Raw genomic sequence first — 144,179 nt, 5'->3', positions numbered from 1 at the left:
AAAAAAAAGGAAAGAAAAGACAGTCAGTCTGGCTTCAGAATTCACACATAAACCACTATGTTTTACTCCTTTTCTAAACTACACGTTATTTTCACCTAAAAATATAATGAAAAATTCTTTTCAGGTTCTTTTTTTTTTTTAAGATTTTATTTATTTGAGAGAGAGAGAGATTGACAGACACGGTGACAGAGAGCACAAGCAGCTAGAAGAGGGAGAAGCAGGCTCCCCACCAAGCAGGGAGCCCGACGCAAAGCCAGATCCCAGGATGTTGGGACCATGACCTGAGCTAAAGGCAGACGCCCAACAGACTGAGCCACCCAAGTGCCCCAGGTTCTTAATATATATCTCTAATTTAATAATGTAATAATCCTAGTAATATTCCATTCATATATATGTGCTCATATTTCTTATTTATCATAGAACAGTAGTATTTATACCTTTATAAATATATATTTATATACTTAACAGCCTCCCGTTGCTGAATGTTTAGGCCATTTATCATTATAAACAGTAACAAACAGTGACAATCATCCTTATACACACGGATACATCCACATCCAAATATTTCCTCAGGATAAATATCTGCAAGTAAAATGCCAGATCAAAGAATACTGACTTTTTAAAACTTTCAAAGGTTGGTGCCAAGTTGCTCTCCAGGAGACCTCTAGCCAGCAGAGTGTGTTTCTTTCACACTTCTGCCAACACTGATAAAATTTTCCTCAGGCTAACTGAAAGGAACATTGCTTTTCAAATTTCTATGTCTTTGATTAATAATTGACTGTTTCTTTATTAGTTAATTACTGTGTATAATTCTTTGATAATTGCCTTATCCTGCTTTTTTCTAACATAGTTTGTGACTTTTTCTTACTGATTATAATTTGTATTTGTGTATCAATATTAACATTTTGTCTGCTATTAGACATTGAAATATTTTCTTCAGTTTTAAAAAACTTTTATTTTCACTTTTTTTTTTTTTTTTTTTTTTGGTCTTTACAGGAAGAGGCTTTTTAAAAATGAACATTTTCACACAACCACTTAGGTGTGGCTAAGAAGAGCTGATACCAATTAAGGAAAGAAGGCATTCTTTAACCGAACGAGATAAAAATACTAAGTTGAAGGCCCAGGACTTTTTTTTTTTTAGGATATGTATTTATTAGAGAAAGAGAGAGACAGAGTGTGTGTGTGTGCACCCACATGGGTAGGGACAGAGGAAGAGGGAGAGAAATCCTCAAACCTACTCCCTGCTCAGGGAGGAGCAGGAGCTGAGGCTCCATCCCAGGACCCTGAGATCATGACCTGAGCACAAATTAAGAGGCAGAAAGTCAGCTGACTGAGCCACCCAGGTGCCCGGAAGACCCATGTTTTATAATAATTGTAAAGATACGGAGAAAGCAAAATATCAGCTTGATAGAGGAGCAAGTTCCCAGACGAGGAACTGGATGATCAGAATCACCGAGGGACTTGGCTTGAGTAACAGTATAATTAATTGATGGAACGAAATGGAGCCGGGACCACCTGGCTTTGGAGTCTGAGCTCTACATCGCACAAGTTCTCTGAAAAAACAAGGCCACGTCTTCCTGCCCCGCCCCTTCAGGGCGCCTGTCCAGTCTGCCGCTTTGGCTTAACGTCTGGATGACCTCCCCCTCTCCCTTACTGGGGCCAGGGGAACCGCACTCACCTGCGGATGCCAGCCTCCTGACCAGAGCGCTTTGGTTGTTGCTTAGGGTATTTTACTTTGGCTTTGGGAGGCGCAGTCGGCTCTGGTGGTGTCTCCGTGCCCTGGCTCAGAGCCAGCCGCCTAAGTTTTGGGGCTCAGGGCAAAACGAAAATGCGGGCCCCTTACTGAAAATGGGGGAGTAGTGAAAACTACGGGGCGGGGGGGGGAGCTTTTCTCTTTTCCTCACAGGTTGTTCGTTGGCCTTTCGTGGTGTTTTTTGTTTTATTCTATTTACTACCGCCCTCCCAGAGCACAGGGCAACTCGCAGGGCGACCGCAGACCCGCGCTGGTGCCGGGGACCCCGCGGTGGGCTCCACGCACGCACGGAGCATGCGCGCCCCCTCCTAAGCGGCGCCCCAGGCCCCGCGCCCGGCGAGGGGAAGGGGAGACAGAAGGGCCCCCGAGGTGGGGGTGCCCGGGGCCCAGGCAGCTGGCAGCCGGCAGCTCCCGGTAGGGGAGGAGGCGAGATGCTCCCCAGGCTCCCAGGCTATGATCCATGGTCCCACTGGAGTTCCCTTAAAAAACGCAAGTTCAAAGATCAAATCCGAATTGCACGATGGCCACGAAGCCAGCCCTGCCCTGGTTCGTCGTTCTGTGGGAGCACCTCCTTCCTGCCTGAGCTCGGGTCTGCGTGCACTGGGCTGCATTTATCTTTTTTCCTCCTCCCCTCGCCGCGCCAGCCCATTACCACCAAGCTGCTTGAGATAAGCACAGGCAGCCACCAGGAAAGATGTGAGGTCGGTGAGAACGCCCCAAGTGCATTCCACTTAATTACCAGGAGAAATTCTCTACAACTGCTTTTTATACTATTCCTAGAACCGATTAGCCGGAACCTTTCATTTAGATGCAACTTAAAGAGGCAAAAAACAAATAACTACGGTACTGTATATTAGCAGCTTAACCGGCTCCATTTGTTAAGTTTAAACAGATGAATAGCTTTCCAGAAATACAGAACAACACTTGGGCCCCTTGAATGCATAAGCATGACAGCTGCGAAGTCACAAAGGAAGTACCATTTAGGTGGCATTTGCTAAAAAGTTGTATTTGGGAGAGAAAGAAAAAAGTTGTTGAAGTAATGACAAAACCAAAATAGAAACCTTCTCCTCATCTACTTTATTTCATGGATTAACAGCTCGATTATCAGTTTGGAATATGATGTAGGTGGGTCAGTAAGGAGCAGGTTACAGCATTTCCTAAAGGAAGGCTCTGTCTCCCGACTTTTTTGACTTATTTTTCAAGTGGAAATCATACACACGGGCTGCTTTTATAATCGCGTGACTGTAACATTTGCTTTGTCTTTCCTAAGGACATGTTAACTCGATAAATACATATACTTAAGAGAAAACAGAATTTCTGCAGACAGGCAGACGAGTTGCACGATTCCAATGACCACAGTTTAAAGCAGTGCTAAAAAATATACTAATTTTAAATATGATACTAATTTTATTTTCTTCTGTTTTAAAATTACGTATCGAAATGTTAGCGAAAGAGTTTCATGAACTTTGAACTCAAGCAAAGATTTTTGACTTTCATTTTGTTATGTCTTCCTTTTCATCTGTTCATTCCAAGAGGGTTTTTTTTGTTTTTTTTTGTTTTTTTTTTTTTTTTAATTAGCTTCATTGGGGGCTCCTAGATGGCTCTGCATCTGACTCTTAATCTCAGCTAGGGTCTTGATCTCAGTGTCCAGAGTTCAAGCCTGGCATGGAGCCTACTTAAAAATAAATGGATGAATGAATGAATGAAAGAGAGAGAGAGAAAGAAAGGAGGGAGGGAGATAATTAGCTTAATTGCTTTTCCACCGAAAGAGCCTAATCTTAGCATAGGTGATTTTGAATTGTGTTGATAATAATGTAAGCTCCATAGCAAAATGATTCATACAGATCTGTCAATTTGCTGATGAATAGACTGATTGAGGAGTGGCCTGTTGCTGAATGACACTTGATATGTTCGCGTGCTACACACAAAATAAAGACACTTAGCAGTTTTGAAAGTGTCGAGAGATTGTATGCTCTGGTTGAAAGATAACCGAACTGCATTATTCCAGCTCTAAGGACATTTTAATTTAATTTGAAACGAGAAAGCAACATCTGCTGTGAAAACAGTGCAAACAGAAACCAGGGACACAGAAGCAACCTGCCCAGTCTTTATCCTCAGTCCTTTCTCCTTCTTCCAAATGGTACCCTTTCTATCTTCTAATTTTGACCTATTTTGTACACATCTTATTCTAATCTTAATCTTCATTCCTTTCCTGACTGAAACCCTGAATAAATCAGTCTGTCCAACACACACAAGCAAGACAAAACCACTAGGTTCTGAATGTTGAGTGGGTGAGGGTGAGTCAATGCCCAATGTATGATACAGTGGGGCCAGCCACTCTCAAAATGTGGATTAATCCTTTGGTGCCCTGCCATTTCTCCGATAGTGCACTACTTGATTGGTGCTGCCTTCCTCCCTCCACCCCGCCTGTCCTCGCTACCTCCCACTTGAACAACCTACACCCACCCTTGTTCATTTCATCCTTCCAAAGCTTTCTTACGTTCATCATACCCATGCCAGCGGCTCTCCAAATGAGCACAGGTAGTATTGTGGGAATTAGTTCCCAGTTCCTCATATCATATGGGCTTTTTATTAAAAACTTTCTACCAGAAAAAGAACCTGTGGTCCAAGCGTCCTTCTGGTTCTCTGTTCCCATCTCCCCTTTATAGGCAACCTCTCTCCCTTAAAAGGATAAAAGTCCACCTCTCCTCTATCAGGACTCCATATAGTTTGGGTTTAACATTCTCTCAGGCAAAAAAGACAATATCAATTTGAAATTGGTAGCACTGGTGCTGAGACTTTAATCACCAGCTACCAAACCCTTTTTGCAAGTTAGATGACCTCTGATTCTTTTGCAAAAAAAACAAACAAACAAAACAAAACTGATAAATCATTAAAAAAAAATTTTTTTTTTGACACATCACTCTATGATTTTGTTAGAACACATTTTGGAGAATCAAGTGACTTTCCTGCAACAGAACTCTTTCCATTACCATCTATTTATTCAATGACCAAAATTTCTCAACACATCTATAAAAATAATAAATATAATGAGAATAGGAGCTGAACCCTACCTTTTCTACCATAAGTAATATTCATCTATAAACATGTGTAATAACTTTATAAGCACCCCACATATCTCACTGAGATACATCTCTAAATAGCATCTTATTTTTATATTTAGTAACTATTAATATAATTTGTAATATAATGATGTTGAATACTCATTGAGTACTAATAATACTTGTAATAACTCAATTGCAGAAGAAAATCTTTACACTTAGGGTCCTGTGGTCAAAAAATTAATTTTAATTTTTATACATATTTTTGTTTCAAAAATATATTTAAAATTTTAAAGCATAGAAAACACTAGGATAAAATTTCTATGAGGGAATAGAATATACATGTGATTTCATAAGAAATAAGGGAAAAAAAGTGTTGTAAAATATCCCCCCACATATGTCCATGTCTTTCATATCACCATGGAATTTGGGTTCAGTCAAGTATATTGAAAATTACATATCAAGTTTATTTCCAATAAAATTAAAGTGGAAATTACATTCTTTGCAACAATGTAAACTTAAGTCGAAAGTTTTTAGATATCAACTGCAAAATAGACTTTGAAAATTCTCTTTGGGGATCTGAAGACCACTGGACTGCCCTATTCCAATCTACACCTCTTCCATCCCCAGGGTTACCATCCAGAATGTCCTGCTTTCAGCTATGGTACAGTGATCAAGAGCATAGGTTCTGCAGTTGGGAAGACCTAAGCATAATTCCTGGGCCATCCAGGGTGCAAAACGTTAAGATGCTCACTCCCAGGTTCAAGTGCATTGACCTGCACTTGCACAAACCTGAGAGTTTGCCTGCTTAAAGTCTTCTTCCTGTGTGCCTCATTGCTTCACACTAGTCTTTTCCACTTATTACTGAGTAATCACAATAAATTATTTTGTTTCTCTGAGCCTCAGCCCTCCCAGTAACAGTGAAAATAATGCTGCTTTACAGAGGTGCTCAGGTAGGTTAAAGTAGAGAATATGCAGAACACTTGGCAAAGGGGTCGCCAATCAGATCGCCGCTGCCGTTTTCTGAAACTGAGGCAGGTGTCTGATAAACCAATCCATGATAAGACAGTGGTCACTGAAAGATTTTAAGGATTATCAATCCAAGAGGTCTGATGTTAGAAGGCCCTTGGAGAGGCAGTATTTTCACACGCGCGCATGCCTTCTAGCACGCATGCACACACATGAACACACACGTGCAAGTGCACACAGCAGGGGTGCAGGTTTTACCCCTTCCCTCCTATCTGTCCTCTCCTGCCACCCTCTTGCCTCTGCTTACACTGAGCTGTGCCCTTTCTGTGCTCAGGAACGTCCTGATTTTTCAAAACCAATCTGTAAAGGGCAGGGAACTTCCGTTCCCGTTTTAAAAGCATAGATATAAGCACTTAGCCCACATAATACTTCAAACCGAGTACAATACCACCTAGCAGCATGTTCTCTACAAAGGCATCATTCATGAAGATATTAAAAGGTACAGAAAGGTTGGCTTCCCCATGAGCACGATAGATAATTCTATGAGAAACCCAGTGAGTTTGGTCATCTCCTTTTCCTCCTCTGCCTGTCTTAGTCCACTGGGGCTACTACAGCAAAAATACCACAGACTGGGCGGCTTGTGAACAATAGAAATGTATTTCTCACAGTTCGGGAGGCTGGAAAGTCCCAGATCAAGGCCACTGTAGATTTGATGTCTGCTGAGGACATGCTTCCTGGTTTATCGATGGCTGTCTCCTTGCTGTCACCTTACACGGCGAAAGGAGACAAGAAAGCAGACAGTTCTCTGTGGTCTCTTTTATGAGATCATTAATCCTGCTCATAGGGGCTCAACCCTTATGTCCTAAACACCTTCCCAAAGCTCCACCTCCTAGTACCACCGCACTGAGCATTAAGTTTCAACATACAAATCCTGGGGGGCACAAACATTCAGACCAGAGCCCTGCTCCCTGGTCGGGCCCCCTGCAAGATTTGCCTCCACCCTGCAAGCACCCATTACTGACACTGAGTGGGCTACACAGAGCATAATTCTGTACAAGATGCAGACCCGAGTAAACATGATGCTTACCTTCGGTTAGCTTCAAATTAAGACGATATAATTGTTTTCTTCTCTTTGCTGCTTATTTTCTCTAGTCTCACAACACCAAAACAGGTATTTTTCGCAATGCTGCCCTGAGTCATGCCCAGAGTCACAGAGATGCTAAGTGTTTAGTCAAGCCCACTAAGGAAGAGAATTTTACTCACTCAAATATTCATCATTCACAAGTGTTTCAGAGTACCTACTGTATGCCAGGCAGCTAACTGTAGATGTAGAGAATAAAGCAGAAGCCAAATGGGGGAGGAAGGGGGATCCCTACTCTCATGATTTTTTTTTTTTAAGAAGGTTGGGATGGGGAGGTGTCTTTCTTAATAAAATTAAAACTCAAACCCTCAAAGCTCAGGCAGCCAGGGAGATCCCAGCCAATCTCATAAGCTATTCGGTCATACGCTTCTCTTCTGTTACTTCAAGCAGCACTACCCTGACCTCAGGGATGTGTCATACCCGCTTTATCTATCTACAGCATCCTAAGGCCAGTGAACCAAAGCCAGCCTGCTGCCTGTTTTTGCAAATAAAGTTTTATTGGAACCCAGGCACACTCATTCATTCATGTGTTGTCTGTGGCTGCGTTTGCACTAAAATAGCAGAGTTGAGTGGTTGTGACAGAGAACACTTTGACAGGCACACAAACCCTAAACTATTTACTATCTGATCCTTTAGGAGAAAAGACCAACTCCTAGTACAGAGGAGTAAACCATGCCAGCACCTTTCCTTAGCCGCCCCCCCCAAGCTTATCTGAAAAAGGCTCAAATTTTCAAAAAGATTTTACTAAATATTTTCAGAAAACAAAATGAAAGTGAATACAGAGACTAAAATAAGCATACAAACACTGTGACCCTGGACTTCAGTATCTGACCCCGTCATAGCTGACTTAGCATAACATGCTCTGCATTTCTTTAGTCTCTATAGTCTAACCGAAACCTAAAGGCAAACCCAGAGCTGCAAACTCATGATTTCCTCTCCTCCCAGTCTGGTTCTGTGTGGACACCTCCATCTTGTGATCCAACATGTGGGAGCTACTTCCTGGACATCTTGAGACCTACGGGTTAAAACCCAAAAAAACTCTCATTGCACAATTTTCCTGGGACTATTTTCTCTCCACTTTCCATAGCATTCCATGCTGCAGGTTCTCCTCTAACAACTGACCCAGTCAACAATCCCAATCCCTCAGAAAACAGTGTTGTCCAGACTACAAAACCAATAGTATAAAAACTCAGGATAAATACAATATCCCAATGCCAAGGCCACTTTAACAGACAGAGAATGATGGTCAACCGAAGGATGATTTTATCCATTTCTCAATTCCCAACTTAAGAAACCCGATCTCCTAGAGAATATACAAATTACATGAGAAATCAAATATGTGGATGGCAATAATCTGAGAACTACATGAGAAAAGTCCATAAATAGGTGGAAACGTAAATGCAGTTGCTGAGAGTGTAGAACCGAAAAATGGTCAGAGGAGTTGGAGGGAGAGGTGAAGAAGGTCTCTTTGAAGGATTAAACCTCAGGCAAATGTGAAGGAACCAACAGGGAAGATCTGTATTACTGAGAGACCCTCTACTGGCACTTGGCCCAACCTCAATCCTCCTGAACATTATCTCCTCCCTGCTAAATTATCTCAACAGCAGCGGCCACAGAGGCAGGTGACAGAGGGCCTGGTCACGGCAGCTGAGGCATTAATCTCCATGTTTACTGAAACTGAAAGAGAGAGGGAGAGAAAATTTGAAGAGATCTTAACTCTGTAGAAAAAAGGATCTTTTGACAATCAGCTGTTAAATACATCTTGCTCAAATAATCATCTCCTCATTCCCATTTTATTAGTAAAACATCCGCTAAAAATGGAGGAATTCTGGAACTCAGCAGTAATGCACAGAAGCTTTCTCTCATCTGGACAGAATGAACTTTATAATGGCAAGGGAGCTGCGTATAGATGCTGATTTCCAGAAAACTTACAGAATCTCCTCAGCACTGCGTGTTCGTCCACCGGTAACTGTGCTTTCACTCAGTGAGTTCCTTCAGCACTGTCTCATGAAATAAAGAACATTGTCCTTGTAACTTAAATTGATCTAGACTTTGCTGTAAAACAACAATAAATAGACTTATGAATATAGATAAGATTAAGATTAGTCATTTGCCTTTGGATTTTTATCTTCTATCTAGTATTTGGAGGTCAAAAATGTATCATAACTAGTATTCAGTTTTCTTCAAAGGAACAAAAATCTGTTTCTGTGGAGTTTTGGCATCCCTGTTCAACATCATTTCGTTCTAATGGACACTGTCTTCTGTTTTACAATTTACGTTTAAATGCCAAATATTCTACTTTGATGCATTTCCAAAGGAAGATTCAAATGAGTTGTCTGATTTTATTTTAAGAGTAATATTAAAGCCTCAATCTATGTCACTCATTGAGGTGCCTCATTAAAATCTTTAAAAAGTCATCACCTTTGTTCTATCTGTGGAGGCTTATTGAGGGGAGGGTGGTTGGAACAAGATGAAGGGGATGTTTTCACCAGAGGAAAATTGTTCCAGGATGAAAAAGCTCGCAGGAATATATAACATGTTTCAGAAAAATTTAGGAGGAAAAAGCAAAGGGTAGGAGGAATCTGATCCTGTAAGTGTCAGACCCACCAGAGAGAGACTGCTCACGCATGACATGTTTCAGATCATTTGACGCGGTCACACAAGCAACAGAAAGTTATATGGTTTTTAATCTTCGGGTGGCAGGGAAATGATAATGTGGGTGGATAAGGGGGGGGAAATGAACACCTCTTTTTTTATTTAAATTACTTTTGCGCTTGTTCTAGACTGCAGAGGAGTTGACAAGCCACCCAGTTCACACACGCTCACACCTCCCCACTTCTCCAGGGCTACAGCGAAGTTTTCCACAGACCTGCTGGAGCCGCTCATCATCTCCCAGATTGCATCTGAGGAGGGGTGGGTCCGTGTGGGCATCGTGCCATATGCCCTGGGAAAACAGAGGAAAGAACACATTTCCTGTCTCTGACGAAAAATTCAGACACGTGGGCAGACAACCACAACACTGAGCAGAACGTCTACAGAGACTATGAGCCAAGCACCCATCCCAACTGGGGATGGGGTGTGGAGGGGGAGGGAGACCTCCCCAGAGGAGGGGACAGTGGACTGTGTTCGGAAAGACGGATGGAAGTTGTGCAGGAAAGGGGAAGGACATTTCTGGCAATCCCAACTGTCCCACCTCAGGAAAGAAGATACGGAACAGAAAAGGTAAGTTTGGAAATTAAAGCAAGGCCAACCACAAACTGTCTTGGAGGCTATCCTGAGTTTGAATTTCATTCTGAAAGAGATGGGAAATGAGTACTGGGCTTGTGAAGAAGGGAATAATCGGACTTGCACTCATGGCTTCAGTGTTGTGCATAGGCTGCCAACTCTTCTCTAAACGACTCAAGTCAGGAAAACCAACTAGGATAAAAGGTACAGCTGGAGCAGAGAGTGTGAGAACAAGAAAAACATGTAAGGCTCAAAAGTATTTTTAAGAAAGGAGGATACCAAACATTCTGGTGGATTGGATGCCGGAAGTGATTGAGAGCGAAGGCAGGAGTAGAGAGGCTGGTGCAACTCAGGGCTCAGGAATGGGGGGGCCGCCTGGAGGAGAAGGAGGGACTGGTGGGAGCCACAATGGTGGGCACAGGTGAAATGATGTGAGTTTAGTCACCGGAAATATCCCATGAGCAACCGATCTAGAGTCAGAGCAAGGTAGAAAGACACATTCGGCTAGCATACAGCAGGTAACAGAAGTCAGGCATAGGTGAAATGCTGGGGGAGCGGGGGAGAGGGAACCCCAGAGAACACCTGAGGGGCCATAAGGAGGAGACTGAGAAGAAAGGGACAGATGGGCTGAAGGGAAACCAGGAGAGCCTCATAAAAGCCAACAGGAAGAGTGTGTTTAGAGAGTGACCAATAGGAATGAAAGGAGGGACTTGGCTTTTGTAAATCTGCCATCTCGGAGGATCCTTGTAGATCATCCTCAGTGGAATCCTCTGGGTAGAGCCCGGATCTCAACGGAGCACTCAGTGGGGGAAGGGAAAACAAAAACTGCAGTGCGGACTTGAGTTTCAAGAGGCTTGACATCAAAACCACATAGGAAGGAGGGACAGAAAATAGGAGAATTCAAAGGAGTATGTGTGTGTGTGTGTGTGTGTGTGTGAGAGAGAGAGTCTTGAATTTTGCTTCAACAGTGTGCCTTCTAATTCCTGCCTAAGGAGAACTCTGGGAGTAACCTAATCCACTTCTCAGCTTTTAAATTAAAAGAAAGCTGTGTGTGGTATAGGAATTTATGGAACACTTACCAAATGTCAGAAATTGTGTTTTTTCTTTTATTACCCCAGAAGTTCCACAACACAGACACTCGTATTTTTTCTCTCTTAGAACAACTGAGGAAACTGAGTCAAATGTTCACTTGTTTACCCACGGCCCATAGTATGTAAATGGTAGAGCTGGAATTCGGTTCCAGGTCTATCAGATCTGAAACACCAAGACTCTGAGAGAGAGAGAAAGAGAGAGAGAGAGAGAGAGAGAGAGAGAGACAGCAATTCTCCAGGGATTTCACTTCTGGATACTGTTTCCTTCTCAGCAAAATGAAGGCTTTGGCCTGGGAGGTCAGAGTCACTGTTTACTTGTTTTCTCGGGAGCGCCATGCAGTCAGGACCCAGTGGTTCCTCGGAAGAAGCAACCCCCTTGGTAAATAAGTCATGCGAAAATCCATCTCCTTCTCTTGTTGCCACTTTAACTCTCATCGACACACCTGAACACACAATTCTATTATTTTCAAGCGCTTAGACATAGGAGGAGCTGAGTTAGTTTTAGAATCTTTAGTGCCTGGCTCAGCATGCCGAAGGCCCATTACACAAACGCCCTTTCCCAATGGTTCCAGAAGAGCTAGACCAGTAAGGAGATTTTTCTTCATTCCTTTTATACCAGGTTTCTTCATATATATGTTTTTGTCATTTTAAATATTTTGATATGCAACATACATTCACAATAGGGCACACACCCTAAATATTTATCTTGATGAAATTCATAAGATGAATCCATCCATAAAACAAGCACCCAATGGTTGACTCCTTTTGGAAATTATTTGTTCTTTGTTTCCACAGTTATAAAGCTTACTTAGAAATTCAACTCTCTACCTTACAGTGAATATAGAAAGGCTAGCTAATTATAGCTTTAACTGTAAAACACTTTGACAAACTTGAAGTAGTTAAAGAGCTGCTTAAATTGATTATAATGTCACATGGTTTCGACTTAAATTATTTCACCTGAGAGAATGTCAAACTGTCCTCATTAACAGATCACAAAAGAGATGTGCTTGAAATTCAATTTAATGGAGACTTGTGAATTTTAAAACTGTTGGTGGCTTGTAACCTGGAATATTCCTGTGCAAGTTCTCTGATTCAGCCTCATTCCCTTCCCATAACTTTTTCTGCATTCCTTTTTTCTGTAGCAATGGGAAATCTTGTGTTTGAAAGTCATAGTGGTCCCGCAAACCTCCATGTGTTACATGTTGGTCAAATGGCTGGCTGCCATTGGCCCTCAGTCTCGATTCTTGGTTTGCAGACAGCCTTAATGATGTTTTGTACAAAGCCATATTCAGATTCTAACTTTCTCCAGGCAAAAACCCCTTTCAGAGTCTGATCTTGTTCTAGATCATTTCTAATCTGGAAGGGCATGGTTCAAAACAGCTCAGGTGGATCTCTTCTTGGGGCAAGAATGAATAGGAAAGCAACTGGCCCCTTTTGAGGACTATGAGTCTACCTCCTTAAGGGGAAGAGGGGAGGGAGAACACTCTACATGACTAGGGTTAGGTAGAATCTAGAGAATCTCTGAGTGAAGAGTAAGAAGAAAGTTTGACTAAACTGTGCAAGATTTTGGTCCCAAGATGTCTATAGCACATTGGCATTGTGGTTATTCCACAACGATATGAACCAATAATAATGCTTTTTTTTTTTAGATTTTATTTATTTATTTGACAGAGAGAGAGCACAAGCAAGCAGAGCAGCAGGCAAAGGGAGAGAGAAAAGCAGACTCTCTGCTGAGTAGGGAGCCCGATGTGGGGCTCAACTCCCGGACCCTGGAATCATGACCCGAGCCAAAGGCAACTGCTTAACCCACTGAGCCACCCAGGTTCCCCAGTAATAATGCTTCGTGAAGCATGTGGAAAGGGGTCTCATTTATATTATTTATATTGACTCACACTTTGTAACCAATCAGTCCAGCATGACTGGGAATTGCTAGAATGATTAGTTCTCTTTTCAATAGTTAATTTTGGTAAATCTAGTCATTATATGTAATCTCTGGGAAGTTAGTTTTTCTTCTACTTGCTACCTGCCTGAAAGATCTGACTCATAATCTAGATTTGTACTGTCTGTAGACAGATAATTCTCATTCCCAAATTATATGCCTCCAATCTTTCGAGCTTAGAGACTTACTGAGGAAGTGAAATTAGACCAGCTTTGGTAGTTACTAACTTTATCCTGCCCTGGAGCAAACATCTGTAGTTAGCAAATTAAGGGTCTGTATTGTTTTATTTTGCTTTTGATACTGGCTTATGTTAGTTCACTTGCCATGTACATATGTCTTACCTTCCCAAGATGGATATTAGCTCCTTGAAGGCAGGAACTACTTTCTTTATATTTCTTTATATATTTTCTTTATATATTTATTTATATACATTTCTTCATATAATTTATATATTTATTTATATATTTCTTTATATATTTTATATATATATTTTTCTATATATTTTCTTTATATATTTCTTTATATGTCCAAAATGTCTTAACACAACATATTGCAGAAGACATATTTATTAATTGGAAGTTTGGTCTGAGAAAAGGGAAAAGCCTAATAGACCATATTAATATTTTTTAAATTTAGGAATATACAACTTAATTTTTATCTGTCATAGTCATTATATGAATCCAAAGAGCCTTTTTTAAAATCTTATATAATCCTTAACAAATCACTGTATTTTCGCCTATTTTTACTACTTTTGTATTTTAACCGTTATAGTAGATTTGTAAGTGATTAACTCACCACCTTTACATCAGTAGATTATTCTGAATTTTACTCTACATTTATCAAAACTCAAATAGTCTTTTGTGAATGTAAACCAGTGTTGCAGACAATGAATGAATCAACCATTCTGTAAGGCTGACTATCTCAGAGAGATCAGCATCTTTTCCATAATAATTCTAATAGCTTCAGATGAGGACCACTTATAATCCATCTTTGAAAAGGTAAGACTTTTTGCCTCTGGGCAGCTAACAGAGCCATCACAACCAAGCCAAATGCTTCTACAGAATATTTTAGATCATATTCTTATTCTCACCCTTACCAATTTGTAACGTCTCAGAAAAACGTCATTCTATATGACAATGAAATTCATTCTCTCACCGAAGAGCAACAGCTCTCCCAAGCAAACCCTCAAGCATGACATGAATAGAAGGAATAAGAAATGTACTTTGAGATGCATGCAGATGAACAATGGAGGGATCTTGTTGACCTTCTCAGAGAAGAAAGTCTTTCTAAATCTTGAACGATGGTATTATTAAGCTTTTCAGAGCAAAATACGGATATAGCTGTTTTTCTAATTAAGGTGTCTGTTCAACACAAGTATTGGCATCTCATTTAAATAATTATCTGGTAGGGTATACTGCAATTCCATGTGGTATATTCAGAGCGTCTAATCAGGAGAAATTCTAGCCTGCTTAGGAATGTTTGTTAATTAAAAGATTTGGAGATTTCAGTGGAGTACCTCCAGCTTTGGGAAAATCCTCAAAATAAAGCCAATAAAAATTACAGCCCTTACTGTTCATCCAGAACTAATAGCATGCTCTGGCAGGCATCTAAAAGCATCCTCAGCTACATAGTAGTAGCTCCATCAAATAGGCCACTTTTAGGAACCCACCTTTATTATCCTTCCATAGCTGGATTATCCCTACTGGTCCAGCTTGGCTAGTCTCCCCAAGTATCTTTTTTCATTACTGAACCTAAAAACAAAAGGAAGTTTTTGGTCCCTAAATGTCCAGCTTACAGAACAGTGACTTGCCCAGGTTTTGAAGACAACATTGCTTGTAAGTAATATATAAATGGTCAACTTCATAAAAGGAGAATTAACTGGATGTCTGTGGTATAATTTGGTTTTGATATTTTGGACAAAAATACCATAACAGAAAGTTCAGGAAGGAATGTCAGTGCATTACCTTTTGGCAAGGTCTGCCATTAAAGGGTCTGTGAACTTCTTCATTACAGGTGTTTCTTTTATTTTCATAATAAATGTGTTGTTGAAATTTAGTTTGGTTTAAACTAAACTAAAATAGTTGTGGGACTCCTGGGTGGCTCAGTCAGTTAACCACCTGACTCCAGTTCAAGTCATAAATCCAAGATCCTGGGATAGAGCCCCATGTTGGGCTCCCTGCTCAGCATGGAGTCTGCTTCTCCCTCACCCTCTGCAGCTCCCCCTGCTTGTTCTCTTTCTCTCTCTGATAAATAAAATATTTTCACTGCACAAGAACGGATTCATGCATTAAGCGAGCGCTTACTAAATGTCCACCTAGAAATCATAGTTCCTAGAAATACAAAGACAGACAAACCCACGCCCTGCTCTGTGACAGCTCAGTCTAGTGAGGATGCAAACATAAATAAAAATACAATGTAGAGTGAAAGTCTCATAACAGATGTTGAAGTAGACCCTTCTGGGATAAGCTTAGAGGCAGTTGGGCAGGCTTTTCAGATATGGTAACTTTCTACCTAAAGAAACTGTGTTCAGAACACTCCTATAAAGCAAATCATTTATTTATTTTGTTAATTATATTTCATATATTAAGCTTTAAAAAATTTAACAGTAGTTAGTGTACACATTAGTACACATTAGTAATTAGTGTACACATTATTCTTAAAACAAACAAAACAACCTTATTCTGGATCTCTTTGGTCATCCCAGTTTTCAAAGAGGAAACTGAGGTCAACTCTTCCCCTGCTCCCCTATCTCATGTGCTCTCTCTCTCTCTCAAATAAATAAATTAAATCTTTATAAAAAAGAATCCTCCTGCATCCAGAACTTCTTCTGGATTCTTAAATAACATCTTTAGCCATATGCACTTTTTGCCCCTTGCATTTGAGTTAATAACTACATATTTTTCTTTTTACCATTGTGTCTTAATCAGAGGTTCTCTTGGGTGTGACTTAGATGTGTTAGCTCTGGATACATGCCACATAGCCCTGATGCCCCTACTATGTATGTATCTGAGATATCTTTGAGGTCACTGGTTTACTCTCTACCCAGCAGTTTTTCGTGGTTCTTAAAAAAAAAAGTCTTCCTTCCCAACAATAAGAAAACAACCCTGCTACAAAATGGACTAAAGACCTTGACAGACACCAAGGAAGAGATGCAGATGGAAAATAAGTATATGAAAAATACTCCATATCATATGTTATCATGGAAATTCAAACTAAAATGAGATACCACCACGCATCTATTAGAATGAACAAAATTTAGGACACTGACAACACAACATGCTAGCAAGGATATGGAGGCCAGAAACACTCAAACATTGTCAGTGGAAATCAAAATGCTACAGCCCCTTTGGAAGGTAATTCAAGAGTTTCCTTAAAAATAAGCATACTCTTACCACACAGTCCAGCAATTGCACTGCTCAGTATTTACCCAAAGAAGTTGAAAGCTCGTGTTCATACAAAAACCTACACAAAGATGTTTATAACTGCTTTATCCATATTGCCTAAATTTAGAAACAACCAAGATGTCCTCCAGTAGGTGATGGATAAACTGATACATCTAGACAATGGGATATTATTCAGCACTAAAAAGAAATGAGCTATCAAGACATGGAAACTTAGATACGTATGACTAAGTGAAAGAAGCCAATCTGCAGGGACTACATACCATATGTTTCCAATTATATGACATTCTGGAAAAAAGTAAAACTATGGAGACAATAAAAAGATCAGTGGTTGCCAGAGGTTGGGAGATGGGAGGCAGAGAGATGGATAATGAGACGACAGAGGATTTTTAGGGCCATGAAAATACTCTGCATGGGCGCCTGGGTGGCTCAGTGGGTTAAGCCTGCCTTCGGCTCAGGTCATGATCTCAGGGTCCTGGGATCGAGTCCCGCATCGGGCTCTCTGCTCAGCAGGGAGCCTGCTTCCTCCTCTCTCTCTCTCTCTCTCTGCCTGCCCCTCTGCCTACTTGTGATCTCTCTCTGTCAAATAAATAAATAAAATCTTTAAAAAAAAAAAAAAAGAAAATACTCTGCATGATACCATAATGATGGACACCTGCCACTATACATTTGTACAAACCCACAGAATGTAGAACGACCAAGAGTGAACCCCAGTGTAAACTACAGACTTTGTGTGATAATGATATGTCAGTGTTGGATCATCGGTTTTAACATCTGTGTGACTGGTGGGAGGTGTTGATAATGGGGAAGGATCTTCCTGTAGGGGTGCAGGGGGTACTTGAGAAATCTCTGTAACTTCCTCTCAGTTTCACTGCGTATCTAAAACAGCTCTAAAAAATAGTCTATAGAGCCTAAATAGTCTAGAAAGGGTTGTCTGTTCATTCACCCTCTTCTATGGCTCCTTCTTCCATGATTCACTTGGTTCACTTTCTTGCTGTCTCTTTCCTTCATGTTATCCTTGTGTGTTGCCTACCTTCACTAAGATAACTCAGTGCTAACTTAGTAGCTGCTAACTGTTCTGTTCAGAACCGCATTTCTTCAAACTCAGCATGACCAATATCCTGGGATGTTTTCTATTATGAGACCCCATCAGGGAGACTGCTGGCCTCCAGTGGGCCCCATCTAGTCATTTGCTATTTATTAGTTATATTGATCACCACCCCCAGAGGGATGACAGAAATCCTGGCACAGATAGTAACTCCACAATACAGAAAAAATTTGTTCATCTGCCAAGAGCTCTTTCAAACACTGTTCAAAAGATTAAAGAAAGGGCAGGACAACTTCCCCTTCCATTTTTTGTCTGACCTATTTCTACCTTCCCTGTCTGAATTGTTAACAATGTTCTATATCATTTTTCAAGGCAAGCATCCTAGCCAAAACACACACACACACAGAAGAAAGTTTCTTTATGAACATTTTTATTGGCTTGAGCAGAGCAAGTGTCCTAAAGCCTGACTGCATGGAGCCTGGGGGCACCAAGAGCGCTGGCAAGAGCCCTTATCCTAGGCAAGTAGACTTCCGAACAGCCTACACCCAGCCATCCTGCCTCTCTGCCTTTTATTCCTTATCTGGCAGATTCAATTTGCAACATTTTATTTTCCAAGAATGGCACTATAGGGAAATGAGGCTTACCTATCAGGCCATCTTAAAAGGAGCTTATAATCCACTGTAGCTTCCAATTGAATGAGAAAACTGAAGTTATACTTTGATTTCATGACTTTGATTTCTTTTGTCAGTCAGTCAAAAAGTATTTGCTGAGTGCTAGTCCATGTTGCAGGCATCAATTGGGCAGAGGGAAAGAGCAGGACAGATAAGGCAATGGAATGGCTGCCTTTGTGCTGTGAGTTCTCTGGTCTACCGTCTCCCTTTCAGCAATCATCTCTCCATATGGTTATGGAATTGTACTTGCCTAAAAAGTCATTCGGCAAATTAAAGAGGTAGCGCCATCCTATGATTACAGCAGCGCTCTGGAAAGCTTAGGTAATATTGGGCAAAGTGAATTTCCCTTTATACCATTGCAATGACAGTAATTGCCTATGGAAATGGCCACTCACCAAGTCAGTAATATCATTTATAAAATATATTGCAGATTTTGGAAGACAGCCACTAGGTGAATTGTAAAATATAAAACGTTTCCCTATTTGCCTACCCAATTCATTTGAAAATTGAACATTATTCCTTAAAGAAAAGTAGGGAACTAGTAATTTGAATTGGGTTGCTTATTATAGGCTGTGTAAGGGTAAGTGGAACCAGAAATTGTCGATGAGAGAAAAATGGTAGACCTCCAGAGAATTGGGCAATCAGTATGTAAGCACTCTACAGATACCCAGGACTTTTGACTTACAGTATTAACTCTCACTAATCCAAGACAGGAGTGCTACACAGCAGAGATTTATAACTTGTGGTGTTTTATTATGTCACACAATAGATTAGCACTGTAGACTCATCATAATTGTGTGAAAAGCCAGCCCCAAGACCAACAGCATGTCTTATTCATTAAGAGATCTTTGATAACAAGAAAACATACACACATTCTAGATAAAGTCAAATAGCCAAACAAAAAAAGCAAGAAAAAGAAGGAGAAGAAGAAGAAAAATGGTCCACTGTCCAGATAACTCTAAATTAGGTGTTCTGCATCAAGGCACAATAACATCAAGATGATTGGGTTTTTTAAATTTTTCAACTGGGTGCCTTGGCATCAAATGAAGCCCAAAGCATCATTAGAATAGCCTTCTAATCCAGATTTTTTTATTTATTTATTTTCCAGAAAGACATGTGCTTATGTAATGGAGGGCAGCCTTGACCATGGTGGAGCTCATATATTTTCATGATAATAAAAATGAAACTCCCAGAGTTTGATTCTACCTCATAAATATAAACTGTTTTCCTTTTTTTTCTCCAAAGAATTACTGTATGTTTGTCCTCTGCCACACAACATTTTAAATGCCATGAAAAAAAAGTAAAAATAAATATGCAAGTCAGTCTTTTCAATGGAGACGTGATAAGGTAATAAGAATCTGAGCACTGGGTGTGGTGAAAAAAATAATGAATACTGTTATGCTGAAAATAAATGAAAAATAAATAAATAAAAATAAAATTATTTTTTAAAAATCAAGCTTTCTCTCTCCTATCAAAGAGAAGGTTGATCCAGAGGCAGGAAAGGATCAAACACATTGGGAATTACGTCATGTGGTGGGACAAAATCAACCACATGCCCTTTGCTAGTAAGTAATTATTCTTTCTGTTGCATCATCTCATGAACTGTTTTTGGAACATATCACTGAGGTTAATCCATCGTTAAATTTTGCAAACCTCAAAGCTCTACTGAATTAGTTTACAATATAAAGGAGAGATTCGATGAACACGATGGCTTCTTTCTCCTTTTGCTTTCATGTTCTGAAATCTTTTCTCTAGCGAAATAAAAAACAAATGACAAATAGGCTATACTCAGGTAGAGAAAATTGTTTTTGCCCTTTGAACATAGTTGATATTATAAATTGACTGTTGGCATAAACCACAAAGAAATTCTCATTTGAGTTCTACTGTAGAATATTGTCCCCACGGAAATGCTCTCAGCTCTTAATGAAATCAATAAAAAAAATTGAATAGTGTAGTTTATTCTTATATATGGTACTGCGCCTTCAGCAGTTCTGGAAATTAAGAGTGAAGTTACATAGCAGGTACGGGATGTGCAGAGTCCTGGGGCATCACTGGTTAGAAGATGAGTATTGGTCAGGATGAGGGAGGAAGAAGTGGAAGAAAGAGGACTGGACGAGACTTTCAATCCTCCTCTCTTGTTTTTCAAAATTACTGTCTTTCTCCATGTGTGAAGTGGGGTGGCAATGGTTTGGTTAGAATACCACAGCAGCTAAGCTGCTAAACTACAAAGAGCTACAAAGAGTACAGAAGCTCAACAAACAAGACTAGTCTCTTGCAGGGGTTTGAAGGAAGGGAAAGGGCTGTGGTGGCAGAAAGCCTCACTCATGGGACTATTCACGGTCCTCATTCTTGTCTGCACGTGCTCTGCCTCCCCTGAGTTTTGTCACAGCTGGGTTAGGGCCTCATCCACAGTGGAGCTGTGAGGCTGGAAAGAGAGGAAGGAAAGGACAAGCAGGTTTCTTTGTACTTTCTTCACATGCCACACAATTCACCCATTGAGCGCACATCTCAGTGGATTTTGGGATAACTCATTATTCATTATCGATCTTTAAAATCGTGATAAAGTATATTGCTATGAACTGTAAGTGTCCTTCCAAAATTTATACGTTGAGATCTTAATCCCCGATGTGGTAATGTTTGCAGGTGGGACTTTTGGGAGGTGACTGGATTTGGATGATGTCATGGGTGGAGGCCCCAAGTGGGATCAGTGCCCATACATAAGGATGAAGAGTCCAGAACTCTCCCTCTTGGCCTTGTAAGGACACAATGAGAAGGTGACTGTCTACAAGCCAGCAAGTGGGTTCTCATCATGCTGGCACCTTGATCTGGGACTCGCAGCCTCCAGGACTGAGAGATACATGTGTGCTGCCTAAGCCACTACTGTGGTATTTTGTTACAGCAGCCTGAGCAGACTAAGACATGTAGATATAACATAAAATTTGCATTTTAACAATTTTTAAGTAAAGTTCAATGGCACTAATCGCACTCACAATTTTGTGCAACCTTCACTACTATATTCCAAAACTTTTTCATCAATAAGCAAGTTTCTTATAACCAAGAGATGTGAGCCTTGTCCACACCCCTTCCCTTCACTTTCCATTGGCTGCAGCTGACCAGAAAGAGATAGGAGAGTAGTCCAAGGTCGGCAGCAGGTACCCAGCTAAAGCACTGGGCCCTCCAGTACTGAGAGGAAGAAGAGAGGAGGAATGCCTGGGGAAAACTGCAGTTCCCACTGAAGGTATTTATCTAAAACTTGGTCTTAGTCTCTTTGGGCTGTCATAATGAAATACCACAGACTGGGTAGCTTAAAAACAAAGGAAAACATTCACAGTTCTGGAGGCTGGAAGCCCAAGATCAAAGTCAGTGGGCAGATCCAGTGTCTGGCATGACCTGGATTCCTGGTTTGCAAATGGCCATCACCTCTTTGCATCCTTACGTGACAGAGAGCAGAGAGAGGAAGCTAGCTCGCCTGTCTCTTCTTTTAAAGATGCTAATCCCATTTATGAGGGCCCTCATCCTCGTGACCTATTTCTCAAAGACCCCAATCTCCAAACAATATCACATTGGGCATTAGGAATTCATATGAATAGGGGCAGGGGGACCTACACACATTCAGTCCATAACAAGTGCTCTGTTTTCTATAGAGGTCCTAGCGACATGCCCACTCATGAGCCACATGAGAGCAGGTCAATTTCCCTACACCCTCAAGTATTTTTATTGCAGTTTAATTTGTTTTTCTCCTATTTAAATGAGGTTCAGAATCTTCTCATGCATGTAAAAGTATTTGATCTTCTTTGCTAAAATCTTTCTTTTCATATCTTGTGACCATTTTTATGAGGTATCTGGTTCATTTTTTATGAATGGGGCACTTGGGTGGCTCAATGGGTTAAGCATCTGCCTTCGGCTCAGGTCATGATCTCAGGGTCCTGGGATCGAGTCCTGCATTGTGCTCTCTACTCAGCGGAAGCCTGCTTCCTCCTCTCTCTCTCTCTCTCTGCCTGCCTCTCTGCCCACTTGTGCTTTCTCTGTAAAATAAATAAATAGAATATTTAAAAACAAATTTAAAAAAAAATTTGGGGGGGATGATAGGAAGCACTGTCCATTTTGGTCTATCAGATAAACTCCAAAAGATAATCTTTAGGGTTTGTATTGTCCTTTTAAGGAATGTTTGATGAGTCTTTATTACCAAACTAGCCCTTTTGGATATAATTCTTCATGTATATAAAACCACCAGTTACATTTATTATACAGAAATATTAAAAAGGGGAAATAGACTGTTGAGAAATTAGTGTATAATATATCCTAAACACATGTTTGTTGAGTCACTGCATAGATAATGGATGGATGAAAACTAATTTACAATGGGGAGAAAAAAGTGTTGCTTATCAAGTCTATTTTCTTTTTGAAACAAAATTGATTATCAAATTGATATTATAACAGTTGGGAAGCTTTTGATTGAAAGAAAAAGAATGCCCAACTGAAAGTGAGTTTAGGATAGGAATTTTTTCTCTCCTATAGCAAGTGTGGGCATAGGCAGTTCCAGTGTTGTTAATGCAGCAGTGAAATGAAGACATCAGTGAACAGGCTCTTTCCTCATTCTTTTTTTTTTTTTTTCAACCGTTTATTTATTTATTTTAGAGAGAGAGACAGAGAGCCAGCAAGCATACAGGGTCGGTAGGAACAGAGGAAGAGAATCTAAAAGCAGACTCCCCTCTGAGTATAGAGCCCAACACGGGACTTGATCCCAGGCCCCTGAGATCACGACCTGAGCAGAAATTGGGAGCTGCGCACTTAGTGGACTGAGCACACGAGCATCCTTCTTTCCCTGTCGTCTTGGTTCCTCAGCACATTGCCCTTCATCGTCCTTAAGACTGTGTCCACTCTGGTTATGAAATGACTACCTTTCAGACATCACATCCTCACCAATGGCATGAAAGACAGGAAAAAGGGAGTTTTATCGTATGGAGAACTTACCCAGAACCCTTCCCTAGCACAGTTACTTATTTATCTCATTCACTAGCTGGGTCACCGGCCCACCCCTGAACCAGTGATTGGCAAAGAGATGTGAGTCTGCCATGATGGCTTTAGAAAAATGATGGTTAATCTGCTAGGGGACTAACCTGCCTTCCCTGACCACACTGCTTCTTTCATCTGAACACATGTAGAGTTCTTTGTGTAAGGAAGAATAGGGGTAGGCAGGCAACCAACTTTGCATTAGTTATAGAATTTTCCAGAACTTTCTCTCTCTCTTTCTCTCCCTGGAGTGGAACAGGAGAGGGAGGATTTTCTAATAACTCTGGCTTTTTTACATTCTAGGAAGTGGTGAAGAACCATATTAGAGAATGATTGTTTTTTAGTTTTAATTTTATAGAACAGTGTTATTGTCCTTCCTGATTCTTCTTGAGAAAAATATTGTGAAAACAAGGAACTGGGGGACTTCAGTCTTTTCCTTTGGGAAAAGGTACTGTTCTGAGAAGGGAGGGCCCTACCACCTAGCAGGAGGGGGCAGGAGAGAGAGGGGCACTCAGAGATTCCAAGAGCAGGGACCTCTGACAGTGACCTTCAAATGTTCCTTTTTACACTGAAATGCCCCTTTGACTTCAAGCGTTCAGTAACTCTTGTCAACTGCATCTTTTTTTTTTAATATTTTGCAATTTTATTTTTGTCGATTATACCTTAGTAAAGCTGGAAAAAAGAGTTTTCCTTTAAAGTATTTTATTTTTTTATTTTTTTTCCTTTTTTCTAATTTTTTTAATTAATTTTTTTATTATTTTTATTTTTTTATAAACATGTATTTTTATCCCCAGGGGTACAGGTCTGTGAATTGCCAGGTTTACACACTTCCCAGCACTCACCTCTTGTCAACTGCATCTTAATGTCAATTTCATATTAGCCATACCTTGTGTAAGGACAGGAGTGTGGGAGCTGGTAAGGAAAAGCCATCTGAATAAACACTCTCAGGCTAGCACGAAACATCCGTCCAGAATAGACAAATTCACAGAAGCTATAAGTAGATTCATGATTGCGGGGGGCTGCGGGAACTGGGGAGGAATGGCTAGTGACTTCTAATGGGGACAGGATTTCTTTATGGAATGATGAAAATGTTCTAATGGTAATAGTTGTATGATTCTAGAAACATACTAAGGACTATTGTAAACATAAAATAAGCAAATTTTATGGTATATAAATTATATTTCAATAAAGTTATTTGATTTTTTTTGTTGTTGTTGTTGCTGTTGTTGTTTAGTTGTGTTTTTTTGTTTTGTTTTTTGTTTTGTTTTGGTTTGGTTTTTTGGTGATCCACACAGCAGCTGGGAGCAAGAAGTAATGAGCTCCCTGAGCATATTCAGTGAATCCTCAGAAACACAAGCGAAGGTCTAGACTTCCCACGGTTATATTCAAGGTGAAGAATAAGTGATTTTATTTGAATGTTATGAGAGAGATTGACCCAAAGGCTGGGTAGCCTGGGGATTCTTCATACTTTGCTTTTCAACAGCTCTGTGGGTTCCTTAGGGCTCACAAACAGAAAAGGATTTATACATACACATACATACACATACATTGTTCTAGAAATAAAGTTGTATCTTCTTCCTTTTGGAGGACAGCAGGAAAGAATTAGGGACAGAGTCAGGGTCCCCACTGAGTCGCAGGATCAATAGACACCATAGCTGCTCCCCACTACTCCCACTACCACCAGTCCAGCCCCATGATGTCAGACTTGACGCTCCTCACCAAGAAGAGCACAACAGGAAACTTAGTGGTCCCGAAGCCAACTACCTGGGTTCACATGTGAATCAAGATCTGTAGGTTACCAGCTCAGGGCAAGTTACTCAGTATCTCCCTGCCTCAGTTCACCCCTTTATATGATTGGGATAATATCAATGCCAACCTCTAGGGGTGATGTGCAAATGAAATGGGTTGGTACTCGTAAGACATTTAGAACCTCACCTAGCAAATAGGAAGCACTAAAATAAAGGCATCAGTAGTAGTATTGTAACAGTAGGCAGTACGTGAATGCTTCCAATATCTGGTGAATTTGTGAAGCATGAATATGGGAATCCACTGAATGGTAAACTGAAGAGAAAGACGGAGGCAGCATAGGTGGTTTGAGACAGTGGGGGAGACACACGTGTTAGAGCATCATTTGCAAGAGATCAGGGATCCAATCCAATCCAATCCAATTTGCAAGAGATCATATCCAATCCTTAATGGCGTCAAGGATTGTGTGGTGAAAATTCAAAAACAAAACCAAAACCAACAAATGAAAAACCTCTCTCTTGGTCCTTACTCTCCCTGTTGGCTGAGAATCGTTAATTTATGTTTGTGTCACTTGGGACTCTTTGGGTGGCAAGTGGCAAAAATCCCAGCTTGAAATGACATAAGCAAATAATGACAGCAACAAAAGGCTTTGTTGCATGGAACCGACAATCTGAGGGACAGTGCTAACCTCAGTGAAATCTTAACTTCAGGGCCACTTGGGGTCACCAAAACTGTTTCTCTATCTCCTCTACCTGTCTCGTCTACTTGGACTCTGTATTGTTTGTTTTCCATTATACCTTTTCCTTGTGGTGAGATGGTGACAGCAAATGTGCCCCCATTCCACTCCATACTCCTAGGTTCAAGTCCAGTAAGAAACAAATATAAGTAAGTCTTGCCAAAAGTATCCTTGCACTGCATCAGCTCTGACTGGTCCCATCACCATCCTGAACGAATTGTGCTTCCAAATGGAGAAAATGCTTTGATTGGATTGGCAGGAGTCACACACCAAGGGTAGAAGGATGAGGTCAACACTATCTGAATTCCATAAACCAGAATTGAGGAGGGGATGGTTCCCCATGGGAGATTTGGAGGTTCATTTTACCAGCTGTACCTCCAGCTATTCTATGTTCTACTCTGTTTTGCTCACCAGCTTTCTTCCAACCCTTGCTGTATTCTCTTGGGAACAGGACAGAACAGATTCGGAGAGGAATATACCCAGAATCAGAAGTACTTGTTATGAGTGTAAAAGGTGGTGAGGGTGTGGCCAGGGAAAACATACCAGATGGGATAATGAAGTCCAGCCTGGCAGACTGACTGTGGTCTCTAGAGACAGAGGCAACAGATGATGAGTCAGATCCACAACTATCCCTTAGAGGTTAACATGAAAGTTATGGGTTCCATAGCAGGTAGTTGGAACAGGGTAGAATAAAACCGAGAAGTGGAAGAAGTTTCTGTTATACAGAAGGGAAGCACCCCCAAGGTGTTGAAGGGGGGATTGACACTAAAGACGGCTGTCACGACATACCAGTCCGAATGCACAGTGACTCTTTGCTCTTGGATGTTTGCATTTTCTTTTGGAACCTTCCTCAGAATGTCTAACTTCCCTTCAAAACTTCTGTCTTTACAGAAATGGAGCAGGCTTTTCAAAAGTCTTTAGGCAGGACTTCTGGTTTCAGCTCTAACATGTAAAGAGTTTGAAAGTTGTAACTCTCATTTCTACAACAAGGAAAAAAAGATCAATCAATGGAAAATAAATGATTTTCTAGGACCCATGGGAAAGCTGAGGTTGCAGGGTGAGCTGCCAGCCCCAAATCTGGAGAGACAGGTGAATCCAGGAGTTACAGCAGATTTTACCTGGAGCAGAAGCCACTGGAAATGTAAACTGATAAAGCCACTTAAATAGTAAATATTATGAATTCCTACAGACTGAATATGAACTATCATGATAGTGAGAAACACCTGAGGGTCCAGTTGGGGGGGGGCACCCATATTCCAAGGATTTGACTTCCAGGAATCCTTGGCACTCTGGCAGAGGGAGGAAAAGGGTAATTGCGAAATAGGCCAGAGTGTTCTCGGAGCAAAGGCCTACTCACCAGAGGCAAAGACTTACCAGAGCCTTATCCCATCCCAGGGGAAGGTTTTCTCCTTTGTCACCCTGTAGGCCCCTCTGGCCTTCCTGTCTCATGTAAGGGCAGAAAAAGGAAAAGACTAAGAAACACTCAGGAAGGTCACAACCCGGGACCTAAACTACTAAGAGTCCAAGATGTAATAATAAGATTGTAGAACACTTTTCCTCTCCTACCATTTACCAGCACAGCAACAAGACTCCTGTATAAAAAGAGTGGATGAGATTTGAAAGCTCTGAGGTGCATCAAACTGTAAGGAGGAAACCCCAAAACAACAAGGAGATAAAAGCAAGGACACCAGAAGAATTTGGAGCCTCTGACACCCACGGTTTCAGCAAACATTAAACAGAGCACCTTGTAGCCATATTAACATGAAATCTCACACTAGAAGTTGATTTACTTCAGGTCCTGCTACCCCATACATCATCAGGCTTTCAAAAAAAAAAAATCATAAGGCATATTAAACAGCCAGGACAAAAATGGGTCTCAACAGACAATGCAAGCATCAGAACCAGACTCAGATACCACACAGGCTTTGGAATGATTCAACAGGGAATGTAAAATAACTATGACTAATGTGCTAATGGAGCTAATAGTAAAAGTGGACAATATATGAGAGCACATGGGTAGGTTAAGCAGGGAGATGGAAACTCTTAGAGCCAAAAGGAAATTCTAGAAGTTTCTAAAAGCCAAACATTGTGACAGAAGTGAAGAATGAAGGGTGCCTAGGTGGCTCAGTCAATTGTGTCTGCCCTAGGTTCAGGTCATGATCCCAGGGTCCTGGGATCGAGACCCACATTGGGCTCCTTGCTCAGTGGAGAGCCTGCTTCTCTTTCTGTCTGCAGCTCCCCCTGTTTGTGCTAGTTCTCCCCCCCCCCCCCCAACCAAAAAAAAAAATAAAAAGTGCCTTTAATGAAAAAAAAAAAAAAAAAGAATGCCTTTGATGGGCTCATCAGCAGACTGGACACATCCCAAAAAAGAACCAGTGAGCTTGAAGATAGGTCAATAGAAACTTCCCAAACTAAACTGTCAGTTAGTCGAGGCCTTCTTAGTCTTACCCAGCTTTGTCTGCATGAAGTATTGCTGTTAATCACAGAGATGACAAGGCCCTCTGACAACACGGGACCACCTTTGTAGGATGGGTAATCTTGCAGAAGTTTAGGACCCTCATTGAGCAGCTCAGCCACTCACGGTAGTGTATACACACACACACACACACACTGGCACATTCTGGGCAATGACTCCCCCCAGTGTTTCCATCTATGACTCAATTAAGAATAGAGGGCTAGACAGCATTTAGAGTTGGCCAGCAAGGAAGGGAGCATTGAGGTCTGTGTGACATCATGCTGTGTTGCACAGGCAGGTTCCAGTCAATAACTGGCAAGTGAGTGTGTGAGGAGTTGATAGAGGAACAGATTGTCCAGGCAGGGATCAAACACCCAATTACATGCAGGGTGAGGGCATAAGCTCAGAGAAAAGGAGACTCCACCTCATCCAAAATGGGGCAAAATTCCAGGTCAGTCAAGCAACAGTGATGACTTCTAGTTGAGTTCCTCCCACTGTAATATCTTGGAGTGCCTCAGAAATTCCCTTCCTGACTCAAGACCTTGGCAGAGCCCAAAAGTCAGAGTGGACCTGCATCTGTTAGGTGGACGTAAGTGCTACTGCCAATAGAAGAAGGATTTAGAAGCCAGGCAAGGCCTGCCTCTGCTCATGTCCTCCTGTGCCTGAGCTCCCTGCACTGACTCGCTTTCTGACCTGCCTTTGGACTTATTTTCTTTAACCATCAAGAGACTCCCAAGCTTGGCCCAAACCAATGGATGTGACAGAACTTCCACTTTTGATCTTCCTTGGCTTTTTCCATCCTTGCACACTCCCCACTGTCCCCTCACACTGTAAGTGTCTGTGATGGTTACTTTGATGTGAGAACCTGGCCAGGCTGTGGTGCCCAGGTATTTGCTCAGAGAGTAGTTTAGTTGTTACTATGAAGACATATTTTAGATGTGATTAACATTTACAAGGTGTAGATTTTGAATAAAGGAGAAAGTCCTCCAGGAAGTGAATGAGCCTTGTCTAATCAGTGGAAGGCCTTCAGCTCAAAGACTGGGGTTTGCAGAAGCAGCAATTCTGCCTCAAGACTGTGACATAAAAACCCAGAGTTTCCCACCTGCCAACCTGCCCTACAGATTTTAGACTTTCCAACCCCCACAGTTGCCAACTCCCTTATCTCCTTTTCTCTGAGATGATAGATAGATAGATAGATAGATAGATAGATAATCTCTTTGGTTCTACTTATCTATCTATACACACACATCTTCTTGGTTCTGTTTCTCTGGAGAACTCTGATACAATGTCTCTACAGAGACAGGAAAGAGTTCACCTATTTTCAATAAATGCAAACCCACATTTTTGGCCTAAAAGGAATTTTTTTTTCCATGAAAAACAACCATGCTCTCCATTTCTCTGACGATGGTATTAACAAAAATATATATCCTTTATTTAACTTTGCTGCTTTTCATTCTCTGCTTCACAGAGGTGCAACAGGTTGTGGTTTCCTGGCATGTGGGTGTCAACATTAATTCTTATTTTTAAGGAAGTCGTAATAACCCTCACCAGCCATTTTTAACTGCAGACACATGAGGGCTCCTACATCTCCAATGGCTTGGAGAGGTACCTGTGGAAATGAGAAACTGCCTGGACCACCCGTAACCCAGCACCAATCACGTTGCCACATCACACTTACTCACACGCTTGTGGAGTCAAACTGATGAAGCTGAAACTTCCATTTTTGAAGCTGCCTTTTGTTTCATTTTTTGAAAAATGAAGAAAAATATAGGATACTACCATCTGAGCATCTCAGGAACATGCTGGCAAATAATAAAAGTGCCTTGTCTCAAGTTACCTCTCTGGAGGATTCCCTCTGGGTGCACTCTCCTATTACATCTCAGGCACCATGTTCACTGACGTCAGCAGTGGGAGGCTCTCATTGTGCCACCTGAGACAGTATTTTGTTTTACTATATAATGGTTTTCTTGACTGGAAAATGAGACTGTCCTTGTGGTGGTTGGTGTGGTTTTAAAGTAAACTGCCCTGTTAATTGAAGAACTTCTCCATGGGGTGGCCCCCTACATAGCAACAGTAGAACATAAATGTGCCTGAAACAAATTTATAACACTTTGTCTTTTAGCAGAGAGGCTCATACTTTATTTTGACAAATGTAAGATAGAAAAATATCATAAAGTGAATATAGCAGTTGCTGTTTTTGTAACAGGTTTGGGATGGGCAGTGTGACTCAAAAGAGCTAGTTTAATGGGACGGATTCACTTCTGTTTGGGCTTCAGTTAATACCGAATTATTGTTCAGCCTTTGCATTTGTTTGAAAGAATATTGGACACAGTAAAACTGGCTTTTCAAAAGGTTACGGCATTCAATAATAAATATTATAAAGCAATGAACCCAAACAACCTTTAAAATAATTTTATAATTACTAAAAACCAGCTTTAAACTTCGGGTTTAAAGCTAAGAACTCATATATTCAAAATACCTTTAACATTTTCTACCAATATACAATAGAATAATAGAATACTTTTTTAAGTGAAGAAAAATCAGAGCAAACATATTTCAGATGACTACAAACAGTAAACATCAATCCAGTGTATATATATGTCTATATACAGATGTATATAGATGTCTACATGTATACAGATGTATATAGACATATATATGTATATATATATTATTTCAATAATATACTCTTGCCAGCTGGCTATAAAAACTGTAGCTCTACTATCACTGAAGATGTACCTGGGTCCTCTTTGAGCTTTTTAAATGTGGGCATCCTGTCTATGCTCCAACTTTGGAAGGGGTGGACTGAGGAATTCTAAGTACATGCAGATATTTGGTTACGGTTCTAAAGACATACAATTCGTGTGCCAGGAGTCTTCAGCCAGAACCGCTGCTTTCCCTCATTAAGCACCTTCACATGCTTTTGTCTCTGTGATGCCTCAGGTAAGCTCACGCTAAATAATTCACACGGTGCTTATGCTGTTACTGTCAGTCTGTTACAGCTTCCTTCTTTGCTTCCCTTCCCCACTCCTCAAGGAATAAAATCAGGCAGCCCCTCATTAAAATACAGTATCTCTAACATACAAAATAAGTGTATGTACATATATACATACATGCATTTCCTTTTCAAGGACTGGGTAACTCCTCATTTTCTATCAAATAATCCTTCTTCATGTACTTGGTTCCCCTAACTAACCTCCACACTTGGAGGTAAGCATCCTTCAGTGACCTCTTGCTCACTTCCTCTGGGCCGGCGGCTGTGTTGTGTGAGCTCCTAGCCACCAGCGGGCCTCCTCTGGGGCTGCCCCTTGCCTCTCGCCCACTCTTCTGAGTGGAGCCACCTGCTGCCTTGCCACCTTCTGACCCGCCATTTCCATCCTCCGCGGGCAGCTCCTCCATGACGAATGGCAGCTGATCTCCACTTGGCTGTGCCTCCTCTCCCGCCCGCTGCGTCTCTAGGTCCTCGTAGTTGCTTTGCTTTCTGGTCTCCAAGAATTTGGCCACGCAGTAAATGATGGAACCCAGGGTGTTCACCACCACCCCGGCAATGAACAGAGAGGTGGGCTCCACATCGCTGAAGGCCACCATGCCCACTGTGATGGTGGCGATGCTCTTCACCACACCCACGAAGCTGGTGGTCACCGCCGAGTTGATGTAGGTGCAGTGCAGCGTGGTGAAGTTCATGGCGCAGCCGATCAAGATGCAGGCCACGAAGATGCAGACCATGGCAGGGTCCTTCCAGCCAGGGAAGGTCCAGGCGTGGATAGAGTCGGTGCTGGCGAAGGAGCAGACGACCAGCAGTGGGGTGGCGGACACGGCGATGACGTACTGAGCGGTCAGCGGCCCGTGCTCTGTGTCGGCGCTGGCCTTCTGGATGAGCACCAGGTAGGCGGCATGCACCAGGACTGCCAGCACGCCCGTGACGTACCCGATGGGATCGCCGGTCAGATCGCCAGCTCCTGGAGCGCCCCAGGAGAACCGCGGAGCCAGGGCAGGAAGGAAAAAGAGAAGACAGCGGGTTGGCGAGGGTGGGTATTACTGGGACAACGCGTAGGGTTGGGGAGTAGACAGGGTTCGCGTCCCAGCTCTGCCCACGGGTATAAAAAGAGCCAAGTTCAGCCAATGCCCAGTTCCAGGTATAATCGGTGGCGCCTTCCGGGCCATATCCTGGGGCACCCTGTCTAGTTCTGTCCAAGAGAAAGGCCCGGGAGGGCACAAGTGCCCCCGGGGTAGGCATGGAGGTCACCCAGGCTCGTGGTACCCTGGCCTTCTCCGTGGTGTTCCGGAAGAAGAGGGAACCCCAGCTAGTCTCTTCTAACCCCGGGGCGGGCTGGCCGCCGAGCGAAAGTCTCTCTCTCTTTCTCTCTCTCTCTCTCTCTCTCTCTCTCGACCCTTCTCCCATTCCCGCTGGCTCCCTTTGGGTTCAGTCCTGCAAGCTCAGCTCTCAAGTGGGGCTCAATCCGCCTTCTCAGCACCTCACGCGGCGCCAGAGACCCCCAAATTAGCCTCCGCGGCTCAGGCTTGGTTTCCATTGTCCCTCGTCCCCCATCACTCCAGCACCGCGTGACCCAGGGAAGTTCACGGCCCCCCTTCTTCCGACTCAGCCTGGGGGCTCCAGTTCCCAGGCTCTGGAGGCTCCCCCACCCCTCCTGGAGGGAGCAAGGGAGATAGGGTGGAGGAGAGGGGAGATTGGGGGAGGGAGGGAAGGGAAGGCGGAGAGGGAGATACCGGTTTAGGCAGGGGCGGGGGTCGGAAGCCTGGACTGGGGGGAGGGGTGCGCTCTGAAGGAGGAGGTCGGAGTGCTGGGGAAGGCTCGGCTGGGTCTCAGAAGTCCCGTTAGCGAGCCGAGCACTCTCATTCAAGCCTTTCTCTGCCTTCCATCTGGAAGTGAGGGCCTTGCACTAAGTGATCCCCGCCATCTCTGTCGGGTGGGGTAGGTTGGGTCGGGGGTGGGCGCGGGTCCCGCTCACCTGCCAGGGCGGCGCCGCAGGTGGTGATGAGCACGGCCGCGAGCACCCCGGGCGAGGGCGCGCCGTTCTTGAGCACCAGAACGCCGATGAGCATGGTGACCAGGGGCAGGCAGCGCTTGAAGACCACGTACATGGGCAGGCTGAGGCCGCGTAGGGACCAGAGCGTGAGGCTGGACTGCAGCGTGGAGAGCACTGCGACCCCCGCGAAGGAGCGCGCCAGGCTCAGGCCGAAGGGGGGCACGGCGATGAGCCCCAGGCGCCGCAGCAGCTCCAGGCTCAGCGCCGCCGTGGAGCTGGTCAGGCACTGCACCAGGGTCAGGAAGGAGAACTGGTAGCGGCTGATGAGGAACTTGAGCAAGATGTTGAGGGAGCCCGAGAAGATCCCATGCGCGATAGCCACGGAGATGCCCAGCACGCGGCCCCGGCACAGATGCCGCATCGCGCCTGCCGCGCCGCACCCGGTGGTGGCGGAGCTCCGGGACCTGCGGGAGGAGAGCGGGGAAGAGAGCCGCGAGCGGCAGAGCGAGGGCGGCGGGGGTGACCGCCCAACCCCGCGGCGAAGGGCAAGGGGCGCCGGCTCGCTGCAGAGGGCACCTACAGCCAGGCGTCCTCGCGGCTCCGCGGCTCCGCGTCCGAATGCCCCGCAGCTCCCGGGAGGCAGTGATGAGGGCGGGGGACTCCGAAAAGTGGCGGGGCGGGGGGGCTGGTCTGAGAGGAGTGGCGGGAAACCTAGCGACAGCGATTTGTAAGTATGTGACGAGCTGCGATGGGTTGCGTCCCGCGCGGTTTCCCAGTCAGGGCGGACGCTGTGCACCTGGAAGCCCGGGCAGCTGCAGCTAGCGGGACCCCACTCGCACCTCTCCCGCACCCCAGCGCCCATCCAGGCGGGCTCTCCGGGCGCCCTCCCCTCTCCTACCGCAATGTCAGCCGCTCGCGCTGGCCTCTTCCTTCCAGCTCCGAGCCCAGGAGAGCGGGGTGGGGGATCCCGGGCACAGCTAAAGATTGTGGAAACAGCAGCGCTCCAGGGTCGAGCTTATTAGCGGCAACAAGTGACAGCACCCTCCGCCCCAACCTTGCCCCTCCCTTCTGGAGCTTCAGAGGCTTTTCTGTCCGCCGCCCCTACTGGCACAGCCGCAGGACCTTGTCCAGCTGCCCGATCGGAGAGGGGGAAAAGTCGGTGCCAGAGGGCTGCGGGGCTTCCTGATGCTTGGGCGCCCGTGCCCTCATATTGGAGAAACCAACAGCCGCAGGACGCCTCCCCGGCGTGCTTTAGGACGCCAAGGCTGGCCTCTTCCCTGACGCGGGCAACACGCTCCCCAGTCCGTGCGCTTTTCAGGGAGGCAACTGGGATGACTGGCGTGGCTCTGGGGGAGTTTCGGGGGTGGGGGCTCTGTGGCCCTGCCGGACTGCGGAGCCTGGGACACACGTTCCAAGTGGGGTAAGGATGTGAAATAAGCATAAAAGCAAAAGCTAAAGTCTCTGGAGGGAGAACCTTCCACTGATCTGGTGGATCGCGGGGGCGACAGTGCCCCAGAGGTGGGCGGGAGCGACTGGCCACGCTAAGACTTGCAGGGGGGTGCGTTGCCGGGAGGGGTGGGGGAGGGCGTAGCGTGGGCAGGAACTCCCGGGCAAGACCGCGCCGAGACTAGGTGTAGCTTTCTCTGGAACCTCTGGAACCGACCGCAGCCTGCCGGGCTGTCGTTGGCGGCTTTGGGGAGCAAAGCCTAACTCTTACCCCCCGGAGCCCCTGCAGGACTTGAGAGCTGTTCACCTGCATCTGGCTAAAAGAAAAAGGAAATTCTTATTTTCTGCGTGCACAAAGCTTCTGTGACCCTTCGGTCTGAATTTCGTTCCCTGGAAAGTAAAGCCCGGACGCGGCAACTCAGCAAAGGGGTTCGCTCAGCCGAGGACGCAGCTAAAAGCCAGACACATTCAGTTTTCGCGTTGCTTTAAAATTATGGACTTGGCCAGGGTTTGGGAGCGAGGAAGAGAGCTTGAAATTGCTGCGCACCACCGCTCCCTTCCGTTCACTTTTCCTAGCCACCCACTCCCAGGGGGATCCCAACCTCCTAACCCTTATCTGCTGCACGAACTAATATACACGAACCGTTTCTTTAGTGATTGTTTTGTTTTCTCTGCGACACTTCCAGCCTGGATACTGAAGCAGCGATTATTTTTACCAGAGCAGAAAAATAATTTCCATCAGGGACTAGCAGCATCACTGCAGTCCTTATTCAGGGCCAGCTTTGCATGTGCTGGGAGATCATGTTGGTGGGAGAGATCTAGGTTTCAACCAGTCTGGCCCATGGCCTAGTAGGGCCACCTCCCTGCCCCCCTCAGGTGGACACTCAAGAAAATGTTTGCAAATGGCTCAGTGTGTCAGCTTTCCAGGAATAACACTGGAAAGCAATCTACCAAACCCCGGGCTTCTAGTTCCCTGGGAAATTCTTTGTTTTTGTTGCTAACAGCTATGGTTACACACTGTTGGCTGGTTCATGGACTCTGTTTTTCAAGTGATGTTCTCTCTTTAGGAAATGGGGTCTTAAGTAACGTTACATGTATGTGTGTAGTATAAGCATATAAACAAAGTATAATCAGATTATTAAGAAACTTGAAGATGAACTTTTCAAAGAAATCAGCAAATAACAGATCTCTGCTTCTGGGGACCATTCCAATAAAAGCCACCTTAAATGAACACAATAAAGAACTGTCTGCACAGACCTAGTTTTGGAATGATTCATTTCTGCCAGCAATATAATTGCTTCCATTTGTGATCCTAACATTAGGTAAAAGATTTGGGGCTGATTCAGCTATCTTACCCTTCTCATTTAGGCAAGAAAATTTAGCTTAATACTGGAAACCTACATTGGCATGAAACAATTAATTTTCTCCACTTTATTGCATATAATTCTTTTCCATTAGGGCTTTCATTTAAAAAAATTAGTACCATCTCCCACACCAATTACTAGATAAGCCCTTAAAGAAAAATGGGAAAAACAAGAATACTATGTTTAGCAAGGTTAATTGAACAAGAATGTAGATCTGAAGGTCAAAAAGCTATTTGACCTACTGGTATCAAGCTCCATTATCTTTGGAGCTACTTAATACATATTGATGGCATTAAGTAAATCCTTTAGTTCGTTCATTTGGCAAACATACAGTGAGTATTTGGGGCCAGGCTGGTGGTTAGCCATGGAGAATTCAAAGATGAGCACTCATCTCAGTTCTTAGGGGTTCACAGGTGGAGGTGAGGCAACACAATGATCCTTATGCTACAGTGGGGCCTCCTGTCAGAAACAGGGGAGCAATAAAGAGGACAATAAAATCAGCTTTCTCAAGACATCCTGGAGAAGGAAATATGGTCTTCTTTCATTATTTTTAATTGCAAACATAACCCATTCTTATTATAGTATGTAAAAAGAAACAAACTTTAGAACAGTAACTGAACATGCTAACTTCAAGATCCCTCACCCCCAACCCCACACCAACATTACTACACAGAGCTGGCTCCTGGTGCAAACCTTTAAGTTCTTCTTACATATCTATGTATACATAATAATCCCCCTTTTAGGAGCCCTCCTACACTGTTGGTGGGAATGCAAGCTGGTGCAGCCACTCTGGAAAACAGCATGGAGGTTCCTCAAAATGTTGAAAATAGAACTGCCCTATGACCAGCGATTGCACTACTGGGTATTTACCCTAAAGATACAAACGTAGTGATCCAAAGGGGCACGTGCACCTGAATATTTATAGCAGCAATGACCACAATAGCCAAACTACGGAAAGAACCTAGATGTCCATCAACAGATGAATGGATCAAGAAGATGTGGTATATATACACAATGGAATACTATGCAGCCATCAAAAGAAATGAAATCTTGCCATTTGCGACAACATGGATGGAACTAGAGCGTATCATGCTTAGCGAAATAAGTCAAGCGGAGAAAGACAACTATCATATGATCTCCCTGATATGAGGAAGTGGTGATGCAACATGGGGGCTTAAGTGGGTAGGAGAAGAATAAATGAAACAAGATGGGATTGGGAGGGAGACAAACCATAAGTGACTCTTAATCTCACAAAACAAACTGAGGGTTGCTGGGGGGAGGGGGTTTGGGAGAAGGGGGTGGGATTATGGACATTGGGGAGGGTATGTGCTTTGGTGAGTGCTGTGAAGTGTGTAAACCTGGCAATTCACAGACCTGTACCCCTGGGGATAAAAATATATGTTTATAAAAAAATAAAAAATTTAAAAAAATCCCCCTTTTAAAAAATGATAAAATTAGGATATCTACCTAATTGTGTATAATTTACTATTTTAAAAAGCATATTGTGGTGGGTTAGCCTCCAAGATCCCTGCTTCCTCGTAGTCACACCTTTGGTCAATCCCTCCTACGTTGCACCAGGGCTGGTCTGTGTGACCAATAAGACAGCAGAAGTGATGGCGTCACTTGCTAACATTAGTTTATAAAAGACTGAAGCTTCCATCTTGAACTTTCTGTCAGCTCAGCCTGGAGGAAGCCAGATGCCATATTATAGAGACACTCACGCAACCTGTGTAGGGTCCCACATGGTGGACGCCTGCTAACAACCATGTGAATGACTTTGGAAGCTGATCCTTTAGCCCCAGTGGAGCTTCGGATACCTCCAGCCTCAGATGACAGCTTCCCTGTCCTGTTCATGAAAAAAGTGGAGTCAGAACCACTCAGCTAAGTCATCTTTGGGTTCCTGACCTATGGAAACTCTAAAGTAAATGTATGTTATTTTAAGCTGCTATGTTTTGGGGTGCTTGTTGTATAGAAATAGGTAACTCATACACCTATTGATAACAATGTATTTATTTTCATGTCAGGACACATAGTTCTCCCTTATTCTTTTTGATGATTATTCTATAGTATAACCTTTCTTCTGTAGACAGGCATCTGGATGTCACCAAACAATGATGTAATGAATACCCTTGGGCATTTGTTCTTACATTCTCTGTACCTATTTGGAGTGGGAGCATACAGACAGAGAATTCTAGAACTGGAACTGCTGAGTCATTTAAATCTTCACTGCCAAACTGCCTTCCAAACAGGTGTATAACAGTGCTCTCCCCGTGCTTTTTTAAAGATTTATTTATTCATTTTAGAGCAAAAGAGAGCATGAACATGGAGGGGGTGCTTTAGCAGGGTTGGGGGGGCACAGGGAGAGGGAGAGAGAAACTCAGGCAGGCTCCCCTCAAATGCAGAGCCTACCCAGGGGATTCATCCTACCACCCTGAGATCATGACCTGAGCTGAAATCAAGAGTTGGACACTCAACCAACTGAGCCAGCCTGGCGCCCCAACAGTGCTCATGTTAACTTAATATTATCAGTATTTTAGTGTTTGCCAAACTGATAAGCAAAAGAACAAAAAACAAACAACCCCCCCTCAAAATGCCAAACCAAACAACAACAAAAACAATGGACTCTCATTTTAATTTGCATTTCTTTGTGGCCTATTAGACAAAGTCTGGGCACTATTTTTGAAGGGTTCTAAACATTTGCATTTTTACAGCTGTTAATTATCTATTGATATCCTTTGTCCACTTTTATGTTTGGTCATTTTAAGTGATTTTTAGAGAGCTCTTTATAAATTATGGCTATTAATTTGTTACATATGTTGCAAATATAGCTTCCAATCTATCTTAGCTTTGCTAATGGTATATTTTTCTATTTTAATTTTTGTATGTTGTAATCTTTTTCTTTAGTCATTTCTCATAACTTTCAAATGAGAGATAAGAATTTGTCAAAACAATGTATACCTGAAACCAATGTAACATTTTGCATCAACTATCCTTCAATCAAAAAGAAATAACAATTCAGTGAGTCAAGAGCAGGGCAAACCAGGAAGTGGACTACCTTGGACAAAGAAATGAACACTTGCATTATTTATACGGGGAGTCTGTGAACACAGCCATGTTGTGGACCACAAAGTTGGTCAACACGTGGAGGGAAGCAATGCTGCTGAGAGAGGCAGGGGCTAGCCCCAAAGGACTGCAGCTGTCTGATTAAAGAGCTTGAACTTTTCCTATAGGTGATCCTATATGCAGAGTAAGGTTTTACACTCAAATTGATGTAATCAGATCGCATTTTTAGATCTGTCTCCAACAGGTGTGTTGGGGAGGATGGCTCCAAGGGCACAAAACTAGAAATAGACCCCTCATTTAGGAAGGGTCTGTCTGCTGGGATCGTCCAGAAAAAACTTAATAATGGCTTGAACCAGGGCAGTGGTGGTTGGATTGAAGGGAGGAGACAGAATGGAGACATATCGGCCGGGGCGGTGGGGGGGGAAGGGGGGGAGGGTTCAAGGGGCAGGACTTATGTGATGCGTCTTGGAGTAGAGAGGTGGGCAAAAGGGAAGGAACAAGAATGGTATTTAAACCTTTAGCTTGAGCCCCTGGGTAGACAGTACTGGCAACGAATGAGAAAGCATTGGCCAGAGGAGTCCATTAGGGAGCAAGACCAGTGTGTTTTAGAAGAAAATGAGCACAAAGGCTATGGGAGAGCTGGGTGGGGGAGGCAGGAGATAGTTATTTGGAAGTTTTCAGTAAATATATGGAAGTAAAAAATATGTCTCACTCAAGAAGAGGCCTGCTAAGAAATTAATGAGTTCTTTTTGGGAAGAGCCAAATGATAGCCAAGTTGGTCAGTTATAAAGTGCAAGAGGTATAAAACACAGTGGGCTCCCAGCCTGGATCTTCTTGGGGTGACATACCTTGGTAGGGTCGCTCCACACCCAGGGTCAGCTTCTTAGCAATTTAGACTTCAGATCCAATCACAGCAGATTCATATTCCAGCTCTATATTTGTTGGCTCCTAGACTCCTGAGAGCCTTCTTCTTTGTCTGCAAAACTGGGAGGGCTTCCTTGCAGGGATGTTACATAAATCAAAAGGAGTAACATACAGAAATCATCTCCCATTGTGCCCAGATCACAGAAGAAGTTGGCGGAGGCAGGCAGGAGGAAAGCTAAGAGCTCACTGGCCAAGAGACCAATGATGTCCTGAAGCTGCTTGGCTTGGGAACTACGAAGAATTTAAAAATCTTCAGAATTCTCTTCCAGGAGAGAATCCAGCACCTTGCCTTCTAGTTTTCCAATCCTATCCCCAGGGAACCCACTGGATAAACATTCACCCACACTCTCATCCTGAGGAACTCCAAGAACCTGAGTTAAGTATTATGGAGTTAGGGTTCCAGACGTCTCTCACGTCCTCAAAATTGAGGGGGGTAGTGGAAATCAAGTTTTTAAATCACAAGTATATGTTTCAAAAGATACATGATAGATTATTTTAATAAAATCTCTGGCATTCTCAAAGGAAAGTAAGTAATTTTGTTTCATTGTAAATGGGCCCTGGGTGAGGTCTTTTTAACAGTCTGTGATAAATCCAGCTGCTAAAAGACCCCCACTGGGAACCTGCTTTTACTGAACTGCGTTTGCTGTGATGCCTCTTGTTCTGGAAGGAACCGAGAAACAGCTCCATTGGCCTTATCATCATGACAGCCCTAAGGATGTCTCCGACCATGTGATCCTTACATTATACTCACATTATGACAGTTGTATCCTCTCCCAAAACAGTTTGTATTGATTGGTCTAAGAACTAAAAAGAGTTGTACTTTTTCCCGAGTGCATTCACTCATGAAACAAAAATTTCTTGACCAGATGTGGTACTAGGGCCACGCCTGCAACAGGACAAAGTCCCTGCTGTTAGGTCTTGGGGGCTGAATTGTGTACTCAACCAGGCTTCCCATTTTTGCTGCTGGGAGCAACTTTCTAGGACTCTGGGGCACAGATGTTCAAGTCCCACTCATGGCTTCACTTTCTGCTCCTTTTGTTTTATCTCTTATGTAGTCCTGTTTTTGTATGTTGTAAGCTGTCAATTTTTCTTTTTCTGGGACAAATAGACAAATATGTAATGTAAATACATACATACAACAATATACATATATTCTAATTTTTGTTGCATTATTACAAATATATTTTGCTCTTTAAAATTCTCAAAAACTTGTTAAAAATAACAATTTATGCCATTTATATTTTATTGTAATATTATATAAAAATATAAATGTTATGCAAAGTTGTTTTACTAATTTTTCCCTTTCCACATATTTGGCCCCCCTCCCCCCCAAACAGGTCATCTGCACTTAGGGATTTTTCTAGGAGATTAAGGGAGGTACTGACTGAGCAGGGTTTATGGCATTACTTAGGGATAGTTTCAAGGGTAACTGCTTGAAACTTATTAATAGGACCTAAGACTTTTTGCCCAGTGACCAGTTTTTGTTGTTGTTGTTGTTTCAATTGATAATAGAGAAGTAGGAAGAGAGAAATATAGGGTGAGGTTGTAACATCTAAAAAGATATGAATAAATGTAAAAAACATGGAAGCTTTTAACTCACAGCATTCCATGTTCTTTTTTTTTGTTTGTTTATTTGACAGACAGAGATCATTAATAGACAGAGAGGCAGGCAGAGACAGAGGGGAAAGCAGGCTCCCTGCCAAGCAGAGAGCCCGATGCAGGGCTCCATCTCAGGACCCTAAGATCATGACCTGAGCTGAAGGCAGAGGCTTAACCCACTGAGCCACCCAGGCACCCTGCATTCCATGTTCTGAAAACATGCTATCAGTCCTTAAGATAATCTCATTCAGAACATAGCAGATGCTCAGTAAATACTGCTGAATAAATCAAATCTATATTACAGCACTCTTACTGAATCACAGATACCTCTATATTATAAATAGTATTGTATTCATATATATATAAACTATATTAGAAAAAGCAATATTGCTAGGATGTCATAAAATCATAAGTAATCAAGAGATATAGTTTATTTTAATTTTTACCAACAGCAGTGATTATATTTTACATCAAAAATGACAAATTAAAAATGAAATATATCACTATCAATATAATCTAGAGCTCTCCCATATTTTAATCCATTTCACAATACAGAGATCACATTTCAATTGACACTACAAGAGGTACTAGAACATCAATTATTCCTTAGGATTTTAAGAAATATGGCTTATGTACCAGGCTTAAATTGTGAACCAAAGTCTTTATCAGCTGCCTCAAAATGATCCCAGGGTAAATTTTTAAAATTTGAAATCTGAATAGCTCATAAAAGCATAATATCTATATTATCAATAGTAGCCTTCAGCCTGAGTCTCCTTTGCTTCTGACTGGGGGCGTCCATCTCAAGCAGGCATAGTAAGGCAAACAGGATCATATATCTTTATTGTTTCATCCCAAGCACAATCAGCCACCTAGAAAACAAAAAGGAAGTAAGAAGCATAATTTACAAACATTCAAGGTTGGCAGCAAAAGCTGAAGTCATTGAGAGTGGAAGCAGATCACACAGTGGTAAACATTACTTTCCCTCTTAAGGATACACTTCAGGGATTGTTTCCAATTGATGGAAATTGCCTGTAAGGATTTCCTGCCTCACCATTAGCTCACCACAGTCGCACCTCACCCCAGAAGTACATCATCCCTATATGTCTCGGGATAAATGAAAAAACTGGGAACTGAGGCACCATGTTAGATATAGTGGGGACAGAAAGGAGATAAAGTAGAGCGCCTGCCTTCACAGAATGGTTCTTTCAAGACCTGTGGTGGGAAGTGCTCTAATAGAGACTCTCAGAGGAGGGACTATCTGAATCCAAGTTGGGTGGTATCAGAAGTCTTTAGAAAAGCTATGGTATTCACCCTGGCCCTCTTTAGGGGCAGACATGGGCGATAAAGACATTCAAGTCTACACGTCGTAAAAACATGAAAAGAGGAAAGGCCATGGTGCTCAGGAACTGGGTGTTAAAAGGTTTGTGAGTATAGCAATGTCTCAGAGACTAAGATTAATATATAAAATCAATTGTAGGGGCACATGGGTGGCTCAGATAGTTAAGGGTCTGCCTTCAGCTCAGGTCATGATCCCAGAGTCCTGGGATCAACTCTGCTTCTTCCTCTCCCACTCCCTCTACCTATGCTCTCCTCCCTTCCCCCACCCCCATCAAATAAATAAATAAAATCTTAAAAAAATAAAATCAATTGTATTAAATAACAAAGTACTTAGTAACACATTTAATAAAAGACATGCAAAACAGCCACACTAAAACCAAAAACACTGCTCAGAGAAATTAAAGAGGCCTAAATAAATGAGGAAATATGTGCAAAGGTTCAATAATGTTCCAAATTTAATTCTCCCCACAAAATTTATAAATAATTCATTATCTCAGCAGGCTTTTTAATAAAAATGGACAAGGTGGCTTTTAAAGTTTATGTGGAAATGCCCAGGACCTAGAATAGCTAAAGAATCTTGAAAATGAACAGCAAAAATGTACTTATACTTACTACCTGATTCAAGACTAACCATAAAATTGTAGTAATCAAAACAGTGCAATGTTGGTATAAGGATATACAAGTAGATCAAGGAACAGAACAGAGTTCAGGAATAGACCCCACACTTTTCATCCAATGTACCAAAACAATTCAACAGGGAAAAGAAGGTCTTTACAACTAATAGTGCTAAAAATGGATATCTATATGGGGAAAAAAAATGATCCTCAGCCCCAACTTCACACCAGAAACAAAATGTAATTTCAGGCGGACGAGCCATGAACCTAAATCTAAAAGCTAAAGGTATAAAGCTTTGAGAAGAAAACACAGAATATATTCTCAATCTGAAGATAGGTGAAGATTTTTTAGACAGGACACAGAAAGCATTACCCACAAAAATTTGCTAGGTGCAATTGAAAATAAAACTTTTGCTCATCAAAAGATACCATGAAGAAAATAAATAGGTAAGAGACAGAATGGGAAGAAATGCTCCCAAAACCAATGCATCTGATAACGTGTATCCAGAATAAAATATATAGAACTGTAACTCAATAATGAAAAGACAATGAAATTAAAAACAGGCAAAAGCCTTTACTAACAGACAGAAAAAGATATATGACCAATAAGTAGATAAAAAAATAAAATGTTCAACATCATTAGGCACCAGGGAAATACAAATAAAAACCATAATACAATATGGCCACAGACTCAGAAGAAGGGCTAAAATCAAGGACAGACAGCATCAAATGTCAGCTGCCAAGCAGCTGTAACTTGCACACGTGGCTGCTACAACCACTTTGGGAAACTGGCTGTTTCTACGAAGTTAACCATATACCTATCTTTAAACTCAGTAATTCCACTTCTAGAGGTTTATCCTAGACAAATGAAAATGGCTTTATGTAACAATGCATAGCAAGAATGCTCACAGCAACGTCATTCACCGTAGCACAACCCGGAAACAACCAAAATCTCTCTGGACAAGAGCAGGTAACAAACTGTAATAAATTCCCGCAGCGGAGAGTTACAGAGCAACACGCAGAGGGTGCTATCAATATGCTCAACAATGGGGATGACTCACAGACATTACATTGGTGAAAGAAGCCAAAAACAAGAGTAACTTACAGGCACTTCCACCGTATATGTTTGAAAACAGTCGAAACTTAATCTAAGATTAAAACAAACAAACAAACAAACAAACGGAAAAGTTTTGTCTTGTTTCTTCAGCTGGAGGTTGAGGTGGGACTGGGGGAGGCTGGACAGAGATAGAAGAGAAGTTTGGAGGAAGAGGCAAATGTTCTATATTGTGATGGGTGTAGATTGCACAGTGTACCTGTCTGTCAAAACACAGATCTAAGACTTGTACATTTGGATTTATATAACTGATACCCAAATCTAGTAAGAATAATAAAGACACTAATGATAATAACTGAACGGAGGTGGGACATGAGTAGAGGGATAAATAAAACAAGGATGTTGATCATTGTTGAAGCTGGGTAAGGGAAGAAGTTCATTATCCTATTCTATTAACTTCTAATATGTGTGAAATTTTTCATAATAAAAAAAAAATCCAAAAATGTAGACAGTGACATGAAGGATGAAGTGGCATGAGAGAGATTTTGACTGAAGTTATTTGTACTCTATTTCCCACCTGTAATGGTTAAAAAGGCTCAGAGTTTCACAAAGGAATTCATAGTCTTAGTGCACAGTCAAATTACCGGGCTGTCACCGTGTACAAGAACCACTCATATTGATCTGAACACATTAACTCCTTATCACTCACTAACAGTATTTTAGATCACAATCCACACTGAGAGAGCAGTAGAGACATAAGCGTTAAACACCAGGCTCTTCAAGATCTGATTGCTACCTACTTCTTTGTTTCTTACTACACCAGGCTCACACACTCAATCCCTGCCTCTCGTTCATGCCTCTGTGCTCTTGTCCTTCCACCGATCCCTCCCGAGTCACCTCTCTTCTCCCTCCCTGCCTCTATCCCCCTCGCCTTGTTCTGCCTGGAGAGGATACCTCTCTCTCTGAAGAACTGGGCTAAGCATTACTCCCTCTATGAACTCATTCACAGCACCTAGGCTATTCGGCTGTACTTACTTATTGACATGTGTGTCTTCGGCTCCTTGAAGACATGGACCCTGTCTTGCTATAACATCTAATGACTCAATAAATATTAGCTCAAAGAATGTATTTTGCAGGCTAAGACTGCAGAGAAAAACGGTTTCTCAAATTTATACTGAAGTAGCAGAGCTGCAGCCAGAACCAGAATCTGTTGAGTCTGTCCACCAGAAAAAAGTACCTCATAAAAGGCAAACTGACATTCATTATCTGCCTAATCCTGCCATTGGAAGTGTTTATATCATGGGACACAAAGATTATATTAATTTACCCCTGTCTCATCTGTGTATATTTTTTTCAAGTGCTAGACCTTTCCATATGTTATTTACTCAGGACTTATTTACTCAGAACTTAAATAACTAACAAGTATCAAGGCCAATGAATCAACAACTGTTCAAAATCTATGAATTAATTGGTAAAACCAAGAAGACCTCAAACTGCAATGATATGTAATTATGAATAGTTGATTCAAATTAATGTAAATAGTATTTTTTCATTAACTCATTAACTAAACTCTGGCTAGTGCCACAAGTTTAAAAAAGCTTATGATAGAAAAAAAATTAATAATAAGGTAAGAAGTAAAGCGCTCTACTAAACTAACAGAGAGGGGCCAGACTCTCCAAGATAGGCACAGTGGACTTCCTGGTAAGGAAAGATGGTGGTGTGGTCCCTGGCAGTGTGGGCAGGGCTCCATGGCCTCTGCAGGCTCTGCTTCCCACTTAATTCTGTGGCTGACAGTAAACACAAGGCTCTATCTTAATGTCCCCTACTACCCATCTGAGGCCAGTCTGAAAGACATTAAAAAAAAAAGAAAAAGACTTCAAAAATAAATGTCAACAAAAATACTGAACGAGAAGCACAGTGAATGACATGAAAATAAACAATCTCCTTTAAAGGATGAGACAGACTCATTCTTCAGCTGTGGTCAAACAAAGCGAGGAATCTTTCCTAGCTCCTCTCCTACTTCTTCACAACAAAGTGATCTTTCTGTCCCGTCTGCAGGAATACACTCCTAGCTACGAAGACTCCTTCAAGGCCAGGCTCGGGATCGAGAAGAAGAGATAATAGAGTGTCTCCTTTCTCATCTATGGAAGATCCTCTTTCTCAGTTTCAGTATCCTACACAGGGACTCACTTCTTTGCCCATGACCTTGTTGTCAGGAAAAACTGAGACTGCCATCAGCAAAAAGACTGCTAGGTGTTGTATCAGTGAAATGCTGGCACTGTCCTAGGGCCCCACAGGGTTACCTCATTATGTGGGGGTCTATGCCTTTCCCTGTCTTTGACCAGATTATTTTACAACTCTGTAAGTTATAGAAAACTGATAGTAATCAAATGATTCTCACCCATTAAAGTTGCAAACGAATGTCATCCTGTTGAGATGCAACTAATGCTTCTCCTTGTCCCCCAGAAAACATTTCAAATATTACATTTTATTGCCCTGTGGCTATTGCCCAGTTTTTCCCCTATGAGGTAAGTTCATTTCAGCCTTCAGGGATTGTCTGTTTCTGTCTTTTCTTTGGTTCCTCAGAACTAGTTGCAAAATCTTTCATGAGTTACATAAATCCTGGATTTATGTTCATTTATGTTCATGACACACTTATGTGAGAGTCATGATCGCAATTTTGAAAATCATCCTTTAACATGGCTCCATCCAAGGATATAGCTTATTTGCTTCAACAGGGAAATCAGTACTTCTGTGGAACAAAATAACCCTTGCTTTCTTACAGGAGATGACACAGTAACAGAAAAGCCATTTCATTTAAAAGAACAAACACGAAATGGAGAGAATGGGTAGATAATTATACTAGGAAAGAAAGCAAAGAATAATTGTTAAAATTGGGCATGAAATTGAGCTCTACATCTCCTGGCAGCAAAGGTAAAAAAAAAAAAAAAAGGCAAATAATGTAAGAAATGCAAATATCACAATCAGTTTACCAGTTCATCAGAAGAGATCAAGTTTTTCCTAGCACATCCCTGGTTATAAAAGAAATATATAATATGCTTCTATTATAAAAGTCATTCAGTGCTAAAAGAGTGGTTTTACAAGAGATAAAAAGTCATTCTTCCTATGGCTGTTTTTAAAATAAACATCTCAAAATACATCTCAAAATATAGTAGGAGTCAAATATTCTTGAGGGAGAATTCTCTTCCTTTCTTGAGGAGAAAAAAGAGTTTCATTTGCAATTAATATAATGGAAAACATCTTGTGCCATAGTTTCACATTTATTTGAAAGAAAAGTTTCAAATCTGATGTGCCGATGTATGGTAGAAGATAGTGAGTTGAGGGGAGGACTCAGGAAAAAAAACAACAACAACATGACTGAACCATCTCCAGAGAACAACAGCAGCCCTCCCTGAAGCATTCCTGCCCCCAAAGCTTGTGTAGCTTCCTGATCCTGTTCTATGTGAGGCAGTAGCCAAAATTTCTACATAAAATACATAAGAAAATTTTATTAATCATGTAAGCTGTGTAAGCTATGGTTAAAACCAATAGTTGATTTATTTTTTTATTTGATATTTGTACCCTGCTGAGTTCTAAATGGGCTTAAGTGGTTTATAGATTAATGCACAGGGCCAAATAAATACAGATTCAGGGGAAAATATCTGTTTTAAAGGGAACAAATGGAGCAAAAGCTTTCAGGCATCGGAGCTGAGCACATCACAACACTTAGAGAATAAATCAGGCTCTGGGCTTTATGGTAACTAGGGAGAAAATGAGAGCATACTGGGTAATATGCTTTCTGTTCTCTAATAACACACACATATGGATGTAAACATTTTTGTGTAATTAAACCTGAATAGGATTTTCAGCAATTACACATCTTGGTTAAACCTGTATTCTCATGTTTTGTATAGTAAACCTTTAGTAAATACTGTTGAATTAATGAATGAGTGAGTGAGTGAATCCAGATATGAGTAGTGGTTTTCCTCCTCCAAAGAATTTCTGGAGTAGGGTCTCACCCATGGTAAGGAGCACCTGGTCAGGTGTGAGTCAGAGATCTAGGTGAGGGCAACAAGTTGTACGGGAATGCGGAATATATGCAATTATTGAGCATCATGAATGTTATTTAAAGAGATTTCACAGGGAGGCTTCTTTTCTATCCCAGAAGCTCTTAGTCCAACATTCCTCTGCACTACAAAGCTATCTAAAACACAATTCATATATATATTACATATTTATATTCATCCATTTATTTAACAAATATTTATTGAGTATGTCTTCTGTCAGAAGCATGAGGAGGACACCACAGTAAACAAGATGAGGCTGGTATCTGACCCCACAGATCTAGAGTCCAGCAAAGAGATGGATAAATAGACAGCCACAATGCAGAGAAATATGGACAAAGACAGAAGAATTATAAGGTCCAAAGAAGTAGGGGGTCACCATAACCAAATGTGAGGAAAGTGGATATCATCTAACCTGTGGCTTAAAGGAGAAGGATGCCTCGGCCAGACAGCATTTGGTGTTGCTATTGCTTGGTGGGGTGGGCAGGGGCGGGGGACAGACACTGGAGAGAAGCAAAGTGCTCTAAGCAATAGAAAAAATAAGAATAAGAATAAACAAATAAATAAGAATAAGAATAAACAAAGACCTAAAAGTTCTAGCTTTAAAACAACTAAATTGCACTATAACTCCTCAGGTGAAACTCTTAATCTTTGGAGACAGGCTTTTTCTCTGACTTGTGCCTAACTCCCATCTAGGGTTTCTTGAGGGCTGGCTGCCAAGGCCTACCTTGTTTGACCCTCTCCCCTGACTGTGACTGTGCACGTGGATACCACAGAGCAGGACTCTCCAGGCTCTACTTCTTCTGCCCAAGGATATTCAAGTGGAAGGTGTATTCCATAACCTGCACGCTTCCGCTGCAGTACATCATTCCTGTGCTCTCTGAATTTCCTTTCATCTCACATCAAAATGCAAATCTTTTCATTAAAACTCAGAATTAAAGTTACCAACATCATAGGAAAAATGGTTTGTCAAAATGTTACGTTTCTTTACTTATAAATCGTGACAGAATCTTGTTACTATTTTTGAAATCTTCTATCGTCTAGGTAGTGAACAACAACTAATAGGATAAAATTCCATTTAAGTTCGATTTTTAGTTATTTCATTTTCACTTTTAGTAGCAAAACAAACATTCCTGTTTTAAGAAAAAGTACACTAATTAGAAATATGAATTTCTCGCTATGTCAATTCTTTAAAAAATAGAATGAAGGTTTCTGGAAAAATGGAATAGAAATTTCTTATCACTCTCAATTTTGGGGACAATTGTTTTTGCCCTTGGAAAATTTGTTCAATTTACTGTAATTATCTGCATGACATATGGCCTTTTTAGTAAAAGTGAACAAGAGGAACAGGCAAAGGATGACGAGAGAATGAAAGAAATTCCTAACAGTCAACTCTAGATTTGGAAAAGGCAGCCCAGTTATTATGTTGCAGTGTATTAAATTACGGGCTAACGCAAGAGCAGGTTTTACCTATTCGACCAACTTCCAGGAGGAAGTGACTATAAAGAACATGGCTTATTGTGTTAATGATTATGGAATTTTGAGTAAAAGTAAGGAAAGAGTTGACTGATATACTAAACATCCTTTTCATTCATTCATTCATTCATTCATTCAATATTTCTTGAGTACATATCTATCAGGTAGTTTACATTAATCTACTTTCTATATCCTGGCACAGAGCTGGCACTCAAATATTTACTGAAGCAAAAAATAAATGGAGAGAAGGAAGAGAAGAACTTGTACTGGACTCTGAAAGGCAGAAATACTTTGTCCAGGGAGAAAGGGGGAAGAGTGAAAGAAATAGTGGCAAACACATGCAGATGACAAACAACAAAATATAATTGGTATATAACAGAGGGATTACATGGGATGCTGGGAAATAAAACTAGATAGCAATACAGATTATAGTGAATCTTAAAAGCAACATTAAAAATTCAGACTCAGAGCACCTGGGTGGCTCAGTTAGTTAAGCATCTGATTCTTGATTTTGGCTCAGGTTATGATCTTGGGGTCCTGGGATGGCGTCCCACCTCTGGCTCCCTACTCAACAGGGAGTCTACTTGGGATTCTCTCCTCCTTCTGCCCCTTCTGCTTATTCTCTCTCAAATAAATTAATTTTTTAAAAGTCTCTTATTGAAATACAAATCAAAACCACAATGAAATACCACCTCACACCAGTCAGAATGGCTAAAATTAACAAGTCAGGAAATGACAGATGCTGGCAAGGATGTGGAGAAACGGGAACCCTCCTACACCTTTGGTGAGAATGCAAGCTGGTGCAACCACTCTGGAAAACAGCATGGAGGTTCCTCAAAAAGTTGAAAATAGAGCTACCCTTTGACCCAGCAATCGCACTACTGGGTATGTATCTTAAAGATACAAACGTAGTAATCCAATGGGGCATGTGCACCCGAATGTTTATAGCAGCAATGTCCACAACAGCCAAACTATGGAAAGAACATAGATGTCCATCAACACATGAATGGATAAAGAAGAAGTGGTATATATATACAGTGGAATACTATGCAGCCATCAAAAGAAATGAAATCTTGCCATTTGCGATGATGTGGATGGAACTAGAGGGCATGATGCTAAATGAAATAAGTCAATCATATCATATGATCTCCCTGATATGAAGAATTTGAGAGGCAACATGGGGGGTTTAAGGGGTAAGGAAAGGAAAAATTAAACAAGATGGGATCGGGAGGGAGACAAACCATAGGAGACTCTTAATTTCACAAAACAAACTGAGGGTTGCTGGGGGAAGGGGGTTAGAGAGAGGATGGTTGGCTTATGGACATTGGTGAGGGTATGTGGTATGGTGAGTGCTGTGAAGCGTGTAAACCTAACAATTCATAGACCTGTACCCCTGGGTCTAATAATACATTATATGTTAATAAAAATAATTTAAAAAAATTTTAAAAGTCTCTTATTAAAGACACATAATTTCTTTATCTAGAATTCTGCATATTAAAAATTATTTTTCCTCTGTATCACACAAAAATACTTACACAGTTGTTGCCATGCAAATATAATTGTTCCTGTTTTATTTTCTAACCTGATTACTGGCATCTACATGATTCATTCTTGCACATTTATTTTTACTGATCTTATTGAACTCATTATTTTTAATAGGTTTAAAGTTGATTTTCTGGTTTATAACACTGATAATCATATTGAGTTGATATGAATATCTTTGTCAGTATTTCTACCTTTTAAAGATATTTATGTATCATTTTATTTTCTTCTATTACTAATTGGCTATGCCTTTTAGAACATGTTGATTATCCTAGTAAAGATGGTAATTCTCATCTTGTTCCTACCTTAAATGAAGCTACTGATAGATTTCAGGTCAAGGACTAACAAAATTAGATTTGTATTGTGGAAAGCTCTCCCCAGAAGCAGCGCTGAGAATGAGTAGAATCATGAAGAGGGTTTAGAGACCAGTTAGGAGACTACTGCAGCAACCATGGCAGAGATGCTAATAAATGTTTATCTAAGGCAGAGGAACTAGAAGGCAATGGTCCAGACTTCAGAGATACTGGTGAGGAGACATTTATAAACTTGATGCCCATTTGAATTTAGGAGACAAGTAAACTAGGATGACTCCTCAGGTCTGGTCCATCATACAATCAATTGAGCAGTTAGGAATACAGGAGGAAAAATAAGACATCTACTGCAACCACACAGTAAATGCAACTGGATAAATGGGACAAGGATTACTAGCATATAATTAAATGAACTGGATATTAAAGGATGTCTACTTCTGTATGGATGGTAAGGAAGAAACTTGGAGATGAAGACATTGTTAAAGTGGTAAAGAAGATGAGGTTAGTATAGTTAACATTAAAGCAATAAAATGAGAAGACTTTTCCAGAACAAATCTGAATTCTATAGTTAAAGAAGAAGGAAGTCTGGGAAAAGGTTAATTTGGTTTTCAGGAGTTTTCTGGTGACTTTCTGGTCTTCACTTCAACTGAATGATGAAAGGGAGACAGATACAAGGGTGTAAAAAGAGAATGTTGATTCTGAGAGAGTAAAAACAAGAGGTAAACCTACTAATTCTTAGTGTCTAATAGTGGAAGAAAAGCCAAGTTTGCTGGTAGGGAGATATGACAATGAGGTCAAGTGAGTTTTGAAAATAGAGAACAGAACTTGCTGAACATCTAAAGCACAGTGTACATATGAGGAAGCAAAGACCTAGATGAGGAAGCCAGTGAGAAAATCAGGAACCCACTGGAAAAGGGAGAAACACAGATAGAACATAAATATTGTAAGGTGACAGAGATGGAAGAAAATATTCATTTTTATCTATTTTCACAATGAAGTAGCGAATGAGGTTACATGTCCAGAGTGTTAATGATATTGTGGGAGGATGAGAAAAGTTGGTATGAAGAATGGGCTAGAAAATCAAAATGAATTCAAACATAAGTTGAGTAGGACCAAGAGCCCAGATGAAATTTTTGTGAAAAATTAATTTGTAGTGTGCCAGCTCAGCACTTTTGCTTGGTTTCTAAGAAGTAATGACAATAAGAAAGTGGGTGATTCAGGATTGGTAGCTGAGGCAGCAAAGACTAAGAAGTCAGTAATTCTGGAAGCTCTCACTGCAAGAGTTATCCATGAAGCACAGCAGGCAATAGGTTAATACATCTGCCTTAGGGACGCACCAAGGTCCTACCAATCTGGGCGTAGCTGGGGAAAAACAGGCCCTTGTTATATAATTTTCAGCTAAAAATCACACAATTCTAAAAGCATTGACAAGGAAACAACAGAGACCAATGTCTGAGGACACTGGATGCTTCTGGCACATGTTCTTTTCAGCTCTAAAGCTAGTCCGTGACAGATGCAGAAAATACCACCTCATGTAAAAGGTGAAAAGGATTTAGTTATCTTAACTAATAATAATGCTGTCTTCTTTTAAAATTGAATTTTCCAATTTCATACTACAAAATATTTTTCTCCACTGTCAACCCATAAAGCTGGTATCTAAGACTGTGGGAACAGAGATTTGAATCAAAACATGAGCTGAATTTTTAAATGATGCCTAATTTTTAAAAATTTCCTTTTGGGGCACCTGGGTGGCTCAGTGGGTTAAGCCTCTGCCTTTGGCTCAGGTCATGATCCCAGGGTCCTGGGATGGAGTCCCGAACGAGGCTCCTTGCTCAGCAGGGAGCCTGCTTCTCCCCACCACCCAACCTGCCTCTCTGCCTACTTGTGATCTCTCTCTCTGTCAAATAAATAAATAAAGTCTTTAAAAAAGAATTTTCTTTTTAAATTTATTTTTTTAATTGAGATTAACTAACATATAACATTACATTAGTTTTAGGTGTGTAGCATAATGTTTCAATCACATATATATTGTCAACATTTTTTTCTACTAAAATGTCAACAAAGTCAAAGATACTTTTAAAAACACATCTGTGGAACTGGTTTAAATCAAAGCCAAATCTAAGCATCTTCAATTGAAACAAAATGAAAATACACAAAATTTTTTTTGCCCTATTTAAAAAAAATTTTTATAGTGCATATGTGTTCCTATCATGGATAGTCTAGGATATTCACACATTAAAGATTATATTTACCAAGAATTTTAGGAGTCCCAGAAGATAGATTTACATATGTAATACAACCACAACTATGAAAAATATGCATATATATGGGAAACTACTGAAAGAATAGTTACTTTTAGGAAGGTTAGGGGGCAAGATGTGGAAAGATGCATGAGAGAGCTTTCTGGGATTTGGTAGGTAGGGTTCTATACCTTAACCTGAACGGTGGTTACTCAGGTGTGGTCATTTCTTGATAACTTATTTAGCTGCTCACTTTAAAAATGTGTATTTTCCAACAAGGATGTTACACTTCAAATAAAATTTTTTTTTAAAAAAAAGGACTGAAAAGAAACATATTACTGTGGTATAACAGAGATTCTTTCTGAAGTGGCAGGACCATGGGTAATCTTTTCTCTTTCTTCTGAATGTAATTTCCCAATTTCATCATGAGAAAAAAGAGCAACTTTATTAAACACACAGAGATTCTATTTCAGAATGAACTACTAGACTACTTTAAAAGAGTTTAAAAGAGAAATAACTGTATCCCAAAAGACATGTGTAACAATATGTAAACCTATATCCAGGTTATAAATACTAAATTAAATATCAGTGAGCATTCAAAGGAGTAGAGTAGAGTTGATACCGCAGAACACAAAGTCAGGAATTCTAAAAATATATTTTACAGAAAATCCCAATTATACAAATGGGTATATTACAGGTCCAGAATCATACGCCTAAAAACAGGAAAATGGTATCTGATTTAGAAATAATAAGAACAAGAGAGAAAAGAGAAAATGCCAGGGCTGTACAAATCATGATCAGAGGGAAGAAAAATCAAAGAAATATTTTCTGAACTGAAAGGTAACTTCAGCCTGGTTAACAAGAGAGGGGATAGAGCATTTCTCAGCAATTATCCTCAAAGAATAACCCTAGATACTTATTTGTCAAGTTTTAAACCTTTAAAGACAAGATCTTACATCTGTCAAGAAGAAAGGAGGCATAAGAATGCTTTTGGATCTCATTTTTCAGATCTCTAAGAAAGAAGCTAAAAAGAAAAAAGGAATTATAAATATAAGAACTCAGATAAATCTCTTTTAAGATAGAGGATATATTAAGACACAAAGACCTAAAGTAACACCAGCAAAGTCCAACAGCTGTTAAGATCACAAGAGACAACAAGTTTTTGAAAACAGATGGAAAGGTACTTTCTCAAAGGTGAGAGGAAGATACTTTCTAAGAGAATAAAATATGGACAAAGGGTGAAATCAAAATGTAATCAGCAAACTTAACCACATATTGTGAAACTAAAGGATAAATATGTCAAAAATAACTTAAACTACCGACTACACCAACAAAAGGTTAATGTGATAAATTTTAAATGGTTACAAATTCTTTGCAGCTACTCCCATCAAAAAGTGGAGTCTATTTTTCTTACTCTTTGAATCTGAGTTGGCCTCATGACTTACTTTGCAACAGATGGACTGCTGCGTGAATTTCTAAGTCTAGTACTGGAGATCCAGGGCAGCTTTTACTCTTGCCCTATTGGAAACCTATAGCCGCTAAGTAAAGGAGCCTGGGCCCACCTGGAGACACATGACTCAAGACGACAACCAGCAATGCACCCTGGACACGTGAGTGAGGCCTTCTTAGACCACTCAGCTCTAGTTAAGTCACTAGATGACCGGCGTCACATGAAAGACCCCAGGGGAGACCAACAGAACTGCTTGGCTGAGCCCAGCACAAATTGCTAACTCACAGAATGGAAGGCAAAGAAAACTGATGTTTAAGCCATTAAGTTGTAGAAGAGTTTGTTCAGAATAGATAACAGAGATTAAGTAAGTGAGAGAAAAATAGGGACATGCATCAAAAACTTGATCTCTTGTATCTCCCTTCAAAAGAGTTTAATGCTACTTGGCAAAAACATAAATACTACAAACAATACAAATGTTTGTGTTAAAATATGTTCATCATTGTAGATATGCAAAGAGAGTGGTTGAGGTCATCATCCTTGTTTAATAAAAAAAGGGGGTGTCTGGGGGTTCAGTTGGTTAAGTGTCTGCCTTGAGCTCAGGTCATCATCATCCCAGGTTCCTGGGATCAAGCCCCACACTAGGGTCCCTGCTTAGTGGGGGGGTTCTGCTTCTCCCTTGCCGTCTGCCCCTCCTCCTTACTTGTGCTCTCTCACTCTCTCTTTCAAATAAATAAAAAACTTTAAAAAAAGGAAAAAAGAAGAAGAAATTTTTAAAGATAAATTTATAGGGAGAAGAACAGACAAAATTGCAACTGAAAATATTATGTGGAAAGTAACAAGAACCTAGATCTTAGGAGTTAGAAAAGCCTCTTCTTTGAGGGTGCCTGGGTGGCTCAGTTGGTTGAGTAGCTGCCTTCAGTTCAGGTCATAATCCCAGGGTCTTGCGACCAAGTCCTGCATCTGGCTCCTTATTCAGCAGGGAGCCTGCTTCTCCCACTGCCTGCTCTGCCTGCCACCCCCACAGCTTCTGATCACTTGCAGGCACACTCTTTCTCTCTGACAAATGAAATCTTTAAGAGAAAAAGAAAAAAAGAAAGAAAAGCCTTTTCTTTGAATCCCAAATCCAACAGGTTATAAAATCTGGATATTTTAGTCCAGATTTTTTTAAGTGAGTTTTTTTTTAAAGTCTTTCACATATCTACCACATTTACTCTGTCTTCTAATTTGGAGGTTCAGACCATTTACATTTTTCCTTTCTTTTCCCTTTCATTTCTTTTTTCTTTTCTTTCTCTTCTCTCTCCTTCATCAAGCTCTACACCCAACATGGGGCTTGAATTCACGACCCTAATACCCAGTCACATGCTCTACCGACTGAGCTATCCAGGCACTCCTAGACCATTTATATTTAATATAATTGTTGAAATAGTTTTATTTAAAGGCTTCCCACATATAAGATCATGTCCTGGCAAAGAGAGATTAACTTTACTTCTTCTTTTCCAATTTAGGTGCTTTTCATTTCTTTTGAATGACTGCTCTAAAACTTCCAATATTATGTTTAATAGAAATGGTGGAAGCAAGCACCATGTCTTATTCATGATCTTAGAGGAAAAGCTTTCAGTTTTTCACCACTGATGATGATGTTGGCTATAGGTTTTTCTAGATGGGTTTTATTATGTTGAGGTAGTTATTTTTTATAATTATCTTCATGATTGACTTAATAGTTATAGCTCTCTTTCTAAAACTTCTTAAATGTTAACATAGAGTTTACAAAAAACACCTTGAATTTATCACAAACTACCTTCAAATACTGTATCACTTCACATGTAGTAGTAACTTCATAATAGTGTACTTCCAATTTTCCCCTCATTTTATTATTGCTCTCAAAATGTATTTTCATAGATTTTGCTTTTGTATATACTATGATATACTATGTATATAGTTTTTGTATATATGCTTTTGTATATACTATGATATACATTTTATTATTGTCATACATTTTGCTTTTGTATATACTATGATATAACTCCACAATATACTGTAAGCAATAGTATACATTGCATACAATATACATACATACATGTATTAGTATTGTATGCAATAGTATTGAATGCATGTATGTATATTGTATATATGTATACATATATATGTATAATACATACATACATGTATATGCATACAATACACATACATGTATTAGTATTGTATGCAATAGCGTTGTATGCATGTATGTACATTGTATGCATATACATGTCTGCATACAATGTACATACATACATGCATACAATACTATTGCATACAATACTATTTTTGCTTTAGGCAAAAATTTTCAGAATGAAAAAATTAAGTTAAAAAGTGTCTTGTATATTTACTTCATTTTTGCTATTTCCAATTATTTTATTATTTTTTTCTTTCCTTCCTCCCTTCCCTTCCTTTTTCTTTCTTCTTTCCTTCCTTTCATCTTACCTTCTTCCCTTCCTCCCTCTGTCTGCCTCTTTCTTTTCATTTTGGTCTGCGTGTATTTCTTCTGACATTTCTTGTAGCACAGATATGCTCTCAGCTTTTACTTGTCTGAAGTTTACTTATTTCCTCTTTTTAAAATGATTTTATTTATGTATTTGTGAGAAAGAGAGCAAAGCATGTGAGAGAGAGCATAAGCAATGGGAAGTGCAGAGGAAGAGGGAGAAGCAGACTCCCCACTGAGCAGGGAGCCTGACAGGGGGCTGGATCCCAGGACCCTGGGATCATGACCTGAGCCAAGAGCAAACGCTTTAGCAACTGAGCCATGAAGAAGCCCCCTTTATTTCCTCTTTATATTCAAAAAGTTCCACTTTATATTCTTCATTTAGTACTTTAAAAAGACATTCCTCTGTTCTATGGCCTGCATAGTTTCTGATAAGAAATCTTCTATAATTTTTATCTAGATGCTTCTGGGTGGTGTTTCTTTTTTCTATCTGTCTTCAACATTTTCTTTTTAATCTTTGGTTTCCAGTCTGAATATGGGTCTTGATGTGTCAGTTTTTTGTTTAAATCCTGTTTATTAGGCTTCTCTAGGATTCTCAAACCTGTGATTTGACATTCATTATTTTTGGAAAATTCTCTTTTAAATATTTCATCTTCCCTATTTACACTCTCTTCTTCAGGACTCCAAGTACATATATGTTAAGAACACCTGATACTATTCCACAGATGCTACATGCTCTGTTCTCCTGTATTTCCCTCATTCTTGTTTTCTCCTATTTGTTCAGCTTGAGTAGTTTCTAGTGACCTATCTCTAACTTCACTGATGAGTCAGTCCTCTGATGGGCATATTGAAGGACTGCATCTCTGACACTATACTTTTAAAAAATTACTATTTTCCTTTGACTCTTTCTTATATTTTTATCTCCCAGATGAAATCCCTCATGTATTCACACATGTCCACCTTTTCTACTTGATCCCATGTGTATGGCAGCTGTGTCTTCTGCCTGTGCTCTGCCAGACGCTGAAAAAAATTAAAAAAAAAAAAAACACGGAGCTGGCATCCCATCTCTCTTTGGAAAGGGGCCTCTGTCCCCCTTGGATCGGGGGCTCCATGTTTGCCCTACTATCTCAGCTTTCTAATGGGTTTGCAGAAAGTCTGATTTTGTAGTTTATCTGACTTTCTCTTATTTTTATAGTGGGAATAATGCTTTTTCACCTTCTTACATTTTAGGGAAATTAGAATGTCCATTCCTTTATGTAAAAAACATCTTCACTGAGATGTAATTTAAATACCATAAAATTCACCCATTTTAAGTGTAAAATTCAGTGATTTTTAAGAATCTTCACAGGGTTGTTCAGCTACCCCCATAATCCAGTTTTAGAACATTTCTATCACTCCCAAAAGATCAATCTGCAAATAATCCCCATCCTCATCCCCTACTCCAGATAACCACTAATCTCCTTTCTATCTCTATAAACTTGCCTTTTTCTGGATACTTTATATAAATGAAATTATACATTACACAGTCTTTGCATCTAGTGTCTTTCATTAGCATAATGCACTGGACATTCATCCATGTTGTAGCATGTATCAAACTGTTCCTTTTTATTCTGAACAGTATTCCATTGTATTGCTACACCACATTTTGTTATCTATTCAGCAGTTGATTGACATTTGGATTGCTTTCACTTTCTGGCAATGAACATTCATGTGCAAGTCTTTGTGTCAATCTGTATTTTCACTTCTTTTGGTTAGATATCTACAAGTGTAATTGCTCAGATGTAGGGTAAATTTACTTTAACTTTTTAAGAAACTGTCAAACTGTTCCAAAGTGATTGCAATATTTTACATTTCCATCAGCAATACATGGGAATGTCTCCTTTCTTGGACCACTTTCTTCTTTGAACTTCAAAGATACTATATATACTTCAGTAGTTCTTCTTTTACCTCCCTGACCATTCCTTCTCAACCCACTTTGCTGGATTCTCTTCTTTCAGACTTCTAGAGTTTCTTCTGTGCCTCTTCCTCACTAAAATCCTCTCTAGATAATTTTAATCTGCCCCCAAATTTTAAGATCTTTTTTATGCCAAAACTCCCAAATTTGTATCTGTTACCCTAAACTCTTGCCTGAGGTGGATAGGTGTAAATATGTTTATCTAGCATCTCCACTTGAATGCTTAACAGGAGACCTCTCCAACATAACTCTTGATTGTTCCCTATCCCAAATTATCTCCTCTTCCCTATCTCAGTAAATTAAACCATTGCCCATCTGGTTTCCTAGGTCCAAATCTTAGGAGTACTCATTGATTTTTCTTTTTCTGTCATAGCCCATTTCTAACCCATCAGCAAATCCTACTCACTATCTCCAAAGCAAACCATGTGGAATTTCTAGTAATTTTATATGGTTCAATCTAATATATTATGAATCTTTCCATCTCAACATTTGTTAGATTTTAAGTCACCATTATCTTTTTAAAAAATATTTTATTTATTTATTTGAGAGAAAGAGAGCACAAGCAGAGGGACTGGCAGAGGGAGAGGGAGAAGCAGGCTCCTGGCTGAGCAGGGAGCCCAATGCGGAGCTCAAACCCAGGACCCTGAGATCATGATGTGAGCCATAGACAGATACTTAACCAACTGAGCCACCCAGGCATCCTTTAAGTCACCATTATCTTTTGCCTGGATTACTTCAAGAGACTCTAAGTTGCCCTCCCAGCTTTCAATCTTACCTGTCCTCTATTCTGCCTCAACAGACAGAATGATTTTTTTTTTTTTTTAAGTAGGCTCCATGTCCATCATGGAGCCCAATGCAGGGCTTCAACTTACAACACTGAGATCAAGACCTGTGCTGAGATCAAAAGTTGGATGCTTAAATGAGCCACCCAGGTGCCCCCAGAATGATCTTTTAAAAGCACAGATCACTGGGCAGCCACATATAAAAGAATGAAACTGGATCACTATCTTATCCCATAAATAAAAATTAACTCAGCATGGATTAAAGACCTGAATATAAGATTTGAAACAATAACACTCCAAGAAGAAAACACAGGTGGTAAGCTCCTTGACATGAATCTTGGCAGCAAGTTTTTGGATCTGACTCCAAAACCAAAGACAAGGGCAACTGCATCAAACTAAAAAGCTTCCATACAGTAAAGTAATAATCAACAAAATGAAAAGACTGAATGGGAGAAAATTTGTGCCAATCATATATGATAGGGGGCTAACATCCAAAATACATAATGAATTTATACAACTCATTAGCAAAAACACACACAATCCAATTAAAGAATAGGAAGAAGCTTTGAACAGACATTCTTCTGAAGAAGAAATACAGATGGCCAACATGAAAAATGCTCAACATTGCTAATCATCAGGGAAATGCAAATCAAAACCACAATTAGATATCACCCCACACCTGTTAGAATGGCAATCATCAAAAAGACAAGAAATAAAATAAGTGTTAGCAATTATATAGAGAAAGGGAACTCTTGTAAACTACTGGTGGGAATGTACATTGGTGTAGCTGCTATAGAAAACAGCATGGAGGCTCCTTAAAAAATTAAAAATAGGACTACCATATAATCCAGCAATTTTACTCCTTGATATGTATCCAAAGAAAATGGAAAAACTAATTTCAAAAGATATATCTACCCCTATGTTCACTGCACCATTATTTACAATAGCCACAACTAAGTGTCCATCAGTGAATGAATGGATAAAGAAAATATGGTAGGTGTATGTATATATACACATATAAATACATACATGAAATTAAGCTATAAAAAAGATGAAATCTTGCCATTTGTGATAATATGGATGGACCTTAGAGTCATTATGTTAAGAGAAATCAGAGAAAGAAATATCATATGATTTCACTCACATATGGAATCTTAAAAGATCCCAAAACCAAAAAACAAAGCAACCAAGCTCATATAGAGAACAGACTGGTGGTTATCCAGAGGCAAAGGGTAAGGAGTGGGAGAAACAGATGAAAGGGGTCAAAGGCACTAACTTCCAGTTATAAAATAAATAAGTCCTAGGAATTAAGATGGTACAGCATGGTGACTATAGTTAATAATGCTGTATTATATATTTGAAAGTTTCTATGAGAGATCTTAAAAGTCCTCATCACAAGAAAAACATTTTTTTTTATAATTTTCTGTGATGAGAGATGTTAACTAGGTTTATTGTGGTGATTATTTTACAATATATTACAATATTTTACAATATTTTACAATATACAAATGTCAAATCATTATGTAATATACCTGAAATGTCAACTATACCTCAATAAAGAAAATCCACAAATCAATGTCAATCATTCTTCTGCTTTTCAATCTCCACTGACAATTACAAAGAAAATCAAACACAGTATGGTCTACATGTCCCTCCACAATTTGGCCCCTGTCTAGTTCCTATCACTTTCCCACTCATTCAGTAGACTCCAGCCACACTGACCTTCTTTCTATCCCTTAATCATAACAAACCCTTTACCATCTCAAGGACATGACTGTTGTTTTCTCTGTGAAAAACACTCTTTCCTTAGATTTTTGGATAACTGGCTTCATTATTCAACTATCAGCTCCCATTTCCCTTTTCTTAGAGTCTTCCCCAGACCATTTAAGCAAAAGTACCCCATCATTCTCAATCAAATTGCCCCAATTCTGAATAGCATTTATTACTATATGAAATCAAATTTTCATTTATTATTTGATTTCTCCCATATATGTAAGCTCCATGACAGCAGGAACCAAGTCAGCTTTGCTCACTGGTTTATTCTTAATGCCTAGAACAATGCCTAGCCTTCAGCAGGCAGCTGACAAATATGAATGAACACATATTTCCTACAGCATCCTTTGCTCCCTTCTGTTCTAGCATTAATCACACTACACTAGAATTACCCATCCTATACAGCTGTGGTAGATACTCAATAAATGTGACCAAATAAAAGAGAGAACAATGAATGTCAAAGAGCATTAAGAGAAACAGGAAAATAGATAATTCCATAATAATACTCTCCAAGGATTAAAAATACAGTAATAAAAAGAGATGCATTAACTAAAAAAACTCTTTAATATTTCATTTGTATGACCTATAATACATAGCAAAAGTTACATAAAGCAAAGTGGACTAACTCTGAAGAATGGGGAGAAACATAAAATTTAGTTGATAATCTCAATGCTCAATTTTTAAAAATATGACAGGTACATATATTTTCTTAAATTCTAATGTTGAATAATAAACCATAAATAAAGAAGAAACCATTTCTTTCATTCTCAAGTATTAGCCATGCTCCCTCCCATCCCAGGGTCTGTGATATACTATTCCTTTTGCCTGTTTATGATATTCTTCTGTCTGTTCATGACACTTACTAGTCAGGTCTCAAATAAGCCTCACTGCCTTACGGATGTTGTATATAGGTCAAATATCTATCCTCATTATGAACCTTTGAGGAGCAACGTACTTCTCCTTCGTAGGCTTGTCTATTCGCATTATTTGTGAGATTAGTTGATAACAATGGTGGAGTAAATGTTTTATGAAGACAGGGCCCACATTTACTTTCACTCCTCACTGAATCCCCAGTACCTAATATAAGCCCAACATATGAAAACATCTGTGAAAAGAGTAAATGAATGAGAGGGAGTGGTCTTATTTTTACGGTGTTTCCTAATCCCAAGACTCTGTCCCACTATGAGTTAACTCGGTGGTGATTACTAATACAGTTGAACTGTATATTACGTCACTGAATCTGATGCTTCTCTAGAGCTCAAAGACCCCTGCTTCTCCATCCCTAATTGCTCTCAGTAGCAACTGTTTCCTTAGCACAAATGTAATTTGGTTATTAAACTGGAAGAGATGGGTGGCAGTCACCACGTTATAAATATATGACCAATACAAAATGATTAATAAATATGATTAATAAATCCTCTGAAAACAAAGTTCCTTTGAATAAGGTGGTCTATGCGTAGATGATTTAGAAAACACTTGGCACTCTGGACGAAGAACAGCTATGACCATGTACATTGAGAAGGCCACAGTCTGGGATGCATAAAGTACAAGTTAATAGAACTATATGAGAAGGAAAATATTTACTCAGGGTTCTTTGTTTGGTAGTGCCACATTTCAGTAGGTACACTGCAACATTTTTTTAACTAGGACAGCAAACAAGTACAATCATTTTATTAAAAATCATCTACAATAAATGTATTTCTCAGAAAAGGAACTAGTTCATTGAAGCACATTGTACTTACATTAAAAATAATGCTATTTCACCCATCACTATTTCAGTTTCTTCTCGGATGCCATCAAATCATTTAAAAACACTTATTCTAATGTTAATGAAAATATTCTAATGTCTAAGAAGATTATTTTATGTATTTATTTTTTGAGAATATTTTATAATGAGAATTGTCTTAAGTTCCTAAAATGAAAAAAAAAGAGAACTATCCATTTAGATTTAAGATTATAGACAGTAATGAGAAATGGGATTTGCTTTTGGTCCAAGTTCTAAAATTCATCATAAAAACACAATTTCTCAGTCATACTCTAGAATTTCCACACATTACTTTGTTTCATGATTATGTTGGTATTTTCACATAGTCTGTGTTATAAAGTGTCTAATCACTCAACATACTGTGGTGTTTCTGACCTGAGTTTATAATTTCCAAAACTGAAACAGCATTAAAAAAAAAACCCTGAAGAATATTTAAAGTCCAAAATACTGACTGTCAAATCCTCAAGAGAACAAAAAGGAGAAAATATGAAGTTTATTAATTTTTTTAAGATTTATTTAATTTTAGAGAAAGAACAATTACGAGCATGAATGGGGAGAGGAGCAGAGGTAGAAATGCAGATTCCCAAAGAGTGCAGAACCTCACACTTGGGCTTGATCCAATGACCCTGAGATCATGACCTGAGGCAAAATCAAGTCCATGCTTAACTGACTGAGCCACCCAGGTGCCCCTTAAATGTAATTAAAACAGTAGCCATTCTACTCTACCTAATTCCCCACTGGAAGCCCCCCTCTCTCTTTTTCTTTTTCTTTTTCTTTTTTTAAGATTTTTAAAGATTTTTAAGATTTTTAAGATTGTACAAGGACATTTATTTGACAGGCAGAGATCACAAGTAGGCAGAGAGGCAGGCAGAGAAAGAGGAGGAGGCAGGCTCCCTGCTGAGCAGAGAGCCCAATGTGGGGCTCCATCCCAGGACCCTGGGATCATGACTTGAGCCAAAGGCAGAGGCTTTAACCCACTGAGCCAGCCACCCAGGTGCCCCTGGAAGCCTCTCTATTGATATGGGGTGTGGAGAGGATGGTATAGTCCTGAGAGGAAAGTGACCTACCCATCATCTCAACAGCTCAGTGAGACAGCTGTATCTAGAACCACACTCCTGACTCTCACCAACCTCTGAGGACAAGCCATCCCCATTCCATTCTTCTCCTGTTACCCTTTCCACCGGGAGAGGTCTGCTCAAATGCCCAAGTTTATGTAACAAAAGAGATCAAGTTAATTAAGTAAATGTACTTTGTTCTGCCCTAAAGGCAAAAGTGTGCTACTGACTGCAGCACACTCCAGACACAGAGCTAGTTGCAAAACTATGTGGTAAGAAAAACATCAGCATCCATTACCTGAGTAGGACTCTGAAGACTTAAATCTAAACCACAAGTAAACTCTGTATGATGTTCCACTGTTTCAAGAAGAGGGTCAGGCTTTGAAAAGTTCCAGAATCTGTAAATATAAACAGAAAGAAATCATTTAAGTGCTAAACTACCCAAAAACATATCTAAGAAAAAACAGTTATTTACCATAGCAGGGTCTTTATCAAGGCAGCTTCAACCAATTCATAAATACAGAACCCCAGTATTGATCTACAGAAAAATATCTAATGAAGAAAAAAATGTACTTCATTCTATCATATATAAAAAAAGAAATTATTACTCAATTAAAAGATTATTCCCATTAGGATACCTTGTAGGATAGAAGCTTAACAAGTTTTAGTTAAAAAAATTTTTTTATATTGCACAAGGACATTTAAGATGAGAGATACTATGCTTTTGTAGCAATTTCTTAAAGTATTCATGACTGTAAAATAAGGATATTGGATTACAAGAACTCTAACATTTTGTGATTTTTAAATACTTCATTTCTCAAGAACTGATATGAAAAGATCTTAGGTCTAATTTACATTTCAACAGGAATTCAGATCCTTAAAAAAGAATCTGTCCTCTTAAGAAAATCTTGGTAATTCTGAAAAATCTTTTCTTTCTTTCTTTTTTTTTTTTTTTTTTTTTTGAGGCACAGCCTTTCTTATAGATTCCACATCAATGTAATTTCTGGAGTCAAGAAACTGAAATGTGTTTTCCTGGGCCAATATTAAGTATTCTATTTATCCTCTATAGACTGGGAGTGGTACTATTTACCATAATATGTCTCTGATTTCTATACAGATAGGAACTTGGCCCTATTTTCAATATACAAAATAGTACTTTATTTATAAAGCTTTATTTGCTCATCATCTTTCTTATTTGATTCTAAACGCTCCATAAAAATAGCACATTCAGGATCATAGTGTCATACTCCAACTCAGCCTCCCTAATGATCTGCAACATGGAACACACTGAAGGTTTAGCAGATCTCTTTGAAAGAAAGTAAATACACAGAACCAACAGTCACAGTTTGTTTAACCTGGTAGTATTATTTCCCTAATAAATACAGGGTTGGTCTTATTAAGTTTGAAAAGGATTGTTGCTATGGATAAACCACTGTGTGGGTACCAGAGAGACAATGAATAAATAGCTCATTTATCGGAAACTGAAATCTACAAAATATTTAAGGAGAGTGATTTTACTTTTGAAAATTTACTGTTCAAACAAATGAGGGAACAGGCTACAGTCCTCAGAAATCATAATAGTGGCCTCCACTGTCTTTGCATATTTGTTCCTTTGGTTCTAGAGACAAATATTGTACTCAAATCTAATTTTTGAGATTTTGATAATGTTTATATAAGCAAAAGTAAGTAAGTCATCATATAATTTCATTTCTAGAACATGGCTACCCACTGATTTGCATTATTCGAAACAGTAATCAAATTATTTTGTACATACCCACTATGTTCCAAAAAATATTCAAAATGGTTTTTTTTTTTAACAATGAGTATTTAATATGGTCAAAAGACGAATAAAGGAAAAGGATAGAAAAGTACATTTGAACCTGCAATGAGATTGATAAACAAAAATAAAGAACATCCTCAACATCTCTGAAGGAAACACAGAAATGTTACTCATGAGTCAATGGTATCACCCAAAGGACAGGGTACTAGAAGCATTCTACAGGAAGGTCAATTTAATCAAGGTATTCAACTTTCTGACTGCATTTGGGATTTAGATTTTTGTTTCAATAGAACGGATGAGCATTAGTCTTCAGACCAACCATAAAAATTGGCTGGTGAATTTCAGCAGAACTTTTTAAGGATAATAAAAGTAAAAGAATTTATTTGTATCCTCCTGACAAGTTCCTGGAATGCAGTGTTTATTATTATTTTGTTGTTTTGAGCTAATTAAGGAAAAGGTGGCACTGAGGACAAAACAGGTGGGCCTTATGAAAATGAGGATGCCCAATAAGAAAGCATGTGTGAAGACATCAAACTTTAGCTTTAAAATATGGTAAGGGAAGTCACATAAGCACGAGGGCTGAAATTCTACTCAAGAAGTCAAGCTGGGGGCACCTGGTTGGCTCAATCCGGACAGCAAGTGACTCTTGATCTCTGGGTCATGAGTTTGGAGCCCCGTGCTGGGTATAGAGATTACACCAATAAATAAAACTTAAAAAAAAAAAAAAAAAGTAAAGCTGAATTTGCTCTAATACATAGCTTAACAGGCAGTCAAGGTGCCATACCACTCCACACCAGAGTCACACCCATTCTAACTTTAACCTGGGAAAAACCATCAGGTATTTACCTGCAATCTGCAAAACAGTCACCAAATAAGATGCACGCTTACAACTCTAAGGATGCTATTTGGTGAAGGGAGGGTTAGTCTAGAGAATATCATAAAAGTGCTACTGGTCTATTACATCAGTTCACAGCTCTGATGGAAATTATGTAATATACAAATTATGCCTATTATGCATATGATAGTACAAAAATTATGAGAGGTTCACTTCCAGCAGAATGGCTGATTAGGTGTCTAGAACAACATTCTTACTGAAAAAAAAAAATCCTAGAACATAATATAAAAAGAATCACCACCACCAAAACTTCGTAAGAGCATCAGTGAGGTGCACTCAGGTCAAAAGTAAGACCAAAGCTCAGAGCAGGACATCGACCATGAGCCGGCTTTTGCCTTGAAAGGGTGTACTGAACAGGGAGAACTGGAACTTCAATTTTCTAAATCTCGGGGAGATCAGGAGCCAGAAAAATCAGCAAGATTAATGTTAATATTTAGAACTTAAAAATAATTTTCAATAGGCTAAAATATCTTAACAAAAATATTGAGTTAAAGACAGGAAAGGGCACAGGCTACATAAGTTAACAAAACCAAAAGCTAAGCAACGCATCTATACACTATAATTCATTTTTTCATCGCTAATATCTTTTTTAATAACTAAAGAAATGTATGTATTTTTTAATTCATTCCCATTCCCCAATGGCAACCACTGCTAACAGTTTTATGTGGATACTTCCAGACTGTTCCATGTTTCTCCATCCCAGTTCCACCAGGAAGGATTGAGCAGTAAAGAGGAGGTGGGCATTTCTCCACATTTCCTCACATTTGCCAAGTAAGGGGATATGCAAGGTCTCTCCTTGCCATCTTCTGCAATCAAAGATCCCATAAATTCTATATATCTAAGGGCCCTCATGCGCTTATCACATAAGTAAAATAGGCTCCTTTCATTGGGAGAAGTCAGGCTCCATATATCATTAAGTGGTCAAATAAGGCATATTATTGTTAAGTGCAATGTTTGTTTTGGTCCAGCACATATACGACTTGGTGCCTTTTTGTCTCTTTGCTGATGAAATCACTGACTATTTAAGCTCTCTCATGGGAAATAAATATACTGGACAGGCTTCCACTGACTAAAAATATTACAAAACTGTAGGAACATTTTTCATTTAAATTGGAGATGGAGAGAGCAAAATTCATGACAGTACAAGGTCTTGTTTGAGTTCCTTTTTGTCTTCTGATTCCATACTTCTTTAACAAAGCAACTAAGTAGCACTATGTTAAATAAAACATCCAAACAATTTTGAAAATTAAGCTGAAATTATTTTTTACTTTACTAAAATGTAATTTGAAATCCCTAAACACTCTTGAAATTTAGCCAACATATAAGTTCAGTAGAAGATTTATGATATTTTTCAAAATTTTTCATTTTCCTTTCCTTTTCTCAAATTACAACTTGGTCCATAATTCTCTGTGAGTTTTTCCTAACTGCAATAAAAAAAGATGCGGAAAAAATGTTGGCTCCTTTTCCATGCCTTACATGTACGTTAATTTTAGTCAAGCTGAATTTTAATTAATTTTAGTCACACTAATTTTAGTTGTGTTTTTAAAATTCTTAGCAAATCGCCCAATTATAATTCCATTTGTACTGCTTTTGTCTAGTGTTCTCTAGAGTGATAAGCAAAAAAAAATTACAACAACTTGTTTCCTCATCGCTTAATTACTTGTTCATTCAACGATCTGTGAGTCCTTGGATGTGCCAGGTGTGGTGCTGGGATCCAGAAGCAAAAGAGATGTGGTCTCAGCATCCTTGTGGATCTGAGTTGGGGTGGATAGACTGACATTCTTTAAAAGACCACAGAAACCAAAACGTTACTACAACTGGACAAGTACCCCCAAAGATAATGTGGCATGCTATATATAATGACATGCTGGGGCACTTAGGTGGCTCAGTTGGTTGAACAACTGACTCTTGCTTTTGGCTCAGAGTCATGTACTCATAACTCAGGTTCATGACTCATGAACTCATGAACTCAGGGTCCTGATATCAAGCCCTGTGCTGGGCTATACACTCAACATACAGTCTTCTTGAGATTCTCTCTATCTCCTGCTCAGGTGCACACATGCTCCCTCTCTTTTCAATAAATAAAAAAATAAATCTTAAAAAAAAAAAGAAAGGAATTATTGACACTGAACTGAAATCTGAAGGTTGAGGAGTTAGTCAGGTAGAGAGTAGCTGGCCTCTTGTCAGCAGGGAGCAGAAAGGGTCATTCACACAGATCTTTTTGCCCATGTGAGGAATTTGGGATTTTCTTTTAAGTATAAAGAACAAAACAAAATGAAACAAATAAAAAAAAAAAAAAAACTGAAGGAGAGAGGTGCCTGGGTGGCTCAGTCAGTTAAGCCTCTGCCTTTGGCTCAGGTCATGATCCCAGGGTCATAGGATCAAGCCCGGCATCAGGCTCTCCACTCAGTGGGCAGCCTGCTGCTCTCCTTGCTTGTGCTCTCTCTCTCTCTTTGTTAAATAAATAAATAAAATCCTCTTAGAAAACAAAACTGAAGAGGTTTATATACTTGGCTTCACTTTCTTTAAAAAATTTTTCTTAGTAAACTTTTAAATGTTTTAATAGTTTTAAATCTGTAGAGAACTTGTGAACAAAGTAGAGTTAGATAGTTATCAAACCATTCTGAACACCTACAAACCCAACAGGAGATCGAAAGAAGAAGAGCAGCAATTCTAGAAACAGAAAATTGACCACTTTCTGAAAGATAGCATGAATGGAGAAGAGAATATGAAACAAGGGGAAGATAGACCACGGGGAAAGGGGCTGGCTCCTGGCAAGAGGTAGAGCAACAGAGCACAAAATTCTAACTTTTAAAAGTCTGCTCCACTGAGGGACATCGCTCCAGAGGCTAAGTGCGGGTGGAGCCCTTGTAGGAAAATATGGTCTCAGGTCCCATGGAGTCACAGAAGGATTGGGGTATCTGAATGTCGCAGAGCTCGCCGGTATCAGAGGAGTGAGCTCTCAGCTCAGGATCACCTTAAACTGTGATCTGTGGCACAATCAGACCACTACTCTTTGAGCAGGAACCCCACAAGTAGCAGATCTGGGAACAGTCACCAGAAGAGCAGAGTGACAGGATTCTGCTGGGTTTGGAGACTCCAAACGGGGCTGTGTGCCAGAGACACAGACCTGGTGAGCTCAGAGCCCAGCCAAAGACCAGGGAGACAGATGGGAGTGATTGAGTGCTTTTCTCCGAGGGCGCACTGAGGAGTGGGGCCCCGAGCTCTTGGCTCCTCTGGGCTGGAGATTGGGAAGCTGCCATTTTCATTCCCATCCTCCAGAGCTCTACGGAAAGCATTCAGGGAACAAAAGCTCCCCGGAGTGAACTCAAGCAGATTACTGAGCCTAGCCCCTGGCAAGGGCAGTGCAATTCCAACTCAGCAAAGACATTTGAGAATCACTACAACAGCTCCTCCCCCAGAAGATCAGCAAGAACATCCAGCCAAGACAAAGCTCACTGATCAAGAACAGAGGAATTCCATAGGTGGGGAAAGCAAAGCATGGAATTCATGGCTTTCTCCACATGATTCTTTAATCTCACAAAGTTAATTTTAAAAATTTTTTTCTTATTCTAATTTTTTTAACTTTTCCTCTTTCCTCTTTTAACATTTTTTAACTAGTTTATCTTAACAATACCATTCATTAAAAAAAAGATCTTTTTAAACCTTCATTATAATAGTCATATTTTACCCTTCATTGTATCTAACTTTATTTTTTGTATACATATATGGTTTTTTCTTCTAAAAAATTTTGGAACACAACTTCTTCTAAGAGATCAAAATATACCCTAATCTAGCACAGGGCTTTGTTCTAGTCTCCAGCCTGAACAATTCTCTCACTTTCTTTTTTTTTCTTTTCCCAACTTATCAATTCCTTTTTTAGAATTTTTAAAAAATTTTCATCTTTACAGTCATATTCCATCCCTTCATTGTGTTTACTCTTATTTTTGTATATATATAAGTTTTTCTTTCTTTAAAATTTTGGGACATAGTTTCTTCTAAGAGACCAAAATACACCCAAAATCAAGTGGGTGGCTCTGTTCTATTCATCAGTCTAATTATATATGAATATATATATATTTTTTTTAATTTTTTTAAGCTCTTTTTAAAAACTTCTTTTTACTCCCTTTCTTCTCCCCCCAATTTGGGGTCTCTTCTGATTTGGTTAGCATACATTTTTCTGGGCTCTTTGCCACCTTTTTAGTATTTTATTCTCTCATTCATATATTCTTACTAGGATAAAATGACAGGGTAGAAAAACTCACCACAAAAAAAATGAACAAGAGGCTGTACCAAAGGCTAGGGATCTAATCAATACAGACATTGGTAATATGTCATATATAGAGTTCAGAATGACGATTCTCAAGGTGATAGCTAGGCTCAGAAAGGCATGGAAGATATTAGAGAAGCCCTGTCTGGAGAAATAAAAGCCCTTTCTGGAGAAATAAAAGAACTAAAATCTAACCAAGCTGAAACCAAAAAAGCTATTAATGAGTTGCAATAAAAAATGGGGGCTATTACTGCTAGGATAAATGAGGCAGAAGAAAGAATTAGTGATATAGAAGACCAAATGATGGAGATTAAAGAAGCTGAGCAAAAGAGAAACAAACAAGTACTGGGCTATGAGGGGAGAATTCGAGAGATAAGTGATACCATAAGACGAAACAGTATTAGAATTGGGATTCCAGAAGAAGAAGAAAGAGAGAGGGGAGCAAAAGGTACATTGGAGCAAATTATTGTAAAGAATTTCCCTAATATGGCAAAAGTAACAAGCATCAAAATCCAGAATGCACAGAGAACCCCCCTCAAAATCAGTAATAACATGTCAACACCCTGTCATCTAATAGTAAAATTTACAAGTCTTAGTGACAAAGAGAAAACCCTGAAAGCAGCCTGGGACAAGAAGTCTGCAACATACAATGGTAAAAATATTAGATTGGCAGCAGACTTATTCACAGAGACCTGGCAGGCCAGAAAGAACTGATATTATATATTCAGAGGACTAAACAAGAAAAACAGGGAGCCAAAACTTTATCCAGCTAGGCTATCACTGAGAATAAAAAGCTTCCAGGACAAACAAAAACTGAAAGAATATGCAAACACCAAACCAGGCCTACAGGAAATATTGAAAGGAGTCCTCTAAGCAAAGGGAGAGCCGAAAAGTAGTAGACCAGAAAGGAACAGAGACAATATACAGTAATAGTCACCTTACAGTCAATACAGTGGCACTAAATTCATATCTCTCAATAGTTACCCTAAGTGTAAACGGGCTAAATGTCCCAGTCAAAAGACAGAGGGTATCAGAATGGTTAAAAAAACAAAACCCATCAATATGTTATCTATAAGAAACTCATTTTAGATCTAAAGACACCTCCAGATTTAAAGTGAGGGGGTGGAAAACAATTTACCATGCTAATAGACATCAAAAGAAACCTGGGGTGGCAATCCTTAGATCAGATCAACTAGATTTTAAGCCAAAGACTATAATAAGAGATGAGGAAGGACACTATATCATACTCAAAGGGTCTGTCCAACAAGAAGATCTAACAATTTTAAATATCCATGCCCCTAACATGGGAGCAGCCAACTGTATAAACCAATAATAACAAAATCAAAGAAACATATCAACAGTAATACAATAGTAGTAGAGGACTTTAACATCACTGAAATGGACAGATCATCCAAGCAAAAGATCAACAAGGAAATAAAGGCCTTAAATGACAAACTGGATCAGATGGACATCATCTGATCAATGGATCAGATGGAACATACCATCCCAAAACAACAGAATACACATTCTTCTCTAGTGCACATGGAACATTCTCCAGAATAGATCACATCCTGGGTCACAAATCACGTCTCAGCGGGTGCCAAAAGGTTGGAATCATTCCCTGCATATTTTCAGACCACAATGCTCTGAAGCTAGAACTCAATCACAAGAGGAAATTTGGACAGAACCCAAATACACGGAGGCTAAAGAGCACCATATTAAAGAATAAATGGGTCAACCAAGAAATTAAAGAAGAATTGAAAAAAATCCATGGAAATAAACGATAATGAAAGCACAACTGTTTAAAATCTGTGGGACACAACAAGGGGTGGTCCTGGGAGGAAAGTATATTGTGATACAAGCCTTTCTCAAGAAACAAGAAAGGTCTCAAGTATACAACCTACCCCTACACGTATAGGAGCTGGAGAAAGAACAGCAAAGAAAGCCTAAACCCAGCAGGAGAAGAGAAATAATAAAGATCAGAGCAAAATCAATGAAATAGAAACCAAAAAAATAGTAGAAAAAATCAATAAAACTAAGAGCTAGTTCTTTGAAAGAATAAATAAGATTGACAATCCCCTGGCCAGACTTATCAAAAAGAAGAGAGAAAGGACCCAAGTAAATAAAATCATAAAAGAAAGAGGAGAAATACCAAAGAAATACAATTATAAGAACATTTTATGAGCACCTATATGCCAGGAAATTTGACAATCTGGAAGAAATGGATGCTTTTCCTAGAGATGTATAAACTACTAAAACTGAACCAGGAAGAAACAGAAACCCTGAACAGACCCATAACCAGTAAAGAGATTGAAATAGTCATCAAAACTCTCCAAATAAATAAGAGCCCAAGGCCAGACGGCTTCACAGGGGAATTCTACCAAGCACTTAAAGAAGAATTAATTCCTATTCTCCTGAAACTGTTCCAAAAAACAGAAATGGAAGGAAAACTTCCAAACTCATTTATGAGGCCAGCATTACCTTGATCCCCAAACTAGACAAAGATCCCATCAAAAAAGAGAATTACTTGATGAACACAGATGCAAAAATTTTCACCAACAGTACATTAAAAGGATTATTCACCACAACCAAGTGGGATTTATTCCAGGCTGCAGGGTTGGTTCAACATCCGCAAATCAATCAATGTGATACAACACATTAATAAAAAAAAGAACAAGAACTATATGATACTCAATAGATGCTGAAAATGCATTTGACAAAGTACAGCATTCTTTCCTGATCAAAACTCTTCAAAGTGTAGAGATAGAGGGTACATACCTCAATATCATCAAAGCCATCTACGAAAAAAACCCATAGCGAATATCATTCTCAATGGAGAAAAACTGAAAGCTTTTCCACTAAGATCAGGAAGATGGCAGGGATGTCCATTATCACCATTGCTATTCAACATAGTACTAGAAGTCCTAGCCTCAGCAATCAGACAACAAAAAGAAATTAAAGGCATCCAAATCAGCAAAGAAGAGGTCAAACTATCACTCTGCAGATATGATACTTGATGTGGAAAACCCAAAAGGCTCCACTCTAAATCTGCTAGAACTTGTACAGGAATTCAGTAATGTGTCAGGATATAAAATCAATGCACAGAAATCAGTTGCATTTCTATACACCAAGAACAATACAGAAGAAAGAGAAATTAAGGAGTCAATCCCATTTACAATTGTACCCAAAACCATAAGATACCTAGTTTTAAACCTAACCAAAGAGGCAAAGAATCTATACTCAGAAAACTATAAAGTACTCATGAAAGAAACTGAGGAAGACACAAAGAAATGGAAAAATGTTCCATGCTCATGGATTGGAAAAGCAAATATTGTGAAAATGTGTATGCTATCTAAAGCAATCTACATGTTTAATGCAATCCCTACCAAAATGCCATCCATTTTTTTTCAAAGAAATGGAACAAGTAATCCAAAAATTTATATGGAACCAGAAAAGACCTCAAATAGCCAAAGGAATATTGAAAAATAAAGCCAATGTTGGTGGCATCACAATTCCAGACTTCAAACTCTATTACAAAACTGTCATCATCAAGACAGTAAGGTACTGGCACAAAAACAGACACATCGATCAGTGGAACAGAACAGAGAGCCCAGAAATAGAACCTCAAGTCTATGGTCAACTAATCTTTGACAAAGCAGGAAAGAATGTCCAATGGGGAAAAAAAAAACAGTCTCTTCAACAAAGGTGTTGGGAAAATTGGACAGCCACATGCAGAAAAATGAAACTGGACCATTTCCTTACACCACACACAAAAACAGACTCCAAATGGATAAAAAACCTCAACGTGAGAAAGGAATCCATCAAAATCCTTGAGGATTTCATTTGATGGCTGCATAGTATTCCATCAAATGAAATCCTCAAGGATTTTGATGTGAGTGCTGTGAAGTGTGTAAACCTGGTGATTCACAGACCTGTACCCCTGGGGATAAAAATATATGTTTATAAAAAATAAAAAATTAAAAAAAAAAAAAAATCCTTGAGGAGAGCACAGGCAGCAACCTCTTTGACCTCAGCTGCAGCAACTTCTTCCTAGGAACATCGCGAAAGGCAAGGGAAGCGAGGGCAAAAATGAACTATTGAGACTTCATCAAGATCGAAAGCTATTGCACAGCAAAGGAAACCAACATGAACAGACATTTCTGCAAAGAAGACATCCAGATGGCCAACCACACATGAAAAAGTGCTCCACATCACTTGGCATCAGGGAAATACAAATCAAAACCACAATAAGATACCACCTCACACCAGTCAGAATGGCTATAATTAACAAGGCAGTAAATGACAGATGCTGGTAAAGATGCGGAGAAAGAGGAACGAACCCTCCTACACTATTCGCGGGAATGCAAGCTGGTGTGGCCACTCTGGAAAACAGCATGGAGGGTCCTCAAAAAGTTGAAAATAGAGCTACCCTATGACCCAGAAATTGCACTACTGGGTAATTACCCTAAAGATACAAATGTAGTGATCCATGTGTACCCGAATGCTCATAGCAGCAATGTCCACAATAGCCAAACTATGGAAAGTACGTAGATGTCCATCAACAGATGAATGGATAAAGAAGATGTGGTACACACACACACACACACACACACACACACACACAATGGAATACTATGTAACCATCAAAAGAAATGAAATCTTGCCATTTGCAACGACATGGATGGAACTAAAGGGTATTATGCTCAGCGAAATAAGTCAATCAGAGAAAGATAATTATCATATGATCTCCCTGAAATGAGGAATTTGAGAATCAATGTGGGGGGTCTGGGGAGTAGGGACAGAAAAAAAATGACACAAGATGGGATAGGGAGGGAGACAAATCATAAGAGACTCTTAATCTCACAAACAGACTGAGGGTTGCTGGGGGGAGGAGGGTAGGGAGAGGATGGTTGGGTTATGGACATTGGTGAGGGTATGTGGTATGGTGAGTGCTGTGAAGTGTGTAAGCCTAACAATTCATAGACCTGTTCCCCTAGGGCTAATAATACAGTATAGGTTAATAAAAATACATAAATAAATAAATTCAGCACCCCCCCAAAATAGTATGGCGTGAGCCTCAAGAATTTGCTTTAGAGATTAAGCAATCCATCATGACAACAGTTAATAAATGGCAGCCCCAATAGACAGACTCTATTGGCACCATGTCCAGTACTTTTTCCACTGAAAGATGCTGCCATTTGCTTTTTCTCTGGGCCATGCCAAGGAATCCGGAATATAGGTGGCCCTCGGGGCTCTTCAGGTGGTCCTGACTGACACCATGAAAGTTCAAATGGCCCTGACCAAGTCAGGCTTCCCCTATACTCCTCAGACTATATAGAAAATTCCACTAGCCAAAGCCCATGCCAACACTCCATTAGTCTGCCAGTTTACATTCAAAACCAATACCCTAAGAAAATTATAAGCTAGAATAAAACTGAGCTCTTACAGCAAAGAGTTCAGAAATTTTCCTTTCTTCTAATATTTTTTTACATGCACTTACTGGATTGGATCTTCCATCTACCTTGCTGTCCCTTCCTGACTTTTGTATTTCTCAACTGATAGATCTTTCTGTAACCTCACAGATACCCATCTTTCTTAAGTGAATCCTCCCTGATCAGAGCACATGGAATCATGGGCTTCTTATTTTACTGTCTTTATTGCTTTTGGAAGGGATTAAACTTAGGAAATACAGACTGACAACACAATCTTATAAAGAGCTAAATTTCCATTCCTTACCTAAAAAAAGAATATTCACAGAGTGCTAATGCTCTCTTGTTTGCATGACTAGATGGAGAGTTGTTTATTTTTGTAACTGGCAATGAAAAAAATAATACTTAAAACTGAAAAATACTGTCTGCTAAATGAAAAAATAGGATTAATTTTAAGGAACTACAGAACAATTTTCAAAGAGCTTTTAGAAGTACTCATTCACAAAAATCCAGAAACCATATTTACAGACTTTCAAGGTTAAATTACAAAATTCTAGAATTAAGATTCTCTATCAAAAGAAATGCTTTTTAATATTTCATTTAAAACTTTAACTACATCAGTATTTTAGAGGGACTTATTCCACTTCATCACAATAAACATTAAGCCCAGGAGCCACATGTCACAAAGCCTAGCGTACTTTGCCAAATTAAAGAAAACCGTTAGCTGATGCAAGGCTTGCTCTGACAGTATTCATGGTTGCAACCCACCCAGATACAGGATGATTTTGTGAAGAATACCACATCTCAACAAGAGGAGGTAAAAGAGATTAAGAGTCACTTATGATTTTTGTGGGGAGGGAGGTTGGGAGAAGGGGGATGGGGTTATGGACATTGGGGAGGGTATGTGTTTTGGTGAGTGCTGTGAAATGTGTAAACCTGGTGATTCACAGACCTGTACCCCTGGGGATAAAAATATATGTTTATAATAAATAAATAAATAAATAAATTTTAAAAAAGAAGAAGAAAAAAAGTAAGAACTCTTAGAGGCTTTGTTTACTGCTCACTGGTACCAACTGGAAACCCATAAAATTCTGTGATCAAGTTTCAAAGAACATCTAAAAAAAAAAAAAAAGAAGAAGAAGGAGAAGAAGAAACAAACTGTGAAGAATTCTATCTGGCATGAAATAGTATCAGTATCTCAGGGATGAGAATAGTCTATGTTCAACTGAACTGTAAAGGACACCAAAATGTGGCTATCTATGTTAACTACCTATCAAAATGTGGCAAAAGGTTATTTCACAGAAGTACAGACACAGTGTGACTGGATGAGGCTGCAGGAGAATACGGCACCTAAGTGTTGAAAAACTAAACTGACAGCAGCTGCTCCCCTGCTCCTGTCCTGTATCAGCTACATCCCTCTGAAATTCTTAATGTCCTCATCTCTGAAGCTAAGCATTTGTGAATAAATCCACTCAGACTGTCAGGTTGTGGGATGTCTACACAGCTTACAAGGATATCCTTTATGGAACAACTCTCTCGTCAATGGAGGATGGATATAGCGAGGGGATGAGGGAGAGACGCAGACATCCATAAGTGTGGGAGAAAGAAAAACACAGAGCTGACCAAATAATTCTGCTTCTTTTCTGGAAACTGGACATGAAAGCTTAAGGTGGGGAAAAAAGAGAAAAAAAAAATCAGTGCAGAAAGAGCAGAAACAAGAAGCAGGCACTTGAATCTAGCAGTTTCAGTACCTTCCCTGGCCCCTGCGGCGCTCCTGCCCTGGTGCTTGGAGGGGTCCCAGATCCTGAGTAATGTCTCTCCTCTTCTATAAACGCTAGCTCAAAATGGGTTCCGTTTACCCATGAGTCTGCACACAGTGCACACTCATGCAAACACACACATGTCCTCACAGTGAAGAAACTGAAGGGACACTGCTGAATCTAAAGCTGCAAATAGATTGCTCGTTTTTGGTGTTTATTCTTTGTATTAGGTGTTTATTCTTTGTATTTCTATTAGGTCAGATCTATTAGGTCAGATCTCTAAGATTCAAAGTTACAATATTTAGTGTTGTCAGATTAGATTGGGGCTTCAGGGAAGACTTCAAGGGTGAACTGTTGTTTGCTTGATTCTTTAAGATTTTATTTATTTATTTGAGTGGGGAAGGAGGGGAGGGGGGGAGGGGGATAAGCAGATTCCCTGCTGAGCAGGGAGCCTGATGCAGGGCTCATTCCAGGACCCTGAGATCATGACCTGAGCTGAAGGCAGCCGCTTAACCATCTGAGCCACCCAGGCTACCCCTCAAGGGTGAATTATTTATTCTTGAGTTCTTAGGGGACAGAATAAAGTACAAACAGCTGGTGGGTAGTACCCAGTTGCTCTAAATAAACAAGCTCACTGTGTGTGCAAACAGGGATGTGGTGGGAACACTGAGGTTTTCTGCTCAATTACCTTTTTCTTAAAAATGGTAATTGCACAGATTAGTCCACTAATTCTACAAGGTTTAGAGCAAAGAACAGCAGCTTCCTGCACAGCCCCCTCAGGCCCTCACCTCAGAGGCCTTCACTTTCCATTCTTTTAGCTGTTCCTTCTGATACCCTGTATTCACTTCTATATTTCCAAATAATATGCTCACAGAATTCATTGATTATTTTCATTTTCACATCTTATCTTTTGGCTTCCTACTGTGGAGGATGAGGCAAAGCATTATCTACATTAGAAAATACACATATACGTGACAAAAGCCACTCAGGTCCTATTCAAACTGCACAACAGAAGTTGTTAAAAATTATAATGCAAATTAACTGACAAACTCCAGAAATTTTCTGCTAATCAACACAATTCAAAGTTCAAAGCAGTGACTGACACTACACTAAGCTAAGGCTTAACATTCCTCACTCCTTTTAGATCTATGTATTTTTTCATGTGCTTGCATTAGGTTATGAATTACACATGGATTTGGTTTGGTTCTTAATGAAAAATGTTAGCACTAAATAGTTCTGAAAATGTTCTGCAGTTACAAATCAAGGTATTTAACATAAAAATCTTACACATTCTTTTCTAATTAACGTACGTTGTTTCATTTTATAGGAAATTACTTTCATTTTTCACCTGGCATTTAACTTGCAAAATTATGCTTCACATCCTCAAAAGATCTTTCCAGTATGACAACAACGAACACAAGACTTTTCTAATTTAAACAAGTCAAATGGAAAAATTCTTTGGGACATATAAAAACACCAATCTATCAACAAACTTGGGATTTATTCCTTTATACATTCAAATACCTTAACTGTTAGTTGTACGATGCTCAAGGAGATTTATTAATAAATTGCATATGACAATTGATTATAGAAAAAAAAACAAAAAAAAAATCTATCTGTAAATTTAGCTGACAATCAGAATACCAATACAATGGCTCCAAATTTGTTAAGTAGCAGAATTTTATGATCTAGTCAGTCCTGACTTATGCAATGGAACAGCAAATTTTACCTAGAAAAATATCACTTTCTTATCCCAACAGGACTTTCCACTTTAAATTCAGTTTGATTAATGACTACTTCAAATATAATTAAAGGGAAAGCTATATTAAAATACAATTGTTATAAGCTTTTACACTCAGGAGTGAGCCAAGGGTAATGTAATTTTTCATGTAATTTAAATTTATTCACATCTTAAACATTTATCTAGTATATACACATACCAGGTACTAGGGACAAAACAATGAAACAGACACCCATAGCCTGTAATCAGGTAATGTGCCTTATTAACACAAAATATATTCAGTATTAAAATATCCTTATCAGAGTTAAGCAAATAGGTGAGTGCGAATAATCTCATTCTTAAAAAGTACATCAAGGACAACCACATTAAGATGCTTTCCTAATATCAGTGGTGAAGTTTAGTGAACCTTTGCCACAAAGCAAAACCTGTGATAGAGTTACAAAGACACATGTGAGATATCTGAAAGGCACACAACGTTAAACAACTCTTTGATCATTTTCAGGATGCAATCACAGCTACTTAAATGTTAACAGCTGTGTCTTATCATTAGCCACATAATTTTTCCTGTGGTTTGATGAACAAATGCAGAGGAATTAACAACTGTCTGAAAAGATGAGGTAAAATAATCACTTGAAACAGCATCTGAGCTCACATTCAGCCACATTTCTTACCTATTTACTTTGACTGACCTTTTTTTGTGGGTAAGGGGGCCTAGGTAAAGTTGAAAGGAAAGGTTTGTGAGACAGAGTACATATTCAGCTATACTATCTGTTTACTTTGGCTGACCTTTTTTTATGGGGAAGGGGAAGAAAGAGAAGTATCTGCCTGTGGAAATCTCTGTGCTAATAAACATAAGGATCAAAAAAGCCCATCAACCACACCAAAGTTAAGACACTTACTATATAAAGGAAAATCCCATGAGAGTAAATATGACAAAAAGTATTTCTGTGTCTGCTGCTTTGTTAAGATTCTAAGTTTACTACAATTAAAGACCATTTTCCTGCTTATGCAATATAATCAAGCTATTTATCTTATTTTATAATTAAACTGTATCACTAAATATCACATTTATGAAAAGGTATTAGTAAGAAACATTTTCAGTGTCTTATTTTACATGAGCAAATACAGCTTACTTTTTTCCTTAAATCTTGTTATTTTTAAAATCACCAACCCACAGAAAAATTTTAAAAATACAATGAACACTCATACTCATATATTCTTTGTCTAGTTTCACCAATTGTTAAAATTTTACATATGCTTTATCTTTCTTTATAAATACATATATCAAATAATATTTCTGCAGAACCAAATAAAAATAAGTTGCAGGAGTAATAAAGTTGAGTGTCTTTTTGTGATTCTGCTTCTTTTTTAAACAATTCTGATCAGAAATATAAGAACATATAATTAGTGACACAGTACTAAGTACAAAGTTGAGGAATATATATGTGGATGAAAAAGAGAAGAAACTATATTTTGTTGAGTGCCTGATATGGGCCAGGCACTATTTAAATCTCATAATAATATATTTTATGACTGAGGAAACAATGGCTCAGGGAGGTCAAGTGACTTTATAAAAGATTAAATACAACAATACCTAGTGACGGCAAATCTAGGATTTTAAACTATCTCTCTTTTCCTATTACATTATGTTGCCTCCCTAAGCAGTAATTTTAAAACAAATATATACATAATATATAATCGTTTAGAGAAAAATATAGGTTGAATTGAAGTAGAAGTGGTCATGTGGATTTTAAGAAAATGATTCACGTCTATCACCTTTGTCTATATGTACAAATATGCTCTGTTCTGGGTCATGCTACACTAAATTCACAAGGTACGCTTCCCACACCCCCACCTTGACAATGGAACAAGAATTCCCATTCACAAAGCTCCTCCATGGTTTAAGCACCATAATTATCTTATTAAAGTAATGTTAGGGAAGGCATGAATGATGAATACCTTAACCCTCCCTACCAGTACTTACACTTTAAAATAGAAAACTTATTATAACTATTCTCATTTAAAATACCGGCTATTTCTTTGAGCACTTATTATGTGCCAAGGGTGTTTACAATTTCATTTAATCTTTCGAACATCTCTGCAAAGTATCATTTCCTGTATTTCACAGCTAGCGAATGGAGGAAATGGCATTTCAACAAGTCTAATGGACTCAAGAGAGCATACGTTTACCGCACCACACAGGGGATTTTAACCCATAGAACTTTCCCCGTATGTCTCCAGAAACTAAAGGAAGGGGAGGGACAGTACTGCTTCTAGATAACCTTCTAGCCCCCCTTAGTACTTCTTTCTCACCTACTTATTAATGTAGAATTTTAGTAAATTATAATTTATGAGTAGATATTTAGAAAAGTTAGCAATTCTATCATATCTTGCTCTTAAACATTCTTTCTCAATGAAATAGTAATGAAGTCTTGGTCTTAGATTGAGACACTCTAATCTCTTCCAATAAAACCTTAAAATGATGTATGTTGAAGTTATAAACTATATTGTCTGGTCAGGAATGTATCGTATTTGTAACAGGACTGAAACATACTTCAATAGTTATTGAATATACTTCACTTAATGACAGACCATCTGCTAGTAACACTGCACTTATTTAGGAATCTTTGAGAAGAACAACATCCCAAAATAGAGAACCAAAAAAAGATCCAGAAAAGTGAGTGTACATGAAAAACGGCTATTTTTAAGTCTGTGAATTTTATTAAGTGAGCAGATTAAAAATAGTACATACAAAAGCAGAATAACATGTCACCTGGAAGTAAAGAAGGGTAGAGAAACATACAAAAAGCAAAAGAAAAGAAACTAGAAAGTAAAATTTTTCTGGAGCCACAGTTTCTCAGGACAGTTCTACCTTACACAGACAGTTTAATCACTTATACACTGTCATTCATACCTTGGCCAAAGAAGGTTAGACTTTTTTTTAAAGAAAGATTTAAGACTGTATACATACCTAAGTCATATGCCAATTAAAGAATTTTTAAAATTTTGTGTTAAGGTATCTGAAATCCCAACCATCAGCAATCTCCTTTAAATTCTTATTTTTAAATTATGTTATGTTAGTCACCATACACTACATCATTAGTTTCTGATGTAGTGATTCATTGTTTGCGTATAACACCCAGTGCTTCATGCAATCCGTACCCTCCTTAATACCCATCACCAGGGTTACCCATCCTCCCATCCTTTTTTCCTCCAAAACCCTCACTTTGTTTCCTGGAATCCACAGTCTCTCGTGGTTCATCTCCCTCTCTGATTCCCCCCCTTCATCTTTCTCTTCCTTCTAATGATCACCATGTTATTCCTTATGTTCCACAAAAAGGTGACACTATATGATTGACTGACTTCTCTCTACTTGACTTATTTCACTCAGCATAATCTCCTCCAGTCCTGTCCATGTTGATGCAAAAGTTGTGTACTCATCCTTTCTCATGGCTGAGTAATATTGAAAAGAAGGGCCACATGGACTCCATGTTCATAGCAGCAATGTCTACAGCAGCCAAACTGTGGAAAGAGCTGAGATGCCCTTCGATAGACAAATGGATAAAGAAGATATACACCTTTAAATTCTAGTTACAGCTTTCCAAACACCTTTCAATGAAAATGTATATACAAAGGTGTATGTTGTATATATACTTAAATGTGTATCTATATATACTTAAAGGTGTATACACATAAAGCTATATCATAATGCTGAAAGGTTTTTAAATCCATAATTGTTAAGATAAAAGTATGGCACATAATCTTTTATGTGTCCATCATTGTCAAGACTCACTTATATAGAATACTTTAATCCCAAAATGATTATAGATATGACAAGCAATACTGTATTTTGGCAGTTTATTTTTTTTTTCAGAGAATTTATTTATCTATCTGACAGAGAGAAATCATAAGTAGGCAGAGAGGCAGGCAGAGAGAGGAGGGAAGCAGGCTCCCCACTGAGCCCAATGCGGGGCTCAATCCCAGGACCCTGAGATCATGACCTGAGCTGAAGGCAAAGGCTTTAACCCATGAGCCATCCAGGCGCCCCTATTTTGGCAGTTTAATCCCTAAAGAGATAATGTTTAACATAACAGGGGAAACTATACTACTTGGAAATACAAAAAGGCCTGGGCTTACTAGAAGTGTTCAGGTATTAAGTAATATAAAAAGTACCAGCTTTAAAAATAAAAGATCTAGATTCAAGTTTGGCTTCATTACTTGCCAGCTATGTGATAACAGCCTACCCTTCCATCTTCGAGTCAGCCGCCTTCTGGATAAAATGACTACATGCCCAAAGCGGTGGTGTGTGAATGAAAGGAAATACTGTATATTAACATACCTCATAAACTAGACATGGCTAATCAAAAATAAGAACTTGCATCATTTTGAGCACTGGGTATTATATGTAAGTGGAGAATCACTAAATTTCTACTCCTGAAAACAACACTACACTATATGTTAACTAAATGGAATTTAAGTAGAAATTTGGAAAAAAATATAAAGTTAAATATAAGAACAGATACTGGTGTGGAAGATTTTGAGGCATAATAAAGACTCTTTATTTGGACCTATCCTGCTCAGTATTCCCACTGCCTGAAATCCACTGGGTAGGGCACTGCTGACCTTGGAGGAAGGGGAGTGAACTGCTAACTGGAGGGTCTGTCTTGGCCATTCCAGGACCCTATGCCCAGTCCCTGCCCATTAATGCCATAGGTGTCTGTCAGTACCGCCACAAAACCAAATATGGCCCCACTAAGAATTACTACAGGTTTAATTTAAAGTGTAACTATAAACTGGGAAACATACAGTGAGCCTCAGGTCCTTTTGCCTCCAAATAAATAAATGGATAAAAATGTTCTTCGACTGGCATAAAAGCCACGGAACGGAGAGGAAGTAAAGAACGCTTACGTGAAGTTTATCTGGTATATAACTTTCCAGACAATTTCCAATGAAAAATGCACACATATACATATATTACAATTACAGAAGCTTTTTAAAATCAGTAATTATTAAGATCACAATCACCTAGGTCTGGGCCAGCCCCAGTGGAATGCTGAAGCTAGCTCGTTCTGGTTTGTGAGAGCTCGCTGAGCACAGCTTCCCAACCTTGTGCTTATGGACATGGGGTCACACTGGCAGCACGATATTGGCCATGATGGGAGGACTTACAACACTGAACTCTTATTTCAAACATTACAAAACAGGTTACCCCCACCTGCCTAGAGAGTCAGTGGTTAAACATTTTTCTGGTTAGCCCTTATGGAATTATGTTGAATAATACACTATTAATAAACTGAAATGGGGTCATTACCTGGTCTTATAAAATGAAACGCACTGATAAAAATACTAGAATCAAAACCACAATAAGATACCATCTTATACCAGTTAGAATGGCTAAAATTAACAAGACAGGAAATGACAAATCTTGGCAAGGATGTGGAGAAAGAGGAACTGTTGGTGGGAATGCAATCTGGTACAGCCACTCTGGAAAACAGTATGGAGGTTCCTCAAGAAGTTAAAAATAGAGCTACCCTATGATCCAGCAATTGTATTACTTGGTATTTACCCCAAAGATACGGATGTAGTGAAACGAAGGGACACCCAATGTTCATAGCAGCAATGTCCACAATTGCCAAATTATGGGAGGAGCCAAGAGGTCCTTCTACAGATGAATGGATAAAGAAGATGTGGTTCATATACACAATGGAATATTACTCACCCATCAGAAAGTATTAATACCTACCTTTTATATTGACATGGATGGAACTGGAGCATATTATGCTAAGTGAAATAAGTCAATCAGAGAAAGACAATTATATTGTATCATTCATATGTGGAATATAAGAACAGTGCAGAGAATCATAGGGGAAGGGAGGGAAAACTGAATAGGAAGAAATCAGAGAGGAAGACAAATCATGAGAGACTCCTGACTCTGGGAAACAAACTGAGGGTTTCGGAAGAGCATGTAGGTGGGGCGATGGGGTAACAGGGTGATGGGCATTAAGGAGGGCATGTGTTGTGATGAGCGTTGGTGTTATATGCAACTGATGAATCACTGAACACTACCTCTGAAACGAATGATGTTCTATACGTCGGCAAATTGAATTTAAATAAATACTAGTAGTTTATACTTTTAGAGCTCTGAACTGAAACTAAATTTGAAAATTAGATATTGGAGAACATGTTGATAAAAAGTTGCACACTGTTAATAAGAAAATGCACTCCCAGGAAGCACAACAAAAGGCCAGGTCGAGGGTGCCTGCTTTTGTAGCCATAAAATATAAATTGTTATCTCACCCTTGAAGACGAGAGCTGAAATGGGCCTCGACCCCAAAGAGATGGTCTCCTGTCACCATCCATTCTGGCAGTGTAGTAACTTAGTAAGTGACCAACACTTTCACAGCACTTGCTATGTGCAGCCTTTGTGGACATTACTCATCTTGTCCTCACAGCGAGCCATTGTGGTAAGTACCTTCATTTTACAGAAGAGGACATTGCACATACTATTTTAAAATAGCATGTCCAAGTTTATGCAGCTAGTAAAAGGTGGCCAGGCTCCATAGGCTGTGGTCTTAACTCCTATGTTCCCAGGAATGTGCCACCCCACAATTAGTCCATTCAACTTGTATTTCCTAGAACCCCAGATCTGTATTTGTGACACATGTCTCTCTGCTACTCTTGCTAACCCCAACACAAATGACAGGCTCAGGACTCCCTAATGTGTTTCTACTTCTCTCCAGGCCTTTACTTTTATCATTTTGTCAGCAAGATATTCAGAACTGCCTATTATGTCTATTACAAGGGCTGTCAGATAACAGGCATTCTATAAAAATGCCTGAATTTTAAAGCAGGGTACAGTCCTACAATTTGCAACCGAAGTAAGTAGCTTAACAGTGGAATTGGAAACATTAACATTGCTGGTATAGGCAGAGTGTTTCACATCACACAAGCTTGGATGAGCACAGTTTGCAAACACTGGAATTAAAACTCCCTGTTTTTCCACCCAAAAATTATATAGTAAAAAAAAAAAAAAAGAAAGAAAGAAACAAAATACTGCTTGTTTCATATATTACTACCACTAAAGACCATTGACAAAGAATGTTTGGAAGGTTAGAATGTTTATAAAAGCAACATGAAGCTGAAGAGTATTACTCTGAGTTTAAATTTATCATATTAGTTTTATCAATTTTAGGAAAGTTAGATCTTTAAATAGCTGAGAAGTACTTGCTATACCTGGAAGAGATAAAATGTTGCTTTTTCTAATAAAACATAATTTTAACAGCTTTTACTTTTGTTTGGCTGCCATACATAGTGGATCTGCTGATTCCCAACTGCATTTACTGAACAATCCACTTAGTATGAAACCAAAACAGGCACTCAAAACTCAACTCATGCTAGGCACGGTCGGCATAGCAAACATGCCTCAGCAGAAAAAGAAATAACCTAATAGAGAGTACACCAGAAGAAGATGATGTGCTAAAACCTATGGTGACTACATTCACAGAAGAATGGAAATAATTTACCGTGAAATATTTTAGATTCACTACCATCTCTGAGTAAAGTTTAAAAAGAACCGATGTGTATTTTTAATACATTTTATTATAAATACATTTTATTATAAATACATTTAATACATTTTATTATAAATGGATATATATATATACATATATATATATATGTATATATATATATATATATAATAGAGAGAGAGAGAGAAAGAGTGCGCACAAACGGGGTAGTGGCAGGCAGAGGGAGAGGGAGAAGCTGGCTCTCCACTGAGCAGGTAGACCTGAGCAGGGAGCCCGATGTGGGATTCAATCCCAGAATCCTGGGATCATGACCTGAGCCAAAGGCAGACACTTAACTAACTGAGTCATCAGACACCCCAGAACTGATATGTAATTTTATAGAGTGTATTGCCCATCAGCTAAAGGGAGTTTTGATATTTTTCATAAGGTTGGAACTTTTATTTAATCTAAACAAACTAATTTCAAGTGCTATGTTACACATGAATTTTTAGATTTTTATTACTTACTCTGTGAAACATAATGAACTACTACACAGGTAAAGAAGTTAAAGCATTTCTATTAGATATGATAATGACATAAAACAAAACTATGAAACTTGAATTTTTTAATACTAAAATGTCCTTAACATTGTCACTTTTGACATCATGCAAACAATATAAAATATGTTAAAATAAAATCTTAAAGGCTAAAAAAGCTAGACAAAATATAAAAATGGACAAGTAAATGAAAACTTATATTTGAAGAGCTTATGTTATAAGAAACTGGCCATCCAAAATCTAGAGGTAGTATCTGTATAATTATCAGTGCTGAAGATTGGACAGGTTATTATTGGTCTTTTGTCTTTAGTCTTTTTCTTTTTACTAAAATGAGTTTTCTGACACTAAAAACATCATGAATCCAATGAGATTTAAAATTCCTCAGAGGATAAATTCAACTCATATCACATGGGATTAAAAAAAATCTACCAAAAACATATCTCTTCTGACCTTTCCAACGCATGGTCATCACACACAAATAATGAGAACTAAACTCACACAAGGCATTACTGTAGTTAAAGTTGTATTCTCAGCACGTTTTCAGAATTACAAAATACAGTACATATATTCAAAAATGAAATTTTAAAAAATTATTTTGTTTTCTTTTTCTACTTTCTCATAAGAAAGTCTTTGGTAGTACTATACTGAAATAATTAATAACCTCCAGTTATATTTAGTATGAAGGTAGTGTAGTAAAGTAGCCATAATGTAGGTTAAAACTAAAATTCTATTTCTGGTAAAAAGAAGATGCTGCTTCTACATACTGCCTGTGATGGAATTTGATTTAAATTTTTTACTTCACTTTGTACTGAGAAAATGATGACCAGTTTTGCAGGGAGGAGGAAAAAAGAATTCCAGGCTTTAGGCTTGACTAGGAATAATATTCCCATGAAAATCTTAAAATGGCCCTGGTGAGTGGAGGCTTAAGGGACACTAAAATCTTGGCTGGGAAGGAAAGAGAAATATCCAAGAGAAGTTAAAAGTAGATAAAGGAATAAGTTACAGGGTGAGGGGGAAATTAGGGAATTAGAGAACAATGATAGAGGAGGGAAAAGGGGGTGACTTCATGGAGTCCTGAAAACAAGAGCATATGGGGTTAAGAGCTCTCATGCCCAATGGTAGCAGAGAAATGGATAGGTACAGATTTAGATCAATCCTCAGGCTTGCAGTGGGAATTGAGATAATTTGTGCTTGATCCCTACAGTTTTTTTTTTTTAAAGAAATATAAAAGGCCTTTTAGTGAATAAGGTTGGTGAGGTGTCTTGAGAAGCAAACGTTGAGACAGTGAAAAATTAGCACAGTAATTTCAAGCAGGTCTTTTTCTGTAATTATTATACTCAATTTGTGAGGAGAGATATTATTAATTCCATTTTACACATGAAGAAACCTGGACTCGAAGTTATATGGGAAAACTGCATTAAATGTTTTTTTTTTTCAGTTATATGTTAAGGATCTCTTATTACTCACTATAATTTCACTTTTTCCAAATGCTTACAAATACAGCAATGACGCTTCTGACCTTGCAGCATGTCACCGAAGCCATTCCTCTCCCGAAAAGCATGAAACATCTATCCCCCAATCTCCAGTCTTGCTCAGGGTTCAAGAAAAAAGCAAAACCTAATTCTTAGAAATGGAAAAGTAAGACTGTGAGCCTCAAATTGTGATGATTTTTGAAGACGTTTAGCTACCTACAAGACTCTGGAATACTACAGTTTGCATTCAAAAGTCCAGTCTTAACAAATACTTCTGAAACAAATTTACATCTACAAAAAAAAGGCATTTCCCAAGGGGGTCCTCAAAGATACTTAAGGATATAGATAAAATGGGGCATGGCCAGTAGGATTAAGAACATGATAACAGTTCTGAAAAGAAAGTATAGGTAAGTTACTAGGTTTTCCCTTTAATTAAAAACAGGACAGAAATGGATTTAATATGCCCCTTAGTAATACCTCGAAACCAGAAAGACCCAATTAAAATTCTTAGAGACACTAAAATGAGATCAAAAGATTAATGCCCCATCTCATTTGGTCAAGTCTCCAGTGATCAGTTTCAAAACACCAGAAAGGTCTTTGAAATTCAAGGGCTAGATTCTATATCCAGAATCCCTTTTGAGCCCCAAAGTGACACCATATAAAGAGAGAAAACTGAAAGTTCAGCTCTTCATCCTGCTCACCCCATCCAAAGGATCTCATATCACTGGCCATACACATCTGGCTGAAATCCTCTCCTGACACTTCCATGACATACTGCATGCTCTCCTTGTTAAGTGGGCTGGTCCTTTCTTTATTTCAACAGTAATTCTCTCCTGCGTTTTGCTCTTCTTTCTCTAAATGTATTCATTCTTATGGACTGATCTGTCAGTAAGTTAATGATCTTCTAATCCATATTTAGAGACCAAACCTCTAGCCAATAATCTAGCTCCACAATTCCAGTTTGGAAAAGTTTGGGGTAGATAGCAAGCAACTGCCAAGTTTTCTTCCTGTCTGCCATGTTGCCATTCTTTGGCTCCCATGCCAGAAGTTTTATATGGGCTATTAAAAAAAACTGGTTATGGCACCCCTTTAATTGATATTTGGAAGCCTCAGTATGATTATGTTTCCCAGTTTATCTGCATGCTTGTATTAGATTTTAAAAAAAAACAAATTAGGGCATGTAATTTCTCCCAAGGCATTGTTGTAAATAATTCTATTCCACAGTACATTCCACAGAAACAAAGTTATATAGCTTCTGCCATATCAATTACTGACTCAGAAATAAAGGAGAGAAGAATTCTGGGTAGTTGAGGCAGTGAGGCCATACAAATCCAAAACTCCTAGTGCATCTTCACAAAAAAACTAATACGAAAGAAGAAGAACAAATAAAACTACACAAAACTTGGGGTGCCTGGGTGGTTCAGTCGGTTAAATACCTAACTCTTGATTTCAGCTCAGGTCTTGATCTCAGTGTTGTGAGAATGAGCCCCTTGACAGGCTCCATAGTGGGTATGGAGCCTGCTTGAGACCCTCTCTCTCCCCTCTCCATCTACCCCAGCTCACATGTGTGAACTCACTCTCTCTCCATCTCTTTAAAAAAAACAAAAAAAAAAAACAAAAAAACCAACCTATACAAAACTCAAACTTCCAACACACGTGAAATTCTAATTACAGGTTAAAAAAAAAGAAAAATAAAACAATCACAATGCGCCATCTCTCATGTTTCAGCTGTAAGCCTAATTGGACACTTTAATCTATAGCAGGGAAAACTGAATTGCAACAATCAGCATCCCCAGGGAAAAAAGATCAAATAACTTACAAGGACAAAAGAATTAGACTGGCATTGGAATTCCCAAAAACAAGACAGAAAGCAAGGCAGAAAAAAGGTAGCATTTTCAAAAAGCTCCAGAAATGTAAATCAAAGAGTTTCTATTCAGATAAGCTACACTTGAAGAGCAAGGCTACAGAGAAACAGTTTTAAACATGCAAGAGGGGTGCCTGGGTGGCCCAGTGGGTTAAGCCTCTGCCTTCAGCTCAGGTCATGATCCCACGGTCCTGGGATCGAACCCCGAATCGGGCTCTCTGCTCAGCAGGGAGCCTGCTTCCTCCTCTCTCTCTCTCTGCCTGCCTCTCTGCCTACTTGTGATCTCTCTCTCTGTCAAATAAATAAATAAAATCTTTAAAAAAAAAACAAACCTGCAAGAGCTCCTGAGAATTCTGAACCCATCAGGTCTTCTTAAGGAATCTACTAGAAGATAAACTTCATAAGACTAAGACATGATGGGGAAATTTCAGCAAAAAGATTGATGATGAATATTTAATATATTTAGTCATATATCTAAGACTAAACCAAATGTGAAAACGAGAGTGGAAAATAATTTATGTTAATCGTTGCAAGGTTTGACAAAGTATAAATAAAATAATTCAAAATTTGATGGAGAAAAGGAAGGAGATAAAAAGGAAAGTAGAGTGAATTCACTGCTTGTTGTACATGCAATAAGCAGGTGTTAAAATACCATTAAAAACTCATGAGTCGGATAATGGTTACATTTTTTTAAAACAGGGGACTAAAGGTATTAGAAAATTTAAAATGCCAAAGGCAACCACTAGTACAAATAAAAACTTACCTAAATATTACAAAAATTTAAATAAAAGAACAAAATAAACCTTCAAAGCACAACCAAAATACATCACATTCAGAAACAGCAAGTCAAACATAAGACACATAACAATCACCACATAAAATGATACAACAGACTTGATACCAAACATGTTTTTATCAAAAAATATGGATAGGTTAAACTTGACTATTACTTAAAAAGACTTTTTATTTAGTTCACCTAGCAAGACCCAAACATATGCTCTATATAAAAGACATACCAAAACCAAAATGCTTCAAAAAAGCTAAAAATGAAGGTATGGGAAAAAAATGTACCTGGAAAGTGGAAACACTATGAAAGCAGGGGCAGTGACACAGGTAAGAGACAAAGCACAACTAAAGCTTTTGAAAAGGATCAACTGTGATAAAGAAGGATTCTCTTTGATGCTAAAAGTCTCAATTCACTAAATGGCCGTTATAAATATCTATGCACCAAATAACAGACTACACTATCTACCTTTATGAAATCAAAACTACAAGAGTTGCAGGGAGACAGATAGAAGTCCACTGATAATACTTTTAACATCCACTCTCAGTACAAAACAAATTAAATGGACAAAAAAATAAAACAGGATACAGAAAATCTAAACAACAATCAGTAGAGCTTATGTTACATATTGGACTTTACAGCATAATAATACAGAATATACCTTCTTCTTAATTGCTTATGAAACATTCACAAACATTGATAATTTATTAGGTCCCCTCAAAATCAGTATGTTCTATAAAACAATGACTAAAAATTGTATTCTCAATTCACAATGCAATAAAACTATAAAGTAACAAATTAACAAATTAACAGATTTTTAGAAATTAAAAAGCCCTTTCATCTGGAAATTAAATAACTTCCTATTAAACAACTCTTGGAAGAGAGGGAAAATACAAACAGAAGTTACAAATCTTTTAGAAATGATAATGAAAGGCGCCTGGGTGGCTCAGTTGGTTGGACGACTACCTTCAGCTCAGTTCATGATCCTGGAGTCCTGGGATCGAGTCCCACATTGGGCTCCCTGCTCAGCAGGGAGTCTGCTTCTCCCACTGACCTCTCTCCTTTCATGCTCTCTCTCTCTCAAATAAAATAAATCTTTTTAAAAAATGATAATGAAACATTATGTATCAGAATCTATGGGCTAGAACTGAAATAGTAACTAGAAGAAAATTCATAGCCTTAAAAACTTTATTAACAAAATGAAAGAATAAAAATATATTCCTGGCTCAAAAGTCAAAAAAAGAACAAGATAAGCCAAAAGAGAGTAACAAGAAGGAAATAATAAAGATAAAAGGAGTAATTAAGTCATGAATAGAAAAAAATAGTTCAATTAATAAACCAAAATCTTATTTGCTGGAGAAAAATAACAAAATACATATTTTATTAATATTTTGTTATTTGTTATTAGTTGTTAATATCTGTTATTATTAATATTTGTTAATAACAAAATACATACCATTAAATAACTTAAGCAAAAATCACAAACATACAAAGTCAGAAATAAAAGTGAAATAACCATTGAAACAGGAGAAATTAAAAAATCATGATACTATTTAATAGACATTTGTAACAAATAAATTTAAAATTCTATAAGGATAATTTCCAAAACTGATCCCATTAGAGATGAAAAGTTTAAATAGACCAATTTTCAAACAAGAAATACAGGCATCAGGAAAGTACTCCACAAAAAGAACCATGCCTGGATGGTTCCACAGGGGAATTCAACCAAGGCTTCAAAGACCAAATAGCCTCAATGCTGTATAAATTGTTCCAGAATTCTGAAAACTAGGAAAACTTCTTAATTCTTTTTTATGAGGCAAGTAACACTCCGATACATAAATCAAAAAAAAAGAATGAAAGGAAAAAAGGAAGCTGTAGACCAATATCACCTTTGAATACTAATGCAAAAATCTGAATAAAATATGAGCAGACCAAATTCAATACCACATAAGAAAATAATACACAAAGATCAAGAGAGATTTAGTCCAGGAAGGCAAGGCTAGTTCAATTCATTAATAATTCCTTAATAGCTCTAAGAAGAAAAATCATGATCATTTCCACAGATGCTGAAAAAGTCTTTGACACAACTTAACATACATTCCCGACTTGAAAAAAGACTTAAGAAAACAAGAATTGAGCACACTTTCTTAGCATGACAAACAACACAAGTTTGGACTGTGTGGGGTCACTTACACGCAGGTTTTTTTTTTCCCCAGTAAATACACATATAGTATTGCAAATGCATTTTTTTTCTTCCTTATGATTTTCCTTTTTTAAAAAAATATTCATTCATCTGTAATTTTATTTATTTATTTTTCAAGATTTTACTTATTTATTTGACAGAGAGAGAAAGCAGGAGCAGGGAGTGAGGCAGAGGGAAAAGCAGGTCCCAGAAAAGCAGGGAACCAGATGCAGGGCTCAATCCCAGGACCCTGGGATCATGACCTGAGCAGAAGGCAGATACTTAACTGCTGAGCCACCCAGGTATCCCTTTCTTATGATTTTCTTAAGAACATTTTCTTTTCTCTAGCTTACTTTAAGAATACAGTATATGATACATATGACATGCAAAATATATGTTAATCAACTGTTTACATTATAGGTGAGGTTTCTGGTCAATAGCAGGCTATGAGCTAAATTTTGGGGGAGTCAAAAGTTATGCGGGGGTCGGCACGCATAACCCTGGGTGTTTGAGAGTCAACTGTACTTTCACTTAAAGCCAACACCTTACTTTTAACAAGGAAACATTAAAGGCACTTTCATGAATATAGAGTTAGACATTATAACACTATTTAGCACTTTAATAGAGGTATCTGCCAATGCAATTAGAGAAATCAACCAGAAGCATCAGAATTGAAATTGAAGATACATGACCATCTTTCTTTGCAGATGCTTTGATCAGGTACTTGGCAAACCCTAAGGAATCAATGATCTTTAGATGGTAGAGAAACAGGCATTTTCAAACACTTGCTGCTTGGAATGGAAATTGATACATTCCTTTTGGTGGGAATTTGGTGCTATCCAACAAAACTATATGTAGGCTTACTAAAATTTTAATTCAGCAATCTCACTTCTAGGAATATACTCTGAAGTTAGTTCTCTAATAATGTGCACATACATACATACAAGGTTATTATCCACTATACATTGTTTATTTACAAAATATTTGAGGACAAGCTAAATCCCCATATGTAGGAGAGTAGTTGAATAAACTATGGTACATCCACATAATGGAGTATTATAAGAATGAGAAGTATCTCTGTGAATTGACATAAAGTGATTTCCTGGATATATTTTATATGAAAAAAAGTAAAATTGAAGAGAATATCCAGAGCACTCCATTTTTGTATAAGAAAGGGGGAAATAAGAAAATAGACATTGTCTACTTATCTGAGTAATATAGATTATTATAGGGTGAAGGACCCTACAGAATGGATTGGAAAGAATAGAGGAAATAGCTCTTGACTTTGGAACCATGTTACTGTTTTGTCTGCTCAGGAAAATAGACAAAATTAATGAGGATGGTAGAAAACCCTAAAATTGACTACAAACAGAAGCAAATGAATCAAACTGTGTTTCCAAAGAATGACACAGCCACACTGATGGGAGGGGAACAGAATTAACCCAGATAACCTTTAAAACACGTATTTGGACTAGGAGGGAAAAAGCGCTAAACAAACGTGAACTCTAATTAGTATAACTCTGTTTCAGAGAGGAATGGCTCCACAATTCTAAAACTACTTTCTGAGCATTCTAGGGTTTGCAAGTAAGTTAATGTATTATGTACATGGGAATTAGGAGTTACACATCTGGAAAAGGAGAAAAAAATAGAATAAACCCTGTGCAGTGTGGGATTGGAACTGGGATGTATGGATAGAGACACACACACACACTATATATTCATACATAGCTGTGGATGTACACACACGTATAAATACACACACTCATCTATATATAGTCACAAACATAATAATAGCCTTGCTAGTTTTTTTCAACTATAACAATCTCAGCCTTAAGATTCATATAATTAGACCTGAAGACATGGAATTTCACAATTTTTAAATTCTAAGTTTAAGAAGTACTGGCTATGCAGCCTATTGTGTGAAAAGTCGTTACTATAGCAATAGGTATCAGGAAAAAAGGCTTTTAAGCAGAATAGCCAAGCTACCTTTAAATAGCAAAGAATTTATGTACAGGGCCAGATCATAAAAACAGAAAAAATATAATATTAATCCTAGTGCAAATATTCAAATGTGCTCAGCTCAGATTATTTTCAGATTACTATAATAAAAACATTGTTTTTCATAAAAGTTGAAAAGATGCTACTTGGTATTTCACAATGAAACTTATCAAAATCTACCGTACCTTACAGTGAAATCATAGGAGCAAGAGGCCAGAACAGAAGCATGAAATGGTGAAAACTACAAAAACAAAACAAAACAAAACTTTTTAAAGTTAGCTGTAATTGTAACATGCTACTTCATAAGGTTATTCGCATGAGCACTACAATAAAGTTTAATCAGGCCTGTCACTTAAAATTACGTTTCCCCAAACCTTATATGCTTTAATTTAAGGCAAAAATCTTCTGGCATTTTAAGCATCAGCTGTAGGAAACAAATTTACTTTTATATTCTCCAAAGAAAAGTCATTCCTCAAGCTTTTTAGCACTTATTTAGAATAAAATATTCCCAAAGGGTTGCCCTTCTGGAAAAATTAAATACAATTTTGCAATGCCTATCCAAAAATGACTCCTAAGAATTTAAGGGAGTTAAGTGATCATACAATATGTAATAATATAATTTACCAATTTTATGAATACATAACTACAATTGCTATATGTACAAGTATCAATTTATCAGTTGTTAAATAAAAACATCTTTAAAAGAATTTTTATGTTATTGGTATATCACAATTAATGCAAAGGATATCAAGAACAAAAACTGCAAATTTAAAGATAAATATCTTTTAGATAAGTAATCAACATACCTTAATAGGCTGCCCTTTGTAATTATATTTCTTTAGTTTTTATTTCTTCCCAGTACTTTAGTGGTTATATACATACATATAACTACATTCAAATATGCTTTATAGTTTGCAAAATACTTTCAGTAAATTACCCAATTTCATTCTCAAAAACACCATGAAATAAATACTGAAAATATCTTTCAACTACTATAACCTGTGTGCCATTAAAACAACAACATGGCACCAGGTGTCACATGCTGAGTTACAACCAGTAAAATTTTAAATATTAATTTAACTGAAAAGTCAGAATTTCTGAAATAGGAATAACCCAGTAACTTATTTAAAAGATGAATAAAATACTTCTTTACCCTTAGTATAACAAAACAAAGAATGAAATTGGGAGATGGCACTTAATAAGGTTTTCCACAGTGACTTAGCAAAACCCACCAATAAATGCTGGGAAGCTAATGTAAGTCCCCTTAGAACTAGGCCCATTTCTCAGAAGTGGTAGAAAAAAGTTACCTTCATCTCATTGTCTGCTGTTGGCAGAGTGGAAAATTTTCTATACCCCAAATGTTGTAAACATTCATACTTATTACCATGTTAGAGAAAAGAAACCTCTCTGTAGCTTCAACCACTGAATCGGAAATTACGAAGAATACTAAAAGCAAATTACCACAGTTAAAAACACACAAAAAGGAATAGTAGAAGAATGGAAAGAACAGAATGAAAAAAAATTTTCTATTTAAGCTTAAGCACTGATCGTCTACATTGTCCCAATTCATTCAACAATTATTCAAATATTTTTACCTAATTTTAGCTTTCATTGTTCATCACCAACTGGCTAACAGAAATATGCACAAAAAGCACCCATAACCCCAAATCCTAAACATGTTTTCTATATACTTCATTATGTTTTTATTTCTACTCCACAGGTAAAAATAAAAGAAAAACACTTACTTTCACTCTCCTAATAGCATAGGTATGACCAAGAAGTTCAAACACTGGCTGTCGTACATTCCTCAGGTCCCAGCCTCTCAAACTACAATCCACAGCCCCTGTCACAAGCAAATTCTGCAAAAAAATTCAGAGAACAGTGAGCAGTGCACAGGACAGAACAATGTGCAGTCTCAAATGGCACTGTGGGTTCTCCAATCTACTTGTAGTAGTATCAGTAAGTATAAAGGGGTTAAAAATTACACCCCTCAAATGAGCCCACCTTCCTCTTGAGTGTATTGTGAGGCTTTACCAGGCTTTAAAAGGCAAGAGGCCTGTTAACTGAGGAATATGGGGGAGAAGGAAAGGGTACCAATTTGATTTTTATGCTTTTCTAAATCTAATTCAATCATTGTTTCCCACTCTCATGGACCATGTCTTAATACAATATCTAATCCTATCTGAGAACCTCTGTAAATAGTGATGAGTCTCCTATCTGGTCAGGTTTTACAAATCCCTCTATCTAGAGCTCTCAGTGAACCACAGTTCCTAGCTGAACAGGCCAAGTGCTGGGCCCACAGTCAGCCCCCTCCCATGTCAACCGGGGTAGTAATTCATTGTCTGAATGTGCTAGGTTTAAGCATAAGCTCATGGGAGGGAAAATTTCAATAATTTAAAACAAAAACAATTTTAACAACTCTCAATTATGTATCAGCCTTTTTTAGAATTCCCCAAAGTATAACATATAGTCCACAATTCATTTTCCAGATGGAAAACTCATTTATGATGACAGAGATTTGAAATGCAGTTATCAGCAATGAAATGGTTATTTAGATCAGGTATTATTATTGAATATGTACTCTCTTTTCTTTTAATCGATTTTATTTCTTTTCAAAAAACTCTGCCAATAAAATGCTCTCTTAACTTCCTTTAGTTAATTGAAAAGTGAGAAGAAACAAGGAGTATGTTTTACCTGTCTGTCCCAGGCAACAGACCACCTCAGGTATATAAATAGTATCTCAACACACATTTAATCCATTTCTATTCTGAATTCATATGCTCATGTGGTTAACTAAAGCTTTGCAAAGAGTTAAAATAGACACTGTTATCTACAGAAGCATGAAGTTTGGTTAGGCTTATATGGGAAGATCAAACAAAATTTTTTTAAAAACTGGTAGACCGGGGCACCTGGGTGGCTCAGTGGGTTAGTCCTCTGCCTTCAGCTCAGGTCATGATCTCAGGGTCCTGGGGTCGAGCCCCGCATCAGGCTCTCTGCTCAGCAGGAAGTTTGCTTCCCCCTCTCTCTCTGCCTGCCTCTCTGCCTACTTGTGATGTCTGCCAAATAAATAAAAAAAAACTTTAAAAAACAAACAAACAAACAAAACTGGTAGACCATCAAACTAAAAATCAAATTACAAATAGTTCAGCAGCCTAACCAGCAAAGTGAATGAGAAATGCAAGCAGACGATACAAATTGGTGGGGTTAAGAGCAATAAAAAAAAAAAAAAAAAAAATACATAAACTGTAAAGCAGCTTCCCAAATAAGCAAGTAAGCCTGCACTGTTGAACTTTGAGAATTTCTATTTCTTACTCTGCCCGTTTCATGTGCACTTAAATCCAATTAATGCTAATGCAGGTCACTCACAATCATCAATTAGAACTGAAAGGGACTGAATTCAACTTAATGGTCCATAAACACTACCAAAGTCCACATAAAGGAAGAGAAAATAAAATCCAGAACATTTCAACAAAAAGAAGGGCTCAGCAGCAAGGGACAGATCCAGACAGGAGGGTACCTCATTGTATTTACACCAGTCACAGCTCAAAATTTCTGCCTGATGTGCAGGAACCACAATTTTGACTCCTGTTGACTTCACATCCCAGATTCTCAGAGTTTGATCACCTGGTGAGAGATGAAGACTTGATCACTTTCCATTACACCACTTGGATGCTTAGTGACACTGTACTCATGATGATAAATTAAGGGAAAATACATTGGTTTGCTGGGAGGTTACTACCATTTATATAATATATATATATATATATATATATATATATATATATATATATATATATTGGTTTTGTTTGTTTTGTTTTTTGAAGACTTAGAGAAAGAGTGAAAGCCATTCCACATGAGTGGGAATGGCAGAGGGATAATGAGAGAGAATCTCCAGCAGACTCCGCAGTGAGGCGGAAGCCCAATGTGGGGTTTGATCTCATGGCCCTGAGATCACTACCTGAGCCGAAACCAAAAATCGGAGGCTTGACTGACTATGCCACCCACCTGCCCCATGATTTTACATCATTGATTTTAACTATAATAATGTATAGGAACTACTAAAAGTGAGGAACTACAAAAAGTAATATGTTACAACAATGTTTATACATCTACTCAAAGCAGGAAAATCTGAATTTCACACTGAAACAAGGACAGTGATGACTATATACACACAAAAACACATAGTGCATTTCTCTTCAGGACAGGAAAAATGTCCTGAAAATCATCGGTTTCTAGTCTATAAGAAACCGAATGCTAACAATTTTATTGTTAAATGTGGGCAGTCTACCAAGTCAAAATAGAGAATTTTTCATCTTTTTTTTTTTTTAAAGATTTTATTTATTTATTTGACAGGCAGAGATTACAAGTAGGCTGAGAGGCAGGCAGAGAGAGAGAAGGGGGAAGCAGGCTCCCTGGCGAGCAGAGAACCCGATGCGGGGCTCGATCCCAGGACCCTGGGATCATGACCTGAGCCAAAGGCAGAGGCTTTAACCCACTGAGCCACCCAGGCGCCCCGAGAATTTTTCATCTTTGTGTTTATGTTTACTACATTTTAACAGGCCAGCCAGAGGTATATTTCTCTCCTTGGAAAAAACAAGTTGAAAAGTTTGGGGATTATATCTTGCATTATTACAAAAATGGTTCACATTGCTTAGCTTCACAGTCACCTCATTAAATGTTTTATATGCTGTTTGCCTTTGATCTTTATAAATTAAAAGAAGACAACAAAATGACCTGATGAATAAAACTCAGGATATATATATGTATTAACATCACAGCCAACTAGAAACAGGCAGTGATGCTGAGAGTAAGCTGGTACCGTTGGATGTAAGAACATGGTCTACGGTGTGATGGCAGTCAGGGTCTGAAATTCTGTTTAGTAGCTGTGTGACCCTGCACAAGTTATATAATAACTCTGAAACTGATTCCTCATTTCTAAAAAAGCAACAGAATGCCTGCATTCAGGGTTGTACAAGCATATAGTGTAAAAAAGTTTCTGGCACTTAGCATGGTCTCTGGCACAAACAGATACCTTTATATATGGTATACGATAATACTAAAATTTTAAATTATCCTTTGCTTAATTACATATATTTTCCTGCATTCCCAATTCTAAATCATATTGTCATGTAGCTACATTTGCAATTTTAGATAGTGCTTTTTTTTCTCGATTTCTTTGGAAGTTGTTTAAGAAAGATAAGCATTAAATTGTCAGTGGTAGATGTAGAGGTTAAGAATGTGGGCTCCAGAGTTCTGGGGCCTAGTCCTAATCTAGCTCAATCATTTTGTACCTGTTGATATTTAATCAAGTTCCTTAACTTACCTGAATCTCAGTTTCCTTACCTGTGATAAAATATTTACCTTATCAAGTTTAAATGAGATAATATACTTGAAAAAAATAAGAAAGCATACCCATGATTAGAAGTCATTCCCACTCCTATTCAGAATGCTGTGAATAATGGCCAATATTTATCGAGTGTTTATTTTATGCCAGGTGGTGGTCTAAACATTTTGTATGCCTTAACTTTTTAAAACCATAAAAACTGAGGTAAAAATTTTGATAATATAACAAGTAATTTTTATAGTAATTTACAAATGGGGAAACTAAAGATTAAAGTATCAAAACATTACAAGGAATACGGGCCAGTCCATGGAGAAGTAACTGTTATTCTAGCAACATTATCGGAGTCTCACAAAACATAATGAACAAAAGAAACCTGACACAGGAGTATAAAAACCACAAAGCTAATCTATGCTATTAAAGGGCAGGACAGTGGTCACCCACCCTGGAGTGGGGTAGGGGAGCCTCTCAGAATGTTCTGTTTCTTGATCTGGGGGCTACATACACACCTGTATGTGCTCACTGTGAAAATTCTTTGCATTGTACACTTAAGATTATGCACTGTTCCACATGTGTATTATACTTCACTAAAAGATTAAGCAATTGCACTACGAAGTGATTCGAAGGGGCACATGGACCCCAGTGTTTATAGCAACAACACCTATAATAGCCAAACTACAGAAAGAGCCCAGATGTCCACAGACAGATGGATGGATAAAGAAGATGTGGGGTGTATGTGTACATCTATCTCAGCCATCAGAAAAGAACGAAATCTTGCCATTTACAACAACAGAGATGGAACTAGAGGGTGTTCTACTAAGCAAAATAAGTCAGGCAGAGAAAGACAAATACCATATGATTTCACTCATATGTGGATTTAAGAAACAAACCAGATGAACACAGGGAAATGGAAGGAAAAATAAAATAAGATAAAACAGAGAGGGAGGCAACCCATAAGAGACTCTTAGCTCTAGAAAACAAAAAATGTTGTCGGAGGGGAGGTAGGTGGGAGGATGGAGTAACTGGGTGATGGACATCAAGGGCGGTGGTTGATGGGTTTTATATGCAACTGATGAATCACTAAATTCTACCTCTGAAATTAATAATACACTATATGTTAACTAAACTGAATTTAAATTAAAAAACACATGTCTACATGTATTTTTATTTATTTTTTTTATTTTTTTTTTATTTTTTATTTTTTATAAACATATATTTTTATCCCCAGGGGTACAGGTCTGTGAATCACCAGGTTTACACACTTCACAGCACTCACCAAATCACATACCCTCCCCAATGTCCATAATCCCACCCCCTTCACAGACATGTCTACATGTATTTTTATATGACATGCATATTTACATAGGAAAAAAAGATTAAGCAAAACACCCAATAACAAAGACTGGGTGGGTGTCCACTCCACATCTCTCTGGAGCAATATTTTGGTTCCTTACCATCACAGTCAAGCAGCATTCACACACACAGAAAAGCCATTGCCTAGGTTGTCCCATCTTGCAGTTAACTTGAAAGACACCAGAAGAAGGGAACTGCTCTGAAGGAGCTAAGAATTCCATTTACTTGACAGTCACTTCTGTTGCACACATTTGTCACTTCATCCTCCTCACTCTATTTTCCAGGTAGGAGAGACAGCTTCTGGCCCAACAGTACCATGACTCACTCAACTCTGAGCCACTGAGATATCTGTACTTATGTTGGTTTTTTTTAGTAATTGCATTTTCCAGACAACTGACCCTTCATTGACAGCCAGACATTGACCAGGGCCCTATGATAGTGCCACCATCTTCCCCTATCAGTGGCAGGCCAGCCACTGGCAACAGAACCAGCCAGTCTCGGTGCATAGTGCAGAATAGGAAATGTTGGATGCTACTATGTTGAATTTCAAGCCACAGCAGGTAAGAGTAAGGTGAGGAGGGAGAATGAGTGTCAACATTGGATCTGACTCTGCAAAGAACTGAGCAGCAAAAGGATGCATATTGGGCCCAAATAATTGAACTGAATTGAAATGTCAGATGCTTACCAAATGTAATATGACTTTTTTCTTAGAATAGAATGAAGTGTGTTTGTTTGTTTGTTTGTTTTTTAACTACCAGACCCATTCATTCAGGCATGGCTATGACTTATGCAATTATATGGAGTCTGTAATAGCAGTAACTTAGTTTTCATGGTTCAAAAGAAAGTTTACTTCATATTAATGTTCTTAATGTAATGAGCTTAAATAGTCTTCCCTTCTATCTCATGTAATTTAGAAATATGAATTCTGTCCTACTAACAACTTTCATGAACTAGACAAAACACAATGTCCTTAGAGAAACTCAGAATGCTTTGGAAAGTAAATCTAGATCTAAATCTCTAAAAATTCCCCCCTTTTGGCCTGTCCTAACTTAGCCAATGCTAACAAATTTAGTTCCAGATTTGTAAACACCATCTAACTTCGAAGGTGACTCAATTCTTGGAATGACTTCAATGCTATAGTCTCCTGTATTATCTTTAAAATATAAATGGCTATAAGAAGTTGAGTGACATAATTAACCATATGACTGCCTATCATGTAAGCTTCTGCCATTTGTAATATTTGTAAAAACAAATATTTCACAACTTTGGTTTCCATAACCATGAAATTTACAGTTGAGATTTCTTATGCAAAGATTGTAGTAGGTTTCATAGCAGGCTCCTGTCTGTAAGCAAGAAGACAAAGTAAGAAAATTGATGAAGACCATAATACAACTCAAACAACACACTTGGGCGGGAGGGACAACTAAGGCATTCTCAAACTACAGAAACCACTTCCTCTCTGAATTCAGCACTGAAACCATTCTGTGGATTTTTAAAGAGAGATGAATATTAAGCATGCAATTCCCATTGCACCAGCAGAAATAAACTATTAGTTTGGCATCTCAAACAAAGCTATGCTGTAGACTAGAACAGCATTTTCCAGAAGAGGCTGATCGCTAGGTTCAGCTGGGGTAATTAAAAAATGTGCCTCCCAGAGATACTTGATTCATCAGGACTAAAATGGAGCCCAGAATCCTGTTGCTTTTTTAAAGCTCCCCCAACAATTCCAGTGGCCAGCCAGGTTTCAGGATCACTGACCTTGTAAACCATCACACAACCAAGCATTCCAGATTCTACCCAGAGCAAGTTCCCCAGAGGAGCACTGGTAATTCTTACAACACAAACACATGCCACGGTCATTCAGATACTCCCCAAATATGCTCTGTTCTTGCCACCTCCCATTCCTTTGCTTCCCAGCTCTCATCTCTTAACGCTTAGTTACTGGAGCAACAGCTTGAACGCTGTTTTCTCAGAGTGGAGAACTAGCTACCCTGACCAGCCAACTTTGCCAAGCTCAAGAATCCTTACCTGTGTTCTAAGACACAGAATTCTGAGCACACACGTTAATCATAGAAGGTAACATTTATAGAGCCCTAACTCTGTGCCAGGTACTGTTCTCAGCCTTTTGTACATATTAACTTACTTAATCCTTCTCAAAACTTCCATGAAATAAGTATTACCGTCATCCTTGTTTTCCAAGTGAGGAATGAAGAGACGGACATTAAGCAGCATGACCTGAAGTCAGATCATAGTGGTGAAAGAAGAATTTTGTCTCGGACAGTGCAGTGTAAATTGTGTACAGACAATGTTCATGAGATTAAGGAATTTCCTGGATTCTACTTACTATGGTACCTCTCCAGAGAATTTCACACTCCTTGCATTATCCATTGCTAGTTTGTTTTTCCACAGGATCTCTCTTTTCCACTGGATTGCGGCTCTAAGAAACAGGAACCCTGTCTGTTTTCTTCTTCCTCAATGTCTCTTCAACGGCTTTCAATGTATCTTTCAGAAAACAGTGTTCATTCACTTAATATCTGACTGACTCATTGCCAATGTCCCTCTCAACAACCAAAATTAACCTCCAATAGGTTTTCAAAATTCTAATAAGATGCTTACTTCCTATATCTTATATAATAGTAATTAAAAATATTTTAGTGTTTGCTTGTGTAAGGCACTCAGCTATGTAAAAGAATACACATGCCTGATAGAAAATGCATGAAAACAAGTCAAGAAAATATGCAAGGATGTTCACTAGCCTCCTAATACATTGTATACAGCTTGGTAAGCAAATTTCCTCATTTCACTTGAAATGGCAAAAGCACAGTGAGAGCTTCAGAGTGTGCCCCATCCACAAACCCTCCTCTTGTAGAGTGGAAGAAAAAACTTCAAATCTTTTCAACTTTATTAAGGAGGCTATTATTTGAAAATCATTATGAAGGAAAATGGCAAATGCTTAATAAATAAACCTTCTAAAGAGTTTCTAAAATCATAAAAGTTGGCAAATGGCTTTCCTTTATCCAATTTTTTTAAAGTATATTTTATACCTCACAGGTCCATATTTTGTGAAATCCCTTTGATTTTAGTGTTGGATGTGCATAGAGTCTAGTGAATATAGGCCCCGTAGAACCACTCCCACCTAATCACTATTCATTTTTTCCATTCTTGGTGTAAGAGATGGACTACCACCCTCTCTCTCATTTCCCATTCCCAACGGTAGGTGTAAGCTGGGCCCCAACCAACACATCACATCCTCCTCTCCTAGGCACCATGATCAGATTAGAAACATTCACGTGGGTCATCAGAGAGAAAATGGAACTTTCTTAGATGTCTGAGAAGGAGTCTCACACGTTTTCATACTGGACGGAAACCAGAAAGGATAGAGGGGTTGAAGCTGCTGCCATCTTACTTTCACATGGTGCCTGATACAAAACTAACTTAACAAAAACAGAAGAGATGGCAAGAACATCCTCTAAGTCCTACATCCAGCCATGTGTATAAATCCAGATGTAATTTTGGACATTTCAACCATGCAAGCAAATAAATTGTCTTCTTAAAGTGGTTTGGTTCAGAATTTCTTTGACTTTCAACAAAAGAAATTCTGGCTGCTATTTATATTTATTTCTAATATAACACATGAAGATGATGTCATTAAACAGATAACCTTTTTTTTCTATTCAACTAAATGGACATTGTGATGATAAAAGATTGTTTAAATAATACCTATTTACAATATGCAGATAGTTAAGTTTTGTGATTATATTGCTAACTCTCCACACAATAAGCCTTTTAATGCTATTCATTCTCATACACTGAATATTCTTTATGCAACATCCATACTCAATATTATGTATACCATGCTACACAAAAGACCACCATAAAAGCAAAAGGAGTGTGTGTGACTCAGCCCAAATAAAGGGTGTTTGTTACATTTCTTCCCTTAGATTGCCAAGTGGATCTTTTTTGTACTTCTTGTATCATATGGAAACCAATTTTTATTTGCTTATTCTGGGATTTCCTACATCTTACATGGCCTACCATACAGTACATGTTGTATACTTGTTAAATAAATGAGTGAATTCTGACAAGTACAAAAAAAAAAAAAAAGGCTAATACACAGAATTTTGCCTGACATTTAAATAAACACAGGTGTATTAGTTCAAGATTTTGTCACCATCAGATTTTATATTTGGTCTCAGTCATAAAAAGAGCAATGATTAAAAACAAATGAAGATAATTTTAGAACCTTAAATAATAATATACATCAACAAAATTACATGCAATAGTAAGGTAAAGGAATTTTTATAAAATATATCAGTAGTTCAAGGAGTTTTACTTATTAATATTTGTCCAAATATGTAAAATTATACTCATTATTAATTTCAGCTTATTATGGATGTTGCCAATTAGAGCTTGCACCAGACATGTCTTCACTGCTTCACCAGAAAGGAAGTTAAGTTTCAGTTCATTTTGAACATAGATCTATCTTATACCATTAATTCATGAAGGGTTTGAAATGACTTCTTTGAAACTGTAGGATATAAGGCCAAAGGGCATCCCTACTCAAAGAAAAGGATGCTAATGTCAGTCTAATTCACATCCTTAAAAGAATTTTAATTGAACTTGTACCAATACTTTCTGTATTAGGGCTTTTCACCTATAGTAAAATTATAACCATTATGCGAAACTGTGGTCATCTTACAGAACTGACTCACTATAAGCATGAAATTCATTAGCATTTACACTAAATTAAAAGCACAAAGATGACTAACTCAAGTTACATAGGCAGGTTAAAGGGTTAGTTAATTCGAACAGCACATCAATATTGCTATCACTTACTTAATATCCACCCAGCCTTACAATTAGCTATGCCACAGAAAAATTTTTAAAAATCCAGTAAGAAATTTAGGCATGGAAAAGGAAATGTGCCAAGGAAAAATATATTACTAGTTCTATCCCAAGAGATTTAATATCTTGGGAAAGATTTAACTCAGATTATGGACAAAACACTCTAACTCAGACAACTTAGAAATTTAGAAAATAACAGTAATAATCTTAAAAGTATACTGTTTTTCATTCTAGAAAACCATGCTGTTAATTTCAAACACTGAACATTTTTTACTTAACTGAACTTCTATACACAGAATTTACTATTACTTTCTCCTACCTTAGAATCCAGGAAATTCCTTAATCTAATGGACATGTTTGTCTGTACACAATTTACCTGAAGATTTCCAGTTCTGAGTGTCTTCAACCTAATAATGCTTTAAAATTGAGGGACATTTGGTCATTTAAAATTTTTAAAATAAAGAAAATTATAAAATAAACAGAAGGAAAAGGGTTTCTGTGACGTTGTATTTACTATGGAACCCATTCAACATAATTCAACAACTCAGAGCATTAACAGAGTTTAGTAGCAAGTAAAGAACAATTATCCTTCTGATAGCCTATTTGGAGGATACTAGATAATTAAATGAGGAGACAACAGTAGACACACTCTACCTCTTCCTCTAGCTATTTTCTTCTCTCTTCCCCTAAACAACCAAACTGCATGAAAGGGCTTCCATTGCTTTATGTCCCCTCAAGACTCTTCATACAAAGCATCAGCAAACATTTCCTGTGAGGGACCCAACATAAGTAATTTTGGCTTCAAGGGCCATTCACCTCTGCCACAGCTACTCACCTCTGCCATTATGGCACAAAAGAAGTTACAGACAGACAATCTATAAAAGAATGGCATGGCTGTGTTCCACTAAATCTTTGTTCACAAAACCTGTCAGTGGGTCATTTTGATCTGAGGGCAATAGTGTGCCAACCTATGCTCTAGTCTAAGGTTTCTTCTGTTTAATCTTTCCTGGGGACTCTGACTTACTCCAATGGCTTTAGTTATCACTTATGAGCCAATGACACAATTTATTCACGAGGCTAGATGTCTCAGCTCCAAACTCGCCCTACTCATCGACAACTCCCTTGTCCCATGAGCTCAGTGTGCTCTAAAACTAAACTCAAGATCTTCTCTTTCAAACGTATTTCTTACCTCAGTTATGACATTAACCACCCACCAATTTATCCTTGGCAGGAATCTAGGTGTTACTCTTTACTCATCCTTCTCTCTTCACCTATTGTACATATTATAAAATCATCTCTAAATACCAACTTGAGTCAGCCTAATGTCAGCCAGCCCTTCTGCAGCCATCCTTATCCATACCTTCCTTCATCTGTCAGTTAATCTTCCCACATCTACTCCCGCTCACCTCCCAACTATTCTCTACACAGAGCCAGAAGGAATTTTGTTAAATGCAAGCCTAATCATATCACTCCTCTGCTTAAACCTCTGCAGTGCCTTGCCCATGTCCATAGGATAAAATCCAAAATCTTGAATCCAGTACATAAGGTGGGCACCTCCTCTACTGCCCAACCTCATTTTTACGACCTTTTCCTCTTAACCAGTGGTCTCCCGGGTCTTCTTTCAGTACCTCAAATGTGCCAAGTTCTTACTTTTGGACATCCTATTCTCTCAGCCTACAATGGCCTCTCTTTCCATGCCATGCAAGGCCTCCTACTTTTCACTGAGCCAACTCCTTGTCATCCTAAATGAAAGCCAAAAACCTATCAAGCAAAAAATTGACAGTTTTGAATACCAAAAAACTTAAATGCATATACAACATACATACAACATAAAAGAAAATAAAATGGTTAAAAAACAAAAAATTGGGAAAATATATGTAAGATACATTAGACCAATTCTTAAATATAAAACAGAGCTCACACATCAATACAGAAAAACAACAACAAACAGTTCTCAGTAGAAAAATGGGCCAAAAACATGAACACAAGACTCACAAAGGAAAAACTGTAGTGGTAAATGAACATACAAAAAATATTCACTATCCCTAGTAATCAAATACACAAGTCAAAACAAAATTAGGTATCATCTTCCATTCATCAAATTGGAAAACATTTAAAAGATTAAAAAGGTACATTTATTTATCATTTCAAGGTCCAAATCTTTAAAATAATTATTATCTTCATATTACCAGATTCTCACTATCAGAATTAACTGACATCATCCAGACTGGGAAGGTTGTTGTCATTGTTTTGACTAATCTATAAGGTGTTGCTGCTCTATAAGAAACACTTTTAAAAGTCATTAGTGTCGGGGCACCTGGGTGGCTCAGTGGGTTAAAGTCTCTGCCTTTGGCTCAGGTCATGATCCCAGGGTCCTGGGATCGAGCCCCACATTGGGCTCTTTACTCGGCAGGGAGCTTGCTTTCCCCTCTCTCTCTGCCTGCCTCTCTGCCTGCTTGTGATCTCTGTCTGTCAAATAAATAAATAAAATCTTTAAAAAAAATAAAAAAAGAAAGAAAGGAAGAAAGTCATTAGTGTCATACAGGCTGTATTTATGAATATATTCCCCCCAAATGATGTAATTTAATAAATCCTCACGTTGGAATACTCAGAGACATCAGTTTGCCTTCCCACTATTTGTTCATAGAGGCAAGGTCAAAGTGACTTGAGGAGGCAGCCTAGCAGAGCAACCCTGCCTTGCCTGTGACAATTAGTTGTTCACCTTTGTTTCATTCCTACACTTTTTATAGCTTTAATGGCACTCTGTACACAACACAAATCATCTAAAAGAAAAATGAAGTAATGTATATTAAAGTGTCAGAGATTTTAGGAAGGTATTCAGAAAATCCTTTAGCCAAGTGTCTATTGGTGGTAGATCAAATAAAAGAAACATGGTGTACCTCTTTTTCTAACTTAAATTTGTGTTGATTCCATAAGTTTAAGAATATAATATAAATTCATATATAATTTATAAAATATAATTGATGAATTTTTTTTCCATCAAATTTATTTAAAACTAGAGTCTAAAAACTCCTGAATGGTCGCATGAGTCACCCAATTCAACTATAATACTGGACTAAGCTACTAAAAAATTGTCACAATCAAAAGCTTTTTTACAATGTTTTCAGCAGGGAAAATGAACTTGGGACGGGAGATTTTCTGATTCACAGTTATATTATTTTCCTGTATAATTTCAACAACAACAAAAACTTTATAGCTACAAGCACATAAAACCTAACATCACTAAGCAAATTCAGCCCTTAAAGACATCTGACTTTTTACTTGGGCGTATTCCCCACAAACGTTATTCATTTTTTTAAGATTTTATTTACTTGAGAGAAAGAGAGAGCGAGGGGGAGGGGAGCGAAAGGAGAGGGAGAAGCAGACTCCCCACTGAACAGGGAGCACAACTGTGGGGCTCCATCCCAGGACCCCAAAATTATCACCTAAGCTAAAGGTAGATACTTAACCAACTGAGCCACCCAGGTGCCCCAAACATTTTTTACTTTTGTACCATATATTCTGAAATAAGAATAAGAATTTGGGGGGTACCTGGGTGGCTCAGTGGGTTAAAGCCTCTGCCTTTGGCTCAGATAATGATCCCAGAGTACTGAGATGGAACCAAACACTGGGCTCTCTGCTCGGAGGGAGCCTGCTCCTGCCCCACCCCTGCCCCTGCTGTCTGCCTCTCTGCCTACTTGTGATCTCTGTCTGTCAAATAAATGAATAAAATCTTAAAAAAAAAAAAAAAAGAAGAAGAATTTTTATGGAGGAATACAAAAAAAGTTAACCATGGTTCTATGAAGGGGGAGGCATGAGGACTTTTTATTTGGCATCTTTATGTGCTGTTTGAATTTCCTCACTGTACATATGGTAAGTCTAGTAGAGGGATTATGTAGGATACCATTTTTGGTTTTTTCTTTATAAATTTATATTTTTCGTAAGCTACAAAATTAGCAAGAAATAGAGTGATAATTTTACTTTGTCATTCACCATAAATACTTGTCATTAATTAGCACATGTTATACCTTTTGTAACTGTTACTCAGACTTAGCCACCTTTACTCCAATAAACAAACCAAGGATAATGCCACCTAAAAGAAGGAACTCAGTGGCTAATAAAAAGAACTAGATGAGTTCCCAATTTTGGAAGATTTATAACCAGTTATGATATGCCTAAGACAAACCATATTTGTTCATTAATAGTTGGAAAGTAGTCCAGGCCTGGCTAAATCTTATCTAGAGGTTGATGAAGAATGAAACCATCTAAAGAGCACAAAGGATAGAACTGTGGTCCCTTTTTCCCTCCAAATAGCAAGTACACAGTGCCACCTGCTGGGGAAAGCAAAGCCATCACTCACTACAAGTAAGGCTTTTTTGATAAATTCGGAATTATTTACCTGAGGCTGAAGCAAAACAACCAGGGATGTGGGGAGACCAGATTGTGCTATAAATGACACTTTCGTGGCCTCTAAAGGTGCACAGAGACTTTCCAACAGTTGGATCCCACTATAAACAAATGAATAAATCAATTACTTAGAGGTAAATTCAAATTTATGTTTATATACATAATATATACAATACACCACCTATGTATTTATATGTACACATGTAACAGTCAGACATATCTCAAGGATTCTTTAAAGTCTATTTTCATATAAAGCAGAACAGTATTTAAGGGACCAAAATAATCAATGCTGAGCTAATGGTTAGTTTACAGCCAAAAGGTTAAAAATGTTTAAATTCTAATAAATGCTTTACTATAGTTTTTTTAAAAGAAAATTAGTTGTATAATTGAAACGATATAGAAGTATGTTCTAGAAAAGAAAAAAACTCAATGAAAGTGTTATGGAAGAGACCATTTGGTTTTAAATACAGTAATGCTAACATACCAGCTTGACAGTTTGATCCCATGAGCCAGACACCACAAGCTGTTCACCTCTGGTTTGGCTCCAATCAACACTATAGACCTAAAAATATTTTAATGTGTCATTTAGAAAGTAAAGGAGCATGAAATTCAATATTATATTTTATCTCTTTATAACAGTGATAGCCAGTTAGAATAACTAATTCACTTCATTGAAACATCAAATGAAGTCCTACAAATCTCAACATGGTGCCTGAGAAATGGGAAGGTCATTTTGCCCATTCTTCCAGACATACTCCTTACAGATAAGATTCCCTTCTATTTTAACAGAATGCTACAGATGATTTCCAAACCTCCTTCACTAAAACAAATCATATATATTTTTAACCTACCAACAAATCACTGTTTGAAGCACCCTGTAGAAATGTCAAAGCAGATTAGAAAGTTAGTCGTCTAAAAAAGCTTGCCAGGTCAGTGTTTATCAGAAAGCATTAAAATTCAATTAATATCCCTATCTGGCCTTTCTTAGAAAAAGCTTATAGGAACCAGGTAATCCTTTCAGATCTCTTGGTAAACAGCTTTAGTTATCCAATGCTGCTATTCTAATCTATGCTTTACTGCTTTCAGTGAACCATTTCAAACAAGCCATTTGAAAACTTATGGAAATATGTTTTATTCTGTCATCTTACACAACAGATTATATATAGATCGCTACTGTAAGCTAAGTTCCACAAAATATGTGCATAATTGTTCTTTATTAAAGTAGTACTGATGTGGACCTGAGTATACATCATTAAATGTAACCAGCCAGCAGATTCTTCTGAATCTTAAAAATTCTAGCTACCACATTTATGTAGGAAGCAGAGGGTCTGCAGTTTGCTGTAGCTTAAGTATGGATTACCTCTTCTCTGCTGTCTTGTACATGTACCATGGCGAGTCATGTTGGAGGCTCAGTTTTAAAAATATCAGTAATACTAATCCTATCTTTGCTTAAAACTGATATTTTTCTCATCATGGATTTTTTCAATTGGGATTTTTAAAAAATATTGCATCAAGACATTATTTGACTACTGAATTTTTGGGGGTCCTCCTTAATCATGTAACTAAGGTAAGTGCCCCACCCACCCTATCCTAGTCCCAGCCCTGCTGCTGTCCATATTCATGCAGAAGAGAGAGCATCAGCTGGAACACTGCAGAAGCCACAATCCAGCAGTGAAGAGCACCTCTTACAGAAGGGGCAGCAAAAGCCAAAGAGCTGCTATGGCCATCTGTTATGGGCGGAAATAGTCATAGAAGTTCTTGAGAGCTAAAGAGCTTGATTTTATCCTCTAGGCCAGGGCATGGCACATTTCTTCTGTAAAGAGCAGTAATTTGGGGCTTTATGGGCCACTTGGTTCTGTATGTCAGCCTGGGAGAGCACAAAAGTAGCTATAGGTGACACTTGATGAGTAGGCATAGCTGTATCCCAATAAAACTTTATTTACAAATCAGAGAGCACACTTGGTTGGCCACATCTCATGAGTAGCAGTCTGTCAACTGCTACTCTAGGCTGATGTGAACAGTCAAAAATAACCACAATAGGGGCGCCTGAGTGGCTCAGTGGGTTAAGTCTCTGCCTTTGGCTCACGTCATGATTTCAGGGTCCTGGGATCAAGCCCCACATTAGACTCTCTGCTGCTGTTAGCAGGGAGCCTGCTTCCCCTCCTCTCTCTCTGCCTGCTTCTCTGCCTACTTGTGATCTCTCTGTCAAATAAATAAATAAAATGTTAAAAAAAAAAAACACAACAGCAAATGTTTATTGAGCACCTACTGTGTGCCAGATACTGTCATAAGGATTTTACATGTTTTATCTCATTAATCTTCACCTCTATGAAGTAAATACTGTGCTAAAACCCAAGAAGTTTAAATAAATTGTTGAAATTCCTAAGGCTAGTAAGTTGCAGGGCTGAATTCTGAACCTCAGCAGCCTCACTGCAGAATCCACTTTTAATCATGACGCCAGGCTATCTCTACATCATGCTCCATGAGGGCACTGTGGAATTGGAATGACCTTGGGCTGCAATATCAAGGAAATAAAAGTCTCCCTTCCTTGCTGACTCACTGGTATCACCCTTCATTAGAGCCCAGATTGATTCCATTTTGTTTTCATGAATTATCCAAATCCAAGGACTTAAAGCCCCTGTGAGCTTAGTGAACTCCTATTCATCCGCCAAGTCTTGGCCCCATTACATCCTTTATGAAACAAGCTTCCCCTCGACAAAACCCTCAATGACTGAAATGCTTCATTCCATGCATTCTGATAGCATCTTTCTTGTACCTACCTAAATTTTACATTTACCATATTTTACTACAATTTGTGTTAAATACCTGCTAGATTCTGGAAGATCCACCATGTGAGCAAAACCATCCTATATGTCTGTCTACATCCTTTGCAACTTAATAAGCATTCAATAAATGGGAGTTAAGTAATTTATCCAGCAAAATTAACCTTTACAATCTGTATCACTAAGTAGTTATAAAGAGCTTTTGTTTTCATTTCAGAGGATAACAACAGATATAACTAAAAACTAAGATCAACACCTCAGATACCACTGCCTCTACACGTGTCCAGCATGATACAGAATTTGACACCTTGTGACTTCTCACCTTTTAAAACTGTGAGAGCCCCCACAGGCTCGGAGAGAACCCAGCCCTAGTGAGAATAAAAGACAGGAGGTAAGAGAACTATGGCAGTGTCCCATCAGTCCCATAAGAAAGTGCAAGCAATAGGACTAGGACAAAACTAAGGACAGGACGCACATGGTGATGTTAAAAATGGGACAACAGAGAAGAAAATAAAGGCAACTCAAGTATTTTATGTGTTTTACTGTGTTTACAATTTAGGATATGGGTAAGTGACTAACAGTACAAGCCAGGATATTGTTTAAAAAAAAAAAACTATAGACATAAGTATAAAATGGCACTGGGATGGAAAATTCAGCTTGATGCCCAGAAGAGAGGATCTAAGCAGGGCCTTGAGGCCTAGCTAAAATGTCAGTAGCAGAAAACAGAAATGAAAACAGTGATCATAAACTCCCCCAAAGACATACAAGGGCATGGATAGCACCCGAGGGATTAGGACTAGAGAACACTGCAGGATAACACCAAGGTTTTGTGCTTGGGGACTGTTGGTGGTGGTGGCATTAATAAAATGGGAAGACTGGAGGAAAGAAGATAATGTGTAATTTTAGACATAACTGACTTTGAAGTGACAGCAAGATAGTAAAGTGGAAATGTCTAGCGGAAACAGGGTTTGGGCACTGACCTCAGGCTCTGAAAAAAAGTTTACAGCCAGGGAAATGTTTGGGAGACAGTCAAAAAAGGATGAGTAGATTCCATTATCCCAACTTCAAGTTACTTCACTAGTCCATTCAAGCAGTATTTACTAAGCACCTATTATGTACAAGGAACAGGGGAAAGAGGGGTATAATGTTAGACAAGCCCGATAAAGTCCCCACCCTCAAGGATTATAGACAGGCTATAAGTAAACAGTTTCAGATCATGATTTTAAAGAAAAGCTAGAGAGTACAACAAAACCAAGGAAGGAGACTGGGAAACAACAAAAGGGAAGGAGGCACTTCTTGATAGAGTGGCAAGGGAAGATCCCACTGAGCAGAGACCTGAGTATAGCGAAGACAGAACTCTGCAGGTTTGAGAGGAAAGGCTTTGGCAGAAGAACAGGAAAAGACCCTGAAGCAGGAAACAGGCTTAAAGATCAAACAGGGTTTGATCCCCAAGGACCATGGTTAAAAGTTCGTATATAATTTCTCTTAAGAGGCTACAGCCATCAAGCCCACTCTACCTACCACCTAGACTGTAGGCAGCATCCTTCCACAGGCCTCCCCATCTCTCTTTGCTTACCTCCAATCCATGATCTGCACTGCATAAAAACACACATATCATTCCCCTGTAGGAAGCCCTTCAAAGGTTTCATACTATGGGTTTCCTGCAACTTACCATTACCATCTCAACTTACCAACATTGAGATTTGTCTGTGCTGCTGCTTATTACCCAAAGGTCAAAACCATGCAAAACTATAAATGGTTTAGGGATGCATACATGAGCAGTAAAACTAAAAAGAAAAGCAAAGAAAACAGAAACAGAAATTCAGAATTAGTGGTTACTCCTGGGAAGAAGGGAGTAAAGATGAAAGGAGAGAGAACTATAGAATCAGAAAAAAAAAAAAAAAAAAACAAAAAAAAAAGTAGATAGAAGATAGCATCTGTAAGCAGTGGCTCCAACAGTATAAGGGATGTTTTATTTTTAAGTCAGATGATGAATATGCAAGCATACATTTTACAGCTTACATTTATTTTATACGCATGAAATATAAGAATCTTCAGTGTCTTTCCACTAATTTGAGCTTAACAGCCAAGGCGCCAACTGTTCAGGCCTGCAGGCTCAATCCCTCCCCTTCTAGCCTACACTTTCCTTTGCCTCCAATGCTATTCCTCTGGCATCTCCATCTGAATAGTTAATTCCAACTCCCCCTGTAGACCTAAGGATGCCCTTGTACTCCATACATTCCAGCACTTATCACATTATCAAGGAGATACCCAGCAGCTCCACCACTCCCCCACCCCCGCAGGTCACTCCCCCACCCCCCCACTCCCGCGGGTGAGGATTCAAACAGGGCAAGGAGGACCACGTCTGATTTGTTCATCTCCCCCCCAGGCTCTACACCGTCCCTTGCGCACTGTAGGGTTAATCAAAGTTTCTGGAATGGATGAAGGGGCAGAGAAACAAATATGAACGAAGAGCACATCTCACATTAGTCCAGTCTTCTACCCTTTCCCTATTCCCAATTCCCCCCTCTACTGCTGCTTAAACAGTGGACATGGCTTGATGGTTAGATTAAGGATAAAAAAGAAGAGGGGTATGCAGTTATGCTTTAAAACCAGGGTCCTCTAAAGGCCTATGTCATGTAATTACTCTTGGCAGTGGTGAGAAAATTAGTTGAGAAACTACAAAAAGAAAAAAAAAAAAAAAAAACCCTGAAAAATATTTTGTGCTGCCTTATGAAATCTGAACTTCATCAAAATCACTGTTTGAGAGGACAGATTTTATTACTGAAAGCAATTCCCAAAGAGCTCATTTTTAATCTGCTGTATAGCATTGCCCTTTTTAAGTTGGTCTATTTAATTAAAAATCATCAAATAGAAACTATGTCCAGAATGTTCATACTTATCTGTATCAATACAAAGGAAAGGGACACTGACTTTTAATTACTGAGCGATTAGAAAAGGATACATATTTCTTTTAATGTGAAACAAGTTTTTAAAGTTTATCATTATAAAAATTTTTAAATGCACATAAAAGAAAAATATCATAATAAATCCCCAGGTATCACATCACATACTTTCCAAAATCATCAACATTTTGCCACCTTGTTTTATCTGTCCCATTAACGATTGCTGGAGTATTTTAACATCAGAACACTTCACTCATAATTAAGCAGGTAAGGATGTTTTTCTTTCTTATAGAAGCACAAGGCTATTTTCACCTAAAAAGATGAATAACAGTTCCTTAACATCATCCAAAACTCAGTCCACATTCTTATTTTCCCAAGTGTCTCAAAAATGTCTTTTCACAGTTGGTTTACTTGAACCAGAAACCAAACAAAATCCATTTTACATTTAGTTGTTATGTTCCTAATCTAGGAAAGTCCTCCTCTCCCACCTTGCTTTCCCCACTCACCCTTCCCATGACATTTATATTATTGGAGACACAAAGTTAATGGTCCTGTAGAATCTTCTACACTCTGGATTTGGCTGTTTCCTCATTTTGTTACCATTCTCCTTCACCCTTCCCATTTCTTTAAGCTGGAAGTTAGGTCTAGAGGCTTGATTACATTCAGTTCAATCTTTTTTTTTTTTAAGCTTCCTTTTGTATTAGGTGTATACTTGCCGGTTTACCCATTTTTAGTGATCCTGAAACTATTCAGAAGATGGAGCAATGTTAAATGAATGTTTCAGCATCCATAGATGGCCTTTGTCTACAGTCATTACTTCATCTGAGGAAACTCAATGGTGGGCTTTCTAATTATGCTATTCCTTCTGTAATTATTAGCCAGGATTCTGTTATGAGAAATTTTCCACATCAAGCATCTGATTATTCCACAATAAAATTCATTTAAGAAAGCCAGATAAGTGCCTTGATTCTTTATCTTAACAATTTTCAGAATGAGTCCACTGTCCTAGTAATCTTCAGTGGTGTCCTACTGGTTGTTTCTTAATGATTACAACTGCATGTAATGGGTGGAAATTTAAGTGTATCATCTCTCTACACATTGTCTCTTCTAAACTTTTGATGTTCATTCCATTGGCCTTTCATAGTTTTCCGACACAAGAGGAGGTCTTAGATTCATCTTGTATGTTTCTTCTCATTCCTGGAATCAACCATCTGTGCAAAGATCCCAGTTCCTTGGTATTTAGAGGCAGTAATCTGGGCACTAGGGATATTCACTGTGACTGAGTTGTCACTGCTTTTTGGTCTTTATAGTCCAAAGAACCAGGATATATGTACTTTTCTAAACATAGAAAAATAAATGAGTCTGTACAGATATGTCTCAATTTTAAAATAAAATCTCTTTTTAACTTATTTATTCTCATCATTTTCTCTTACATAAAAATTTTTGGTTTCTGATAACATAATTACTGTTATGCTTTAACCTACAATTTAATATGAGTTTTTTAAAATTTAAATAATTAGCCAACATACAGTACATCATTAGTTTCAGTTGTAGAGTTCTATAATTATTCAGTTGCGTATAACACCCACTGCTCATCAAATCACGTCACGCTCTTCTTAATGCCTATCACCCATTTACCCCTTTCCCTACCCACCTTCCCTCCAGCAACCCTCAGTTAGTTTTTTAGAGTGAAGAGTCTCTCCTGGTTTGTCCCTTGATTACTTCCCATTCAGTTTTCCCTCTTTTCCTATATGATCCTCTGTGCTGTTTCTTACATTCCACATATGAATGAAATGAAATATGATAATTGTCTTCCTATACCATAAGAGTTTCAAAATAATAATACTGATCTTTCTGAATACAGTTTACAACTTCTTTGCAATTCTTTTTGTTTATCAGACATATCTCATTTGGTTATAGACAATCACAATACTGTATTTTAAAAGTAACATTTCTAGTTAATTATTTTCAAGACCTAGCTATGATGCCAGTTTGATATACCACTAGATTAATTTGTTTGTTTTCAATTTTTAGCAATTGCTTTTTTCTTTTTTAATTAAATGGTGATTTTTAATTTTGTAAAATATTTCAACTGTTCCAAGACCAAAAGTATAATACAAATTATATTGGAGAAATTATCCATCCTTGTCCTCTCTTCCCCGATTATTTCTTCCCCACATCCTTTAAAGGTAACCACTTTTATTAGCTTTTGGATTATCTTCCCACTGTTTCTTTTTGAAATATATACAGAGATAATTATATATATAATTATATATATTATATATACAATATATAATATATATATATATACACATATATATACAAATATATATACACATATATATCCATGTATATATAAAATATATATAAAAGTCCTCCCTGTCTCACATAAAATGTAAATTCTAAATATACTTAAATAGCTCTGCCAATAATTCCATAGGATAACTTCACTGGATATCAGATCATAGCTAAACTAAAAAAAACCTTCTAGTTTCATGTGATTCAAAATTATCAAATAAGACTGTACATATGTTATCTACGTATGTTTCCTTCCAGATCTAAAGTAGGAGGCATGGGGTTCTAAGTTCTAGACATGATTCACTCACCAACCTACTTTGGAGACAAGCACAGAGTTTGAGACCCACAATGAGTATATGACAGGAGACTACAGATAGAGCAGTAGTAGTCATGCATGAAACTCATTCTTGACCCAAAAATATTCCATTACAGTTTCCATCTATTTAAATCTATCACTTCCTCTTCTTTAAAAAAAAAAAAAAGTTCTAAAGCTTTGAGTTCACCCCTTTGTAAAGCAAATCAAATCATGCTTTTTATTAAATATTTGTTAATCTACATTTTGAATCTACAATCCTCAAAATATTAAGCAATATACTTATTAAGGTCATGAGAACGGAATGCCTACTGAGTTATAGAACTATTCTTTTTTTTTTTTTTTTTTAAAGATTTTATTTATTTATCAGAGAGAGAGGGGGGTAGAGAGCAAGCACAGGCAGACAGAATGGTAGGCAGTGGCAGAGGAGAAGCAGACTCCCTGCTGAGCAAGGAGCCTGATGTGGGACTCGATCCCAGAACGCTGGGATCATGACCTGAGCTGAAGGCAGTTGCTTAACCAACCGAGCCACCCAGGTGTCCCATGCCTACTGAGTTAAAGCAGTGGCTTCCAAACATCGCTGCATGCTAGAATCATCTGGGAAACTACATAAAGCTTGGTTCCAGCCCCCAGACATTGAGACCTGGGTATGAAGATTTTTTAAAGGCCCTTAGGTGATTCTAGTAGGTTAGAATCAAACACATACACCCTAGGCTCCAGTCACACCAAGGGACCTATGGAGTGCCCGAGCACGTCCTGTTCTTTCACAGATCTGCACCTGTGGAGATGCTTCTCTCCACCAGACATTGGATTTCTACTAATTGTCCAAGACTCAGCTCAAATGATATCTCTCTTGTGCCCTCTCTGTACCTTCTAGACACTTCTTTTCAATATGATCACACTGAATTAAATGGTTTGCTTGAATGTCGAGAACATAAATTAGCACCTGAGTCTTATTCATATTTGCATCTTCAATGACTAGAATATGCCTGGTCCATAACATGTGCAACCAGTATGGACAGATCTAGCTGCTTCTTTTTTGAGAGAGAGAAAGAGAAAGAGATGTGTGTGTGGGGGTGGGGGGAGTCTTTTTTTTTTTTTTTTTCCAAGAGAAGGAATGTGAACAGCGGGAGGGGGAAAGGAAGAGAGAGAATCTTGGGTAGGCTCCACACCCAGTTATAGAGCCTGACGTGGGACTTGATCTCACAACCCTGAGATCATGACCGGAGCCAAAACCAAGAGTCAGATACTCAACTTATTGACCCACCCAGGTGCCTCCAGACCTGGCTTTTTAAATACAATTAAAACTTTAAGATATTAAACAAAACAAACAAAAAAAAGTGAATGCTTTAACAACATAAGGATTACAAAGTGAAGGATATCTATCACATCCTATTTGTAGTAAAATCCATAAAGACTCAACAGACACATGATTGGAAACTAGTTTTCTCCATAATCACAATTTTGGGGGGGAAGCTTTACACTTATTTTAAATTGTAATAAAAATCTTACTGCAGTAACCTACTCCAAAATTTAGGAGACTAAATACCCACAAGGAACTATATCAAGTCCAATTGTGTCCTGGAAGAAAGGAAGAGAGGAGGAAGCAAGGGAGGGGAAAGAAAAGAGATCTCTTTAGCTGAGAAGTCTGTTGCACAATTAAACATAAATGCAATTTCTAAAGGGAACAAATTGGTGTTAAATGCATGACTCACTGTCAGTCTGCATTAATATATTTATGGGCATCCATCTTATAAACTTTTCAGCTTCTATCTTATCATAGGAGTAAGTCATTAATTTTTTAAAGTAAGCAGATCTTAATCATATAGCACATCTTTACCGCAAAACGTATAATTAAATACATTCTCTACCCAATGAGATACTAAGTAAGTATGCAATACTTACTTCAAAGATAAGTTTTCATAAACAAAAACTTTAAGTAGATCAAATCTTTAAAAATTAAATTCAGCAAATTGATAAGATTACTTTTTGACAATGAAGACAAATGTTAACTATTTTTAAAAACCGTAATAAGTACATGGGAAACTAGATACTGATATAAACATTAAGCTGAGTCAATGTCACCTTGAAAGTCATTCCTGACTTTCAATAGACTTTCAATGGCTTTCAATAGCACCATGTTGTAAGTCATGAAGTACAGAAACAAAATTCTCAGTTCACCCTTTCTTCTTCTTGCTGAGTCATTTTTAAATTTTCCTATTCTTCCACTGCTATATACTCAGCCAGGCTAAGCCACAGGTATTTAATGGGCTCAAAAGACATAATGGCCTCTGCGGACTGCAGTTAAACAATGGAGAGAAGAATCGGGTTCTTGCTTTGATGCTAAGTTTAGAAGCCATGCACACAGATAATGTCCGTGTTTTTCTTTCTTTCCATTTCACCAAGCACTTCATTCCTCAGGCCTAAAATATATCTAGGTCCCAGGTCTTGGATTTCTCCTTTTCACTTCAGCACCTTCTCATCTGATTATCTGAAAATTGATTAGACATTTTCTCAGTTATAAAGTGATGAAATGGGTAAGTGCAGGTTTCCTAACTTGTTCTCTATCTAACTCTAGTATAATAAGATATAATTATATATAATAATAATAGCACATATTTGTTTATAGTGTTGGTTCTGTTCTAAGTACTTACAACAACCTTATGATATAGACTACTCTTATCCTCAGTTTGCAAATGAAAAAAGCTTAGGAGAAATAAGTAACTTGCCCAAGGTCCCACAGCAGATAAGTTACAGAGCCAGGATTCAACTCAAAATTGACTGAAACTAAGCTGCTCATCCTTATTCTATACTATATTACCCATGGGAAAAATGACCCATTATTTGCTATTCTTGAACATGTTGGTGGGAGAAAAAACATAAAAGGAAATCAGCTATGCTTGTTCACTTACTTACTTATTTAACAAATTTTTATTAGCTCTTAATAATAAACTCTCACTTGCCCTTACATCCTTTTAAGTGTTTCTGAATATTTGTTATAGAGACATGCTTTGAATATATGCTGTATGACTCCTCAATGAAAAAAATGCCAAATATTTGGTATTATGATACTAAGCCTTAAGTTAATCACCAGAAATTCTTCCTCTTCACAGTCTTTCATAGTCTTACAGAGGGTATCCTACAGTTTCTTTATTCATCATGCTGCTTGGCATACTTCGATTTTTACTAATGAATGTGAGAAGGACAAGTATATTGTAGTGGGGCCAATCCTCCTTTATTCCTTGCTCACAGAACCCTAATTTTATTCTTTAGGGGAAAAGCTCTGTCCCTTCCTTGCTTAGGTGAAGGCAGGAATGGTTGCTTGTCTCCTCATAAGTGACACGGTTAGGACAGGGCATACTATGCTCTTCTAGCTACACAGATGTGAAGAAGCATGTCTGCTGGAGAACTATGAGGAAGTTTTTCCTCAAAAAAGTCCCTAGACAGGGACATTCACTTTTTTTGCCCTTTGACCTTGAAAGGTGATAAGATGATATTTGCAACTATAAGCAGCATAAGGAGAAAATAATACCCACTGAGGATAACAGTGCAAAGGCAAGGACAACTTGGGTATTTGATGGCATTGTCAAGATTGAATAACCAAGCCAGCACCCATTCCACCTCCACATACTTGGTTGTGTGAGATAATAAACTCTGATTGTTGGACATGCTTTTAGTTGTAGTCTCCATTACACACACAGCCAAGGCACCCTAAATGATGTAAGCATTTATCAAAAATTGCACCTGAAAAGAAATTAAGGGGAAAAAAAGCCTGAAAGAAAAAAAACCCAAAAGAGGTCTTCAACTCAAAAAAAAAAAAAAAAAAAAAAAACCCAGTTACATCATTATAGAATGATATAAAGCTGACTTCACGGCAGTTCAAATAGCAGAGATGAAGGTGCCTTACCAGTGGATTCAAAGTAACCCAAGACTATCACAAGGCCAAGAAATGGACAGGAAGCCAGGTTAGGTAATATTAGAGCCAGAGGCTTAAGATTATGGTGGCAAAGCCTTAAAAAGCTCAGCACTGATCATCACATTTCTAGAATTAAATAATGTAGGCAATGTCAGAAATGACTATGAAAAAGGGAAATATGTGAAGGAATTTACCAAAGGGTAAAATATACAGACACCATGTAAACTGAAGACAGGCTAAAAGAATTACAGACATAGAATCTGGAAGAGGAAAGACTAAAAGGGGTCATGGTGGCCATTTTCAAGGGTTCCCTGGAAAAGGGGACTGGACTCACTCTCATCACTTCAGAGTAAAGCATTAAAAAAATAGTTGCTTGACAGACAGTAGATTTGGGCTTAAGATGGCAATTTTTCTTAACCATTAGAGCAATCTAAAGTCAAATAAGTTATTTCATGAGATAGTTTGATCCCCTTTCACTGAGATAAGTAAAGGCTGAGTGACTGTCATCAGCAACACTCTAGGGCAGTATTTCCCAGAGAATAGTAGTACCCACACCACTGGATGTATAACAGATGGTTTTAACTGGTACATACATTTCATTTCATTCATTACATATTTATTTTAATGTACATTAAAAACTAATAAATGTACCTTTTAAGTTAGTTATCAGTTCCACGGCTTCCTAAATATAACAGTTTTAGGATAAGTGAAATAACAAGTAAGGGTTATTTAAAAAATATATTAAATCAATATACCTCATTTAAGATAATTAGACTTATTATTTTATGACCTGTTGGCTATAGTCCTAGAATTTATAAGACAAACAATATAAAGCACCAAGAATTTTTAAAAAAAGAAAAAACCTTTTGAGAGGAAAAATGTTAAAGCAAAACAAAACAAACAACAACAAAAAAAAGTGGTATTAGAAAAAAGCAAAAATCATGAAGGTAACACAAAAATGTCCAAATTGTGGACATGATGCTTTGTGGGGATTCTTGCATTGACAATCCTGAAACTAAAATTTCTTCTTTACCAAAGTTGTTTTCAGTGATTCTATGAAAACATGATCATTTATAAGTACATTTATTCAAAGAGGCTTCACCATAAAAATAGAGGAACTAAAATTTTCCATTATTTTCAGTCATAATCTTAGAGATACTGATTTTTAATAGTAATAGCTACACAATGATTTCTGGAATCCTCACATGACTAATCTTTTTACTTCAAAAGACTAATATTCTTGCATCTAATAAGCACTGACGGGAGGCCTTCCATGGGCCAGACACTGTGGCAGACACAAGTTTGAATGTAAATGTGCAAGTTTTCATTTGAAGGATCTACTGCTACCTGGAGGAAAATTTTTAAACATTTAAACTACAACACCAAAAGGGATTATCTTTATCATCACGTCCATTAAAAATATATATGTAGTTCTATATGATTGAAAACCAAACTATTTTCTACACTACATATATATACATACATACGTAACACACACACAGAGAACCTACACACATGAACTGGCTTTTGATTCCCAACTTCTTCAGTAAGCTCTGTCTCATAATCAGTAGTTGATGTTCTTGCTCCAGTATATTCTGAAAATCCTTCAGAACCTTCCTGAAGCCCTAGAGGCAATCTTGTGAAGTCTTTGTGAAAAGTCCGCCTACCTCTGTCTCCAGGCAGTCTTAGGGCAGGCATATCCAGGGGTAGGAAAGTGACAGGCCTCTCTAGAGGAAATGGGGCCACAGCATACTTACAGTACTGGAGGCATTCTCACAGACTAATGAGAAGACTGACCTTTTCTTCTTTCCTAGTTCCTTGAGCCAAGATGTACTTTATGTTTCAATAATCAAATAATAAATGACATCCAACATGTATAAGAAATACCAAACTTAAACTTCCTGTCCCCATATTTGCATCCCCGAGTGGATTTCATCCAAAGAAAAATAATCGGCCCAGGAAGACTGCCTTCCTACCTCCTGAGTGTGTTCCTTGTAGACTTGCAGGGGCCCCGTGGCCTTGGCAGTGTCCCACAGCTGCAGCGAGCCATCACCACTACAAGTGACCAGGACATGTTCGTTGTTCTCACTCCAGGTCACGTCAAACAAACCATCGTTCCAGTCAAAGCTACATCAGAAAAAGTGAAAACAGAACATACAGCTACTCGGGCAGCTGAACAGAAAATAACAATCATAATTTTACAGCTTTTCTTCAAGTTTATCACATACTATTTCACAAAGTCTTCATATTATGGAAGATAAGCACAGCAAACACTTGACAGATAAAGAATGCGTTCAGAGAGGTAGAAAAAACAGCCCAGGGTGCCTGGGTGGCTCAGTGGGTAAGCATCTGCCTTTGGCTCAGGTCACGATCTCATGGTCCTGGGATGGAGTCCCGCATTGGTCTCTCTGCTCAATGGGGAGCCTGCTTTCTCCCTCTGTTCCTTCCCCCTGCTTGTGCTCATTCTCTCTTTCTCTCTTTCTTGCAAAAATAAATAAAATCTTAAAAAAACAGATTAATAAAAAAAGAGAGAGAGAGAGAACAGCCCAGGTCATACATAAAACAGAAAACTGCAGAGCTAGATTAAAATTAGGTCTCCCATCTAGAAATTGGGCACGATTTATGTGAGGCCGAGATGCCATACCTAGGTGCTCACTGGTTTTTGTAGTCGATAGAAGGGAGCAGTAAGCACTTCATAATACTAATTTAGACCAATTATTTCAACTTTCCACATAAAATTTTCACCTCAGCTATGAGCAGGTAATTATCTTCTGATAGGATTTGCTTTCTTTTCTCTGACACTGACTAACCCTGCCAGAAGAGTTAATATGTCCAACAGTCAAGACAGTCATAGAAAGAAAAAAGGGCAAGAAGTGCTTAGGTAACTCACAAAATGGACCATCAGCTCCTGAATAAGTAAAACTAAACTATGTGAAGAAGACAGCAAAGTTAAAAATGTCCCACAGTATACTAACCAGTTTACACACTTTTTAAATGTTTGAGCCTCATAGTTTATAACTTGGCCCTAAGAAACAAGGCCATTAGAAGAAAAATTTATATAATCACAACTTACTGGCAAAAATGTGTTCTGTACCATGCAAATGCTGACTTTTTTTTCTACTGCAAATCTAAAAATTAAAAAATCTTTTACTCATCAAAAAAGATTCAAAATCTAATTATATTAAGGCTTTAATAGCAACAGAGAATACACGTAAGTTTAATCCTGAGAGCCACCTTACCTTCTAAAAAGTCTAAGCCCAGATTCATTTTGATCCAGTATTAGAAGGGTCCCACAGCCTAAGGGGGGGTGGAAAATCAAAGTTATGCTGTTGAACTTGTCAGGAGAGCATCTAAGGTCAAAGGGGATGGAGCACTGAGCACCTAATTTTACTACCACAAATTCCTCCCTAGTTATTGAGACTATGTATACAAAATGATCAGGACTGTGCTTTCCATTTCTTTCTATACTATGCCTCAACCATGAAATATTAAACTTATCTTACCTATGTCTGGAATCCAGACACAGCTCTAACAGAGAGGAGAGATATTTGAATTCATATTCTGTGGCCAGGCAGGCTGTGAGGCACATCAACTCCCACACAGGTGTTGTCATCTGTTTTTATACTTGAGAAGCCTTTGGCCTACAAACCCCAGAAACTCCTCCTCTCCTTCTACTGCCTTACACTGCCTCACCAATAAACCTAAAATACATTCAACATGGGATTTTAAAACAAAATACCTAGTGGAATTTACCACATACTAGGCGGTAAAGTGCTGAATACTATGTTATCTACCAAAAATGAATTATTTCACTTAAGGGACAAGCATATTTTAAAACTTGTACTTGTTATACAGACTAAGGGAGTAAAAACACTCTATTTACACACGACTGATTTTTTTTTTTTTTTTTTAAATATCGACTCCTTGTAAGTTTTTACGAAGGATTTAATTTAAAATAACAAACTCATGAGTTTCAACCTAACTAGTGGGCAAGTATTGTAAATCTGAATGTGCAAATGCAAGCAGTAAAAGCTAAGTGGTGAAAACATAATTAAATCTTTCTTGCCCTCTGAGTTTTAGAAATCACATTCTTTTTTTCAGCTGTTAAGATCAAAACAAAACAAAAAAACCTATCAAAGGCTGACATTATGCACGGAGCTTCAGTGCGTAAATAACAGCTAGGATACAAATTAAAAGTTGCAAATTTACGAATGGAACCCCGCCTTTCAATCTAGCCCTTGAAAAGAGACAATGAATTTGAACCTCCAGCAACTGCTTGCAACTGTGGGGATTGCTCCAGAGACAACAAAAGTAGGGGCAGAACTTGGATCAATTGTTAGAAGCCAAGAGTCCGCTGAGGGCCACCCAAACATCCTGGAGATGCAGACTGTGGGGATGGGGGACTCGTTAGCAGGTAGTGGGAGGGCCCGCAGGGGTGACCTTGCAGACCGTCGCTTTCCAAGGAGGGATCACAAACGCCAAGCCGACTCCCTACAAGTGGCTTGTGCCTGGAGGTGGGGGTAGGGTATTGGATCAGGTGGCGGTGGAGTCGGTGCGCTAAGTAATAACGACACGAGCCAGGAGGCACCTCCCACGAGCTACTTCCGCACCGTAACTGGGAAAAAACCATGGACTTCGGTCTCCAGACCCACTTCCCACGGTGGACAAAGGAGGAAGCGGGAACTGGCCCGTTCCCAGGCTCCCCCTGGTGTTCATTTGTAGCACTGTCTACTGTCGGAAGTGATTTTCCGACGGCAGCGTGAAGCTGGGGCTCGACGAGAACCCGCCCCCGCCCCGGCGACGCGGCCTCACCCGCGATGCCGTAGTGCTGGGCTGCGGCGCAGGCAAGCCGACCCGGCAGGTACGGGGAGAACTCGGCCGCGTAGCCGTGGCGGCCGGGCACCCGCAGCGTCCGCACCGCTCCACCAGGCGCCCCGCTCATCCCGCCCGCCGCCTCCGGGCCTCGCCGCCCAGGGACCGCCACAGCCGTTCCGGATCGGAAGCGGACAGTCCCGGCACGCCAAGTAGAGAGGCCCAGGAAGACGAGGCGGAAGTGAGGTCACCTGGAGCCCTGAATGATAGATTTCGATTGGTCCGCAAAGGAAAGGGCATTGACTCCGACAGAGCCCATTTTTATTTGGGGCAAAACAAAGCGATTGGCGCCACCTACCCTGAACTGTGATTCTAGGATTAGGTGATGATTCTGACAACTTCTGTTTTTGTGTATCAGCCTTCTCTGCGGAGTTTTTTGGCTTTTATTAGTTCATTGAGATTTCGGAAGACTGGCATCAAGAAGTGTTTCTGACGATTACAAAGTAAGACAAGATACAGCAACTCTGAATCCAAGCAGCAAGCAAAAAGGCAATTGAGTGCTGTGTTGTCAAAGGTAACTTGAAGCAATGTCAAGCGGGAGTTAAGCTTAGGAAAAAAAGAGATCATAAGCAGTTAACTTTTTAAAAATTCTCACTGTGCATATTGTATAGTAACTAATGCTCAGGTGCGAGGCTAAGGAAAATTAAAGTTCATTCATACATTCATTGAAACATTTACCAAGCATGTGCTATAAAGAAGGTGACTATATATAATTTATTTGTCATATATGACACTGTTGAGAGTGAAAGAGAATGCAATTAATAATGAAGCCAGGGAAACCTGCTAAAACCTTGTCATATGGGTCAACTTAACTAGACACCAAGTACAGTTTTAGGTACTTAGGGTTTAAAAGCTTTAGGTACTTGGGGTTTAAAAGCAATAAGATGTCCTCTGGAGATCGGCTAACCTGTCAACAATTAACTGTGATCAAAATACTGTAGGTGCTATTAGAAATAAATACAGGTATTTTTTAAAAGGAAGTTGTCAGTGCTGAAAGAACAGCTTCAGAAAGAAGGTATTTGTTTGTGATGAGTAAATGATGAGGTTTTCTTTAAACAGACAAGGAGATGGAGTAATTGTAGGATCAAGAATAACATGAGCAATGCAAGAGATGGAAAGAAAGAAAAAAAGAAAGAGAAAGAGGGAGGGAGGGAAGAAGGAACATGATCCATAGGAGACTGTAGCTGCCAGGACTCAGCCTAGCCAGATAGAGAAGGGCTAAGGTGAAGACTTGGGTGAAGAGACTAGAGTATTGTACTGGGGCTGGATCATGAAGAGTCTTGCATGCTATACTAACTATACTAATGGAATTGGATTTCTACTGGAATTTAAACAATGGGGAAGCATCAGAGTTTTCAATGTGATAAATTACATGTTCATTCTAAAAGATCTTTTGTGTCAAAAAGTTTCCTGGTTAAATGTCCAAAATATTACTCTAAGTAACAAACATCAACCCCACAAGCTTCCATACTGTATTATTTCATTTATATAATGTTCTTGAAATGACATTATAGAAATGGAGAACAGATTAGTGGTTGCCAGGGGTTACAGATGAATGTAAGTGGTTGGCCATAAAAGAATAATATGAGGACTGCTTTGGGTGATGAAAAAGTTCTGTCTATTGAATGTCAATGTTAATACCCTGGTTGTAGTATTATATTGTAGTTTTGCAATATATTACCATTGGAGGAAACCGAGTGAAGGATACACCAGAACTCACTGTACTGTTCCTTATAACTGCACGTGAATTTAAAATAATCTCAAAACAAAAGGTTTAATTAAAAAATAATAAGAGATCTTCTGGCAACACTAACTGGGAGGACAGAGATCAGAGATGAGGAGGCCAGTTAAAGGACTTTATCATTTGTTCAAACAAAAGATTATAGTAAGGGGAGTGAAAAGTAGAGTCAGATGAGATTTTAAGGCAGTAACTTAAAATAAATTATACACAAGGAACAGGGAGGTGTCAAAATGATTTCCAAATTTCTGACTTTGGTGTGTGAGTCCTTCAGTGAAGGACTCTTCACTGAAATAAGGACCATGGGAGGAGAAGCAGGTATGGAAAGAAAATGAGCTCCAGTTTTAACACATTGAATGTGAATTTCTTATGGACTATTGGACATTGCAGTCAGAGACTAAGGCAAGAGTTCTATTTGCATGTAGAAGAAAAATAAGTCATGGAGAGAATTGTCCTCACTCAGGAAAAGAGTTTTTTTGAAAAGAGAAAATGGCCAAAAATAGAACCTTGAGGAAAACATGCATATGTAAAAGTTATCAGAGGAAGAGGAGTTCGGGACATATAGGGGAGACACACAGATGGATCCTATTATAATTAATCACTTTGTTCAGAAATACAGCTTGAATTAGGAGGGTTTGTGTACAACACATACCCTCTAGTGTATTTGTTTCATTATTTTCATGACTTTTGCCCTTGTGGGAACCTGAGACCCCAAGATGGTTGATGTCACTTCACTCTCATCTCCCATATTTTGTGTTTTTGAAAGTGGCCCAAGATGGCTTGTGAGCTTCTGAATCAGTGTCAACGTCGTGGCTGCAGTCACTTACTTTATTAGACACAGACCATTTACATTCCAATTTAAACTACATCACCTTGACCAAATAAACACAGAGTGGGAGCCCTCAAGTTCTTTAAACTCACAGTCACAGAGAAGACAAGAGACCCAGACAGCTAGTCATCCATGAGTGTCTGCACCTGCAAACAAAAAGGAAATTAATAAGCCAGTCCCCAAACTTTCCTTCTAGGAGTAGCCACTTCACGTGGAAGGGTGTGCGGAAGAAGCACCAAGTGTGACCATCTTATTTAGTGCTTTAAGCACAGTGAAATCCTCAACATTAGTTAGAATTAAATAAATTCCTATAAACTTAAGAAAAGTTGTAATGTCATTTAAAGATGTTAACATAATGGCAAGGCCTAGAAAACCTTCTTCTGCCAGAAAGTAAGGAAGTGCATGAAAACATTATAAAGACTGTGGAAAGGTTACAGGAACTCTCTGGAAGGGGCCTTTCCTGGGCATATATGGGTCAGTTAAAATATTGCTTATTACAGATCATAACTTACTAAATAAAGTAATAATCTAAGAAGCCAAGACCGGAAAGAATAATAGGAGAGGAGGCAGTTTTTCTTTATGGTAGAGCTCCTATTGATAAAGGTAGAAGAAATGACAGAAATCACAAGATAATCATTTGGCAATCACCATAATAATTATTCTAAGCAAGAATCGTCAATGGATGTTAAAACTAGTGGGAGGAAGTATGAAGAGAAAAAGGATGTTTGCATAATCTCAAAGTATCTCCCCACTAGATTCTTATTAGTTAAAAAAGGAAATTTGGTAACTTTACAATGAAGACACCTAGCAAACACCACCCTTGGCCAAGTGATACAACATCACCCATAATGGCTCAAATAACATCACGTGCCTCCTGACTGATGCACTGGGAAGAGCACAACATCACTTTTGTGATGTTTCTGCCCAAAACACTGTATACCTGAGGAATGCAGATGATGAGGAAACATCAGACAAACCCAAACTCACTGACATCCTACAAAATAACTGGCCTATACTCTTCAAAAATATTGAAGTAAAGAAAGACTGAAGAATTGTTGCCTATTTAAGCACACTAAAGAGACGTCGCAACTAAAGCAACACACAATTCTGAATTAGATCCTGGACTAGAAAATGTTTTTCTTGTGCTGTAAAGGACAGCAGGGGATAATTGGCAGAAATTGAAAAGAGTCTGTGGATTAGTTAGTAGTTTTATACCAATACCAAATTCTTGATTCTGATCACTGTATTGTGTTTATGTAAGACTGTGTTCTTGTTTTTAGGAAATATGTACTATGTCTCAAGCACTTAAAAATTAGAAAAATGGATACTTAAACAGATGGTTACATAGATAAAGCAAAGGTGATAAAATGCTCATATTTGGGAATCTACATGAAGTTTATACAGGTTTACTTTGAATTGTTTTTCCAACCTTTCTGTAAATATGTAATCATTTAAAATAAAAATGTGTGGCTTTTTTTTTTAAACCTATACTCCTGGTTTCTGATTTTGTACATAAGGAGACTGGAAGTCACTACTCTGTCCTCATAACAAGTAAACAGCTGTAAATTAACAACTCTTCTTAGATCTTTGACAGAAGGACACATAGCAAACCTCTACCCTCTTGACTGGAGAGTCAGACAGGTGAATGCAGCAAGTCATGGCTTACCAGAGCCAAAATTCAGTAGTGGAGACTTGCACAGAACCCAGTGCCTATGTAAGAAAACACAGACTAGAATTCATAAATTACTGGAGGCTCAGTGCAGAGAAGTCTAAGAGTTAAAATCTCTAAGGAGACCCCATCAGAGGGGGGACCCAAAATATGAGAGTTACTTCCATGAAGCCAACCAGGTTCCCACAGCAAATATCAGAGAAAAATCACCCCCTGCTTCTGGCAGAGAGTGCGGTGGTTGAGGTCGGGGGAACCATTTTGGAACTTGCCAGAACACTCGGTTCTTAACAAGGCCTGCCCCTCAGAGAAAACTAGTTAACTAGAGCCTAACTGACCTGAAGGAAGAGAAATAGCCAACTTTAGCCCATTCTAGACATCCTGTCCTAGCTTAACAGAGAGAAAAACAAAAGCAAAAAACAAAAACAAAAACTGAGAAACACTTGGGAAGTTCACACTCGAAATGCACAAGCAAGGCTCAGTAAAAGACTGAGACCTAATTGTGGGAACAGAGAGTGGCTCCTCTGCCCCCACACCTTACCACCACATTACTAAAGGCTTATTTATTGGAGATCTGAAGGGTACAATTCCATCGTTTGACAAGTGCATGTACCTCCCTATCAAGACAGAAATTTCGATCAACCTCAGAAGAGTTCCCCTGTGCTCCTTCCTAATCAAACTTGCCCCTACCTGCACCCCTACCCCTCCTGCCCCAATAACCTGATGTGATTTTCTGTTTGTTAAGGACCGCCTGAAATTCCAGGACTAGAAATTTATTCCCTGTGAGTTTTTTAATTAACTACTTGAAGATTCCTCTTTTAAATGCAAATAGGCCACACAACAAAGAACACGGAGGAGAATGCTGGGGTTTGATCTCAATTTTCCCTTTATTTCTCAGTTCTACTTTCCCTAGAGTTTTGTACAGAGGAAGAGTTTCGGCTACATGAATCATGTCTAGCGAGGAGGCCTTGAAGACTCTAAGAGGGTGAGATAAAGTATCCCAAACATTTCCAAAGCCAAACTGGAACTGCACACTGATTAATCTGCAGAGAGGCCAGCCTAAAGCTCCAACTCTTCAGGTTTGTTTTTAGGCTGAAAGTATAGGCACCCAAGGTGCTAACACTTGTTCTTTGGTGTTGATGTTAATTTCTGATAGCTTATGAAAGTATAGCATTTCTGGAGCTCATGAAGGTAAACATCTGAAAAGGTTCATAGGTTTTGTATGGGTTGATCTTTAAGGGTCTGCAGCAGCAGTTTAGCAAGCCCAAATGGACTAAGGCATAGAGTTGCTCTCTGTCATACACACCTTATTGGGATAATTGAAAACATATGAATGGTTCATTAGACAAAAATATTGCATCATTTTAAATGTCTCAAATTTGATGACTATACTGTGGTTATGTAAGAAAATTCCTCTATTCTTAGGAAATACGTAAGAAATAAGAAGAGATAAAGGGAATTATAAAAGGATAACCCTTCAAATGGTTCAGAAAAAAATAAGGAATATGGGCATGCACAAATAGAATCATAAGCAAATATGGTGAAAATGTTGAGAATTTGGGAATCTGGATAAATGATATACGGGAATTATATGTATCTTGTAATATTCCTATAAGTTTAAAATTTTTATAATTGAAAGGTCATCTGAAGTATATGACTAAAGCTTTTACTAATTCAGATTGTTCTTGTCCAATTAGTTTGAATTAGTAGGAAAGGGCTCTAATTTGTTAAGTAGTACCTGGAAGCCTGTGAAAACTTTTTATACCAGTGCCCACAGAGCCCCTGTCAGAGAACCATATGCCCGAAACACCTGTTGTATGATTCTGTTGCTTCTGACTTCTATAAATTTGAGGACATATGTTTGGGAAAAAGAGCAGAAGTTTCTTGCTACTTAAGTCAGAATGAAACAGAACTCATGCACTTTATATTTCAGAGCTAATCAAGTGGAAACACATTGGGGAAATCCAGGTCAACTATAATTCCCATCATGACTAAGCAGCATAAAGACTCTGACTACAGTGACCTAGAACTGACCTCAGGGAGAAATCAGTCAAAACAGAATCATTCATTTCCAGGATTCTTGGTAAGTTTCACTCAGCAATTCATAAATCTTACCATTTATGATAAGCATAAACTTTGGTCACTACATACATTTTACATTTGGACAAACATAGTACAGGACCAAGCTATTTCTCTGGACCGTATGTGTTGTTTATATATTCTTAAGAAAGAAAAGTTTAGACAGAGAAACAATTTGTCAAGTATTCAGGGAATGTGTATGATTGTCTTAAATCTGAGCATCAGACGTTAAAAATCTAGCATGCTCATTATGTGCCTCGGATTTCTTAGCTCTGGAAGACAGCATATTCTGCAAACTTGCCCTTTCAGGGGCCCTGGGTGGCACAGTCGGGAAAGTGTCCAGCTCTTGATTTCAGCTCAGATATGATCTCAGAGTGGTGAGATCAAGCCCCATGTCAGGCTCACATGCTGGACATGGAGCAAGCTTGAGATTGAATCTCTCCCTCTCTCCGTCTGTTCCCCCCCCCTCCAAATCTATCATTTCATTTTTATTAACTAAGAAAAAGAACAATATACTGGTTTCCTTCAAACCTGTTCAATCCTTTTGGTCAAAAAGGCAGGCATGCTTTCATCTGAAAAATGAAATCTTCGAAGTTGTCTGGCATTCTTCTCAGAGTATCTGAGATCCTTGATGTTTTGTAGTACGGGTTTTTTTGTTTGGTTGGTTGGTTTGGGGTTTCTTTTGTTTGCTTTTCTTTATTTCTTTGTTCCTCAAACACCCCAAATAGTCTCCAGCCTGAGGCTCTTTGCACTTGCTATTGTGTAGTTTGAGTCTCTCTCTTTCCTTCCTTTCTTCCTTCCTTCTTTATATTATTCACAATAAAAAAGAAGTCACTACACTGTAAGTCAATTCATTTTAAATAATGATGAATAGAAATTTCATCTCTGATGATGTTGGCTGTATGATTTTCAGCAAATAATTTATTTCTGAGTCTCAGTTTCCTCATAAATAGAGCTTCCTAAGAAGGGCCAGTAGAATAGTGAGGGATCGAGAAGGCACATGACTGAGAGAATTATTTAGGAAAACTGGAATATCATTATATACCTATGAAAATGGCCAAAATCTGGAACACCAACACCCCAAATGCTGGTGAGAATATATGGAACACCAGGAACGCTCATTAATTGCCAGTGGGACTGTGAATGGCACAGCCACTTTGCAAGACAGTTTGGTGCTTTCTTACAAAACCAAACAGAACCCTCACCATAGGATGCAGGAATTATGTTTCTTGGTATTTATCCACCAGAGCTGAAAACTTAGGTTCACAAAAAAACCTGCACATGGATGTTTATAGCAGCTTTATTTATAACTGATGGAATGTGGAAGCAGGTTGTCCTTCAGTAGGTGAGTGGATAAACTGTGGTACATCCGAACAATGGAATATAATTTAGCGCTAGAAAGAAAAGAGCTATCAAGCCATGAAAGACATGGAAGGAGCTTAAATGCGTATTACCAAGTGACAGAGGACAATCTGAAAAGGCTCCATACTATGTGATTTCAACTATCTGACATTCTGGAAAAGGCAAAATTATGAAGACAGTAAAGACCAGTGGTTGCCTGGGGTTGCATGGGGGAGGGGGGCATGGTGAGAATTGGGAGAGATAAACAGGCAGAGCACAGAGAATCTTTAGGACAGTGAAAATATTCTGTATGATACCATAGGGATGGACACATATCATTTATACATTTGTCTAAACCTATAGAATGTACAACTTCAAGAGTAAATCCTAATGTAAGTTATGAACTTTGGCTGATGACTATGTATCAATGTAGGTTTACCAATTGTAACAAATGTACCACTCTGGTGGAGGATGTTGATAATGGGGGAGGCTATGCATGTGTGAGGACAGGGGATATATGGGAAATCTCTTGTATCTTTCCCTTAATTTCTCTGCAAACCTAAAACTGCTCTTTAAAAAAAAATAGTCTTACTTTTTAAAAAGTCTGGTGCATAAAAAACAAACTTTAAGGGCAATTAATGTTCTTAAGTAAGTTGAAAAGTGTTAGAATTCAGTTTTATTCTCCACTACCCTTCAAAGAGAAAACTTACAAGAAGCTAAAAAGGAAAATGAAATCTCCCCTCCCCCATTCCACTAACATGGATTGCCTATGGATTTCTTCTGAAAGATTCTTTTGTTCCCTACACCCACTGACTTTTCCCCCTACGCAGGAAGAATCTTTACCTCCTTATCCCATAAGCTAACTCTGTGTCCTCTTTCAGATTTCCCCTTAGGGTTGACTTCTTCCAGAAATTCTCACTCATGTCTAAAATTTAACTTCCAAATTTGAAAAGAGCTTGCATCTAATATAGTTTGTAAGAACTGTAATTGCTTTTCTTATTTTTGCCCTTCTGAGGATGATACACAGCATATCCTTTTTGTGACAAACTCAGTGAATAAGATATTTATAAGAGAATTATTATTTTTTTTTTTAATGAAGAAAGCAATGAACTGAATGTCAGGACTCTGCTTTGTTTTTTGAGGCAATTGCTTTCCCTTTTGGTACTCTATTTTCTCAACTCTAAAATAAGTATGGTGGATTCTGTCCTTTTTATCTCTTAATATTAGGACTCCAAGACTTGCTATAAAGAAAAGTGATTATAGTTGAAGGCTATTTTTATTCAAACTAAAACCACCAGAGGGTGGCCAAGCTTTATCCCAAAACCTGGATTCTATATTTCACTAACAACAGTAATGTTTGCTTCAGAGTCCAATCCAAAGCTGAATTCAGAAAATAAATGTTGCTAAAAATCATGCTCCACAAAAAAGTTAATGGTGTCACAATATCAAAAGAGAAATCAAGGACATTGGGTTGATTTTCTTTAATATATTAGCACTTGACGATAAGATCTTTATCCAAAGACTAAGAATATGCAGTAGTTTTCTCGCATTTATGCATTATAATAGAAAAAAATTAACACACGCCCATGGTTAAAAATTATTCAGAGTATACAGTGAGTCTGTATACTGGATACTGTATCCAGTTCTGTATAGGTAAGTCTCCTTCTGTATACATAAGTCTCCTTCTGACTCCAGACCCTCTAATTTTTTCAGTTCCCTTCCTCAGAGAGAATATATTGCATACTGTAAAGAAAGCAAAGTGCAGGACAATGCTTAGAATTAGCCACCATTTGTGTTTTTAAACTATGTGTATAAGTGTATATATCCTGCTTATAAATTCATAGAATGTCTCTAGATAGAAATACAAGGAGACTGGTAATAGTGGTTGCCATTGGGAAGAAAAATGGAGGCACCAAGAGACAAGAGAGAATCAAGACTTATTAGTCACTATAAATGTATTTTTTTACTTTGTGAGTTTATACCATATACAACCACCAGTTAAAACTTCCCACACTGTATCTTGGAGATTATTCCATATCTACACATACTTCTGTCTCAAGCTTTTTAACAATACACAGGATTCTTAATCTCCTGGAAATTACATATATTGAGCTTTACCCAAAATAATATTGCCGAGAATTGGCTTTGGAACTAAGAAGATGAGGATTGAAATCCAGGCTTCATTACTGACTATGAGTACAACTATGGTCAAGTTATCTTTAATTTCATTTCCTTCTCTGTAAGTGGATATAATAATAGTGTTTAGGGCTGCTGTGAGGATTTACTGAGCAAATTATGCAGAGGACCTAGGATTATGCCAGGCACAGAGTAAGTTCAGTGAAGTTTAGATTTCTTCCTCTGTTGGTTTATAGAAAAAAAAAAAAAGATTAAATGCCTAAAATAGAAAGATAAAGTTGTGTTTTTATTTTATTTTTATTTTTTATTTTTTTTGCTGGTGCAACATTTTTTTTTATTTTTTATTTTTTATAAACATATATTTTTATCCCCAGGGGTACAAGTCTGTGAATCACCAGGTTTACACACTTCACAGCACTCACCAAAGCACATACCCTCCCCAATGTCCATAATCCCACCGCCTTCTCCCAAACCCCCTCCCCCCAGCAACCCTCAGTTTGTTTTGTGAGATTAAGAGTCACTTATGGTTTGTCTCCCTCCCAATCCCATCTTGTTTCATCGATTCTTCTCCTACCCCCTTAAGCCCCCATGTTGCATCACCACTTCCTCATATCAGGGAGATCATATGATAGTTGTCTTTCTCCGCTTGACTTATTTCGCTAAGCATGATACACTCTAGTTCCATCCATGTTGTCGCAAATGGCAAGATTTCATTTCTTTTGATGGCTGCATAGTATTCCATTGTGTATATATACCACATCTTCTTGATCCATTCATCTGTTGATGGACATCTAGGTTCTTTCCATAGTTTGGCTATTGTGGACATTGCTGCTATAAACATTCGGGTGCACGTGCCCCTTTGGATCACTACGTTTGTATCTTTAGGGTAAATACCCACTAGTGCTATTGCTGGGTCATAAGGCAGTTCTATTTTCAACATTTTGAGGAACCTCCATGCTGTTTTCCAGAGTGGCTGCACCAGCCTGCATTCCCACCAACAGTGTAGGAGGGTTCCCCTTTCTCCGCATCCTTGCCAGCATCTGTCATTTCCTGACTTGTTTATTTTAGCCATTCTAACTGGTGTGAGGTGATATCTCATTATGGCTTTGATTTGTATTTCCCTGATGCCAAGTGATATGAAGCACTTTTTCATGTGTCTGTTGGCCATCTGGATGTCTTCTTTGCAGAAATGTCTGTTCATGTCCTCTGCCCATTTCTTGGTTGGATTATTTGTTCTTTGGGTGTTGAGTTTGCTAAGTTCTTTATAGATTCTGGACACTACTCCTTTATCTGATATGTCATTTGCAAATATCTTCTCCCATTCTGTCAGTTGTCTTTTGATTTTGTTAACTGTTTCCTTTGCTGTGCAAAAGCTTTTGATCTTGATGAAATCCCAATAGTTCATTTTTGCCCTTGCTTCCCTTGCCTTTGGCATTGTTCCTAGGAAGATGTTGCTGCGGCTGAGGTCGAAGAGGTTGCTGACTGTGTTCTCCTCAAGGATTTTGATGGATTCCTTTCACACATTGAGGTCCTTCATCCATTTTGAGTCTATTTTTGTGTGTGGTGTAAGGAAATGGTCCAATTTCATTTTTCTGCATGTGGCTGTCCAATTTTCCCAGCACCATTTATTGAAGAGGCTGTCTTTTTTCCATTGGACATTCTTTCCTGCTTTGTCGAAGATTAGTTGACTGTAGAGTTGAGGGTCTATTTCTGGGATCTCTATTCTGTTCCATTGATCTATGTGTCTGTTTTTGTGCCAGTACCATGCTGTCTTGATGATGACAACTTTGTAATAGAGCTTGAAGTCTGGAATTGTGATGCCACCAACGTTGGCTTTCTTTTTCAATATCCCTTTGGCTATTCGAGGTCTTTTCTGGTTCCATATAAATTTTAGAACTATTTGTTCCATTTCTTTGAAAAAGATGGATGGTACTTTGATAGGAATTGCATTAAATGTGTAGATTGCTTTAGGTATCATAGATATTTTCACAATATTTATTCTTCCAATCCAGGAGCATGGAACATTTTTCCATTTCTTTGTGTCTTCCTCAATTTCTTTCATGAGTACTTTATAGTTTTCTGAGTATAGATTCTGTGTCTCTTTGGTTAGGTTTATTCCTAGGTATCTTATGGTTTTGGATGCAATTGTAAATGGGATTGACTCCTTGATTTCTCTTTCTTCTGTCTTGCTGTTGGTGTAGAGAAATGCAACTGATTTCTGTGCATTGATTTTATATCCTGACACTTTACTGAATTCCTGTATAAGTTCTAGCAGTTTTGGAGTGGAGTCTTTTGGGTTTTCCACATATAGTATCATATCATCTGCGAAGAGTGATAATTTGACTTCTTCTTTGCCGATTTGGATGCCTTTTATTTCCTTTTGTTGTCTGATTGCTGAGGCTAGGACCTCTAGTACTATGTTGAATAGCAGTGGTGATAATGGAAATCCCTGCCGTGTTCCTGACCTTAGCGGAAAAGCTTTCAGTTTTTCTCCATTGAGAATGATATTTGCAGTGGGTTTTTCATAGATGGCTTTGATGATATTGAGGTATGTGCCCTCTATCCCTACACTTTGAAGAGTTTTGATCAGGAAGGGATGCTGTACTTTGTCAAATGCTTTTTCAGCATCTATTGAGAGTATCATATGGTTCTTGTTCTTTCTTTTATTGATGTGTTATATCACATTGACTGATTTGCGGATGTTGAACCAACCTTGCAGCCCTGGAATAAATCCCACTTGGTCGTGGTGAATAATCCTTTTAATGTACTGTTGAATCCTATTGGCTAGTATTTTGTTGAGTATTTTCGCATCTGTGTTCATCAAGGGTATTGGTCTATAGCTCTCTTTTTTGATGGGATCCTTGTCTGGTTTTGTGATCAAGGTGATGCTGGCCTCATAAAATGAGTTTGGAAGTTTTCCTTCCATTTCTATTTTTTGGAACAGTTTCAGGAGAATAGGAATTAGTTCTTCTTTAAATGTTTGGTAGAATTCCCCCGGGAAGCCGTCTGGCCCTGGGCTTTTGTTTGTTTGGAGATTTTTAATGACTGTTTCAATCTCCTTACTGGTTATGGGTCTGTTCAGGCTTTCTACTTCTTCCTGGTTCAGTTGTGGTAGTTTATATGTTTCTAGGATTGCATCCATTTCTTCCAGATTGTCAAATTTGTTGGCGTAGAGTTGCTCTAGTATGTTCTTATAATAGTTTGTATTTCTTTGGTGTTAGTTGTGATCCCTCCTCTTTAATAATGATTTTATTTATTTGGGTCCTTTCTCTTTTCTTTTTGATAAGTCTGGCCAGGGGTTTATCAATTTTATTAATTCTTTCAAAGAACCAGCTCCTAGTTTCGTTGATTTGCTCTATTGTCTTTTTGGTTTCTATTTCATTGATTTCTGCTCTGATCTTTATGATTTCTCTTCTCCTGCTTGGCTTAGGATTTCTTTCTTCTTCTTTCTCCAGCTCTTTTAGGTGTAGGGTTAGGTTGTGTACCTGAGACTTTTCTTGTTTTTTGAGAAAGGCTTGTACCGCTATATATTTTCCTCTCAGGACTGCCTTTGTTGTGTCACACAGATTTTGAACCGCTGTGTTTTCATTATCATTTGTTTCC

At 38.5% G+C, this 144,179-nt stretch overlaps 2 protein-coding genes across 2 annotated transcripts; both read right to left on the bottom strand.

Moving 5' to 3' along the window:
* Positions 1 to 30,378: 30,378 nt before the first annotated feature.
* Positions 30,379 to 34,300, bottom strand: SLC35D3 (solute carrier family 35 member D3). Its single transcript, XM_059399178.1, has 2 exons — positions 33,221 to 34,300; positions 30,379 to 32,209 (listed from the first exon to the last, which is right to left on the bottom strand). Exons 1-2 carry the CDS (start codon positions 34,098 to 34,100, stop codon positions 31,377 to 31,379), a joined length of 1,713 nt encoding a protein of 570 aa, XP_059255161.1. The 5' UTR covers positions 34,101 to 34,300; the 3' UTR covers positions 30,379 to 31,376.
* A 7,732-nt stretch (positions 34,301 to 42,032) lies between these two features.
* PEX7 (peroxisomal biogenesis factor 7) lies at positions 42,033 to 130,963 on the bottom strand. The gene is made up of 10 exons (XM_059399177.1): positions 130,728 to 130,963; positions 129,155 to 129,212; positions 127,892 to 128,042; positions 114,184 to 114,261; positions 113,692 to 113,800; positions 101,271 to 101,377; positions 99,499 to 99,612; positions 97,939 to 97,994; positions 65,812 to 65,911; positions 42,033 to 42,503 (listed from the first exon to the last, which is right to left on the bottom strand). Exons 1-10 carry the CDS (start codon positions 130,855 to 130,857, stop codon positions 42,435 to 42,437), a joined length of 972 nt encoding a protein of 323 aa, XP_059255160.1. The 5' UTR covers positions 130,858 to 130,963; the 3' UTR covers positions 42,033 to 42,434.
* Positions 130,964 to 144,179: the final 13,216 nt, after the last annotated feature.

Source organism: Mustela nigripes, chromosome 5, assembly GCF_022355385.1.
Source record: "Mustela nigripes isolate SB6536 chromosome 5, MUSNIG.SB6536, whole genome shotgun sequence".
In the NCBI taxonomy this organism is placed as follows: domain Eukaryota; kingdom Metazoa; phylum Chordata; class Mammalia; order Carnivora; family Mustelidae; genus Mustela; species Mustela nigripes.
The sequence above is the reverse complement of the archived record's forward strand: the minus strand, read 5'-3'. Positions and strand labels throughout refer to the sequence as shown.

What these genes read in the sequence shown, in the direction of transcription:
- PEX7 (XM_059399177.1), bottom strand. Translation starts at nt 130,857, where the DNA reads ATGAGCGGGGCGCCTGGTGGAGCGGTGCGGACGCTGCGGGTGCCCGGC. An exon ending in GGGATCAAACTGTCAAGCTG is followed by an intron (nt 113,801 to 114,183) that starts GTATGTTAGCAT and finishes ATTTGTTTATAG; the next exon opens with TGGGATCCAACTGTTGGAAA. An exon ending in GTCTTCAGAGTCCTACTCAG is followed by an intron (nt 42,504 to 65,811) that starts GTAATGGATGCT and finishes TTTGTTTTCTAG; the next exon opens with GTGGCTGATTGTGCTTGGGA.
- SLC35D3 (XM_059399178.1), bottom strand. Translation starts at nt 34,100, where the DNA reads ATGGGCGCTGGGGTGCGGGAGAGGTGCGAGTGGGGTCCCGCTAGCTGC. An exon ending in CTGCGGCGCCGCCCTGGCAG is followed by an intron (nt 32,210 to 33,220) that starts GTGAGCGGGACC and finishes GGGGCGCTCCAG; the next exon opens with GAGCTGGCGATCTGACCGGC.